This window comes from Myxocyprinus asiaticus, chromosome 19 (assembly GCF_019703515.2).
Source record: "Myxocyprinus asiaticus isolate MX2 ecotype Aquarium Trade chromosome 19, UBuf_Myxa_2, whole genome shotgun sequence".
In the NCBI taxonomy this organism is placed as follows: domain Eukaryota; kingdom Metazoa; phylum Chordata; class Actinopteri; order Cypriniformes; family Catostomidae; genus Myxocyprinus; species Myxocyprinus asiaticus.
This window is the reverse complement of record NC_059362.1, coordinates 1,417,277-1,536,843: the sequence shown is the minus strand read 5'-3', so window position 1 is coordinate 1,536,843 and position 119,567 is coordinate 1,417,277. Positions and strand designations below refer to the sequence as shown.

General features: G+C 39.4%; 3 protein-coding genes across 11 annotated transcripts; 2 read left to right on the top strand and 1 right to left on the bottom strand.

Annotated features, from left to right (window-relative positions):
- Positions 1-1,923: 1,923 nt before the first annotated feature.
- LOC127410186 (akirin-2-like) lies at positions 1,924-7,650 on the bottom strand. Of its 2 annotated transcripts, XM_051645317.1 has the most exons (5): positions 7,016-7,570; positions 5,636-5,779; positions 5,290-5,436; positions 2,552-2,623; positions 1,924-2,059 (listed from the first exon to the last, which is right to left on the bottom strand). In XM_051645317.1, exons 1-5 carry the CDS (start codon positions 7,191-7,193, stop codon positions 2,049-2,051), a joined length of 552 nt encoding a protein of 183 aa, XP_051501277.1. In that variant the 5' UTR covers positions 7,194-7,570; the 3' UTR covers positions 1,924-2,048. The 2 variants fall into 2 exon arrangements, with proteins under 2 accessions (XP_051501277.1, XP_051501278.1); XM_051645318.1 differs by lacking the exons at positions 1,924-2,059; positions 2,552-2,623 and adding an exon at positions 2,632-3,112 and having other exon boundaries at positions 7,016-7,650.
- A 19,557-nt stretch (positions 7,651-27,207) lies between these two features.
- Positions 27,208-40,107, top strand: LOC127410036 (heterogeneous nuclear ribonucleoprotein Q). 7 transcript variants are annotated; one of them, XM_051645037.1, is made up of 12 exons: positions 27,208-27,362; positions 27,973-28,132; positions 30,692-30,810; positions 30,897-31,004; positions 31,177-31,290; positions 34,620-34,796; positions 35,039-35,174; positions 35,281-35,486; positions 35,942-36,091; positions 36,172-36,293; positions 36,402-36,777; positions 38,412-40,107. In XM_051645037.1, exons 2-12 carry the CDS (start codon positions 27,985-27,987, stop codon positions 38,448-38,450), a joined length of 1,695 nt encoding a protein of 564 aa, XP_051500997.1. In that variant the 5' UTR covers positions 27,208-27,362; positions 27,973-27,984; the 3' UTR covers positions 38,451-40,107. The 7 variants fall into 7 exon arrangements, with proteins under 7 accessions (XP_051500997.1, XP_051500996.1, XP_051500995.1 ...); XM_051645036.1 differs by having other exon boundaries at positions 38,409-40,107; XM_051645035.1 differs by having other exon boundaries at positions 36,402-36,919.
- A 2,303-nt stretch (positions 40,108-42,410) lies between these two features.
- Positions 42,411-107,949, top strand: LOC127410272 (mitotic checkpoint serine/threonine-protein kinase BUB1-like). 2 transcript variants are annotated; one of them, XM_051645457.1, is made up of 25 exons: positions 42,411-42,579; positions 43,110-43,169; positions 43,272-43,413; positions 43,862-44,058; positions 51,043-51,089; positions 51,175-51,257; positions 51,422-51,462; positions 52,838-53,013; positions 62,339-62,469; positions 62,725-63,062; positions 64,336-64,382; positions 64,510-64,626; positions 64,837-64,941; positions 65,676-65,757; positions 65,838-65,913; positions 68,372-68,546; positions 68,653-68,725; positions 83,334-84,379; positions 92,697-92,846; positions 93,655-93,755; positions 94,350-94,511; positions 99,275-99,432; positions 102,310-102,487; positions 106,239-106,345; positions 106,808-107,949. In XM_051645457.1, exons 1-25 carry the CDS (start codon positions 42,557-42,559, stop codon positions 107,001-107,003), a joined length of 4,011 nt encoding a protein of 1,336 aa, XP_051501417.1. In that variant the 5' UTR covers positions 42,411-42,556; the 3' UTR covers positions 107,004-107,949. The 2 variants fall into 2 exon arrangements, with proteins under 2 accessions (XP_051501417.1, XP_051501418.1); XM_051645458.1 differs by lacking the exons at positions 106,239-106,345; positions 106,808-107,949 and adding an exon at positions 99,826-99,899 and having other exon boundaries at positions 102,310-102,443.
- Positions 107,950-119,567: the final 11,618 nt, after the last annotated feature.

Sequence of the window (119,567 nt, the reverse complement as noted above, 5' to 3'; positions counted from 1 at the left end):
TGTAAACTTGTAGATCTATCAATCTTAATTCAATCAATCGTGCAGCATTAATGGATATCAAACCGATATCTCAGAAGTCAAAGTCTGCTGGTTTCAAAGTGTTTTGGATGGTTTCTCTCATCATGTGGCCTGTAAGTCCTGTTTTCACAACTCTCACGTCCATTTCTGTCATTTTTTTAAGCATTAACATAAGAACGAGAAAGAATATAAATTAATATTACATGTTCTTTGGAGTAACCAACTCTTCTACATATTGAGGCTATTGTTATTTCTGGATTGTGCATTTGAATTCACAGAGTTTTTACAAAGTGTGTCACTAATGAATGAATGAATTATAAACAGTCTAAACCATCTGTTTTTCATATCAGCATTTTCATGCTTATAACTGATATGCAGATGGCTTTAATTTGGTTGAAAATGTGCTGATAAATCTCGAAAGCTGATACATCGGTGCTTTATTATCTTCTATAGCATAAAAATAAGTTAGTAAGCTAATACTGAACAAGGCAATATTAGTGCCCGCTGGCCTGACATCCTAATCTTCTAAACAGCAGTGAATTCTGGTAGACTTTGTCCACAGAAATCAATGAAAAATCAAAGTTATGCAAAGACATGTAGGGAAGAGTGGGGTAAACTGTGTTAATCTAGGAAACTATACAAATATAGAAAGAGACTGTCAGTTTCCTGGCTGATTTATAGACATATCTAAGGAAATATGAATAAAGGAAAGCGAAAGGAGAGTGCATTGTTGTTGTTTTTGGTAACTTTACAATAAGGTTCTATTTGTTAACATTAGTAAATGCACTATAATGTTATTACAGCATTTATTAATCTAGGTTTATAATGTATTAATATACAATTGTTCATGTTTAGTTCATATAATGCATGTTAACATATATACATTTTTTTAATGTGTATGTCGAATTTTCTTTATTATAATAATAACCAAGATTACTACATGCTAGCTCATGTTAACTAATGTAGTTCAGCAATGCATAACAAATGTTAATGAATACAAGCTTATTGTGAAGTGTTAGCAGGTTTTTTTTAATCAACTCTGTAGTTCATAAATTTTCATGTGGAAAGTAAATAGTTCACGTATTCCATTTATACACACCTTGATATTTCCATGGCCCCTTTTAAATTCAGTAGACATTCTGAAATATGGAGCTGTCATCGCCACAACCACCAATCCAATAAATTACCAGAGGGTTATGTCAATAGTACTGTATAACTAGTGTTCAAGACATGTAATCAGTAATCTTGATTTATATGATTTTAAACATTTAAGTAATCTCTTCTGCTGCATTCACTGCTTAACCTATTGCGCATATACAACTGCAAGAACACAAGTTATGTAAACAGTTTATTGGTATACTTTTCCCAACAGAAAGTCATTTAAACTACAGGAGCAGTAAAACCATAATGCAGAGGGAAAAAAAATAAAATAAAAAAATTCAAAGCATGAAAACAGACTCCAAACCAAATAAATGCTGTATATGATTTGTACATGAAAACTTCACATGAATGAGAGGATGTATTTACACAAACCTATAAACAGCAGTCTCGAAGATACACGCCCATTTCTCAACATCTCACATGTATCATGGCAATCAACATCATTTGCTGTCAATAAAGGCATTTAATGAAATGAAACATCAAAAATAAAAAAAAATAAAAAATAAAAAGACTCCAGGATGAAATAAGAGGTGACTGTATAAAAGGCAACGGTAAAGCCTAATAAATATCCAGGGTTCAGTAAGAGAGACACAAGAGCCACTGATTTGAATAATAGTTTTGCAGAGGTCCATATATGGTCATGGTTGGCAGGAAGCACTCGGCTGCTGAAGAGAGAGATTGAGAGAGTGGTTTACGCACTGACAGAAGCCTGACACATACTCTGTGCCCAGTGGGAAAAGGATGCGATTGGCACTGCGGGAAACCCAGCTGGACCTATTTTGTGTGTCTAGAGCTCACACAGGCAAAGAGATCCACTGGAGCACGGCAATGACCACAGAAGAACAGGATGCGTCATGGCACGGGCCCACTCAGGACACATCTGTAGAAAAAAAAACAACAAAAAAGTGAACATGACGGACAGAGAAAAAGATACTGAAAACCAAAAGTGCTAATTTCCTTTCATTATATGGAAAAGAGTGGACTCAATATTCTTTGATTTTTTTTTTTTGGGTTACCTATCCCTTGAAAGCTGAAGAATGTAATTTCTGCGCCACCAAAAGGAATTTCAAGAATAAACATTGTTGAATAAACCCCGCCTTCCATTGATCAAACAAACAGATAGTCCCGTCCCCAACTCACGCCATTGGTCAAGTCAATGTTATTGTCTCTCTTGAGACGGGTTGCTCAAACAGAAGAATTTTCATACTGCCACAGAGACAGTGTTTATAGTTTTCAAGAAAATTAACCTATGAATGGTTTACTTATGACTGTCTTTGCATATTAAGCTGGGATAGAAGTATTTAAACACTGAACAAGTTACATACTTCAGCTTTAAGCACAGGATCACAATATTTTGACAGGCATTACTTACAGCTGGCAGGCTGCTCCCCAAATCGCCTCATCAACTGATCATGGGTGAACTTCACAAATGCATCATATTGTTCTGGAGAGAAAAATATTCACCTTATTAAGCACTTATAATGTTAGGAGACAAAAAAATAGACCCTTATTTTAATTTTGAGCTCCACTGGAGATCATATTTTGTTCATTTTATTAAATAACATGTTGTGATGACAGCTGTGTTTCAGGACAAAACTGCAAGCAGCAATTAATGAACAGGGTCAAGCACTTTAGGGCCTTTAAGTGCATGCTTTTAAAGATATGAAGTATTAATAAGACAGTCTGTTAGAACATAAAATAGAGATAAAGTGCCATAATAGAGTGCAACAGTCTGGTTCCGGAAGAAGAAATCCGGTTCATTCTTTCCATGGATGAAATTATTTTAACGATAACATATAAACTTTAAAGACAGGCCTCTTTAAAGGCATTGTTTAAAAATCGTGTTTGATAGTGGAATACATGGTGAACAACTACATTACCCATGGTACAGCAGAGAAAGATCCACCAATCAGAGAACTGCGGCCAAGCAAGCCTGCGAAAAAAGCCCGGAAGAGACAGCCCACTTTCATGACGCTCTAAGAGTGACACATTAGAGTCGGTCTCACTTCACCCTCAAACTAGTTATTTATTTGTATATATCAGAATGTTTTGCAATAAACTTAAAATACATTGTCAATAGTTCTCAATAGTATAAATCAATAATTTTATATATTCCCATCATTTTTATGCGATTACATCATTCGCAATGCTTCATGGGATTGTAGTTCATTCCCTCATGAAAGACGTTAAGTACACAGTCTTGTCTTTGTCATTTTGTCTGAATTTCAAATACTTTTGCTTCAAAACAAAGTTTGTACTGTTGTGATTCACCTCGGAGCTGGTTGGTTTAGTTCATGGATTAGAACTCTTTTATGAAAAGTCAATGGGAAAAACACTTCCGGAACCGGCACAGTGGGTGGGCACTGTTGCACTCTATTAACAGAACCATTAGTTTGAGGACCAAGGAGATCTGACCATACTGTTGCAGTCACCTATTGTCCGATCTCCACCACATTTTTCACGCTCATTCAGAATCAATTTGGTTCTTGAGGCAAATTTGTTCAGAATGAGGAGCTCTATCATATGATATGAATAACGTGTGTCTGTGTAAAACATCGCAGAACATACAACCGTTTACACACATGTAAAACGCGACAGTGTCTCCCAGACCTCTTGGGCCAAGAGATTAATAGGCCCACCATGTTTTGTTCTGAACGGCCTTTGTTAACTTAGTTGCTGAAAGTTGATTGGTCGATGACGGTCATGTTTTTCAAGATATGCAATTGTCCTCATAGACTTTGATGACACCTTGGACAAAGACATTGCATGCACAATTTCAAGTCGACTGGAGCAATGGTGCCATAGTTACAGCTATTTTTAAATTTGTCATCGGTATAACACCACCAAGTGGCCGAGGTGGGCAATTTTTTAAATGTGTCCTCAGATTGACCCCTTACATAAGTGTGCCAAATCTGGTGAAAATATCTCATTCCATTCAAGAGTTATAACCATTTAAAGGGTCACAACACCCCCCTGTTTCAGTACAGTTGAGCTCTCACCACATTTTTAAAAGATGCCCTCAAAGTGGGCGTGATCAGTAGCGGAGTGAGGAGAGAAGGGGGAGTGAACACAACAACTGTCTGATCCAATCACTCAGCTTTATTTTAATAATGCCGTTAACAGCATCAAAGATTCTCATAATTGCTTGTAACAGAATGCACAAATAAATTATACATGTTTTGTCAGCTCACAATACTTTACTCACACTGGTCATTTATATCTGTAATTTAATACGCAAATACATGCCAAGCCATGTATTCTGTATAGAAAATATGTTAATGTTTTTTACACATTAATAACTTTTGGAACTTTTTTTGAGACTAATAAGTGCTTAGATCGGTTAACACACTTACATTAGGGATGGATAGATGGATGGATGGATAGCGTTTGTGTCTGGGACAATCAATGTAAACCACGTCTCTAACGAGTCCCAGTCAAGAACACCACACATCACTGCATATCTCAAAACACTCACGTAAACAAATGCGTGCTGTGCTAACATTTAAAAGGTGTTGCCTTTGAATGAAAGCCTGTCCTGTCCTTCTGTCAGCAGCACAGGGGACTTGCGTCACAGTACTATCAATTCTCTCAACTAACTGATGGCACTTGAGAGTTTGAAGCACTGGTCACGTGCATGACAATGACTAAGTTGTCAAAGGGTAAAAGCCACGCCTTCTCACGAATAATATGGATAACACCCATGATGTAGATTTGTTGAAATTCAATGGAAAGCCTAAACCACGTACGTCACGACCTGTGACGTTGACTCGATGTTCATTTTAAACCCGGGAAAAAGAAAATAGCTCGACAAATCCCTAAATTAACCCTTTTCCTCTAGAATAAATGTTGACATTCTCTGCCCTTGTGTGCAAGACATACACGTGTGTTAACATCTCAAAAAATGTGTTGTTGTGTTTCATGTTTTCACTTCTTACGATTTGGCGACAATGAATCGAAAGTTCAATAATTATTAAATTATTACGTTTTTGGTTATTATTAATAGACTCTTGAGAATCTTTCTGCACTGCTTTGGTTCTGGTGGCACTTGCGACTGCGACATATGGTACAACAGGTGCTTAAACCCCTAATGACAATAGCAACTGCCAATACCTGCAAGTTTGGTTGTCAAGATCTCGTCATACTCTTCCCGAACCTTCTCCTCACGCTCCTTCAGCAGACGCTCACAGATCATGCCCACTTGCTTCAGCGTGAATAACGGTTGCTCCCGTCTGGAGGGCGACACCGATCCAGAGGCTCCTTACAGAGAAAAAAATCAAAACAAATCGCCCTATGTCAATGCTAATACACAGCTCCAGTGGGTGTTCAAAGGGTTGGTCCCACAGAATGAAACCCAAAAATCCAAAATCACAGGCATGTTTCAGGATAGTGAGGGATAATCCTAAAAGAAAGCGTGCATCACTAGGCCAAAATCATTCTGGCAGATGGCGTGCAGTACCTGGCAGTGTGGCTGTGCTGCTGATGGAGGTGTGTGGCTGCGAGTCGATGGGGCAACAAGCGTCTGTCTGCTGGAAGCTGTTCTCCAGATGTCTTCTCTTCTGCATGCGCTTGTACTCCTGCTTTATGTTGCACAAAATTTGCTCTGGAAGAGGGAAGCATCATTTTAAAAACAGGCTTTGTGGTTTGATGGACAGATGTTAGCTCAGAAATGCAGTTGCAGGGCACTTTAATTCCACAGTGACTGTGTTAACATGATCAGACAGTTGTCTCTCCTGCCTTGACATATTTCCTATTGCAAAAGGAAGTTTCTTATCTAGCCTTAAAATTAGGGCTGGGTATTGATACAGATTTGATTCTGATTCATTTGGGTATACTTCAGTTATAAATGTCCACTTTGACAGAATTTCTCTCTCAGCTAATGCTGCTAATTATACAGGGAACCTTCTAACACGGTATATTATGAAAATATTGATTTTACTAATTTTATTTTATCATTAGTCACATTTTAGCTTTTTAATAAATTATATAAATAAAAGATGCCTTGAAATTGCATTTATTGGTCCTATGTTGCATTTTATACATGTTTACATGCATATTTACATTGATATGTAGAACACACGCTGAACTGCTACTGTGTCTTTAAGAATAGCAGCAGTTCAGTTTTTCGGTTGAGAGTTGAATGGCTTCTTTTCACAAAAACGGTGAATTTTCTCAATAAACTTTAAGTTTGTATTCACCATTTTCAGCCATTTTGTTCACCCCAACCACACGCCCATTCTCCAAAACCCCGCCCTCCAAAGATGGCAGCAAAGCCGAACTCACAATATAAACGATTTGCTGAAAAAGTGTGGGTCGCTCCCCGACTCGGTGACTATCACAGAACAGGTGTGATTTCTCACAACACGTCTTTCACTGATATGTGTCAAGTACAAGCACAATTTAAACGTGTTTGTTTGGGGTGTATAGTGGAGAGACATGTTAGTAAAGAGATACAAACCTCAAGGAGCCACATTAAAAATCTCCCGTCTATAACGGAACTATTCTAAATAGACAATTTACACTAATAACAATAATAATCACCTTTTTAAATCAGATCGTTAGACTAGACGCGTTTGTCACTTATCTTCGTAAATGCCAATAAGGTGAGAGACCCGAACCCGATTATGTCCTTGAGTTTATTAATGAGATCGTGACACATCTGTCTGCCTTTACTGATTTCAGCAGCATCTTAAAATTATTGAAGTGTTCGGTGATGCTGTAATAGAGGGTATTAGTGAGATAATCATATTTGCATGTTGCTAGAGGGAGTTTTCTACAGGAATCCTCACATCTATACTGTTGATTCAGTGAGTGTTTGTTATCTTAGATCCGTACAGACCTGTGGTGAGGGCTGAAGACACTCTGCCGAAGGGCGAGGGCTCCATGCGCAGGTACTTCTGCGGGGAGGCGCTGGAGGAGGACGGGGACATGGGCGCACATCTCCTCCTCTTTGGAGACGCTTGGTTCATCAAAGGATCAAAATCCATAGTCCTTTTCAGCGTGGCCCCACAAGCCATTTCAACTACAGAGTACGTCTGTAAATGAGATAAAGAGAAATGATCCGCGCGCACGCACACACACAGAGAGAGAGAGAGAGAAAGATAGCGACTGTCCTGCCCGGATCTCAAGGGAACACGACTTAATCGCTTCGTTATTATTTAAATCCTGCGTCGATTTCCACCCAAAACCTTGGCTAAGAAGAAATGAACACTTAAAAGAAGTGAGGAACGCAGTGGTTGAGCCGATAATCTTTATAAAAGCACCGATGATTTCGGATTGTGCTAAAATCGCATCCTACTCCGCTTGATTTCCGCCAGTGAGCGCTAGCCGGCTAACAAATCTATGGAGTACAAACAAAACATTTGACGAAGCTGCTTCTCTGCGCATGCGCAACTGTGCTCAGGGGAAGCAGGTACTTGTAGTTCATGTAAAACGCTTTCTCGAACAGGATTACCGTCAAGAGCGGCCGTGAGACCTACATAACCCACAATACATTGCTCTCATTTTTTTCCCGACTGAAGTCGCCCATTGGTGGTTTTGGATTGTTTGTGGATTTGAAAAAAGCACCAAAATATCTCCTGCTATGGAAGCCCTGAAAAAAGGCAAATGGCAAAAATATATTTTTCTTTCAACAAAAAAACATTTCTCTCTCCAAAATGTTTTTTTCTCAAAAATATATGTTTTTCTGTCAATTTTTTTTCTCTCTCCAAAAATAAATAAATAAATAAAAAAATTCTAAATTTTTTTCTCTTTTAATGTTTTTTTTCTGTCTCAAAATATTTTTCTCTCTCTCCAAAAAAAATGTTTTTTAATGAATGCCATATAAAAACATATGTAACCTGAGGTATATTCATTTAATTGGGGGATCTCACATATTAGTAGACTCTCAAACATGATATGTTTCTTTCCTTGATTAAGATTTTCAAAACATTCCTGATGTATTAAACAACAATAAAAATAAACAGATCAAGTACCACAGCTGTCATCTGTCGCCTTGTAAACATAATATTTCATGCTTACTGATAGTGGCACCTGGTGGCCGAGGCTGGTACTGCATGCTAATTGTCAGCTAGCAAGCAAAAAAAAAGTTGCCTCTTAAGGAGAAAAAAAAAAAAACATTTTTGAGAGAAAAAATTGTAGGACATAGGCCCAGGAAGGCACAAAAACTCCAAAAAAAATAATAATAATAATAATATTCACCTAGTGAATTTTTTTCACAGTGCAGTTCAGGGCTTCCGTATCCTCCCATCAATTCATTCAGGAGGCGTTGCTCTTCTTTCTTTTTCCTTGAATCATGTTAACATGTATTATTATAAGTGGTTAGATAGATATATTAGTATTCACTATAACGATTAATTACTGGTTGATTTTTGTAATGACCAATTTTTGTAAGATCCCTTTTGAGAATCAAAACCGTAACTAAGGCAATTTTATCTGTTCAGACCAGATTCTCCAGCAAGTCTCAAATTGACTTTTGGTTCAATACAAGTTAAGCTCAATCAACAGTATTTGTGGCATAATGTTGATTACCACAAAAATAATTTTGTTATCTTTAAAAAAGCAGAAATCTGTGTTCCATTGAGACACTTACAATGGCAGTCAGTGGGGCCAATCCGTAAATGTATAGACACGAGATGTATATAATATGCGTATTAACATGCTTTTTGTGTAAAATTAGAAGCTCTCATTACAGTTAATTATCAAAGTGTCATAAATTATGAAGTACTTAAATTATTAATACTTTTAAACAAATGATATTCTCAAAAAAGATGACTATGTGAAAGCCGTTGAAACTATCATTTCAAACATTTTGATCGCTTGAATGTCTTGATAAGTAAAAGGGAATTTTTAAATGCAGACATCTGTAAATTTAAAATTTCTTATTAACTGCATACAAACAACTGAATACATGTTATAATTTTGAAAAGACTTGTCTCATTAAAGAAATAAAATAGAGTTGTAAAAAACCAACCTTAAAGGGATAATTCACTTAAAAATGAGAATTCTGTCATCATTTACTCCCCCTAATGTTGTTCCAAACCCGTATGGCTTTCATCCGTGGAACACAAAAGGAGATGTTAGGCTGAATGTTAGCCTCGAACAACAGTGTTATCTTTACAGTCAGTTATTACATGTATATGAGAAAATCTAGAGAGGCATACATTAGATCAATAAATGGAAAAGGGGAGGAAAAACTTATTTCTATAAATTAGAAGAAAAAAAGGGACAAAAAAGGAATGCTATCTAATCATTAATGGTGTAGAGTGTTCTGATGCAAAATGAATCCCCTCATCCATTTCCTCAATTTCAGAAATTCTGCCCTTTTTGAAGTACTTGGCAAGTTTGTCCCACAAAAAAAATGGACAATTTAAAACACTTTAATGCAAAATGTGTAGCAGTACTACAGGTGTTTGGAAAAGTTCTAAATGGTTTTTTTTGTTTGTTTTTTTTGGTTGTTGTCATGTATGGTGTTTTAGGTGAAAAAAAATTACATCCAAGAGCCTTTAGCCCCATTGTACCATATCACAGAGAACAATGTGTTAGTTGCTGTTTGTAATGTAAAATATATTTCACAAGTTCACTGGTTCAGATAGTCCTGGAGTGTATTAAGTTAAACTGATTTGCCGTGCTTTTCATGATGGAGGGGCTCGAGCACAAGGCTAGTCTTGAGTTCAGAGATCCCCCTCTAGACAATAATTGATATAGGCGTTATGAAATACAAAGGTGGAGATGGAAAGGTGGATGGATAAAAGAAGAACTGTCATCAGAGTGAGGGAAGCAGCCGCTTATATATCCCTGAGATATGATTAGCAGGACTCTATGAACAAGCTCATCCAGAACGTTTGGAACTTATTTTTTGTCCAATTTGATTCTTGAAAACAATATACTGTAAATCTGCACTACATGCTGAAAGACCAGAAATGGAACACACAGTTTTTTCAACTGGATGCACACTATAACTCAAACAATTCATAATTTTCTCAGGCTGATGTGCCAGAAACATATACCAGTTCTGCAAAACTGTTAACACTTTTTTCCAGCTACCACACAATTTGCAGTTCTCATGCACTCTGCTTGCAAAACTCTTCACACAACTCTCAGTCCTTTATCACAATTGTAAATACACCTGCTTCAAAACTGAAACCAAGGGAGTCAAACAAACAAAAATCAATGAGATAATGCTTTAAACACATCTCGCCTGTGCGAACACAATCAACAAAAAATTTAATTGTCATCTTGTCATCTTCCCACAGTGCATCCTGGTGCCATCACTTCCCCAGTAAAATGGCGCACACTGCCGTCCACGTGATGTAAAAGAATACAGGACTCATCGGACCAGGCGACCATCTTCCACTACACCAAGGTCCAGTTCCAACGCTCACGTGCCCATAATAAGCACTTTCGACAGTGGACAGTGGTCATCATGGGCACTCTGACCGATCTGTGACTACGCAGCCCCATACGCAGCAGGTGCGATGCACTGTGGGTTGTGACACATTCCTCCCGTAACCATCATTACAATTTTCTGTGATTTGTGCCACAGTAGACCTTCTGTCAGTTCGGACCAGACTGGATAGCATTCGTTGCCCTCGCCTTGTTTCTAGTTTGTGGTTTGTCCCTCTTCGGACCCCTGTCAGTAGGTACTCACCACTGCTGACCGGGAGCACCCCACAAGCCTTGTTGTTTCAGAGATGCTCTGACCTATTCTGGCCATAACAATTTGGCCCTTGTCAAAGTCATTCAGGTCTTTCCTCCTGCCCAATTCTCCTGCATTCAACATGTTGACTACGAGAACTGATTGTTCGCTTACCATCTAATCTACCCAGACCTTGACATTAGGAGATGATCAATGTCATTCGCTTCACCTGTGAGTGGTCATAATGTTTTGGCACATCAGTGTATATAAAAGTCAAACAATTGCTCATTGAAATGCCAAACACATGGAACAACAAAGAGCCTGAGGAGGTAGAGGAAGACAAAGATGTCGAAATATATAAAATGAGATACTGTAAGAGCTACTGTGATAGATAGTGTCATCAACCATGGTATGAGCTTTAGGGAAGCTGGACAGAGAGTGCTGCCACATCTAAATCGTTATACTGTAACTGGAATAATTACGACATTTAGATCTGAGAACAGGTAAGCTGTTGGTTACAGGTATTTTTTTTCACAGTATTTTATATTTGCACAACACTTGGCTTTCCTATCTATGGAAAACCCAACTTTTTCAACCTCAACAGAATTAAAAGAAGACCATCAAATGGTGGAAGAAATCACCTGTTCAAGAAGCTGAAATTGTCAATATGTTGGTGGCCAGTAATAATAGGTCTATTATTAGGCCAATTTTTTTTATATGGCTAAGTTTCTCTTTCAAAATGTGACAGTACATACATTGAGAATTGAGTATGCAGTAAATACAGTAAATTGAGAAATAAAATGTCTGTTTTTGAAGTGTTTTTTCTGTGATCTGAATAAAATCAAATATGAGAGTGTTATCTTTTGCAGCACAGTGTGTAAACTGATTATTGGTGTGTGCAACATATATGCTTTTTGAGTGTGATTCTGACTCAGTAAAAATCCATTCATTCAAGATCCATTCCATTTTCTCTATCACCTTCTATTCCAATATACAGTTCTGAAAGGCAGGGGACGCCCCAACGCAGCTTAAAAACTCTTGTTCAAAAAAGCTTCAAAAGCTTGTAATAAATGCTCTGTTTACTTGATCTCCCTACTCTTAGTATAAGATCTTTCCACTAGATGGCAGCAAACACTAGAAAAAGATTTATTTTTTAAATCATTTTCTAGGAGAAGCAACACTAACACAATGCAAGAAATTAAAAAGCCCAATAAAAAAAAAATAAACCAAACAGAAGCAAGAAGGCCAATTGGAAGCAGTATCCAAATTGTATAATGACGTCAACGCTGTTGACAAATTTGCAGCTCTGACTGTGATTATAGCAACCATTCAACAAGGTAATTCAAAACACAGACACCACTCGGTTTCGTGAATGTGCGGGGAGCTAGGGACAAGCCGAAGGGCAGGACTTTTAACTGGTATGCAGTCCCCTCGAAAGTGGATCTCAAGAAAGGCAGATTGACACAAACCAGTCCAGAGGACGAATATGAGACAAGATCTTTCTCTGAGTGATCATCTTAAACAGAGACTTCAGGAGAGTCAGATTCAAGAGTCTTAAGTCCAAAATGGTCCGTAGCCCGCCACCTTTATTTGTGACCAGAAAATAACTGCTAAAAAAGCCTTTCTGTGTGTCATACGCCGGTACAAGTTTTACTGCATCCTCGGCAAGGAGGCTTTTTTCCACTGAGCACAAATCAGGCGCATCCCACATCGCTACAGTGGAGGACCGAATGCCTCGAGAACTGAAGTACATAGCCAAGAGCAGACTTGTGCCTTGAGCAGCCGCAGTGGGGTTTGAAAACCTTGTTGGAATGTGAAAATCATGGCACGGAGCCAACAGCAATACAAACAGTGAACACACTGCGACTTGTGTTCTTGTTCCCTGCTCGTCAACGGTGGAAAAAGCGTTGTGTGCTTCACCAAGTCCCAATGGTGTGACATAGCAGTGTTCTGACACGTAGCCAACAACAGTAAAACAGGCACTGAAAGTGACTTGCGTCAAGGCATCAATACATTCCCGGCACCTTTAACAAGGTGGCAGCGTCAGAGACCTGAGCTCTCACTGAACAAGGAGAGCAACAAGTCATAGTAATTTGCTCTTGTAGCTCTTGAAAGAATGGCACCGGCGGGAAAACTCGGAGGTGCCCCAAAATGGTGAATACTATTCATCCTCTTTTTAAATGTTTTTTTTTTTATTTATTTTTTTTATGATGCTCAAGGGAGAACTTCATGCAACTCATTCTCAGAGGCTGCTTGTCCCGTTTTCCTGCCCGCAGGGGAACAGTAAGCGTCTCAGCTGAGTGTGTACTTGTCACACTAAAGAAGCCCAGCGACAAAATATCCCTGACATCACCACCGTCGAACGTGATCGATCTCATCGCACCGGAGCAAACTGCAAAAAAGGTGAAGCCGCTTGAAATGGAGACTAATTGTCCTGAAATTGTCCATGCTCCTTACCCTGTCCTTGTTAGAATAGGATGAGAGAGGGAACCGGTGTCAACTTTCCCAGATTGCAAGCCAAGAGTGAAGCAGTTTCAAGTGTCATGCTCGCAATGAACAGTGATAAACATAGAATAAAAGTCAGCAATATATAGGATCCCCCTCATCATAATCTCCGCGTCAGCATAATCTCCTCCCTCAGCACGAATTTCATCACTGCCATACTGGAAAGGCAAAGCCACTTTAGGCAGAGAGGAGGAGTGATGCACAGGCCAAGCCGATGACACATCATCCTCATCACTCTGTGTGCTCCATATCCTGTCCTCGTGCACCTCCCTCTTAAGGCCCCTCGGGAGCCGCAGAAGGAGTATGGCGGGAGGAGAGGGGAGCGTCTTCACTTTGAGAATGAAAGCGAGCCAAGAACAAAGCATCATGAGTTTCTTGCGCTCATGAGTGCTTACGCAATCAGTCTCAATGAGCACCGCATACATAAAACAGTGCTCGTGAGGGATATAATCGCATGCTTTTTCATATGTTTGTGGAAACATTTGCAAAAAAAATGTTTAAGCAAATGGCTCTTTTAGTTTCCTTTACTGAAAGGAACACACAATACAACACAATGCACAATATCAAACACGGAATACGCTGTTCCACGGAGCACAAGAAGTGTGATAGAAAAAATCTACTGTCTATGCTATTTAGGTGTGCAATTTCAACAACGAAGTGAAGATTTGGGCATCCAGAGCTTGAAAGATGTATTCGCGACCCTGAAGAAAAAATGTTGGATGAAATGGCGCAGTGCTCTGGTTTATATGCCCACGATGTTGGTGCATGAGGGGTGGAGCATCAAGCACCATCTGCCAATAGATTGGCGTGATTGTAAAGGACTTCTCATAAAGTCAGCTTCTGATGCAGTCTCAGTTGAAGGGGAACAGACTTTATTTACAAGCTGCAGCAGCGATGACGAGTTTGTTGTTGATTTGCTCAACAAGAAAAAAATCATTCGAGACATCTAAAAAACGTAAAATTCAGTTCACCTGCTGGACAAGTTGTCTGGCAGTATTTTCATGTAGGTACATTCTGAGGGGTGATTAGAAAAAAATTGAGTGTAAAAAAAACCCCAATATTAACGGTTAAAACGTCATCAATTAGAACAATACTGATGGCACTGCTTCGCATACTGAATATATTTGTATGTTATGGCCCTGCTTGTGATAGATAGACCATAACATAAAGGAGACAGAGACAAGAGAGTTCAAACTCAGAAATATAATTTATAGATTGCGTCTAGCGTTTACATTAAAGACTGAGTGTAGAGCTCTGTACAGGTGTGTGTGTTTGCCTGTGTGTGTGTGGGTGTATGATCGTGTGCAGAACTAGAGATGCACGTCGAGAGAGTGCGAGAGGGGAAAAAGCACCTCCTTTTATGCTCACACCTATACAGGTGTAGGCAATGAGGCAATTTCATACCCCTCCCATCATTTCCAATAGCAACGGTACTACCACTACTGGCCTGTAGGAGCTCAGGAGGTCATAACACCTCACATCCTCAAAGAGCTCTCCTCTAGAACTCTAAAAAAAATGATAAAAGGAGAGAGACAAAACCACAGTACAAATATCATTTTGTCACATCATTTTCTTACGCTCTAGATAAAGCATCAGCAATGACATTATCAGTACCTCGGATGTGGACAGTCTTCAGTGGGTATGTCTGTAAGATCAATCTCTAACGCATTATGCGCCGGTTTTGATTTCACATATGGTCAATAAACACCAGTGGATTGTTGTCTGTGTATACATTAATGGGATTAGTGGACGAACCCAAATACACCTCAATGTGCTGGATGGCAAGTATTAGTGGCAGTGCCTCCTTCTCCACAGTAGAATACATCTTTTGGTGTCGATTGAACTTGAAAAATAAAAAACTGGATGTTCAACCCCATCAGGACCAACCTGGAGAAGGACAGCACCAGCACCACAATCACTAGCATCAACAGCCAAGCGAAATGGCTCCATCAAATGCCTGCTGACAAAATTCTGACCACTTAAAGGGGCCTTTTGGGCTAAGGAGGTTAGTCAGTGGAGCAACTACCACTGCAAAGTTCTCATAGAACCCTCTGTAATACCCTGCCATTCCAAGGAAACGACGAAGTTCCTTATGGTTGGAAGGCACTGGGAAATTACAGATAGCCTCCACCTTTGCTCCTACAGGACGGACCTGACCAAGTCCCACTACCTTACCTAAATATTTTACTGTGGCCTTCCCAAACTCACATTTAGCCAGACTGATGGTAAGGCTGGCCTCTGAAAGATGCTGGAAAAGCTTTTTTATCTGGAGGACATGCTCTGACCAGCAGGAGCTAAACAGAACAATGTCATCCAGATAAGCTTCACAACCAGACAACCCGGACAGAACTATATTTACAAGATGCTGAAAGGTGGCAGGTGCATTTCGGACACCAAAGGGCATAACTTTACACTGCAGGAAGTGATCGAGAGTAACAAAAGCAGAAAGTTCCCAAGCCCGCTCAGTCAATGGCACCTGCCAATATCCTTTCAACAGATCAAACTTACTGACATACTCTGCAGAGCCCACACGATCCACACAGTCATCAACTCTAGGAAGCGGAAAACAGTCAGGTTTTGTGACTAAATTTAACCTTCTATAGTCTGTACAAAAACAGTATGTACCATCGGGCTTATTTACCAGCAGACAGGGGGAGCTCCATGCACTAAAACTAGGTTCAGCCAGATCATGAGATAGTCTACTTCCCTCCCCAACAACTCCCGTTTCTTAGGGTTTAACCTGTAAGCATGTTGTTTAATAGCCTTTGCTGAGCCAACATCAATGTCATGCTCAATGACAGAGGTGTGGCTTGGCACATCAGGGAAAAGGGTGGGGAAAGATTCGACCAGCTCAAGGACATCCGCCTTCTCTCTATCATACAGGTGTGAAAGATAGTTGGCTAAGTGGGCCCTCATCTCTGAATTATGCAGACGTCCCTCTATAACCTCTTGTGACAGAATACATGAACCCTCACCAAGGCCCGTATCAAGGACATCTACCCCGCGTAGAAATGGAGAAACACCAGAAGACATTTCTTGATCTACACCTGAGGAGAGAGAGAGGTTATCACACCAAACAAGACCAATGACACAGGAGAAATATAAGATTTAAGTAAATTAACATGGCAAACCTTCTTCTTATGGTCAGGGGTTTTTACCATGTAATTCTCATCAGAGAGACATCTTGCAATCGTATATGGGCCAGCAAACCTTGCTTGAAATGGACTGTTGACTAAGGGCAACAGTGCCAACACCTGATCACCTGGCTTAAAAATTCGGGACTCCACTTTCCTATTAAATAGACACTGCATTTTACACTGGGTCTTCTGAAGTGATTTCTGAGCTGCAGCAAAAGCTTCATAAAGACATAATCTGAAGCCACTAACATAGTCAAGCACATTCTCTGGAGGCTGTGATATACAGCATACATCAAATAACTTGGTGGACTTCTGCTCATTTAGATAGGTTGCAATCACATCAGGGACACAATTTTTAAATTCTTCAAGAAGAATTAGTTCCCTAAGCTGTTCCTTGGTATTAACGTCCTGAGACAGACAGATCAAATGTGAGTTCCTTCTCATGAACAAACTCAACATAAGTGTCTTCATCACCCTTCCTTAGATCACGAAACCGTTGACGGTATGCTTCAGGCACTAACTCATAAGCATGCAATACTGCAGATTTTACTACATCATATTGAGCTGTCTGTTCTATGGTTAGAGAAGAAAAAACATCCTGAGCCCTACCAGTCAACATACACTTTAATAGAATAGTCCACACAGTTTTTGGCCACTTTAAAGTGATTGCAACACGTTCAAAGTGTGAGAAGTATTTTTCTATTTCTTTTTCTGAAAATGGAGGAACCAATCTGATATTCTACCAACATCAAAAGGCAAAGACACAGGAGACTGAGGCTCACTAGAAGATAATGAAACTCCCTTGGCCCCAGCAGCTAACTCAAGCACCATTCGTCGTAAGATAAACTGTCCCTTACTCTCACGTTCATCAAACTCTATTTGAGATCCTCAAACTCCCCCACAAGGGATGTCATGTTATCTGTTACCTCCATAACTAGACAAATGGCCCCTGTGCCTTTTTTTTCTGATTAACATTTATTATTGATTCATATAGATAAAGAAAAGCAAAATAAATATACACAAAATCAACAATTAACCCCCACTATTACCCCTCCCCCACCCAATCCCCAACCCCACCCTGACCCTCAACAACATCCCTGTGGTCACACATGATTATAGACACACACACTAACAGCTTACAGACGGTAGGCAATTAAGGTCACAGTTATAAAAACTTAGGACACTAAAGAGACCTTTCTACTGACTCTGAAAAACACCAAAAGAAAGATGCCCAGGGTTCCTGCTCATCTGCATGAACGTGCCTTAGGCATGCTGCATGGAGGCATGAGGACTGCAGATGTGGCCAGGGCAATAAATGCAGTGTTCGTACTGTGAGACGCCTAAGACAGCGCTACAGGGAGACAGGAAGGACAGCTGATCATCCTCACAGTGGCAAACCATGTGTAACAACACCTGCACAGGATCGGTACATCCGAATATCACACCTGCGGGACAGGAATAGGATGACAACAACAATGGCCCGAGTTACACCAGGAACACACAATCCCTCCATCAGTGCTCAGACTGTCTGCAATAGGCTGAGTGAGGCTGGACTGAGGGCTTGTAGGCCTGTTGTAAGGCAGGTCCTTACCAGACATCACCGGCAACAACGTCGCCTATGGGCACAAACCCACCTTCGCTGGACCAGGACTGGCAAAAAGTGCTCTTCACTGACGAGTCGCGGTTTTGTCTCACCAGGGGTGATGGTCGGACTCGCGTTTATCATCAAAGGAATGAGCGTTACACCGAGGCCTGTACTCTGGAGCGGGATCGATTTGGAGGTGGAGGGTCCGTCATGGTCTGGGGCGGTGCGTCACAGCATCATCGGACTGAGCTTGTTGTCATTGCAGGCAATCTCAACGCTGTGCATTACAGGGAAGACATCCTCCTCCCTCATGTGGTACCCCTTCCTGCAGGCTCATCCTGACATGACCCTCCAGCATGACAATGCCACCAGCCATACTGCTCGTTCTGTGCATGATTTCCTGCAAGACAGGAATGTCAGTGTTGTGCCATGGCCAGCGAAGAGCCTGGATCTCAATCCCATTGAGCACGTCTGGGACCTGTTGGATCAGAGGGTGAGGGCTAGGGCCATTCCCCCTAGAAATGTCCGGGAACTTGCAAGTGCCTTGATGGAAGAATCTCACAGCAAGAACTGGCAAATCTGGTGCAGTCCATGAGGAGGAGATGCACTGCAGTACTTAATGCAGCTGGTGGCCACACCAGATACTGACTGTTACTTTTGATTTTGACCCCCCTTTCTTCAGGGACACATTATTCCATTTCTGTTAGTCACATGTCTGTGAAACTTGTTCAGTTTATGTCTTAGTTGTTGAATCTTTTTATGTTCATACAAATATTTACACATGTTAAGTTTGCTGAAAATAAAAGCAGTTGAATGTGAGAGGACATTTCTTTTTTTGCTGAGTTTATATATATGTATATATATATATATATATATATATATATATATATATATATATATATATATATATATATAAATCACACACATTCTTGAAGAAACACTATATCATATTTCTTATGTTTAAGAAAAGTAATAACCTTCCTTCTTTTTATGGGGTGCCCCAACCCATTCACATTCCACTTGGAGAGAGACAATCCACACATATTAAAATTTTTCTAGGGATGCGAGGGTGCGCCTCATTCAATTTAAGATTCTGCATAGTCTTTATTGGACCCCCTCTAGAATGTACAGGCTTGGCCTTAAAGACACACCTACTTGCTGGCAATGCCGGTTGGAGGATGGGGACATGGCCCATGTTTTTTGGTCCTGTGTTGAGATTCAGGAGTTTTGGTCTGGGGTTCAGAGATTTGTCTGCGTGGTCTTGGACACTCAGATTTTATTCTGCCCCAGACTTTGTATTTTGGGTGATGGGGCAGGTATTAATTTAATAAATAAACACATAAAAAACTGGGTCCTTACCTGCGTGATGATCGGCAGGCAGGTGATACTCAGGGGATGGAAGTTGCTGTGGATGTATTTTGGATGATGGAAGGGGGTGGGGGGGCATATATGGTTAAAAGTTGATTCCAAGTTTTCATGTGTTGTATGTGTTAATTTTAATTTTGGAATCAATAAAATTGTTAATGGCAAAAAAAAAAAAAAATACATTTGACATTTTGACATATTAGAAAAAATAGATTGTGTGTCAAAAATAAAATTATAAAGACCACATTCCCCATTAGTGCAACAAACAACCCCCGAACTTTCCCCAGAACCAAACAAACAGAAAAAAGAAAAATGTGGACATTAACCCCGCACACGACAGTGCCAACTGGCGTCCATCCCTCTAAACTCAAACAGTCCATGTATGCCTACAACAACTTTGCTGTTGGATTGCTCAAGTCTGGTGTTTCTATATACATTTTTTTTTTCAGACAGTTTCTATACAGAATTACACAACAGATAATCTAGAAAACAAACTCCAGCCCATAAGCGGAATAAACACAAAGAAAACGTGTAGATTCATCCACTTAATGGTCTCGAAGGTGTGTTCCTCCACAAAACAAACTCCAGCCGCTAGCGGAATCAGCACAAAAAATTTTTAAACAATAAAATAAAAAAACGGCCGTTCAGTTCTTTAGGCAGTCAAACTCACTCCAATGTCCTGCAAGAAGTATTGCACAGAACCAGCTCCAGCCAACAAGAGGCATAAGCACCCAAAACTAGCAGATTCATCCACATGCTGTCCTGAAGAAATGATATTACACAAACTCCAGCCGGTAGGCAGAACCAGCACAAAGCTAAACGAAAAAGGCACCCAGTTTCCTCGGGCAGTCGAGTGTATTTTCAGTGAGTCCGTCCACTAGGCGGCAACATGAAAATCACCAAATGGCTCACACTCACAGTGTTTTTATGTAGGACAATGCTTGCTGTGGGCATGTCAATTCTCTACGGCCATCCCTAGTATCTATTCTCAATTTGGCCGGAAACAGTGCAAAAGCGATCTTCCGTTGATGTAAGAGATTCTTGCATTCCTTGAATTGATCATGTTTCTCTCGTCAAATTCACAAAGTCTGGGAGCAATAAAATGTTGTGGTTCTTCCAAGAAAGCTTTCCTTTACTCCTCGCCTTGCATAACACAAGATCTTTATCGGATGATCTCAGACATTTGGCCAGAATTGATCGGGCCTGTCTCCCTCCGTGGATCTCCGAACTGGGACCCTGTGACTTGCTCGATTTCCAGCTTATGACCTGTTATGTTGAGCTGGAATTTTACCATATCTCGGCCTGCCTCATGCTCAGGAATTCCCACATTTGGATGTTGTTTTGCTGATTACGATTCTCCAAATCCTCCAGTTTTTCCCAAATGCGTTCCAAGTCTGTCTTGGTTGCTGGCGAATTAGCAGCTAATTCCCTCTCCGATGACTCCGGATAATCGATCTGTTTCTCAACGTCCGACAATTTTGTAACCAACTTTCGCCTCCATGGAAGTGATCGATCGCCATATTACAGCAAGATCCTCCAAGTTTGCAACAACCTTCATCAGCATTACCGACACATTCATCAATTCATGCTGGATTTCTTTCATTTCACCATCCGAACTGAGTCCGGGGCTTTCGGCCTGCCGCTGAGGGGAATCAGCTTGAGCACGTAAGTGTTTTTTAATATCTCCAGAGCCCGAGGATTTTGAATTCTTTGACGTATTGTCTTCGGGGGGAGGGGTTTAATGTATATAATTGATTCCGTATTTTACGTTGTGTTTGTTTGTCTTATGAATGGATTCAATAAAAATTGTTTATAACAAAATAATGACTTTCTGCAGACTTCACAGTGAACAATGCCTCATCAAATGCATATTGTTATTGCTGAGCTCCATGTGCAACTGCCCATTTATTTAAATATATCACCTTAACATGTACAGTACAAAACACTTCTCATGGCTGTCTTGATGTTCAAGTTTGTTATATTTCACATTATTCATATATTCACATTAAAAACCAGCAGAGGGGACAGTGTCAGAAGAGTATAACACAACCATGCCTTTAAAACATTTTGCTGAGCTCTATTTTCATTGTCATGATGTGTTAACACATTAATAGTCAGATTTACTTTTAAAGTTTTGTTTGCTTTTTGTCACTAAAATTAATTGTTGAAAGTTGATTACAAAATGTTAATATGTCCATTATAATTAATTAAAATAATTATTGCATTAATATAATCTTTATCATTAAAGAATGTCTTCTTTCTATTTATTCCAAGTATTTTGTCTACATGAAGCACTTCACTGAATTTGTATCTTGAATTTTTTTAACAAAATGTACACAGTGTATAATTTTTGTCATTAATGTAAACATTTATTTGTGTTCCTTTCCTGAGAAAGATATTTTACCAAAAAAAAATAAAAATATGATTATTATTATTTTTATAAAAACAGGCTATAAAGTTCATACATTCTGCAGCAGAATGTAGGTGTCCTGAATCTCCTGTAAACTAAATAAACATTGTCAATAATTTTTATCATGGCTGCTGTCTGTTGAAATGATTTGTATATGAGTTTAATACTGTAACAAAGACAACTATCAACCAGCTAAAGAGAGTTGATTTCGTGTTTACTGATCGAAGAAATGATCAGTTAGTGTGGATTTATTGTAGGCAGAGTGTATTGATCATTTATTGGCATCGATCAGGAGCCGCGTCGGAAAGACCGATTGTTTAATGCAAAAAAGTGTAGTTAAAAATCTGTTTTTCAGCAACCAGCTGCTTTTTACATTAATGGAATTCTGAAACAAACGCGCAAATGTGTTACTATGACGTCACATATTCAGAGTTCCAAGCGAGTTTGCTTCATTTCTCCTAATCTCTGAGAGTTGTGAAGTTCTGAAGACTGACTGACACTTATTTGGTATTGCCGCATTTCACTATTAGTAAGTCTTATTTTATATTTCTATTTAACTGTTTCCCTAATGACCTAAGAAACACCACATGCATTTATTATTAGGTTTTACTTCATTTTAATAAAATATTAAAGACATTTTATTGTGATTAATGTATAGTGTAAATATTTAGCGTCCACTGATGGCCTAGTCATAGTAGTGTAGATAAAAGGGACATTTGTGATCAAAAATACTTTTATCAGCAAGATGTGATCATCCCTGTGCCCAACTCACGCTGAAGAGCAGATCCCTTGAAGTGGGCACTCTGAAGGGAGCATAACATTACTGTATGAATGTACCCTTCGCTAGCAGTCTTGTGGATGGGCCGTTAAATAATAATAATAAAAATAATAATTTTCTGACTTTGGTTTGGAACGACCCTTTGAATGGCATCCCCTCCCTCCCTCCAGTGCCCCTATATCATTTTATTCTGAAAATATGAAAACATAAAACAGGTTTTACCTCTGCAATTGAATATTTAGCTCCTGTTTAACTATTCTGTAAACTCAGTAATACTGAGCCGTATTTTAATTAACTTAATAAATAATCATGTCTTCTCTTGCATTTCTCTTTTAGCTTTCGCAATGGGACAAGTAAGAAGCCGCTTTGGGTGCTGTGGAGGTGCATTCCGCTGTAGGGTAGAGCAGACTGTCCGGATAGAGGAAAAAAGACAAGAGCTTCCTCCTGAAGAAGACTGTGGAGAAAGTGATGGAGAGACAAAAGTGATCAAGTGATCTGCAGACAATGAGCTCATATTTGATACATGCCCATTACCTACATCTTTGATGGTCCAGGAATCATCACTGATGGGTCAGGAGACTCCTGAGGAAACAACTCTTCAGTCCATTACAGCATCTCTCTCAGCTTCACAGACAGTTGAAGAAGACAACAGAGATGACCAGGAGCCCAAGAGTGTCCTGGAGATGATACTGCAAAGATTTCAAAGAAGGGTCAGACAGAAAGAAAAAATTAAGAGAAAATATTAAAGGAGATGGGAGAAACATCAGAAAAGGATGGAGGAATTGAATGCCAAAGCAGACAGGACAATGGAACCGTTTAATGCAAAAAGGAGAGCTGCGTATGTGCAATAAGTCCTGCTCATTCCTGCTCTCTCGTGATAATCAGTTGTCTCCCCTCACTCCCAACAAAACATCTTGCATCTCAGAACAGTGCACAAAAAAAAAAAAAAAAAAACATCTCAGAACAGTGTACAATCAAACAAAGAGATGCAACATCACATGGTGTAATATTCTAAATAAAGTCTGCATATACATCAAAACTGACCCTGTTTGTTTTCTTTATGCATTTTACTGGTTGTATTGTGAACAATTCATCAATGCATATTTGGTTTTTTATTAAAAAATGTTGACCTTGTGATCTTGAATCAAAATGAGAGAACTTGCTCTTCCATTGACATGACTGACTCTTGTCTGCTGACGTATGCGAGACTGATCTGCAGTTCAGCCATAGTCAAAAGTTTTTAGTCAGTTTTAACCCCACCCCCTTCCAAAACCCTGTTTCAAACCCCAAACTACCTTGTTTATGGGCCCGCTTTTTTTTAGAAGGAGAAATACAGGCGAAAACGCAGTTGTGTTTGAGGCATTTCACGGCTGAATGTTTTACTTAGTTGATCAATTCTGAATAAAACGTGAGTCAGATGTGGAGAAAGTGGCTGAAGTTTATTCATAATTTTAATGCAGGCATCCTTCGGAGGTATATCTTGGGATGTACAAAGTGTTCTTTATTCTTTATATTTAGTGTATTGTGATCAAATGTTGAAATAATAACCATTCTTTTAAAAGGGAGGAGCCATTCAACATGTCCCACTTCCTGTTTCAGTACAAAATACATCAAAACCCCCCAAAAAACTGCACTCCTCAAGGCACTTCACTGCGACTTTGATGTGAACAAACAGCTAGCAAACGTCTTAAAAAGAGCAGATGCACAGATATTCTATATCATAAACGTCTTGAAAACATCTGCTGAATGTTGTTCTAACATCCAACTTTACAGTGTTTCAGCAATGAAATGCAGATGACTTAACACTCTAAAGATGTCTGTAAAAATGTAATCTTCCCGATGAAAATGTCTGGTCACATTTATACATGTGCTTTCAGTGTATTGTTATTGGGACTCTTGGTTTCATGTATGTTCAGACTACAGTGGCACAAATCCAATTTACAGTGAAAATACTAGAATGGCAAGTTAAAAGCATGCATTGGAAGTTTTTGTGTGTGTGTGTGTGTGTGTGTGTTTGTAAACTGGTATGTCAGTGCACACTGACTTAATATTCTGATGACTTTTATTGATTCAAGTACGAAGTGAGGGACTGACTGAATGATAGAATGAGCGTGAACAAGTTTTCATGCACAAGAGTATTATGATATGCATCAGAATTTGGTACCAGTGCACTGATGAAATTAACAGTTGGATGTGTAGAAACTTCCTTCAGATAAACAACGACAAGACAGAGTTAATCGTATTTGGCAACAAAGGCGAAATTCCCAAGGTGAACACATACCTTGACTCCAGGGGTCTAAAGACAAAAAATCAAGTCAGGAATCTTGGTGTCAGTTTGGAGTCAGACATTAGTTTCAGTAGTCACATCAAAGCAAAAACGAAATCAGCCTACTATCATCACAAAAATATAGCCAGAATTAGACATTTGTATCCAGTCAAGACTTAGAGAAACTTGTTCATGTGTTCATCACAAATAGGGTGGACTACTGCAATGGACTCCTCACCGGTCTTCAAAAAAGACCATCAGACATCTGCAGCTCATTCAAATAGCTGCTGTCAAGATTCTTACCCGAACCAAAAAATCTGAGCATATTATTCCAGTCCTCATGTATTTACACTTTTTCAGGACTTTTTTCAGTTTCAGGAATTTAACTTTTATGGTGTGCAAATACAAAGAGAATTTATTTACCCCCATAAAATGATTTTAACCCCTTAAAATGTAAACCCTCTGGCAGGTCCAAAGGGCACTATATCACGAAAAAAGTGTATGCTTAAAACATTAAAGTCTCCGTATACGTAAGTCAGGTATATGAGCTATCATTTGAAATCTTAGAATCTGAACTTTTCATAGATAACATCACTTCTGCATTTATATTACTTAAAATAACAAAATAAGGCCTCAAAACATTTGCGTTGAAAATTAGCGCCCCCAGAGGTAATGGTGTAGAAATATTTATATGAAAATAAAAGTCCTTCACATAGAACATAAATGGACAAGTCATATATCAAATGAAAGCTCAAGAATGTGACTGTATAGTTAATCTTGTTACCCTTATACCACAGTTCGAAAGATTTTCAAAAGAATCTCAAAGTGAAATATGATTTCTGTAAGTCATCAAATATAAATGTTACTTTTATGCTCTGATAACTGCTGCTGTAAGCCCTAAATTGCCAAAAACATTATATCTGCTTTTACCTTATGCAGTGAGCCATAGTTTACTTGTCTGTGAGCTTGATTGGCTGAATAATTCAATTATATATCTTAAATGGATATAATTAATTTAGTGTGTGTGAGTGTGTGTGCGCACTCCTGTTAGATTTCCGGGTAGCCTTGCAAAACGTATTCTCGATTGCACAACAACAAGTGCATTAAACTTTTCACATTTTTCAGGGCTGAACAATAAGGATTCTCTCATGATGTTGTCTTGTCTAATACAACAATTAAATGATTGTTCACAACATTCAAAAGTTTCAAAACAACATTTATTAACTGATGGTTTGAAAACTGAAAATAAAAACACCATTAAACACAAAACAGTCAAAAACATGTTATGAGTGTGAAATACAATACAGAAAAAAATAACAACAATAATAATACAAAACACATAAAGAAAAATGAATGTTTGGGCAGTTACATGAATTTGAAAAGCTTTATAATTTGTATTGTTTTCATAAGTTTCTGGTTTTGTGTTCTCATGTTTGAAAGGGTTTCAAAATACATCTTAAGATCAGTGTTACAGAAGGTAATATATGAGGGGTTTTTCTGAGTTACTCTTGTCTTGTGAATGTAAAACTTTGCAAAAATAATTAAAAGATTAATTTGGGTTTTGTAAATTAAGTAAAATATCATATGGTTTTAAATGTAAAGATTTGTTACATTTTATTATCATGTCCAATTTAAAGTCAATCCAAACGTAACAAAGGGCAATAAAAAAAATTAATGTTCAATATCTTCAACTGATGTGTTGCAAAAAGTACATTTTTCACACACAGTATGGATATATCTACTAATAGCTGCATTTACAGGATAACATGGATGAATAATTTTGTAAATCATTTCCTTTATTTTGTTAGAAATAACATTTATAAGGTAATGTCCAGATGCTGTGCCATGATAAATGGTGAGGTTTAAGGCATTTGGATTTACATGGGGGATTGGATTCGTTTCTTATTAAATTATTATTAAAACATTGATCAAATATAGAAAGACCATTTACTAAACGTTGGGGATTTTGTAAGGTTGTATCATTAATATCTACAATTGAGGATTTGGTTAAGGTTAATATGCCACTGGGGATAGCCTTAATTATTTTTCATTTACAAAAGAACCATATTTTTAAATAAAATTGGGGTAAGTGTAGAATTGCCCATTCTTGTCAATAAGTTGATTTACAATTAATATGTTATGCCGGAACCAATTCTCCATGTACTATGACTTGTTGTTATAAGTAATATTACCATTGTTACAAATAAAACACCTATTGAGAGGGAAACTGTGCTTGTACAAAAGTGACCAGTACGGTAATGCTCGTTATCCGGTTTGTATATTGTATGCAATTGTATATTGCCCGTGATCAACTGCGCCAGAAACCCCATCGATGCGCGCGTGCGCGACACAGTAGATAGAGAGACCGCGCGTGAGCAGCGCTGCCCGCCATTTTACATTATTGGGAATCAAGCGGAGCTCTGCCGGGGAGTCATTTACCCGCCGCCCCCCGTGCATCAATTCTACACAAACCGACCCGAACAGATCAGCAAAACGTCGTCAGGTAAGTCTGCGCCCGCTCTGGGGTGACTTTAGCGGCGAAGGGCTTTATTTGACCGGTGTTTGGGAACAATGCGAGGGGCGCGCGGGGGAGGGGTGCACCGGACACGTTCAGCACATTAGCGCGGTGAGATCAGGCCTCCAGCTCGTTTCAAACATCAAAACCAGTTAAATGTGTGTTCTATGGGCATTAGTGTGTATGCAGTAACGCGGAGCAGGTGTGTGTTTTTAATGACTGCATTCTTTCTTTTGTACCTAAAACATTAAGGCGTTTTAGCATGCATTATAGTATGTACTGTGTCTATAATGGGTTAGTCTGTATTACACATGGACTTGACTTACGGGGTCAAATCACGTTAAAAACACACCGGCTGATTGGTTTTTGTGTCTGTATGTGTTGTGCGATTGCTATAATGGATTGAGCATTGTATATGGAGAAATAGGTGATAACATCAGTCAAACTGTATTTATCATTGCATATTCAATATGATTGTACAAAATTGAGGTTACAGTGCTGACTTAATGAAACCCTATTGATAAAACTGAATACCCAAGTGATTTGTCTGCTGTCTCTATCCAAACCTGGATTAATTTATCTCATTGTATTTGAACAGATTTCTGGAGACATGGCCACAGAACATATTAATGGGAATGGTACTGAAGAACCAATGGACACGTCTGCTGCAGTTACCCATTCTGAACACTTCAACACTTTATTAGAAGCTGGTTTACCACAAAAAGTTGCTGAAAAGCTAGATGAAATTTACCTAGCAGGTAAGCCAAAACTTGGACCCTCCAAAGTGATTCCTGTGTATCCCATTCAATGCATGTTGAACTGTACGTGTCATTTCTGTCTTTTTTGAGTAGGGAATTGGAACGCAATGAGCAACTTTGTGTGGTTTCACCACAAAATGGGTACTGCGGTGTTAAATGATGCTGAATTGTAACGGCACACCGGACCGCAATAATAAAGGCTGAATTGAGCGTGTCTGGTCCGATCTGGAGAGAAGAGCCATTCAGGGGGATTAGCTCTCCGTTGTTAAAGGGGTATGGGGAGGGGGCAACACGGGCCAGCTGGGCATATCCCGGGACAATAGATGCAGCTGTCTGGAGCAGAGACAGGTGATGTCCCCCCACGGCTTATCACTAACAGATGCTTGTTATAAAGAGGGGTGGGGCACTAATATAATCCTTATTATTTTACTGTATGGATAAGGCTGCGAGTTTGACTGGATTTAGGCAGTGCATTAGTTAGGCTTATTAAGATTCATTCCAGTGATTGCAAGTTTTATTTTCATTTTACAGGTGGTGAAAGTGAAATTTAACCAGGGCAGAACTGGGGGCAAAATATACCTTTTTAATGGATTCCTTATTTATAACAGAACTGCTAATATTTCATCGTTTTCTATACTAGACCTGTCTAGTACTACAGATATTGCATAAAATGAGTTGATTTTACTGGTATAAGCGTAGATGTTAAAAAAAGAATATTTTATTTTTATTGAAGTGATTGAAATAAATGACACTATGATTAGAAACAAATATCACCTTATAAAGGGTTTAAAATTGTGATTTGCCTAGGAAATTTGTAATAGTAATTATCTTATTATAAACATAAGTATATAAGTATAAAGTTTTCTAGTTTTGCTCCACTCAAATATTTCATTGGCTAGAAATTGCTCTTTGTGAGTGCAAGTAATAATAATAATTAATAATTTAAATTATTAATTAAATTAATTATTTATCACACATTATACATTTGCACATATACAGTGAAATTCTTCTTTTTCACATATCCCAGCTAGGCTGGGGTCAGAGTGCAGGGTCAGCCATGATACGGCGCCCCTGGAGCAGATAGGGTTAAGGGCCTTGCTCAAGGGCCCAACAGTGGCATCTTGGCGGTGCTGGGGCTTGAACCCCCGACCTTCTGATCAGTAACCCAGAGCCTTAACCGCTGAGCCACCACTGCCCCAGTGGTGGCTCAGTGGGTGTTTTCTCACAAAACCCTTCAAGAAAATGTCTTTGATTTGGAGTCAAATATGGCAATACAAACTAAAGTCTGAAATTATATTTGACATAAAGAAAATGAAGTCTACATTTAAGATCAGTAACATGTCCAGACAATATTCCATTGTTTTCAATGATTCTTATTGCCGTAAGTTTTTCACTGTATTACAGTAAATGTTGTCAAATTATTTATTGCAATCAGCGAAACTAGAAGGCAGTACCAAGTAGGGATGGGTGTTTTCAGTAATTGTGTAGTCGACTATTCAAACCCACAAAAAATTAGTTATCAAATGTAAGTTAAAATTAACAAGTGACACAAATTTATATTTAGTTTTATACACAAACGTTTCCAAGAATGGTTTCAAAATAAGAATTTCAACAATCTATGCTTTTTTTGGGGGGGGGGGAATGAAATGAACAATGTGTATTAATACATTTAAAAATTCTTACATAGAAACCAATACTTGTGCAACGCACAAACATTGAGTCTACATATAAATGCTATCACGTTTTTATCATTTCACATATTATTCAGAAAAACAAGTGGTGAAAGTTGGCTTTTTATAAAATTTGCTCTGCCCGTGTTCAGATATATAAAAAGAAAATATATATTTCAAGTATTGCTAGTGCAAAGCTAGGCGACATTTTCTTTCATCCGATGACATGCACTGCGCCACCAGTGGACTCGGTTGTAACTGCGAGATTTGGTGACAGATTCGGCAGGCCAATGCATAAAGAAAAATCCATTTGCGTAGTGTTCTTAAAATCGACTAGCTGGTGCAGAACGAGTACTCGATTAGTTGATTACTCATGCACATCCCTAGAACCAAGGGAGTACCGCTATAATGTATAAATCGTTACAATTTAAATAAAAAAAAAATTCTCCACTGCGGTAATCAGAATTGGAGGGTAAAATGTGTTACTGTCCAAAAAATTATGTCATAATTTTATTAAAATCTTAATTGCCCTAAAAATAAATGCAAAATAACTTATTTGTTTCTTTTGATTTTGAGTAAAATAGGACCAGGACATTTTCTTGACGGGTTTTGTCATTTATTTTTTGTGATAAATCAAGTAATCATTAATAAACGTGTAAATTCGTTGATCAGAGTTACTTTTTTGTTTCAAAGCAGATGTCATCTATGAATACTGTTTTATACCTTGTCCAAATGATGATACACTTGAACTCTCTCTCCAAGTAACTTCTGTTACTCTGATGTACAACAAAAGAGTCTGATTGGATACAGGTTATGAAGCATCACCTCATGACATCGCAATATGCAGGGATTAATCCACACTGAGGTCTCTCTGATTTCCTCCCTGCAGGCCTTGTAGCTCACAGTGACCTGGATGAGAGGGCCATAGAAGCCCTGAAAGAGTTCAATGAGGAAGGTGCACTGCAAGTTCTTGTTCAGTTCAAAGAGAGTGATCTATCCCATGTGCAAGTAAGTGCACTCACAGTGTTGTGTATGAGTGATTCCAGTTAAATGCGAGATGTTTTATTACTTGCGCGTTCTCTCTTGTAACCCAGAACAAAAGTGCCTTTCTCTGTGGCGTGATGAAGACCTACAGACAGAGAGAGAAGCAGGGGACCAAAGTTCTAGACTCCACTAAAGGACCAGATGAGGCAAAAATTAAAGTGCGTTCCAATTGAAAAGTTGTTCTTGATAGATTATATTTTTCCCTCTAAACCTGTTTGTTGTGGTTTGTATAATTAGCTGAAACGCAGTTGATTTATTCAGTTTATTTGCCATGTTGGGCTGTAAATAGACTCCAGGCTGTGTTGGTAACTTTCCTGTGTTTCCTTACAGACCTTGCTTGATAGAACCGGCTACACCCTAGATGTCACTACAGGTCAACGCAAATACGGTGGTCCTCCACCAGAGTCCGTTTACACTGGTGTTCAGCCATCAATAGGAACGGAGGTAATTCACATCAGAACAGTGTCCGCCTTTCAATACAACACTGAATGAAGTGGAGTCATTACAGTTTCAAATGTTTGATCAGATGTCTGTTACAGATTGTTGCCACTTCAGGGCTCGATGGCCCGGGGCCAGTGTGAGAGAGATTCGGGCCAATTGCTAGAACTGTCACTTTCCCGATTGGGCCAGTGCTGCATTTATAACATTAGTGCAAGCAAACAACAAGCGAGAGAGCACAAAAATTACACAGTGAACAAAGTATTCTAAACAAGGAGCGAGCGTGAGTATATTTATCTCGCAAAGATGCGCGAGCGCATAATATACTGGACGCGCCAAGGCACAGTCGCGTGCATGCACAAGATCGTGCAGACACCGAGTGCACTCTCCTAGCACTGTCCTTGCTCTTTTCCAAGTGTCTTAGCAGCAGCTATTACCAATGTGTAGAAAATAGAAGGAAAAAAAACACCACTTTATGAATTTTGTAGTGGGATTTAATGTCTTGTGTACATTAAGTATCCCCGCACATTCCGTGTTCACAGTGCGGGAAATCCCCACATTTTTCGTTTTTTCATGTTGGTGAAAATTAGTAATCCACACATTGGAACACAATAAATCAACAGTTTCTTTCTATAGGACTGAAAATCCATGTCTCTCCGTACATATGTCTCATCATCATCTCTCTCTGTGCAGCGTAGACTGTTTAACATGCATGTGCTCTCGTAAAGGGACGGAGCGCTAGTTTTATTAACACTGTAAAAAAACAAGCACATTTTCTCTCATTAATTCGCCTTTAGAGATGAAGCACCGAATGAGATGTAATAAACTTTGTTAAACCCCAGTTATACATGTGTCTGGAAATCACAAGCTGCTCAATATCCAAAATTTAAGTATAGATTGAATTAGGTTAGTTTCAAAATGTAATCATTAATTCGACATAATGGCGTTTGATATGAAAAGAAACAAAATCACTATGGCTATTATTATCGGAGCTGTTCAACTGCAAGGTGAAGATGAATATTTGAAAAAGTCTACTTCATATCATCCTCATAAAATACCTGGTACATGTCTCATTTCTGGACCGTACAGGTGTTTTTGTGCTTTGTGCATCAGTCTGTGTTGGTCTTTAGGTTGTCTGATTTCATGTTATATACACATTCTTAATTCACATATTAGGCCTAATATCTCCCTAATGTATATTACATGTCACAACCGATTTGGTAGCAAGTCTCTTCTCATGGATTATGTTTATTCAGACAATAATCACATCTTTAACTCAGTGATTAAATCTTTGATCCTGTGTGTGAATACACTACACATGGCCAAAAGTTGCATGACAGCATGACTAAACGGGTGACCGAAAACCCATCATCTGCACAACAGAACTCTTCACTTAAAAACTCATGTGTAAATGGCAGTATGGCTGAGGTTAATATGTATTTATGAATTTATATCTGTAAAGTGCTTATATGGGATTACATAAAGCATAAGTCATATCTTGCAAATTATAAATGTGATTCAGTTTGGGGGGACATTGTCATAAAATATTTTTTTTTACATATATTATCTTTGGACACATTTTTAAAGCCATGATGGTAAAACAGCTATTTATCATTTTTTTGTGTTGGGTCCAGTGAAAATTTTGGCAGGGCCAGTAAAAATCTGAAGCACTGGCCCAACCGGGCCAGTAGAAAAAAAATCCTTAGCGTTGAGCCCTGCACTTTCTTTGTGGTGGACAATCAGGTTGTCCAAATGATGAATTATGTACACTGTTCTGGAGTAACTTTGTTACGCTGACAGTTTACTGTTAAGATCTGACTCGACAGCCTCGCCAACGATGCACATTTGGAAACCACCTGGACGCTGTAAAAGCCAAACTTTGCTGCTCAGATGTTAGAATGTTTAACCACTCCACAGATTTCATATTAGCAAACTATAGTTTTGGCAAGTCTTTTAGGACATCTACTTTGTGCACGACAGGAGTCATTTTTCCAACAATTGTTTACAGACAGATTGTTTCACATTTAATTGACTATAATCACAATTCCAGTGGGTCAGAAGTTTACATACACTAAGTTAACTGCCTTTAAGCAGCTTGGAACATTTTCTGGAATTTTGTCAAGCCTTTAGGCAATTAGCTTCTGATAGGCTAATTGGAGTCAATTGGAGGTGTACCTGTGGATGTATTTTAAAGCCTACCTTCAAACTCAGTGCCTCTTTGCTTGACATTGTGAAAATAAAAAGAAATCAGCCAAGACCTAAGAAAAAAATTGTGGACCTCCACAAGTCTGGTTCATCCTTGGGAGCAATTTCCAAACGCCTGAAGGTACCACATTCATCTGTACAAACAATAGCATGCAAGTATAAATACCATGGGACCACACCATCATACCGCTCAGGAAGGAGGCTCATTCTGTCTCCTAGAGATGAACATAGTTTGGTGTTAAAAGTGCAAATCAATCCCAGAACAACAGCAAAGGACCTTGTGAAGATGCTGGCAGACAAGTATCTATATCCACAGTAAAGCAAGTCCTATATCGACATAATATGGAAGGAAGAAGCCACTGCTCCAAAACTGCCATAAAAAAGCCAGACTACAGATCTTTTTGGAGAAATGTCCTCTGGTCTGATGAAACAAAAATTGAACTTTTTGACCATAATGCTAATGTTATGTTTTAAGGAAAAAGGGTGAGTCTTGCAAGCCGAAGAACACCATCCCAACCATGAAGCATGGGGTTGGCAGCATCATGTTGTGGGGGCACTTTGCTGCAGGAGGGACTGGTGCACTTCACAAAATAGATGGCATCATGAGGAAGGAAAATTATGTGGATATATTGAAGCCACATCTCAAGACATCAGACAGGAAGTTAAAGCTCGATCGCAAATGGGTCTTCCAAATGGACAATGACCCCAAGCATACCTCCAAAGTTGTGGAAAAATGGCTTAAGGACAACACAGTCAAGGTATTGGAGTGGCCATCACAAAGCCCTGACCTCAATCCGAGAGAAAATTTGTGGGCAGAACTGAAAAAGTGTGTGCGAGCAAGGAGGCCTACACTTCTGTATATAAACTTCTCCACTGGGAATGTGATGAGAGAAATAAAAGCTAAAATAAATAATCTCTCTACTATTATTCTGACATTTCACATTCTTACAATAAAGTAGTGATCCTAACTACTTAGTCATTTATGGCCTTACTCTGAAGTGTCAGCTCTTTAGCCATCTGTTTGAGAATTTGAGGATAAAGAAAGTTCTTAAATTCATAACGCAGCACCTTGTGTAAATAGATTGATCTGTCAGGCACTGTCATTTACGTTTCCAATCTCTGTCCTGCAGATCTTTGTTGGGAAGATCCCAAGGGACTTGTTTGAGGATGAGTTGGTGCCTCTGTTTGAGAAGGCGGGGCCCATCTGGGATCTGCGTCTGATGATGGATCCATTGAGCGGCCTGAACAGGGGTTATGCCTTCCTCACTTTCTGCACTAAAGAAGCTGCACAGGAGGCTGTCAAGCTAGTAAGACTGTTTCTAGACCTAAAGTGCATGTGTGGCACTTTTTTCTTCTGTTTTTGATTTACATTATAGTTCAGTACAAGACTAAAAGAACAAGACGTCTTAAATACTTTTCAGAAAACCAAATGATTTTATCTTAATCTTGTCCTTTTTAATTCCTTTTGTTGATACAGCATTGCATCATCTACAGAATGAGGCATTGCAAATTCAATGTGTTCAAATCAACTTTTATTTTCTCCCCCCAGTGTAACAATCATGAAATTCGCCCCGGCAAACACATTGGCGTGTGTATTTCAGTTGCAAACAACAGACTCTTTGTGGGCTCCATTCCCAAGAGCAAGACAAAAGAACAGATTGTTGAAGAGTTTTCCAAAGTCACAGGTGACTTGAAATTCCTTGCTCTGGGCTGCATATTTAAGTGGTTTTTTTTTTAAATGTACAAAATGATTTGCAGTAAGTGGTCTTTAATGTCTCTTCTCATCATCAGAGGGTCTTACGGATGTAATCCTTTACCATCAGCCGGATGATAAGAAAAAGAACAGGGGCTTCTGTTTTCTGGAGTACGAGGACCACAAAGCGGCAGCGCAGGCTCGCCGGAGGCTCATGAGCGGGAAGGTTAAAGTCTGGGGTAATGTGGTCACTGTCGAGTGGGCCGACCCGATCGAGGACCCTGACCCAGAGGTCATGGCAAAGGTCAGGACGTTAACCACCCACAACTCAAACTCACTTTTTTTTTTTTAGTCTGACTAGTTATACTGAATTTTAAATCACTGGATTGAGATGTTTTATGAGTAATTTTTCTGTCATATTGAAATAGAACAATGGGTTCTTGAATTTAGGATGCAATAATTGATATGTTGAATTCATTCTCTTAAGACAATGAATTCTAAAAATCGAAATTGTCACATGATTAAATCACACAGCAACCAGTTTGTCCAAATTATGAATTTTGTCCACTGTAGAGTAACATTGTTACGCTGACATTTTACCACTAAGATCTGACTCGACAGCCTCTCCTAGATTGTTCATAGCCAACACTAGCTTTGGTCTCCTGGCTAATGTACTTTTATGTTATGGGTGCCCCATTGATGTGATGGGTTTCTATATGTGCACGGAGATCACAATCTCATCTCCATTTGTGCACTTAGGTGAAAGTGTTGTTTGTCAGGAACCTGGCCAACAGTGTAACGGAGGAAATACTTGAAAAAGCATTTGGTCAGTTTGGCAAACTGGAGCGAGTGAAGAAACTGAAAGATTATGCCTTCATTCACTTCGATGAAAGAGATGGTGCTGTCAAGGTGAGATTTCTTTCGCTTTGAAACATTATAAATTGTTTTTTAGAATGATGATGACCATAGTGTGTTATGGATGTTCACAGGCATTGGCTGAAATGAATGGTAGAGATTTGGAAGGAGAGCACATTGAAATTGTGTTTGCCAAGCCACCCGACCAGAAACGAAAAGAGAGGAAGGCGCAGCGTCAAGCAGCGAAGACTCAAATGTGAGTTATGCATGCAACTGTGCTGGAAATGAATGGATTTCTTGTTGTAGTTCAATGCATAGTGCGCATTTCATCAGGGTTAAGCATGTTTATGCTCTTTTCTTCCAGGTATGATGATTACTACTATTATAGTCCACCTCAAATGCCTCCTCCCGCCAGGGGCCGTGGCAGGGGTGCCAGTCGCGGGGGTTACTCGTACCCACCCGACTATTACGCCTACGAAGATTACTACGATTATTATGGCTACGATTACCATAACTACAGGGGTGGCTATGATGACCCGTACTTCGGCTACGATGATTTCCAGGCCCCCACTCGAGGGCGAGGAGGGCATGGTGGGGCCAGAGGTGGCACGTCTCCTGCACGAGGCCGAGGGGCCAGCAATCCACGGGGCAGGGCGGGCTTCCCGCAGCGCGGCGGTCCGGGAGCGAGCAGAGGCCCACGTGGAGGAGCCAGAGGCGGGGTTCTGCCGAGAGGGCGCGGGGTACGTGGTGCTCGGGGTGGACGCGGTGGAAATGTAGGAGGCAAACGCAAAGCCGATGGCTACAACCAGCCAGATTCCAAACGGCGCCAGACCATTAATCAGAACTGGGGCTCGCAACCTATTGCACAGCAACCCTTGCAAGGTGGCGATCATTCTGGTAACTATGGTTACAAATCTGACAACCAGGAGTTTTATCAGGATTCTTTTGGGCAACAGTGGAAATAGAGAACGTAGGGCATTTTCTTTTTTTTTTTTTTTTTTTTTTTTAAATAAAGCCCTTTTAATAGAGACTTGATTGGCCCTAAAAATCCATTAATGGTTGCCTCACTTCTTTTCCTGGCGGGTTTTTTGTATATATTTTAAGAATCCGCTTGGACTCGATCAGTAGTCACACCCCCACCTGCTTCTGCCGAACTGATTATGTTTTGTTTTGTTTGGAAGTCGTTGCTTTTTAAAAATCGGGATTGAAATTTTGAAATTTGCATCTCTGTGCTCCACCTCTGTCTATTTGGCTATATAGTACTATGTATGTTCATAGAAATTTTGCTCTCCATGTCTTAAGTAGGTAACAGCAACAAAAGGACAAAAAAGTAAAAAACTGTCTCAAACTGTATACAGCAACAAAAAAATAAATAATAATAAAAAAATTGTTATTTGTATGTAACAAAAGATAATGCTAGTAAAATAGCTTGTCTTGTTTTTGGATAAAACCATTAAAAAAAAAAAAAGGACATTTGATCCTTATTTTTGACTTTACATTTTGGCTTGTATTCTTTGCTGTTTGTCTGCTTTAATAAACATACACGCACCAGTGTACAAAAACTCAAATTGTGTTTCAAATTCATGTTTCGGCAAATTCTCTCTTCAAATTGCCTACAAATTTATGGAAGAAAAGGACTAAAGGTTTGCCTGTTAGACATGTGCTGCTACCTCACTGCATGCCTTCAGATTTATATCACCAAGTTCAAGTCCACATCCTCTCTCCACTCAAGCTTTGTGTAAATGCATACCCCATTTCACACAATTGCCTCCAATTGAGAGGCTTTTCTCTTTAACAATGTACTGCCATTAAAATTTTTGGGAACCTTCTCTCCCGTGACCCTGTTTTGATTTACTGGGGTTTCGTTAGAAAAACTCCACCAGACAGAGTCTGAACGCAATAATAGCCACTGAAAGCACAATTTGACCGAAGCAGCGTGTCCAGATGAGGCTTTTTTTGTCGCTGGAGGTTCTAACTCTTTGCCCTTGCACGTTTGTTACAAATTTGAGCAACGGTGGGAAATATTACCATGCATGAATTTTGTCTTTAGTATCTTTTTTTGCTTTTAGCACACTTTCTTTCTGTTTTGTATCTCTGTAAACGATCATAACCTTTTCCCACCCTTTCAAACCACCTAATTCCTGTCGCCTCGAGCCAAATCAATTGTGCTTGTTTCTCTCTCGAACTTCTTATACTTGTGCATGCCAAACCGTAGGATAGTTTCTAGTGAATGCATTTGGCTTTCTCTTATTTTGTCTTACACCATTGCTGTCTTTTGTCGTTTGTATCCTTTTGTGATTTTCTTTTTCCTTTTGTGTTGTATTTGTTGTTAACGCTCCTCTAATTTGTGTTCCTTTTGTTACCTGGCTAGCAGGGGAAAGGGGTCGAGGCTGGTCCTGACATGTACCAGTGAAGACTGACTAGCTCAGTGGGGCCACGCCAGGTGCTGCCAGTGGATGTGATGGTGGTAAGGTCCGTTCGACGGTCCACCTCAGTTCCTGCCTTACAGACGCATCTCCTCTCCCTGTCTGCCTCCCAAGATTGCCATCAACGCAAAGTTACCATTAGACACGTTTGCACTCTGTGTTTTCTGTTTTGTATTTAATTTGTTTTAGTTTTTAAACATTTCCCAGAACCCCCTTATGTTGTAAGAACATACTTGCCATTTGCAGTTACTTCTGGAGGTTGAGAGAGAGCCCAAAGGATGTTAACCCTAACATTAAATGTATTTTGCACTTTGTAGATGTTTGAAGTGGCTTGGAGGAGCTTGATGCTGTTGTTTAATTTTGTGCATTTTTAAGTGCAACTTATCATGGGATGAACATGTTAAGCTTGTATCAAGTCTTGCGGTTTTATTTTGTTCCTGTTTAGTTGTTTGAACCTGGCATGATCAGCCAGGCATTCCAGGTAAAGTGGTTCCTTTTTGGAACCTTTTTTTTTTTTTGGTTAAACGATTTTTATTTTTGTTGTTTTTATAGGGTTGGTTAACTACCTCATCATGGAGGCTGAAACTGCCCTATCTTTACTGTACATATGGAGAATTTTAATGCAAGCAGGGCTTTTTATATTCAACTTATGCACAAGGGCAACAGCAGAGCCAATGTACTTAGTGTATTATAGTCCTTTTGTAATGATGCTGAACAGTCAGACTGGGCATGTGAATGACACTCATAAGATGAGTCTAAAGAAGCCTTGCCTTCATCCATCCAGTCTGAGCCAAGCGAGCCACCCGCTTCTGAGGATGTTGTTACTGGTTTGAAGACCTGTTAGGAGGATGTTACATTTTTATAAAGGCTTGAACTTGAAGCTTTAGCCATGTTTCTCCAACCCCCTGCGATTGAACCACACTTAAAAATGTTTCAAGAATATGCAGTCCATGCTGATGGCTGCTTTATCCATTTGAAACCAACCTCACCCCATTCGTATACTGTCACCTAAACATGCACTATTTGCCATCGTTTGTAAAGGTAAGTTCAGAATTATGACATGCACATCAGTGAGACTATGTTCTCATGGATGACCAATCAGATCTAAGAGAACTGTAATGACTTGTGCTTCCTAGTTCTTCTCTCAGTGAATGAGTAATCGTTTTGCTCCATCCATGGCACTGGACTGGATTGGTGAGTGGTTCAGTGTCTTTAATGTGAGCTGTGATCTGGGAGGAAGGACAGGGATTATGATGTCATTTAACTGGGCACACCATAGCTGCCTTGTCATCACTTTTAATGTGATGGGTTAAGATATGCATCATTTTGGGCATGTTATCGGCAACTTCAATTTGGTCTCTTGTACAGGGTTTATCTTTTTTATTTATTTATTTATTAACCCCCCCCCCCCCCCAGAGATCCTGCAATGTTTTTCTTTTTTTTAGCCTCTTTGAAAATATTGACTGGATTTTGAACATGATAGACTGTGCCATTATTTCTGTATCACTGGCCATTTTTTTTTTTTTTTATACAAACAAACAAACAAATGGTTTGTTTTAAATACATAACTGGTGCATAAGTGTTTTTGCATTCCTGCAAATAAATTTTGTAAAAGGAAGTTGTGTGGACTTGTTTTATCATTTAGGTCTCGAGTGTTTATGGCTTAAAGCAGTCTAATTGGTTTTGTTTAGACCGTTAAATTGAAGATACCTTAAGGTGCACTCAGTAATTTTTCCTCATAAAAGTTTTACTCCTAAAAACATGAAGTCATTTTGAAACACTATGTATAAAATCATGAGCACTCGCATTAAAATGAAGACACATCAGTAACCTTATAAAAGCTGTTTTCTTCTACATGTTACAATCACATGACCAGCTGAATACTACTCACTTCATCTCAGTAACGTCCTGTTATTGGACACTTTCACTCATTAAAGTAATCATGTGAATCTGACTGTGAATAATACATTTCTACAATGTCATCTGAAACTGAAAACTATTGATGTTAAATGATGCTGCATCCAAGCTGTTGGGTGTCAGTGTAAGTCCAAGATGACACAAAGACAAAAGTTAAAGACAAAGTAAAATACTTTAAATGGTAAGTGAAATAAGTTGGATGAATTAGAATATATAATTAGCCTAGTTAATCATTTGCACTCATTGTACATAGTGTTTCCCTAATGACAAATGTATATTTGTCTAAAAATAATGGGTTATGAAAATAGATATTAAGGCAATGTTGGTGATATTTGACATCCAATATAAATGACATGTTTTATTTGTATACTATTACATGCATCATACCAAGGGTCCAGCTAGGCATTCCTGGAACCTTACATTTAATACTACTGGAATTGTTATGGGCCTCCAGTTCCCATTTTTCACCTCATCGAATGGGGCATCTATGTATTTGTCTCTATAATTTTACATCACTACAAGGGGACACTGGCTCCTCACAAAATGAGCCGATGCAGTTCAGGTTAGAGTTACCTATCTATCTAGTCCCATCTTTACCCTGCAAGGGAAAATAAAGAGAAAAGAGGAAAGAACAGCGCCATTGTATTATTTTTTTAACCCATTAAACTCATCGTTTTTTTTTTGTTTTTTTTTTATTTGCTTAACATATAACAATAATTGACATCATAACCAACAAAAGGAAAAAAGAAAAAGAAAAGAGGTCAGATAAATTAGAGTTTACAATTCCAATACAGAGAATAAATTAAATCCTAGACAAATGATACATGTTCTGATTGCTTTTTTGTTAACCGAAAGTGATATAGTATTCAAATAATGTTTACATTCTTTTAATAATACCAGACAGATAGGCTTGCAATTCGAAACCTTGCATTTGTGAATATACGATCTGCATAGAAAATTAATTACATTTATAATAAAGCAAGTATTTGGATCAGCATTAAAAAATCTCTGTGTGACATCACAAAGCCTTGTAAGACATTATTGGAAATAAAATAACTAATGTCTTTCCAAAATTGCACTGTATAATTGCAAGACCAAAATAAATGAAGAGTCTCAACATCAACTTGACAAAAGGAGCAATTCGTGTCAATATCAAGCCTAAATGTTTTCCCTAAAAATTGTTTGACAAGGTAAATATTATGGATTATCTTAAAATATATTTCTTATACCTTATTTGAAAGAAAAAGTTTTTGTTGCATGGACCAAATTACTCTCCAGTTTAAACTGTCAAATAAACGATTCCAATATGAGATTACAGGAGGGGCAGAGTTAATTTCTTCAAGGAAAAGAGATCTTATTTTAAGGTTTAAGCATATATTTCCAATTGTTGTGTCAACAGGTTCAGGACAGGGAACTGTTGGCCTTAAAGAATTAATATTTTTGAAAAATTTACAGAGGCCAGAAGGGATTGCATCCGAGAACAGCGCCATTATTTCACCTCATGTTAAGGAATGACGTCACAACTCGTGGGCGGGGCTACACATATTTCCGGTACGCCATTGTTTGAGCCGCTTACTTGTACAATACCTGTACACTTTAAATAGATCAATTGATACATTACTGAGTTAATTTCATGTATATGTATAAATATGTCATATGTAATTGTTCATATGTTGTTAGTATAAGGAAAATCTCCACGAGCATGAATGAACGACTGTCCTTAGAGGAGGAGCCAGTGAGTGCGGGGGGAATTGATGACGTGCGTTTTAACGGACAATGATTGGCTATTCTCATCCTGAAGGGCTGTGATTGGCTAGTCTGCATCCTGACGGGCTATGATTGGCTATTCTGCATCCTGAAGGGCTGTTATTGGCTATTCTCAACCTGAAGGACTGTAATTGGCGATTCACATCATGAAGGGCTGTGATTGGCTAATCTCATCCTGAAGGGCTGTGATTGGCTATTCTCATCCTGAAGGCTGTGATTGGTGAAGCGGTGAATTTGAAAACATTCTGTTTTCGCAAATAAGCAGTTGCCAGAGCGTGGCTAGTTGTCTACCAATAAAGTATTATTTAAACTATTCGGGATTGATAATTTGTATTAAAAAGTTCTAAATGAATTGTGTTTAACTGTAAACCTTAACAGTCGGTCTTTCAGGGTTAATCGAGAAGACACGATGGACGTTAACTCTTATTTTCAGTAAGTAGCGTGTGACAGAAACAATGTTTATATATTTCAGATCGCCTTCAGTTGTTTATTGTTTGTTTTATCGGGTTTCCTGCAATACCGAAACGGTTATTTGATTCTGTAATTGTTTGATGGCATCATTATGTTGACTTGACAAGGTTTTTTTTGTAGTTGTTTAGTCAAAATCTCTAAACCACGGCCAACATTTCTGGCAGTAACTTTTAAACTACATCCACAGACTCGACAGTTCTTCAGACTGTCCTGACTATGTCATTCCACTGCTTTTTTCTTTAGCGGATCCCATAGCCTTCCATTGACGGAACGTACAAACAGGCCAAGACTATTCAGACCTATGAAGTTTATATGCTGTTCTCTTTCTAAACTTATTCCCCCACTGAAGTGTTTATAAGGTGTTTATGCAATATAAAGATTCACCATATGCTTTGCACTTTAAGACACTATGACAGTTATATTAATCACGGTTCAATTGTATTCATGCTTTTAGCTGCACATTTCCTAATTGTCACTAATGATCACTACAGGGCCTTTGAGTCAAGTGTGAGTGGTTATGTTGGAGATGACCCCTTAGATCCTTGGGACAAGTAAGTCTTTAATTCATCTTTTATCAGTGGCTTGTCTTTATTCTAGTTATTTGAATCGATCACCTTTTCTGCGTGTTACAATTGTGTTTTGTACTGTGGCAGGTTTGTACAGTTTCTCGAGAGCAAGCTGTCCCCAGAGGAGAGAAAGGGCATGTCTGTAGTGCTTGACCGCCTCGTTCAAACCTTCATTCAAGATGAGCGATACCATGATGACCTGCGATACGTCACTCACTGCATCAAATGTGTAAGTTCACCCTCGCACATTCATAGTCACTATTCTGAGGTCAGTGTATTACTCTTTGAGATTGAATAATGAGTTTGGCCAAATAAGAAAATTTGGATATTCACTCACACTCATGTTGTTTCAAACCTACTGTTATTGATATTAATACTATATTTAAGGAGAATATTTGGCTAAATCACTGCTGTTTTCCATACAATGACAGCCTATAGTGTCTTTCAAGCTCCAAAGAGGACAAAAAAACAACACCAAACAAGTTAAGATTACATATGACTCATGTTCTATATTCCAAGTTATACGATAGCTTACTGTCAGTCCCAAATTCAAGCTGTATTTCCGCTGTAGCTCTCAAGAGCTGCATAGTCTTCAAAATGTCCCTTTTTGTGACATAAACAATGACTTTGAACTTTCCTTTTTGTGTGAACTTGCACACTTTAACCACTTCCTCCAGGCAAATTTCTACATCGATCCGATTGAGGTGTACAGTCATCTGCATGGCCAGGGCATTGGGACACAAGCGGCAGTGCTGTATGTGGACTGGGCCCATCAGTTTGAGAAGAAAGGGCTGCTCGCGCAGGCTGAGACTGTGTACCAGAGAGCTCTAGAAAACAAGGCTCAACCACAGGACAGTGTGCTTCAACAGTACAAGTGAGTGAACGCAACACCACTCTGAGAAGAGCTCATGGGTATTCTTTGAGCTAAGGTGAGCGTCACTGTTACTATTACTCATACTTGAGTGTAGATATCTGTACAAACCCTTAACGATTAAACCACACAATCTGTGCTACAGACATGAATGACTCCTCCAATTGTGTGGCTTTAGGAGAGGTGTGCTATTACTTTTCAAATTTTCACCTGGTGGATGATAAAAAATTCCATAGATTTACAATGATTGAGGGACTCAAGTCATATATGGGAGTTTCTTCAACTTTGGCCACTTTTACGAAGTCCTCTAGATTTCTAGAATTTTTTCTGAAAGTCATGAGAACTATCATTTCCAGCACATCTCAAATTCTGTATTGTGTTGTTTAACCCGGCAGGCCTGCAAATTGTTTTTTGGTCGAAATATTAATAACTACAGACTTGACCAACACAAATAGGTATCGTTTGAAAGCTTAGATGCTCTACTTTACAATGAATGTAGACATTATGACCAAAACTGAACAAGTGCTCTGAAATTTGCAGACAAATCAGAAGTGTTCCGTTTTGATCATTAATTAATAATTTTGCACTGTACATATTATTGTAACAGTAAAAACATAAAACTCATCAAATAGCCATGTTTCATATGTTGTTGGAAAGCTCTTAAAGAGAATAATACAACCAGCCTATTTGTTTTATTCACAGACAAAAATATAGCGAGTAATAGCTAAGTATATGTCATTCACAATTATGTTGGTGTTGCTTATATGCCGCATTTTCACGTATAAATTCACGAAAAATAAAAGGAACATAAAATATCACATACCACTGCTTAGAGGAGATTATCTTTTAAACGAGCCCACACACAAGATAATCAGATGCATAGATCATTAGATAATCAACACAAATCACAATGTTACATATGGTCACCAGGAGATGCCGCCAAATACATGACACAAACTCAATGATGACTCAAATGACACAGAATGAAACTCATTCTGTGAAATCTCATTACTAAAATCGTGTTTGCATTAGAGCTGAAACTATTAATCGACGTTATCGACAATTTGAGTTCAAGATGGTGCCGAGTACGGCTGCTGCATTGCGAGCTCCGACCCAATATTGCAGTTTTTTGTTTGTTTTTTCTACAATTCTTAGATTTTTGTCTTGGATGTTGTCTCCCTTATTGTCTACGATAGACAAACACTTTTGGACATTGGTTCTGCAATAGCAAACCGGACTTCAAATTCCTCAATGCCGACCCGCTGTTTACAAACACGGCAGCAGAGCCCTTAGTCTGGGCAGCCCGGCCGTGGAAACTTAGCCGGAAAAGGGGAAGGAGAGCTGGCGTTCTCGTCAGACTTAAGACGTTGTGCAAATTGACCCCCACTACCCAGTATTCTACTGGCAAATGTTCAGTCTGTGGACAACAAACTCTGCGAGCTGAGAGCGCGGATCTCTTTCCAACGAGAGATGAGGGACTGCTGCATTATCTGCCTTACGGAAACTTGGATGTCTGTGGAGATTCCAGACTCAGCCATTGAACCCGCGGGGTTCTCCGTGCACCAAGCGGACAGAGCGAAAGACCTCTCAGTTAAAAGCAGAGGTGGTGGTGTATGTTTTATGATCAACAAATCCTGGTGTGATCAGAGGAACATACATTCTATCAAGTCTTTCTGCTCTCCTGATATGGAATTTCTCATACTTCTGTGTCGACCATTCTGGCTACCGAGGGAATTCACAGCGGTCATTATCACTGCTGTATACATCCCGCCACAAGCCGACACAGACTGGGCACTCAAGGAACTGTATGGGAGTATAAGTGAGCAGGAAACCGCGCACCCTGAGGCCGCGTTCATTGTGACCGGGAACTTTAACAAAGCCAATCTCAAATCAGTCGCACCAAAATACCACCAACACATCAGTTTCAACACATGAGGGGACCGGGTTTTGGACCATTGCTACTCTCGCTTCCGGGATGGCTACAAATCCCTCCCCTGCCCACCATTTGGCAAATTGGACCACTCTTCCATTCTGCTTCTGCCTGCTTACAGGCAGAAACTGAAACAGGAAGCACCCACCCTCAGAACGATCCAGTGCTGGTCGGACCAATCAGACTCTATGCTACAAGACTGTTTTGATCACGCGGACTGGGAGATGTTCCGCCTCTAATGACATCGAGGTCTATGATGATACCATAACATACGTTTCATCAGGAAGTGCATAGATGATATAGTGCTGACCAAAACATTACGGATCTACCCTAACCTGAAACCGTGGATTAATAGCGATGTTCGTGCGGCACTTAATGCGTGAACCTCCGCTTTAAATTCCGGGAACGCGAAGGAGCATAAACCAGTTATTCTACCATCATGCAGGCGGTATCGCAGCATCAGGACCCGCACCAGCCGATTCCATGACAGCTTCTTCCCCAAGCAATCAGACTTTTGAACTCTTGATCTCCCACGATCAAAATACATCAGCACTGCACTTTATTAATCTAATTATCTCACACTGGACTGTCATAAATTATATTCTCTCTCAACAACACACTGGCAACTCAAATCAAATCAAAATCAAATCACTTTTATTGTCACACAGCCATTTACACAAGTGCAATAGTGTGTGAAATTATTGGGTGCAGTTCCGATCAATATAGCAGTCGTGACAGTGTTGAGACATATACCAATCTACAATAAACATCAAATTTACACAACACAATTTAAAATCTAATATACACAATTACACACAACACAATATACAAATAATAACATACAATGTACAGTATATAATACACTATAGATACACATTATTCAATAAAATAAATAGTGTGTGTGTGTGTGTGTATGTGTGTATATATATATATATATATATATATATTAATTAGTCTGATTGCTTGGGGGAAGAAGCTATCATGAAGTCGGCTGGTGTGGGTCCTGATGCTGCGATACCGCCTGCCTGATGGTAGCAGTGAGAACAGCCCATGGCTCAGGTGGCTTCAGTCTCTGATGATCCTCCAAGCTTTTTTCACACACCGCCTGGTATAAATGTCTTGGAGGGAGGGAAGCTCACCTCCGATGATGTTTCTGGCAGTTCGCACCACCCTTTGCAGGGCTTTGCGGTTGTGGGCGGTGCTATTGCCATACCAGGTGGAGATGCAGCCAGTCAGGATGCTCTCTACAGTGCAGGTATAGAACCGTGTGAGGATGTGGCGGTTCATTCCAAACTTCCTCAGCCGTCTCAGGAAGAAGAGGCGCTGATGAGCCTTCTTCACAACGGCTTCAGTGTGGATGGACCATATGAGTTCCTCAGTGATGTGGACACCCAGGAACTTGAAGCTGCTGACTCTCTCCACTGGTGCTCCATTGATGGTGATGGGACTGTGTTCTCTTTCTCTTCTCCTGAAGTCCACCACAAGCTCCTTTGTCTTACTGACGTTGAGGGAGAGGTTGTGCTCCCGACACCAGTGTGTCAGAGTGTGCACCTCCTCTCTGTAGGTTGTTTCATCATTGTCAGTGATCAGACCTACCACCGTCGTGTCATCAGCAAACTTAATGATGGCATTGGAGCTATGTGTTGCCACACAGTCATGTGTGTACAAGGAATACAGTAGTGGGCTGAGAACACAGCCCTGTGGGGCTCCAGTGTTGAGGGTCAGTGAGGAGGAGATGTTGCTGCCTATTCTAACCACCTGGCGTCTGCTTAACAGGAAGTCCAGGATCCAGCTGCACAGCGAGCTGTTTAAGCCCAGAGCCTGGAGTTTCTCATCTAGCTGGGAGGGCACTATGTAAGCAATCTGCAATTGGTCCAGTGAGGGAGGCAGCACAGAGCAGATGTAATCTCTGATTAGTCTCTCAAAGCATTTGCTGATGATGGGGGTCAGAGCAACAGGATGCCAGTCATTTAAGCAAGTGATTTTGGATTGCTTTGGTACAGGCACAATGGTGGACGTTTTAAAGCATGTGGGGAGTACAGACAAGGAGAGGGAAAGGTTGAAAATGTCCGTTAAAAACACCAGCCAGTTGGTTCGCGCACAAACCAACTGGCTATCAACCGACAGCCTTAATGTCAGTACAACACTATACAACCTTACTGCACATTTATATATATCATTTTTATTGTATACTGTGTATTCTATATTGTGTATTGTATACTGTACATTGTATATTATTATTTGTATATTTTGTTGAGCAATTATGTGTATATTAGTTTTGTAAATTGTGTTGTGTAAATCTGATGTTTATTGTAAATTGGTATATGTCTCATCACTGTCATGACTGCTATGTTGCTTGGAACTGCACCCAAGACTTTCACCCACTGTTGCGCTTATGTACATGGTTGAGTGACAATAAAGGGATTTGATTTGTTAAAAAATTGTCGACAAAAGTTTCCCTTGTCAAATAGTCGTATGATCTCATTTAACATAACATGAGATCATATGAAACTCTATTGATGATGCTTGAGAGCAGCACTGCAGTTTACGACTGACTGAGGAGAGGAAGAAAACAGCTCACAGTCCAGATGCACTCTAAAGTTTCTAAACAGCTTCAGGTGATGTATATAAGTATATTTTATCTTTACTGCATTTGCAGAAGTATAACCAAGTGAAAAAATACACTTATATTTAAGATATTGTACTTGTTGCTTCTCATGTAAATGTATCTTGTTTTAAGGATTTTTACACAATTTTAAATGGAAAACAAGACAAAAACACTTGATAACAGTAGGATTTTTTTGCAGTGAATTAAAGTTATTAAAAAGTATTTTTCCCCTTTAAGTGAATGTCATTTAGAGGTATTTTTAAAAGATTATTTTGTTCTCTTTATTGTTAGTAAGCACGTTTAATACAACCTTTTAAGTTGGGGCACAAGATGAATAATCGGTTAAGAGCTAATGATTAATCGTTGCAATAATCGCAGAATAATCATTCTAATAATCGTTAGATTAATCGATTATCAAAAAAATCGTTAGTTGCAGCCCTAGTCTCCATGCTGTGCAAACCTTTAGTCATTGTTGTGTTTGCATGTGTAATTAGTTCTTCTGTACAATTATTATGTTTTATTTGTTTGGAGAGGCTTTTGGACACTATAATAAAGTATTTTTTTAATGCTATAACTTTTGATTTGTTGTATCAACACACAACTTTTCTCAGATACAGTTGACATGATTGGGAACAAAAGCAGTTTTTTTGAGCCACCTTATTCACACCCAGAGATATATAATGGCAAATAAGAAAAAAGTCATTTTTGTGTGGTGATTTTTTTTTTTTTTTTTTTTTAGCAGTTTCTTAGGCTGAGAATGTATCATAATCTATATCATTAAAACATTTAAAAGTTTTCTTTACAATGATACCAAACACTTCAACCTTGTTTATTTTTTTTAAAAAATTTTCAGGGTTAAAAGACTTTTATTTTGGGTATGCCACTGAAACAGGAAATCTTTAAAACACCTTCAGAGCTTAAAGGGTTAATAGAATTATGTGCTGGAAATGACGCTGATGGGAATGTTATTTTTAACATTTTTCATATCAAATGACTGAAGGCTAATTTCATAGCTAACATTTTATGTATCCTAAATACACACTATTAAATCATATTTTCACAATTTTTGCATAATTTGGCAAAATTACAGCTTGATTGGAAATGACAGCCAATAAAAAGTGATATTTAGACATTTCATCTCAAGCATGCTCTTCACTGACACTTTTGTCCACATGGTAAACAAGTACACTAACTTTTGATTCAACTTTATTAGGGGAAAGATTGTTTGGTGTGGTGGAAATTACATCACAACTGTAGGACAGTCATAATTTTTGAAAAATGTATAGAAGCTATTTTCACACAATAAATATTTATCAATATGACAAACAGCGTCTGCGCCAAGTCTTGTTCCAAACTCCAGACAATGTCCCAATGCTTAAGGTGCGTGGACTCAAAAATTAATAATCTAATATTAAGTATAGAACTTGTACTCAAGCAGGAAAAATCTTCATAGATGTATTTATTTAGAGGCCCCAACAGAGGAAAAAATTTGCAAAGTGCAAAATGTTTTCAGGATTACCCCTTCATCACTGCTAGAGACCTGTAAGCAGCACACCTGTAATCGTTTATAGTAGCATTTACTGTAAGTATTCTAACATTATACACCTAAAATCTAAAAGACATGCATCAAATGTAGCAAAGTTTGTAAGCATCAAAATATGTGCCATAACATATCTTTAAAACCTTAAAGTATTACAGTAATATTCTTTACCAGTGTGTAGTCACAAACAACAATACACATACACACACACCAAAATACATACATAGAAACATTTTATTTATATATATATATATATATATATATATATATATATATATAAAGGTTCTGGAATGATATTAAAAGTTAAAAATGTCAAAAAAACAAACCTTATAAACACAATTTCACTCTTAAGAAAACAAAAGACAGATCTTCATTCATACACAGAGGATACAGAGATTTGAAATCAAAAATCCATCTGCATTCCATCTACAAAGCATACTTTATAAATATTGAATTTGATAGATGTAGTCATATTAAGCTAAAACACTTTAAAAAGCTTTATATACATCACACAAATCACTGAAAATATACCCCTGGAAGGAACAACTATGCTATGACTTTCTCACCTCTTATGAGTTTGCAAACCTGAATGTTTGTTAATGAATATTAGCTTATTACCTTTCAGTAAGCACTGCATCCATGAATGAAATTATAATGTAACCTAAACAAAATGTGTTTTATTAGACCGTGCCAAATATTAGAAATAACATATCAATTCTTCTACCTGAACTCTTTAACCAATAAATGTGAAGAGATGTCGCTGCTTTTGTTGTGCTTGTGGAGTCGACGGTCAGTCTTTGCAAATTCTGACCAATTCATTGTCTTCTTGGGTTATAAAGAATACCTTTTAAATACAAATACTGACTTCATTCCCTCTCATTGGCTTATTAAATTGTGATGTGTTTTCAGGCTCTTTCAGGGGAGAATATCTGCAAATACTCAGACAGCACAACCAGGTAAAGCTTGTGGCACATTGTTCATTTTCCTGTGGTTGTTACTCAGGACAATAATGAATACAGATTACTGTCTCTTCTGACATAGATAATGTGCGGCAGCCACTTCAAAACTCACAGCTTGTCAATCAGAATCTCAGACAGAGAGATGCTGTTCAACCACAGTGCAAGGTAAAGCCACGCTCTGATTTGCGAGCTCTCTCTCTCTCTCTGTGTGTGTGTGTGTGTGTGTGTGTGTGTGTGTGTGTGTTTCACTTCACTCTTTATAAGGAGTGTAGCTTCATCTTGATTTCTAATTCATACACAAAGTTAAATACAACAAACTTGTCTTGCAGGAGCCAGAAGAGACCTCTCCTGCTCCTAGAACAGTGCGCATGTAAGTGTTTATTATCATTGCCTCATGTTCTTTAATAAGTTTGTTTTGATGACTTTACAGCTGTTTCGAGCAATAGCTGTGGTTTAAACCAGTGGTTTTCAACTGGTTTTGCTTCAGGACCAGATTTTACAACCAAGTCAAGCCATCGAGTGGTGACCCAACACAGTACTAAAATTGTTTATCATGCAAAAGCAACAATGTCATTAAATCAAAAATTTTGACTGCAAAAGTATTAACATAACATAGGCTGAATAGGCAAAGTGACATTTTTAAATACATAAACAACACATGGCTATAATTATTATTACAATTAGCTATTGTACAAAGAAATGAATTAGCAGTGATACTGTAGTGATTGGATGCACAGCCTTTAACGGCAACAGCATAAGAAAAGGGAAGCTTTTTTTACTCGCTTTTAAAAGTTGGTGAGCCTATTTATTTTGCTATCCTAACTGTGCACCATTAGATAATTAGTTGCATTTCATATTTGGTTGTTTCTTCAACTTGGTTGATTTTTTTTTTTTTTATGTATTTTATTTTATTTTTTATTTTTTTTAAGTAAAACAAACAGATTTAAACTTTTTTATTTTTGTTATATGAAGGTCTCATTAAAACGTTATTAGAAAGTTTTTACCAGGCCTTCATCATTTTTATTTTTTTTTTTAAATTTTTTTTTTTTTTTTCAGTTTTCAAATGTCTTTTATGTATACTGTAGATTTGACAGTTTATGTCTTTTCACAGACCCAGACTTTCAATGTTAAACAATGAAAATTCATTTAAAAAATACAAATTATTACGTTTAAATTTGTGATTAAGCAAAGAGTGAAATAAACAGACCATTTCAATATTTATTGTTTGAAAATGATTACTATCAATTTTTCAAAAATTACAACTGTCCCTTAGTTGTGGCATCATTTCAAAAATGCTAAAAATGTCATTTCCATTAGACTCATTTTGTGTATGGCTTTTAGAATATAAAATGAAAAATGATCAAAAATAATCTCCTTTGACGCATGTTCATACATTGTTAGTAAACAAATAATAGGAGAAAAAAAATGGCGAAAGTGTGAAAATTTGTTAAGACTTTCTACATTTTAGAAGTCTACAGTGCTGAAAGTGCCCAAAATTGAAGAAACATCCATTTGTATTTAGCATTGTTTTTTGTTCAAGCTGTCCATGACCCTATCAGAAAAGACCTGCTACCCATTTTTGGGTTGTGAACCCAAGTTGTAGAATTAAGGACATTTTCTGGTTTACTTTTGCATGAGAAACAGTTTAGGTTTAAGTCAGCACTTGATATCCAGTGTAAAATCTGAGTCCTGCAACACCAGTTAGTGAAAATAGCATTGTTATTAAGTGTTTCCTCTGTGGTCAGAATCTCTCGATCGGAGAATAACCCGAGCCGGACGAGCAGCAGTAACACTGTGCAGTGTGTGTCCATGTACTGTGTGGATGAGCTGAAGTGTGAGGGATCAGAGCTGTCTTTTGAAGAGCTCCGAGCCAGACGCTACTTCACTAAATGTAAACAGCAGGAGGAACAGCGACGTCTGGGTGAGAGAACTATCCCACTATACAAACTGATCACCGTTCTCTGACATACTCACTTTACATTGCTTGAGATCACAGACAGATGGAAGTATAGATAGATCGATGTAGACAGTTACACAGACAGACAGTGTGAGGAAAATTATACTGTAAAAGATTGTGAGATGGGGCTATTTTCTGAAATAATTGCCTGATCGCGATTATTTGATCTAACCGCGATTATTGTGCACTTCAAATCCAGTCACATTTTACTGTCCAAAAATGTAATTAAAAAAATACAAATACACACAGAATCGCAAAGGTCTTCCTTCATGAGAAACGGTGGGTTTAATTGGAGAGCCTTAAAATGATGTGCGAGAGAAGAATTTAGGACAAACATTTTACCATTGCATAATTAAATATAATTTTATACAATACAGTATAATATAACAGCTTATTCAGGTTGGCTGGGTTTCAGAAACAAGTGTAAATGTAAAATGGATTTAGACTAAAGTTGACCAAAAAGAGACATAATTGAAGTATTTGGAAATATTGTAATATTCAAAATATTATTTTTCGTGTCATTCTACCCCAGCTATGGAAAATATTTTGTAAACGTTTTTAAAGCCTTAAAAGGGAATCATATGTTTTATTATATGATTCCAATTTAAATATGAAATTAATTACTTCTGTAGGTGTGTTTGTATGTGGATTATGACAATTTGTATGACCATTAATTTTCCGACAAATTTCAAAATCATGACTGCCCAAATTATGATTTTTATTACCCCACTTTTGGGTTTTCCTGTATTATTACTATGATTAACTCAAATATCATGGTTAAAATATGGTAACTATAGTAAAACCATGGTACATTTTGTGGTTCTGGATATTTTATATTTAAAATTATTGCAAGGGAACTATTTAAAAAAATAAAAAATAAAAAACACCCGCTGTACTTCCTTTAAGAGGCTCTGTAGTGAGACATGAAGCATTGTACATGTGAGGTAATTTTAAGGATTTTTAAACATCAAAAACAGAAGTTTACACTTTACCTACTCTATAGTTACTGTGTTATACTCATTATTTTTGATTATCAGTTCTTTTATATTAGCACTGTTGTAGAAAATATCGGTTTGTAAAGTCACCTGTGTGTCTTATCTTATCTGAGGAATGCTCATGCCAAGAGAGCAGAACAGTGAGCATTAGTTATTTGGCCTTGGTTTAAGACAGCAATGAAATTTGTTATATTTTATTTATTATTGCCCGGTTTTCTTTTCAGACTTTATTTTATGATTCATATTTAATTATTTTATCATACATCCTATCCACATATAATAATGTATTCATATAAGAAGACCGATTGTGGATTTTGCTGATACCGATGGGCGATATATAGAATATTAACGATATTATCGAGATAATTTTGCTGACGTTGTAAAATTGACCATTATCGTGAATATCACAATGATTTTAATGTGCTTTAATTTGGCCATTAAGTTTCATAAAGAGCGCATCAGTAGACTAATTTCATGATCCTTCAGGGCTGCACAATTACTGAAAATAACATCAGAATGGCAAGTTGGTCATTTGTGATTATTTATCCACAAATGGCTGTGATTGAAAGACAGATAAACATGGTTTGTGTGTGATACAGATCAGTTCATGTGCATTGATTGTGAAATCAAAGAAATGCAGGTTCAAACATTTGCACAATTCCAAACATTAGTAACTGCTACAAGTTATTATACAAATCTACAAGCACGAAACAGAAAAGGAGATTACAGCGTTTTAGGAAATGTCAAATACACATAGACCTTTTTTACAGACTGTGATGACGTGTTTCCACCTTATTTAGCAGCGTAAATCTAGCAAACTTTTTTATATGATAATTTTTTTTAAATATTGAGAGTAAGTTTATAACATGCTTTGTGTTATATTACCCTGGAATATAGTTGTTATTCAAATGTAATAGTGGATTTTTTTTCTTTTGTTCTTGGAGCAAATGTGTAAGTGAAAATAATATTTGCTGTGGTCTCCCATTCACCGCTGTTGAAGTTTACCCTGAAATCCTTTACTTCCGCATTCCAAAACCCCGAGTGTAAAAAATGTCAATTTATTTTTCTGTGTCACAATAAAAGCTCCTTGTGAAGTTGAAGTAAATACTTCAGCACTTTCGGTGTCAAAATAAAAGCCCCAGGTGAAGATAAACAGGACAGAAATATATAAGTTTAGTATAACACAAATCTAATAATCAGAATAATAATGATAATTCAGCATTATAATAATAATAAACCTGATGTGTCCCACAGTAAAAATATAGTATTATGCAATGTTCAGCTGGGGTTTCAAATATAAGTCAGTGAAGTAGCTTTGGACACATTGTTAATTCACAAGAATGTATTGATAAAAACATTTAAAGGTAAATAATGCTTTTTATTGAGCTACTTTGCACCATTGTGTATGAAATATAAAGTACATATCAATGAAAATGTGTTTATTTAATGAAAAATGAATTATTCGATTTTTAATGTCTTTAAAATATTTAATCTACTTGCTACAGTGGCTGTTTGGATGAAATGATGGTTCCTCTGATAAAACAAACAAACAAACAAAAAATAAACCCACTTTTGAGCCATTTTAGAGCAAATACATAATTATTGAAATATATATTGTCAATAGGCTGAAAAATATTGAGATATAATTTAAGACATATCGCCCAGCCCTACCGATAACTAAGGTGGTAGAAAAGTATAAATATTGGCCAAATGAATTTTTGTTTAAATTATTGTTCACGAGACATGAAGTTATAGACACAATGTATGTACTAACAGGGCACATTTTCAGATATTCATGTTTTTTTATGCCCTCACTTTAATACTTTCAAAATAACCATATTTGAATTGAACTGAGGATAAATATGAATGAATATTGTCAGTCAGTGTTTGTTTTTATTTCACCTCCAGAGGCCGCTGTTATACTGTAGAACCAAGTTGTTCGTACTGTAGAATCCTCCACAGAGGAGCATGGAGGAATAAAAAAAAAAAAATATCTGCAACTATATCGGCATAGATTTTTGCAGAAAACCAATAGGTCCAAAAATCAACTGTCGGCACAGATTAATCAGTGAAACCGATATTTCAGTCTACCTCTATTTCATAAATACACTGATGAACCAAAACATTATGACCATTCACAGGTGAAGCGAATAATGTTGATCATCTCCTAACAAGGCCACATGTAAAGGTCTGGGGAGATTAGATGGTAAGCGAACAATCAGTTCTCATAGTCAGCGTTTTGAAAGACCTGAATTACTTTGACAAGGGCCAAATTGTTATGGCCAGACGACTGGGTCAGAGCATCTCTGAAACTACAAGGCTTGTGGGGTGCTCCCGGTCAGCAGTGGCAATTGCTTACCGACAGTGGTCCGAGGAGGGACAAACCACAAACCGGCAACAGGGTGTTTGGCACCCAAAGAACATCGATGGGTGAGGGCAATGAAGGCTATCCTGTCTGGTCCAAACTGACAGAAGGTCTACTGTGGTATGTCACAGAAAATGTTAATGATGATTACGGGAGGAATGTGTCATAACACAGTGCATCGCACCCTGCTACATGTGGGGCTGCGTAGCTGCAGACCGCTCAGAGTGCCCATGACCACTGTCGAAAGTGCCTACAATGGGCACGCGAGCATCAGAACTGGACCTTGGTGTAGTGGAAGAAGGTCGCCCGGTCTGATGAATCCCGTTTTCTTTTACATCACGTAGATGGCCATGTACATGTGCGCGTTTACCTGGGGAAGTGATGGCACCAGGATGCACTGTGGGAATATGACAAGCCGGTGGAGGGAGTGTGATGCTTTGGGCAATGTTCTGCTGGGAAACCCTGGGTCCGGCTATTCATGTGGACGTCAATTAGACACGTGCCACCTACCTAAACATCATTGCAGACCAAGTACACCCTTTCATGGCATTGGTATTTTCTGATGGCAGTGGCCAGGGGTGCCAGAAATATGCACACTTCTGGCGTATTGATTTATCGGAGTATAGCATGGGTATTGACTGAAAAAGTCTGACTACTAGCTGCTTTGAGTCATTGCTTTCCTATTCTTGATAGAAAATAATGATAAACCTGATGTCTCTCTCAAGCCATCAAAAGATTAGGCTTCAGCAAACTTTAACAAGTGATGGGCGCACAAGAAACATGCTTCATAAAGCTTTGCTACCTAAACAAATAATTTGTATTGATCCAATGCTTCTAAGCGTACATCACATTGGTCAAGTCATGTATTTCACCAGCATGTGAGCGCAACGAATCACAAAATCATTTTCAGATTCACTTGTTTCAGAGCACCAAAAAGCTTGTGTTAGCTGTCATACCATCAAACAGTATCACAACTAACTCAGAGGAACACTAATCTCACTAGTGGTCAACCGATATATCACAGATATTCGGACTTTTTTCATTATCAGCGTTGGCCGATACACCTTCCCTTTTGGACGATTTTTTTCTTGAGGGCGCCGAAAATTGCCTGCTTGCATGTGAAGCGGCTGAGACATGTAAACGACCAGTCATGGTTTGTTTTCTTGTAACATGCCATTGTGTTACTTCAATAATAGACCGGTGTGCAACACAATGTCATTTAAACAGTCCGTACATCAGAGCCGCAGACACATTTGAGCTCATAATGTTAAAGTGCTCACCTGTTTCATTCTTTCTCTCTCTCCTCAACAGTTCCCTCCCTTTAACTTTTAACTGTCTTGTCTAATGATAAAAAGGCAAATATCAATAAAACTAATTGTATACCTTCTGCAAATATGCACATACACTATATTGCCAAAAGTATTCGCTCATCTGCCTTTAGACGCATATGAACTTAAGTGACATCCCATTCTTAATCCATAGGGTTTAATATGACGTCGGCCCACCCTTTGCAGCTATAACAGCTTCAACTCTTCTGGGAAGGCTTTCCACAAGGTTTAGGAGTGTGTTTATGGGAATTTTTGACCATTCTTCCAGAAGCGCATTTGTGAGGTCAGACACTGATGTTGGACGAGAAGGCCTGGCTCGCAGTCTTCGCTCTAATTCATCCCAAAGGTGCTCTATCGGGTTGAGGTCAGGACTCTGTGCAGGCCAGTCAAGTTCTTCCACACCAAACTCGCTCATCCATGTCTTTATGGACCTTGCTTTGTGCACTGGTGCGCAGTCATGTTGGAACAGGAAGGGGCCATCCCCAAACTGTTCCCACAAAGTTGGGAGCATGGAATTGTCCAAAATCTCTTGGTATGCTGAAGCATTCAGTGTTCCTTTCACTGGAACTAAGGGGCCAAGCCCAGCTCCTGAAAAACAACCCCACACCATAATCCCCCCTCCACCAAACTTCACAGTTGGCACAATGCAGTCAGACAAGTACCGTTCTCCTGGCAACCGCCAAACCCAGACTCGTCCATCAGATTGCCAGATGGAGAAGCGTGATTCGTCACTCCAGAGAACGCATCTCCACTGCTCTAGAGTCCAGTGGCAGCGTGCTTTACACCACTGCATCCGATGCTTTGCATTGCACTTGGTGATGTATGGCTTGGATGCGGCTGCTCGGCTATGGAAACCCATTCCATGAAGCTCTCTACGCACTGTTCTTGAGCTAATCTGAAGGCCACATGAACTTTGGAGGTCTGTAGCGATTGACTCTGCAGAAAGTTGGCGACCTCTGCGCACTATGCGCCTCAGCATCCGCTGACCCCACTCTGTCATTTTACGTGGCCTACCACTTCGTGGCTGAGTTGCTGTCATTCCCAATCGCTTCCACTTTGTAATAATACCACTGACAGTTAACTGTGGAATATTTAGTAGCGAGGAAATTTCATGACTGGACTTGTTGCACAGGTGGCATCCTATCACAGTACCACGCTGGAATTCACTGAGCTCCTGAGAGCGGCCCATTATTTCACAAATGTTTGTAGAAGCAGTCTGCGTGCCTAGGTGCTTCATTTTATACACCTGTGGCCATGGAAGTGATTGGAACACCTGAATTCAATTATTTGGATGGGTGAGCGAATACTTTTGGCAATATAGTGTATCTCGTTTAAACGGATGTATTAAACCAACCTCACAAAACTTGAGCAGATCCAGCGTCCTGTGGAACGCTCATTTATTTACCTCTAAAGCACGCATTCTAACAGTCTCTCCTCAGCATTTCCCTGTAACTTTTCTAATGACAAAAGGCAAATATCAATAAAACTTGTATTACATACCATTTGCAAATATGCAGATATCTCGTTTAAACAGATGTCATTCATGAACCTCATGAAAATCCAGCATTTTCTTCCCGTCGAGCGCTCATCTTCCTCTGAAGTGCGTATTCTGTCAGCCAGAATCAAAAACATCAGTATCAGGATCAAAAGTTCCTCTGATTCACAAATCATGACAACAACCCAAGCAGGCGATCCAGGCTGTTTAAACTGTCAGGAGATTGAGCCCTGCGCTGGATCTGCACGAGCGCGTGAGTGCAACTTCAAGGCTGCGTCAGAAACCAGGAACGACTCATCCAACGGCTCCTCCTTTTGGCAGAGGGCAGTGGCGAGTTCTCCTGTACAGCTTGCCCTTCCTCCTTTCCCGGGTTTCGGCATCAATTTAACAAGGTTCGGGAAAGGAGGGAGCGGGAGCCGAATCCACATTCAACTAATGTTTAATTACAACACAACATCAAACTGAAAACACAGTAACATAAAACACTGACGATTTTTTGTTAATGCATTATTTATTTTTTGTTAATGCATGATTTCCTGTAAAGCTGCTTTGAAATGATGGGTGTTGTGAAAAACGCTATACAAATCAAAATGACGATGCGCACACACACACAACTCTGCGTGGGTCTCTCTCTCTTTGGTGTCCACGGCTCTTCCCTTATCTCCCTCCTGCTGATTAGGCAACTCAGTGCCGGGCGTGCATCCTCACAGCCCGGCCACGCCCTTCTCCTCCTCACAGTTTGATTCTGTATTTTTTTTTTGAGTAAATGCAAAAATGTCCTCCTCCTAATATATTAACAATTTCTTCATGTGCAAATAAATTGATGACTAAACAGAAATCCGCTGTCTACCATTTAAAATACAATATTATTTTGTAGTTTTGTGTAAAATTGAGTAAATATAGTGCTAAATAACAGTTTATTATTTTTTTGAGCAATTTTATGTTTGTTATTTACTATATTAAATTGTGTGATATATCAGCATTGTATCGGCCTATCGGCCACCCTGCTCTCTGGATATCGACATCGGCCATGAAAAAACCCATATCGGTCGACTGCTAAATCTCAGCCACGGTAGCAAAAAAACAACTCATGTCATAACATAAAACTACATAATTAACATTAAACGAAGCTTAAAACATTAACTATAACCCCCAATAACTTTTAAATAAGAATTATTAACACCCCAAACAGTCCCCAAAACCTGCACGGATGTACCTCATTAATTATGCAATGATAACAAGTCCAATAGCAAGTCCTCAAGCATAAACAAAAACAGACGTTAAAGTATATTATTGGTAAGGACTATAATTCAATGTACATCTGATATTCATTTAAATAGGTAAACATGCCATTTTGCCCTTTGCACCAAGAAAAGTGAAAAAATGTAGATGTCTGATCGATCCATCTAACCACTGATCTATAAAAGCCCTGGAACATGAATAAAACAAGCTAGAAATGAATGAATGAAAGTAGATGAGGGTGTCCTGGTTAGCTGTCACTGCAATTCTATGTTGTTTGTAGATGCGTGTTGAACAATAAGGAGATGTTCTGTTATACACAAGTCCAGATGTTTATGTAAGTAGTTATAACTTGCATTATATGACTTGTATGATAGTCATGGAATGACCATATTCTATTTGCACAATGTTATAAAGCTTATCAAGTTAAATAACGGTGTTTTAAAACCTACGTAGGTTTCATGATATTCTTCTTTCAAGAGGGAAATTTGTCTTAATTCACAGTAAGATTGACAAGATTGATATCAAAGATCAAAGTCAGCAGAATTAGACAAAGTAGGATCATGAACAAAGATTGCTTTGTATCCTATTATTGGGGATGAGGAAATAACTTTAACCCTTACCTCTTCAGGTCACACAATGTGAAATGAAATATGCTGCTTTAAAAATGGTATAAAACACAGGGCATATTGTGCTTGTGTAACGATGTTGAATGCGGACACAAACGATAAAACGACTGTCAAACGATTTGATAGACACGTAAAAAAGAGGGACCGATACACAAGAACACACAGTTGAACCAATACAGTGTTCCAGAAGTATCCGAATCCTTAGACAGCTGCCTCATCAAAGGTATGTGTGAACTGTGAATATAATGACAAGTGTATAGCAAGTATCTCTCTGTTTCAGCGCGGAAGCAGATTTGAATCTCTTTAGTTAATTACTTCCGAATTCTGACTGTATATGTTGATAAAAAACCATGATTTTGACAATCTTGGAAGCTGGTCTGGTATAAATTGGCCATAAATTTTTTTTTTTTTTTTTTTTTTTTTTTTATAAATTGGCCATATTGACTGCGGAATGTTGTTGTGATGAAGTCACAACCAGCCCAGTTTGCTGCCATCTACTTCAAAACTTGTTCCGGCGCTGATGGCAGTGGCCTCTTTCATCAGGATAATGCGCCCTACCACACTGCACATATTGTTCGGGAATGGTTGGAGGAACGTGACAAAGAGTTCAAGGTGTTGCCCTGGGCTCCAAATTCCCCAGATCTCAATCCTATTGAGCATCTATGGGATGTGCTGGACCAACAAGTCCGATCCACAGTGGTTCCACCTTGCAACTGGCAGGACTTGAAGGATCTGCTGCTAATGTCTTGGTGCCAGATACCACAGGACATCTTCAGGGGTCTTGTAGCGTCGGCGATGTTTTGGAGGCATGCAAAGGACTAACAGCATATTTGGTCATAATGTTTTGGCTCATGGGTGTATTCTTTTTCCTGTATATAATTTCATCTATGTCTCATAGATGAATTTCTACTTTCATTACTATATGCTAAGCACAATGTTTTTCAGGTTTCATTTCTTCTGGAACCAGGGAAAGTTTCTCTACTAGTGTGTCTGTATTATCTTCCAAGGTTAGCTGATAAGGAGTTTCCACCATGGACTGCAAGCTCTTTGTTTCATGTGTGTCATAAATTGGGGGTTTCAGTTTCTTTGGGCAGGAACATCTTCTCTGACTGCACTTGAGCACGCTGTTAGTATTCTTCCGGAGACCTCTCGAAAATGAATAAGCCTTGCATCATGGAAATGTGACATGTTTTAGAAACACAGTCACATGTGTGCTGTAATGACTGTTGTTTGATCAGCGGAGGAGCACCGCAGAGTGTGGGAGGAGGAAGAGGAGGTGAGGAAGATGAAGCAGCTCTTGAATGATCTGGAGAAGAATGTGACTCTACACCAAGCGGAGCAAAGGAACCCAGAGACACACACTCTCCAGGTACAGACTTCTTAAACCTGTCCTAACTAACTAAGAGTGTTTGAAGTCAGAGGTCTGTTTGTTTGATTGATTGGTGTGAAAGTAATGAGCCCACCCATTGGTATATTAATATACAAATAATTGGTAAATATTACTGGTAGTTTTTCCCTGCCCACACAGCCCTGCTTACATCTGCAGCAAAGTTGTTTCAGTGGCACAGAAAGTCATTATGTTTTGATAAAAGATAATGAAAACAAACATTTTGATTCCCTGTAGAGTCACATGCAGGAGCAGCAGAGAACAGCAATGTGCACGGTTGAAACCACAGAGTCAGTGTCGGCGCATCATACAGGACTGCAGCTCCACAGCGAGCACTCCACAGGACACAAAGTGAAATTAGACAGTGCTCCGTCCTCCAGACTCATGTCAGAAACAAGCCGCGCAGTACACGGCTCCCTGGCTGAGTGTGTGAGTGGCTCTAGAGAGAGCATGCAGGAACAGACTGACATAGTGTCAGAGCACACGGCAGGAACGCATACCATATCACATGGCAATGCCAGCACATCCCTGATGCAAAACAACCACTGCTCAGTCCAGGAAAGCAGAGGAGATCAGTGAGTATCAAACACATCATATCAACTGTTCAAGTTCAACTCACTGGGTCTGTTTAAAAAAAAAAACTCTAGTAGCTTCATAGGCAGCTGCTTTCTAAACCAGCATCTTAACGGCCATGAAATCTCATAAGTGAGTGATTTGGAGCGCTCTACATGAGAAGCAACTCTGTTCAGAATCACTCGCAATTAATGTCAATCCACCGTTTTCCTGACCAGCATGGGTGCTCTATTATAATTCGGATTGCCGGTGGACTGTTTTCTTGTTCCGGTCTCCATAAAAAGCAATGTAAAAACTACCAATACGAGTGAGCGTTCCAGACAGAGAACAACCACATGTGCAGTGATATCAACATGACTAACCTCCGGCCATCACTTCATGTCATCTGACCACTTCAAAAAATGGTCATCGTGACTCGGTAAAATATCAGCACTATGGAGCCACTTGCTTTTTTTCCAGACAATTAAAAAAAAAATTATATGCTAAACATCACGTTATTGTCTAAGAACATAAGCTGACGCGAGTGAAAATAGGCTTCCGTTATGAATCGTGGAACTACTGCGTACAGGAAAAAGGTGGATACAGGTGACGTAAGAGGAACGACGCTTTGGAATGAATAAAAATCCCTAACCCAATTCTTCTGCTTTCAAACAAATTTCGGCATCTAACTCATCCTGCACTGTTTGTAGTACAGCCATGAATAAGGTGTAAAATCGACCTGCTTATTGAGGAGAGGTGTGATATGACTTTTATAAGCGATCTGGCGTTTGATGTTCGCTTGGTAGGTGAAAAATGTGACCATAATCCGTGCTCCTCTCCAGATATAAATGCCCTAGGGTCATGGGGGTGGGCTCATTTGACTCGGATAGCAAGCTGTATATAATAGTATCACCCTGGCAAGGCCCTAACCACACCCTAGCAACTATCCAGAGCACCCTAGCAACCGAATAGTAGCATGCCCCAGCCATATCGCCACCATGGGGTTGGTTCTTTTGACTCGGGGCACTGTACTGAGGCCATTGGTGGGACATTGTAGTGAAGAGTTTTGTCCCTCACCATGCATTCTGGGTTTGCCTTTTCAGATACATAAGATTCTGCTTTAGATAATTGTTTTTTTTTTTTTCAAAATTATATAAAAGATATTCGGAGTTTGCACTGGTAAGCTTCCTACCTTTTGTAACAGTCTTTGCGCTAGGAGTACACCTATGATTCCTAAATCACTTTGTTTTCTTGGATGCACTTGTTTTTCTGAGCTGTGTCTTTCTCTGTCCTTAGTGAGGTCTTTAAACCAGGTGAGGCAGATGGAGAAGGAAACACAGACCGTGAGTATTCCTCCTCGTGGACATACCCTCCTATAGAGCTGCTATATGTGCACTCGCTCATTCTGTGTCTCTCTCTCTCTCTCTCTCTCTCTCTCTCTCTCTCTCTCTCTCTCTCTCTCTCTCTCAGAATCATGTGGAGGTTTCAGTCTCTCTCACGTTACTCCAAACACATCTATAGGTTTCCTTCACACCACACCGTCCCGTGTTCTCCCTTCCCCCACTGTCAACACACGAGAGGCTTTGGGTAAGAACACACACACCTCATTTAAGGCTTTTAGGCCAGAGGTCACTTTTTGGAGATCGAATAGTCATTCATCATAATTTGCCTGCAAACCTTTGGTATGATATTTTGATCTGTAGATAATGTTTCATTATATCTGACCTTGTGTTGTGTTACTGGTGTGTGTGTGTGTACTGTCATTTTTAATTGACTGATCTGTGTCTATTCATGTAGGTGTGATCATGGACATGTTTCAGGCACCCACCCTCCTCCAGGAGACCATGTTCAACAGCATCATCCAGCCTGAGGACAGCTTTGAGAAGAGCTGCAGAATCACTAGTACGTCCTGGAATCATCGCTGCTCTAATGATTCTTTTAGGACTTTTGAAGAAGCCCTCCCTTACAGCGGACCTTTTAATGAACTGGTCAAAATGTCAAAGAGTCATTTGTTTGTGATTCGGCAGTAGTGTATCTATTCTAGTAACAAGCTACATTTTCCAGTGAGTGGCGCTGTAGCACCTCAAAACACTTTATTCGTCACATTGTATTGTGAACACGGCAATAGAGTCGAGGGGGGAAATCAAAAGACGCTTTTCCACCGTCATGCCAAACATTTCTCATTGCAAAACCATACCGTTCCGTGTCGATCCGGGCCAGTTGACGCGGTTACAGTTTCTTTTCCACTGCAGTGCGGTGAAATCAAGAGAATGTCCGTAACAGATCCGTCTGTGGCTATGCCGTGAAAGGTAAACATTGGAGTGAGTGCGCTATGTTGTCCCCGTTTTTAGGACTGTTTTTCCCCCTGGTTTTACTCTGTAACTTCAGACTGTCAGTCACATGGATTCTGTTTTTGTCGGGTGGTGCTGGAATAACACTGTGGAATCTCTTTGGTTCAGAATCCCACTCCACATAGCTGTATATTGAACATCAAACATGTTCTGATTGGCTGTGATTTTGTCACTGCTCTGCATTTCACTTTTGAAACTCTTGACACTTGAGTTTGGAAATTGCAATTTGTTTTGTTGCACCTGGTTCTGGTTCACATTCTGATTCTGTCGCCTTGTGTTTTTAAGGTAGTGCCCCCTCATGTGTTAAACCACCTAGCATGACTCCATTCAAGATTTTCCAGGACAAAAATGAGCAGGAGAATGGAGGGTAAGATCAGGCCTTCAGCCACTCTTTAACATGAATGTTTCAGTCTCACTCTCTGACTCTTCTGTCTGTGTGTCCTGCAGTTCTGATGCGGCTCTGAGCATAACAAAACCAGCCGTGAGCCGAGTGCTGATGGAAATCGCAGTATCCAAAGCCAACGTAAGGACTGTAAACCAGCAGGACAAAACTGCATTTATCAACTTGCATGCAGCAATTAAACTGTTATCATGAGGAATCAAATGTTCCTCTTTCCATATAAAAGAGCTCGATGTACTATGAAAACTTACTGTAAATGTTAGAACTTCCTCCCCAGTCCAAAAAGGGCTTTTATTTAAAAATAAATAAAGATTCGCTGTGAAACAAATATTGATGTCAGAAACCTGAAGCATGACTAGGTCTGTCGCGATTATTAAATGATTGAGTCATGGTGATTTATTTTTCAAGTAGATCCCTGATCATTTTAGTCTGATCTTAACAGTTTGACTCATTTGAATTGTTTTATGAATCTGTCACAGTGTAATAAAGACTTGGCAAGGAGGCTGTTATTGAAGGATAGAAAGTAAAACACTCGACAGCAAACCAGCAGCTTGCAGCTCATTTCACACGTGAAGAGGGTGTTTACGTAGGAGTTTTTAAAGTCGCTTTGACGAACGCATTTCTAACTGGTATTCTGACATATTCCCTACTGAAGCCGGAAATGGGAATGGGACATGTTGAACGGCTCATCCCCATTTACGAAAAATAGCCAATAGGCTTTAGATAACATTGCAGCACACTCGCATACAGTACATACAGCCCTTTCTACTGTGCTTCTCATGCCAGAGCCGTTTTCCTGGGGAAACTGAGAACTTATCTCAAAACCGGCCTGCTTTTCCACTAGGGATGTGCCATGGTGTTCAACTAATCGACTATTTGTCCAACATCTGACTAGTCCATTAGTGGGGTTGACTATTAACATTAATATTTAAGTGGTGGTGGTTTTAATGGAGCTGCAATTATCATATTAACTGAGAGGTGCAACTTCTTGGAGAGCGTTTTTGCATGTTTATAGCTTGCTGTGTTTAAAAGTGATTAATAATCAGCACAGTAAAACGCGTTTAGTCAATTTATGCACCGCTGCTGTTACAGACATCAAAACGCCACATCAACAACACATTACAAGACGATCACTGTCGGATGTTAAATCCTCTGCTGTGAGTAATGATCCAGTATTTTTGAGGTGCTTTGGAGAGATTAAAGTCTTCTGGTGATTCTGTCTGAAAATGCTTAAATAAATAGTCGCAGTAAAATATGTTTAAATTCCTTGATGTCATGAACTAGATGTGTATCCACGTTATCTTGCAGTTTTGCACTTTTGAGTGCTCAGTGAGGATCGCCTTGAGACTCCCAAGCTCTCTGTTTACATTGAAGCGCGTCATTCTGCATTCAGGATGTGCATAAGCAGTTTTGTGCCACTCCGCATCAAAGCCATTCTTATTTTTTACTTTTTTTTTTCTTTTTCTTTTTTTTTTACCCTGACAGTTTTTGCAATAAAATGTTATAGTTATTTAGCCTATTTATCTGCACTTAGTGTCCATATATCCCTCTGAAATGCATTTGATCGGGCCACATGAACATAAAGCCTAATTATATATTATCTTTAACTGACTAGTCGATTATGAAAATTGGTAGTTTTGCACATCCTTATTTTCCACTAACTTTCCCTTAAAGTAAGACAGAAGAATGATACATTAATCCATAACCAGCCCACAAACGCACACAGCACATGGCAGTCTTTGTGTACGACAAGGCTGGAGCCATTGTGGATGTCCAGTGCAGATGGATGAGAAACAAGCAAGTGAAAGATCACAATATTTCAATGTTTTGAATCACAATACTCAAAAAATAAAGAACACTTATTCGTACTGTACATCTCAAGATACCTTCGACAGATGCCTGCATTAAAATATGAATGAACTCCAGCCAATTTCTCCACATCTGATTCACGTTTCATTCAGAATTGATCACCTCTGTAAAACATTCAGGCCTGAAATGCATCAAACACAACAGTGAATTTGCTGTTATTCCTCTTTCAACGAAATGTAAAAATTCAAGCAGCAGGCCCGTAAACAAGGTAGTTTGTGGTTTGAAACATGGGTTTGGGAGGGAAACTGAAGAAAATACACCTCATCACCTTCACTGTTTGCTGCTTCAACCGACGCCAGGTTTGTGGTCTTTATATGACAGGTGGTGGAAGGGGTTAAAACTTCTTTTTTTTCTTTTTTTTTTTTACTTTTGGCTTAACTGCAGAGTGGTCTCGCAGCAGAGAAGAGTCAGTCATATCAGCGGAAGAGCAAGTTATCACATTTTTACTAAAGTCAATATTTAGTTTTTTTTCTTCTGTTGACAATAAGACCAGTAACATGCTTTAAGAAAATAAAATACATTCTAATTGAGCAAAAATTTTAATTGATTGTGCAAAATAACTAAACATCAGGGTAAAAATTAAATGGCATGTATGAGCCCTTTAATATTCACCACTGACCAGGCCTTCAGAAAGAAATGAAACAATAACCACAAATAATTAATTGACGCTTCATTGACATTGTGTTTCCGCTGTTGTATATCTGTTTATCAGGACACGCCAATCAGCGCTGAGTCTATAACAGATGAGAGTACTGTATGGGGAGCTCGTAACGTTTCAGTGGACCCGTGTCCCAACCACACCCGTGATTTCACCCTGTCCACTCATCTGGTGTCCACACCCCTCCACCCTCACGCTCCTCACTCATGGGACATGGAGCAGGAGCAAGGTATTCAACTGCATGATAGCATGAATCATTATTGAGCTTTTAATAATGTAATGTATGAGTCCAGCACTCTTTATCAAGCAGTATAGTTATGAGTGTTTTCTCCCAGAGGAAAACATGCCGGTCGGTACTGTTGGCTGTCCTGAGGAAAACCCATTCATGCGGCAGCCCACTAAACTCAGGTACTGTCCTTATGAAACACATCATCATTATTCTGGAGAGTTATGACCATTTCAATCAGATTCTATCCTCACAGATTAAATGTTTACCTGTTAAATACATAAACTGATCAGTAGAGACCGATTTCTTTTCCAAAACCTTGTGAGCAGCCTCACTGTGTACATGGGCAGCACTGAAGCTGAAAATCAGTCAGAAGTGACTAATTTGAAACACTCTACACAAGCAGCAACTCATACAGCAAGCAGTGTCATATAAATTGTTTCTCTCACATGAAACGCACGAAAGATGCCACTGTCAGTTGAGTCAGACATTGCTAAGCAATCAACTTCATACTGTAAGCGTAAAAATACATAGCACACATACATATTGGGTAAAAAAAAAGTGCATTTATGTTGAATATTTTTTTATAAATAATTTTAAGTATTGAATGAAAAGTACAGTTGTGTGCAAAAGTTTGCATACCCTTGGAGAATTGGTAATATATGTACCATTTTTAAAGAAAACATGAGTGAAACACATTTCTTTTATTTCTTATGGGATTCATATTCAACTGTAGGTTATAACAGAATGACACAATCATAAAACAAAACATGGCAACAAAGAAAATGAAATGACCCCTGCTCAAAAGTCTGCATACCCTTAGTTCTTAATACTGTGTATTGCCCCCTTTAGCATCAATGACAGTGTGCAGTCTTTTGTAATAGTTGTCTATGAAGCCCCAAATTCTTGCAGGTGGTATAGCTGCCCATTCATCATGGCAAAATGCCTCCAGGTCATGCAAAGTCTTTGGTCGTCTTGCATGAACCGCAAGTTTGAGATCTCCCCAGAATGGCTCGATGATATTAAGGTCAGGAGACTGTGATGGCCACTCCAGAACCTTCACCTTTTTCTGCTGTAACCACTGGAGGGTCAACTTGGCCTTGTGCTTAGGGTCATTGTCGTGCTGGAAAGTCCAAGAGTGTCCCATGCGCAGCTTTTGTGCTGAAGAATGCAAATTGTCTGCCAGTATTTTCTGATAACATGCTGCATTCATCTTTGCCATCAATTTTCACAAGATTCCCCGTGCCTTTAGAGCTCACACACCCCCAAAACATCAGTGAGCAACCACCATGCTTCACAGTGGGGATGGTATTCTTTTCATTATAACTTGACCATGCAGCTAATTTTTGTTCAAGTATCGTCATATTGTGCCCATTGAAGCAACCACACCGTCTTTTTCCAGAGCAGCCTGTATTTCTCCTGAGGTTACCTGTGGGTTTTTCTTTGTATCCCAAACAATTCTTCTGGCAGTTGTGGCTGAAATCTTTCTTGGTCTACCTGACCTTGGCTTGGTATCAAGAGATCCCCGAATTTTCCACTTCTTGTGATTTTAACATTTTTATTGATTTTTTTTTCCAAAGCAAAGAAAAACAAAACATATATGCAATGAATCAACATTAACTCCCACTACATCCCCTCCCCAATCAAGAACCCCATCCGACCCCAAACGAACATCCCAGTGGTCTTACATAAAGACACACATATACAGAGAATAAAATAATAAAAAAATAAAAAAAATATATACATACATACATACATACACACACACACACATATATATATACACATACATATATACATATAATAAACATACAACTCTAAACTATACCTCTCTCTCCACAGACCCACTCTGAGAGCCCCCCAAAAACATCAAATATCTACCCCATTTCCCAATAAAAGAATCCCATATCCCCAGCCTTCTACACGTTACCTCTTCGAAGGCTACCACCCTTCCCATCTCCTCGCAGCCTTCTACACGTTACTTCTTCGAAGGCTACCACCCTTCCCATCTCCTCGCAGCCTTCTACACATTACTTCTTCGAAGGCTGCCACCCTTCCCATCTCCTTGCACCACTCCCGAATTGAGGGTGCTCCCACCGACTTCCAACCCCTTAAAACAATCTGCCTGCCTATCATCGCACTGGTGAGGACCCATTTGTTTATGTATTTGTCACCTACGTCGATGACCGCCCCATCACCCAAAACACAGAGTCTGGGGCAAAACAAAATCCGAATGCCTAACACATCACACACAACACTCTGTGCCTTCAACCAAAATTCCTGAATCTCAGCGCACCACCAAAAAACATGGGCCATGTCTCCATCCTCTGATTGGCATCGCCAGCAGGTGGGTGTGTTTTTAAGACCAAGCCTATACAATTTAGAGGGGGTCCAATAAAACCGATGTAAAATCTTGAATTGTATAAGGCGCACCCTTGCATCTCTCGATGCAGTTTTTATGTTTTTTTAAAATCCTAGCCCATTCTCCCTCCTCCAATTCCAGGTTTAAATCTTTCTCCCATAATCTCTTGAGAGTGGTTGAGACTCCGTCCCCCAGACTCTGAATTAATAAGGAGTAATACACTGATGCCTCATGGCTCTTTCCGAAAGTAGAAATCACCACTCCTAGAGTATCTGCTGCTTTAGGGGGGTGTATGCTATTCCCAAAAATAGTACAGAGCAAGTGGCATAACTGAAGATACCTAAAAACTGAGATCTGGGGATCCCAAAATATTGAACAAATTTTCAAAGAATCTCATCACACCGCTCTCGTAAAGATCACAGAATGAATTAACCCCCCTCGCAATCCACTCTGACCAACAAAAAGGGGACTTATTAATGCATAGTTTGGGGTTTAGCCATAGGCTTGAGGCAACATTTAGATAAATATCTGAATTAAGCACTGAGTGCAAATGTGAAATAACGAGGTGTGATTTAATTTCTCTATTTAGTTTGATGGAAAGGCTTTGCAATGGCAAAATAGGGGAAAGAAGTTCTTGTTCAATGCAGAACCAGGGAGGGGCTCTTTCAGGTGGAAGTGACCAATGAGCCATATGTCTGAGACCGAATGCAGCATAATAAAACCAAATCTTGGGTAGGCCTAGCCCACCTTTGTCAATTGGCCTATGTAACTTATTGAAATGTAATCTGGGGCACTTACCACTCCAAATGAAAGACTTCGCTATGCTATCAAATTGCTGGAAATAAGAGAGGGGGACATCTACAGGGAGAGACTGCAGTAAGTAATTGAATTTTGGAATACAGTTCATTTTAATAACATTAACCTTCCCAATCATCGATAAATGTAATGAAGCCCACCTGTCTACATCGCTCGAAAACCTTTTTATTAAAGGGTCAAAATTAACTCTGACTAAATCAGACCAATTTGTTGGGAATAAAATGCCCAAATACTTAATGCCCTGTTTGGGCCACTGGAAGGTGCCTGGCTGGAAGGCCGTTACTGGACAGTACGCTGTCAAAGCCAAAGCTTCTGATTTAGACCAGTTGACTTTGTATCCTGAGAATTTGGAAAAGGAATGAATAATTCTGTGGAGGCAAGGCATAGATTTAGTAGGGTCAGAGACGAATAATAAAATATCATCTGCATAAAGCAGAAGCTTATGCGCCATGCCTCCCGCGGTCACCCCTGGAAAATCATCCTCCTTTCTTATCACGGCTGCTAATGGTTCCAGGGCAAGACAGAACAATAATGGGGAAAGAGGGCAACCCTGATGGGTGCCCCTATCCAGAGTAAAATAATCTGAAATTAATCCATTTGTTTGTACCGCTGCTACAGGGTGTCTATAAAGTAACTTAATCCAACCAATAAACGTACTCCCGAACCCATACATTTCCAAATTCTTAAAAAGATAATCCCATTCTACCATATCAAACGCCTTTTAGGCATCAAGTGAGATAGCAGCGACCGGAGTCTGATCATTCGCCACTGACCACATGATATTGATGAGACGCCTGATGTTATCAGAAGAGCTACGGCCCCGAATAAACCCCACCTGATCTATATGTATAAGAGATGTCATAACTTAATCGGTTAGCCAAAATTTTAGCCAAAATTTTTACATCTAGCTGGATCAGGGAAATTGGACGGTAACTTTTACACTCGCTTGGATCTTTGTCTTTTTAAGAATCAGACTGATCCGGGCTTGTGTCATGGTTGGCGGAAGCTTCCCGTTCTTTAATGATTCAGAATAGACTTCTAACAAAAATGGAGCCAGTTCTGTAGCATAAGACTCTGAATTAGTATGGAGTAATACACCGATTCCTCATGACCTTTTCCAAAAGCAGTAATCACCACTCCCAGAGTATCTGCCGCTTTAGGAGGGTGTAAACCACTCCCAAAAACAGTACAGAGCAGGTGGTGCAGCTGTAAATACTTATAGAACTGAGATCTAGGAATCCCAAAAAGTTGAACCAAATTTTGAAAGGATCTCAACCCTCCACTCTCATATAGGTCACCGAGTGTAGTAACCCCCCTCCCAATCCACTCTGACCAGCAAAAAGGGGACTTGTTGATGCATAGTTTGAGGTTCAGCCATATACTCGACAACATTTAAAAAAATGTCAGATTAAACAGTCTGGACACTTTTGTGCATACCGAGTTCAAGTGCGCGATAATGGGATGTAACTTAGCTTCTCCGATTAATTTGATAGAAAGGCTCTACAGTGGTGAAATAGGGGCAAGAACTTCCTGTTCTATACAGAACCAGGAAGGGGCTCTCTCAGGTGGAAGCGACCAATGAGCCAAATGTCTGAGACCGAATGCATAATAATAAAATAAAATCTTGGGTAGGCCTAGCCCACCTTTGTCAATCGGCCTATGTAACTTATTGAAATGTAATTTGGGATGTTTACCATTCCAAATGAAGGACTTTGCTATGCTATCAAATTGCTTGAAATAAGAGAGGGGGACATCTACAGGGAGAGACTGCAGTAAGTAATTGAATTTTGGAATACAAAATATTAAGGCACTTAATGTGTGTAACTTTTACACTCGCTTGGATCTTTGTCCTTTTTAAGAATCAGACTGATCTGGGCTTGTGTCATGGTTGGTGGAAGCTTTCCATTCTTTAATGATTCAGTATGAAGTTCTAGCAAAAGTGGAGCCAGTTCTGTAGCATAAGATTTGAAAAACTCAGCAGCAAAGCCGTCAGGCCCCGGAGCCTTGCCTGTAGGTAAGGCCTTAATAACCTCGCCAAGCTCCTCCAAGGTTATCTCAGAATCAAGAGAATTGTTTTGCTCAGTCGTCAGTTTAGGGAGATCTAATGGTTCCACAAAGTTTCTAATACCTTCATCAGTAGACAAAGACGTGGAATTATAGAGATCAAAGTAGAATTCTTTAAAAGCATTATTAATATCAATGGCCGAGGTAAATATTTCACCACCAGCAGATTTCACTGAGGGAATGGTAGAAAAAGACTCTCTCTGCTTTATATATCTAGCCCTGAATAGCCAAAACTCCACTTTCCGCGACAAAATAGTATTATATCTATATTTCAATCGGGTCAATTCTCTGAGGCCATCAGATGACATACGGCGCTTCAGCTCTGCCTCGGCACTTTTAATATTTCCTTCCAACTCCACGAGTTCCAGTCCTTTGGATTTTTTGATGAATGAGGCATACTGTATAATCTGGCCCCTAAGAACCGCTGTAAGTTCCTCCCAAGCCACGCCCACAGTGGATAATGAGGACCAATTGGTATCCATATAAACATTGATTTCAGTCTTTAACATTTGTTGGAATTCAGGATTTTGCAAAAGGGACACATTAAGGCGCCAACTATATGATTTCTTTTTCTTTGTATGTGGCAAGATATTTCCAATTGAGCAATCCACAACAGATGAAATGAGGGACTTGGATATCAAAAAAAAAAAAAAAAATCTATTCTAGAATAAATCTTATGGACTGATGAAAAAAATGTATAGTCTCTACCAGATGGGTTCAAAAGTCTCCAAATATCTGTAAGACCAAGATTTTTACACATCCTGTGAAGCATCAGTGTTGCTCTGGGGGCTTACACACTTTTGCTTCACTATGATCAAGGACTGAATCCATCAAAAGATTAAAGTCTCCTCCCAATATTATATCATGAGGGGTGCCAGCGGTTTGCAACAACCCATTCAAGATCTATAAAAAAGCCCTGATCATCAGCGTTAGGTGCGTAAATATTAGCCAAAATCAACCTTTGCCCCTGAATTTCAGCTAAAACAATAATGACTCTTCCCAATTTATCTTTAATCTGTTTGAGACATTTGAATTGTAGATGTTTATTTACCAATATAATGACTCCCTTGCTCTTACTTGAGCCAACACTAAAGAAAACATGCCCACCCCATATCTTCCCAAATTGTGCCGCTTCCTGCGGAGAAAGATGTGTTTCTTGAAGAAACACTATATCATATTTCTTATGTTTAAGAAAAGTAATAACCTTCCTTCTTTTTATGAGGTGCCCCAACCCATTCACATTCCATGTGGAGAGAGATAGTACACTCATATTAACAACTGGCATATTGATATAATAAAAAAAATAAACTGTATGTCTAAAACAAAATTGTACAGACCACATTCCCCATTAGTGAAACAATCAAACCCCGAACTTCCCCCTGAACAAAACAAAAAGAAAAACGTGCGCATTAACCCCGCGCACGAGAGCGCCAACCGGTGACAATCCCTTTAAACTCAAAAGGTCCATGAACGTCCACGAGTCCCCATGACAACTTTGCCATCGGATTGCACAATTTTGCCTCACAAATTTGTGAAGCAAAATGACATAACAGAAAACACTTTGTAAAATAACCCCCAGCCAAAAGGAAGAATGAACACAAAGAACATGTAGATTAATTCACAGAACTGTTTTAAAGGTGTGATCCTCCACAAAACAAATTTCAGCTGATATAAAACAGTTCAGTTTCAGAGATAGACAAACTAATGTGCAGTGAGCCAGCTGTTATGAGTTCAGCGGATGAGGTAATCATTCCAGTGTCCCGTAAATGGCACAAGCTCCAGCTGCTAGGCGGAGCCAACACAAAAAGAAACAAAACCGACATCCCGGTTCCCCGGATGGTCAAGTCAATTCACTCGGAGGCCGCATAAAAGTATATACCATGACTTAATCAGTCCGTCAACTTTATAAAAGACATCCTTTGTGTGAGCTTGTAGATATTTTGCGGTCATCCATAGTGTCCACTCTCAAACTGGCCGGGAACTTCCATGCAAAAGTAATCGTCCGTCAATGCAAAAGCTTCTTTAAGGAAAGTGTTATTCACAAAACAAACTCCAGCCGCTAGGCGGAGCCAATGCAAAAAGAAAACAAAATGACGCCCAGCTTCCTCAAAAGCCAGAGTAAGTACAGCAAGTCGACCCACTCACATGAGAAACATCCAATGGTTTACTCACCCATTGATTCAATAAAAGACATTGCCTGATTGGGACATGTAAATACTTTGCGACCGTCCTTCGTTTCTATTCTCAGTTTGGCCGGGAACATCAGAGCAAAAGTGATCTTTTGCTGATGTAAGTGTTTCTTGCATTCCTCGAACCGATCGTGTTTCTCTCTTGTCGAACTTGCAAAGTCCGGGAACAAGAAAATATTATGATTCCTCCAAGAAAGCTTCCCTTTGCTCCTCGCCTGGCGCAACACGAGATCTTTATCGGATGAATTCAGAAATTTGGCCAGAATCGATCGGGGCTTATCTCCCTCAGCAGATCTCCGAGCAGGGACTCTGTGAGCTCGCTCGATTTCCAGCTTGTGGCCTGTTTTGTCGAGCAGACTCGGGAAGAGCTCGTCTAGGAATTTCACCATATCTCTGCCCTCCTCATGCTCAGGAATTCCAACAATTCTGATGTTTTTCCTGCGGCTTCTATTCTCCAGATTTTCGAGCTTTTCAAGAATACATTCCAGATCAACTTTGGTCGCGGGCGGATTAGCGGTTAATTCCCTCTCCGAAGACTCCAAATAATCTATTTGTTTCTCAGCATCCGACACTCTTGTAACTAACTCCGAGAATTTTTTTTCCATCGCCGTAATCGATCGACGTATTACAGCGAGATCCTCCAAGTCAGCAAGGAACTTCGTCATCACCGATATGTAGGACAACTGACGCTGGATCACCTCTCCCGCCGTGCCATCCAAATCGAGTCCCCGGTCTGTAGGCCTGTCGGGGCTTTCATCCTGAACACGTAAGTGTCTTTTAATGTCTCCAGAGCCCGAGGATTTTGACTTCTTTGCCATGTTTTGCCTCAAAGAGCAAATGTGTAACTGGGTATATCGAATTTCACCAGATTATAACATGAGAATGTATAGTTTTACTGGTTGTTTAGATCAGTGTTACTATCAGAAATAATTAATAATTATTTCTTTAGTTATTAATTAATATTTTAATTAATTGAATCTAACTCATTAAAACCTCATATGGGGCTCCAGTAAATGTAGTGTGCTACGTTTAGGAGTGGGTTTGGTTATTAGCAATAATTAATAATTATCAAAGACAATTATTAATTATTAAAATCAATAGAACATTGATGAGAATCAATGTTAGCTTTTTCTAATCCTTTAAATCAACAATTATCAAAGATAATCGTTAATGGTTAACATCGATGAAACATTTATTAAAATTAACACTAGCTTATTGATCATTCAAATTCAACAATCATCAAAGATAATTATCAATTATCAAAAATCAATAGAATATTAATAAGGATTAACATTGACGGGGCACCACCCTGGAGTCAGGGACTAATTACCAGATACTATAACAGTCTCAATATTAGATTGTTTTCTTAGGAAAATCGACATCCGAAGAATATCGATTTTCGGGGAAAAAAACAATGAATGAAGGCTTGAATCCGAGCACTGTCATCCCGTCAGCATGACACAGGTGTATGCAAAACAAACCAAAGCACTTCTCTTTGTAATATAAACAAAGTTTATTTATACAGTAATATCAATTAATAATTAATACAATGCAGTCAATAAACTTCCGACTTACAACTACAAACTAAACAGTGATATGATTAGATATGGAAACTAAAATAATCCTATAACAAATAAGGTGTGTGTGTGTGTGTGTGTGTGTGTGTGTGTGTGTGTGTGTGTGTGTGTGTGTGTGTGTGTGTGTGTGTGTGTGTAAGGAGGGATGCGCACAAAATGACGGACGTGACTCTCGTGGAGAGTATGTCACACGAGACTTCCGGCCAGGGAATATGGCCGCGAATGTGGGCAGAGAGAAACCAGTCAATGGTAGCTTAGGGTCAAAGCAGAGCTTTATCACAAAGCTATCTACTAGCCAAAAATTTGTGCCAGAATGTTTGTGAGGGGTTGCGTGTGTGTGTGTGTTTAGTACGAGAGAGAGAGAACTAAGTGACGGCCCCAAAGCCGATTTCGCGATCGTGGGAGAGAAAGCAGCTGTTAGTTTATCACTCAGAGACGTGGTGGATGGCTTGTAAACCATCCCGGTCTTTGATTCTTTAATGGATAAACTCAGTTTGCCAGTCTCACCCGCGATGGCGGAAATGCACAACAGTCCAGTGTGGTTGAACCACAATACAGCAAATCAAATTCGTGATAATTAATACCCTGAGTATTAATAATGAGCGGACATGGCTGTCCGTAAACTGTACAAGCAATAACCTTGGTACACAAGAATAACACACTATAATATTCTATCTCTGCCCAGACGTAAACCTCTTACTTGAATCGCATGAGAATGCAGAATGTGTGTTCATCCGTCCTTTAACTCCGACCCGGTTCCTCGAGGATCGGGTGATGACGGGAGGCCGTTTCCTCACTCTGTCGGCGGGCGGTACGGCTGCTGAATCTCGGGGGGCTGGCGGAGAAATCAGCGACGTTGACTTGATTGAAGAGGGAAGAGAAATCTTTACTCTTCACTTCTGCAGGCAAACGGATGAAGATGTGGATTGCTCGGCGGTCTCCTTCGGATCCGTTAGAGTGTTCGGTGGAACACAGAGTAATTTCAACTCGTCCAGCGAGATGGAGATTGTATGGCCATAGTTTTAAGTCGGACGTTACTTCCTTGTGCCACAAGGCTGCACCTGAGAGCAGCGATGAGCTGCATCTACACACGGTGAGCAAAGTTGCTGGAAGCAAATCCCGGAAGCATTTCAGAGGTATTTCTACTCCTGATGATGTCATGGTTGAGGTGCGTTCTGTCGTGTGCCTCATCCAGTAGGAGTTGAGAGTTTGATCCTTTAGTGAGCAAGGCTTCATGGGATTTGTAGTCTGTTTTGGACTCCCTTTGTTTGATTTTGACATGATTTTTATCAGTATAATTTATGACCTGGTATGTGGGGGCCTGAGTTAGGTTTTACGACTGTGTTAGGCCTGCCTTTGTCTTCTATCTGAATACATGAGGCCCAACAAGAATAATAAAACATTTAGCAAAGTGCGCAGAGCTCGTCATTCACACGTCTGCTTCTTGCATGGCAAAAGGCGTTATTAATGTCAATGGCTGAGGTAAATATTTCACCACCAGCAGATTTCACTGAGGGAATGATCGAAAAAGACTCTCTGCTTTATATATCTAGCCAATAGCTTCTCTGCTTTGTCCCCTGACTCAAAGTATGACTGTCTTGCCCTGAACAACCAAAACTTCACTTTCTGTGACAAAATAGTATTATATCTGTATATCTGATATATTGAGACCATCAGACGACATTCGGCGCTTCAGCTCTGCCTCGGCACTTTTAATATTTCCTTCCAACTCCATGAGTTCCGTGCTTTGGATTTTTTGGTGAATGAGGCATACTGTATGATCCTACCCCTAAGAACAGCCTTAAGTGCCTCCCAAGCCATGCCCACAGAAGATACTGAGGACCAGTTGGTCTCCATATAGACATTTATTTCAGTCTTTAACATTTGTTGGAAATCAGGATTTTGCAAAAGGGATACATTAATGCGCCAACTATATGATTTATTTTTCTCTGTATGTGGCAATATCTCTTAAGTTCACCAGGGCATGATCTGAGACTAAAATGTTTCCAATTGATCAATCCACAACAGATGAAATGAGGGACTTGGATATAAAAAAAAATCTTTTCTAGAGTAAATCTTATGAACTGATGAAAAAAATGTATAATCCCTACCAGATGGGTTCAAAAGTCGCCAGATATCTGCAAGACCAAGATTTTTACACATCCTGTGAAGTGTCAGTGTTGCTCTAGGGGGCTTGCACACTTTTGCTTCACTATGATCAAGAACTGAGTCCATCAAAAGATTAAAGTCTCCTCCCAATATTATGTCATGAGGGGTGCCAGCAGCTTGCAACATCCCATCAAGATCTATAAAAAAGCCCTGATCATTAGCGTTAGGTGCGTAAATATTAGCCAAAATCAACCTTTGCCCCTGAATTTCTCCTAAAACAACAATGACTCTTCCTAATTTATCTTTAATATGTTTGAGACATTTGAATTGTAGATGCTTATTTATCATTGTAATGACTCCCCTACTCTTACTTGAACCAGCACTAAAGAAAACATGTCCACCCCATATCTTACCAAATTTTTCAGCTTCCTGCGGGGAAAGATGTGTTTCTTGAAGAAACACTATATCATATTTCTTACGTTTAAGAAAAGAAATAACCTTCCTTCTTTTTATAGGGTGCCCCAACCCATTCACATTCCACATGGAGAGAGACAATCCATTTATATTAACATTTGACATATTGATATAATAAAAATAAAAAAAATTGTGCGTCAAAAACAAGATTACCCATTAATGCAACAATCAAACCCCAAACTTCCCCCCCGAACAAAACAAACAGAAAAAAGAAAAACATGAACATTAATCCCCACGCACAACAGCGCCAACCAGTGGCAATCCCTCAAAACTCAGAGTCCATGTATGCCTACGAGAACCCCCGTGACAACTTTGCCATCGGATTATTCAAGTCCGATGTTTCTGCACAAATTTTGTGAGGCAAAATTACATAACAGAAAATATTTTGTAAAACAGACCCCAGCCAACAGGCAGAATAACAGAAAAAACATGTAGATTCATTCACAGAACTGTCTCGAAGGTGTGTTCCTCCACAAAACAATCTCCAGCTGATATAAAGCCGTTCAGTTTCCTCGGACAGACAAACAAATGTTCAGTGAGCCAGCTGTTATAAGTGCAGCAGATGACGTAATCATTCTACTGTCCCTTAAAAATACTCCACAAAAACAAACTCCAGCCAACAGGAGGCATAAGCACAAAGAACGAACAGATTTATCCACAACTGTCCCGAAGTAGTGTAATTCCACAAAACAAGCTCCAGCCGCTAGGCGGAGCCAGCACGAAAAACAAAACCGGCATCCCTGTTCCTCGGATGATCAAGAGCCAAACTAACTCGGAGGCCATGCAAAAAAAATAAAATAAAATACACCATAACTTACTCAGCCCGTTAACTTTATAAAAGACGTCCTTTATGTGAGCTTGTAGATATTTTGCGGTCATCCATAGTGTCCATTCTCGATCTGGCCGGGAACTTCAGTGTAAAAAAGATCTTCCGTCAATGCAAAATTTTCTTGGAGTCATGCCATAAGACAAACTCCAGCTGCTAGGCGGAGCCAACGCAAAAAGAAACAAAAATGGCACCCAGCTTTCTCAGATAATGGAGTTTCTCAACAACGAGGCAGTCCACTAATATAAGAAACATCAAATGGCTTACTCCAATGTATTTATGAAGGAGAGTGCCTGTTTTGGACATGTAAATACTTTGCAACCATTCTTCGTTTCTATTCTCAGTTTGGCCGGGAACATCAGTGCAAAAGCTATCTTCTGTTGGTGTAAGAGTTTCTTGCATTCCCTGAACCGATCGTGTTTCTCTCTTGTCGAATTCGCATAGTCCGGGAACAAGAAAATATTATGGTTCTTCCAAGAAAGCTTCCCTTTGCTCCTCGCCTGGCGCAACACGAGATCTTTATTGGATGATTTCAGAAATTTGGCCAAAATCGATTGGGGCCTGTCTCCCTCAGCAGATCTGCGAGCAGGGACTCTGTGAGCTCGCTTGATTTCCAGTTTATGGTCTGTTATGTCGAGGAGACTCGGGAAGAGCTCGTCCAGGAATTTCACCAAATCTCTGCCCTCTTCATGCTCAGGACTTTCAACAATTCGTATGTTATTCCTTCGGCTCATGTTTTTCTGAAATTAATTCCAAATCTGTTTTGGATGCGGGCGGATTAGCAGATAATTCCCTTTCTGATGACTCAAGATAATCGATCCGTCTTTCAACTTCTGTCACTCTTGTAAACAACTCAGAGAATTTTGTTTCCATCGCCGTAATCGATCGACGTATTACAGCGAGATCCTCCAAGTCAGCAACAACCTTCATCAGCATTACCGAGATGTTGGACAGTTGACGCTGAATTTCTTCTCTCGACGTGCTTTCCAAATCGAGTCCCCGGCTCACAGGGCCGCCAGAGGCCTCAGCTTGAACACGTAAGTGTCTGTCTCCAGAGTCAGAGGATTTTGACTTCTTTGCCATGTTTACCTCAAAGAGCAAGTTTGTAACTGGGTGTATCGAATCTCACCGGATTATAACATGAAAATAATTTAAAAACTAGCAAAGTTCACAGAGCTCGTGTCTCACACATCTGCTTCTCGCATGGCGCCACGTGAACTCCCCCAAATTTTCCATTTCTTAATAAGTGATTGAACAGTACTGACTGGCATTTTCAAGGCTTTGGATATCTTTTTATATCCTTTTCCATCTTTATAATATTCCATTACCTTGTTACGCAGGTCTTTTGACATTTCTTTTCTGCTCGCCATGGCTCAGTATCTAGCCTGCTCAGTGCTTCCACGTGAGAGCTAACAAACTCATTGACTATTTATACATGGACACTAATTGCAATTTAAAAAGCCACAGGTGTGGGAAATTAACCTTTAATTGCCATTTAAACCTGTGTGTGTCACCTTGTGTGTCTGTAAGGGTATGTAAACTTTTGATCAGGGCCATTTGGGTGATTTCTGTTATCATTATGATTTAAAAAGGAGCCAAACAACTAATACATAATAAATGGCTTCATATTATCACTATCCTTAAATAAAATAAATTTTTTGCATGATCAGTCATATTTTCAAAATCATTGCCAAAATTTCACAATTTCTGCCAGGGTATGCAAACTTTTGAGCACAACTGTAGTTAACGTATTAATAATTTGTCCAAAATAAGATCTTAGAAGCCCATGATGTCTTAAAATTCTGCCTACGTAGACTGCTCTGTGACAACTTATTCTTTTTTTTGTCCCATTTGATGTAAATGACAATGTTTTATATTAAAATGGTAGATATGTTTGGAATGGCGTACTACCGTACTATTTTTGCAGTATGCATAAAATGAGAATTTCTGCAATACCTGGATGACGAAAAGGGTTCCTTCGATCATGGAAAACCTGAAAATATCAGGGACTTTTAATATTGTGTTTTCCAGGCCTAAAAAAGTCATGGGAATTTCTATAGTGAATATACATTTTTCTCGTTATGCTCTGCTCTAAAGTATTTAATTGGCTAGCAATTTCTCTTTGTGAGTGCAATCTCTAAAATGATTTTTAAAACCCCTTAGATAAATTGTAGACAAATCAAGTGACTAATCATGCAAGTGATGTCAAGTGTTCCATCAGCATGGTTTTCCATCCTGAGAGAATTCCGAGCTGGGAGCAGTTTGTAATTTAACCAAACGTTAACTTAACGTGCATAAAACCATTCGGCCTGAAGGTGGAAAAGTGCTTAATGTTTCTTGTAATTGATTGGCCAGTTTCTTGTTTGCCTTCAGTCCAATCTTGGAGCAGAGTCCAGCAGATGAGAAGCCGTCCGAGGTGGCAGAATGCAGCATGCGGGCTCAAGGCACTATTGTTGGAGAGGGCGTGCCTTTGGCCCATCAGAGTCAAGGGCTTTCTCTGGCCCAACAAAGCCAAATGACCTGCAGCAGCAGGCATCCGCTGGCCGCTCTGTCCTTCCCCGACCAGACAACCCTGAGGGTAGAGGACGAGTCCATGAAGTCAATCAACACGAGCACCAGACCCAGCTGGAGCATCTATAGGAGCCCAGAGAAAGAGCCAGAAGTGGATCCAATACACTTTAAAATAGATGCCCCTGATAGAGATGTCCCAGTGCATCAAGACGCAGTTGATGTTCTCTTGCCGAAGAGGTCCTTTCACAGGCACAAGTCCTTGAAGAAGCCATTGGAGAGTCAGGATGTTGTTAGCAGGTCCCTCTGTGAGCAAGATGTCCTGATGAGTCCAAAACCTGCTCCGGGACTGCACTGGTTACAGATGGACAGCTTTGCTCATACAGCAGAATCAGATCTTGATGTTATGATGAGTCTGACCTCCGGAGCAGAACGGAGCGTCATCGCCAAGCCTGCCTGGACCATCTACCAGAGTCCAGAGAAAGCAACCAAACCAGACTTCCTGTGGGCAATGAATCAAGAGCCATTGGCAGAGCACGATTTAGATGTGCTCTCAGCTCAACAGGAATTAGAAGTTCTCCATCCCAAGAAATCATTCCAGCAGCGGAAATCTGGGGCAAAGATTTTGCCGACGTTTCATGAGTCTCTCTTTACGAGTCCAAAGCAAGCATCTAAACCAGCTCAGGAAGAGCCCATGAGTCCAGACCCAGCACCAGGACTAAACTGGCTCTGCACCAACAGCCCACAATGGTCAACGGAACCAGATCTGGACGTCATGGCCACCCCACCACAGAGCTCCAAGAAAATCGCTTTTCCTGCAAGAGCAAACACAACGCTTATACCGAGTCCTGCTCAGACGGCTGTCGGTGGAGTGGAAGTTCCTATGAGCCCCATGGACACATCCAGACCAGGTATTATTGCCATCACTGCACTCCTGAGCTGTTTCAGTGACTGACTGCTGTCTGTGCATGAAAACTTGCTAATGCTTTACTTGTATTATAACGAATTATATGGGTGAAATCTTGTCAAGTACATGTGCGGGTCATATTTCACCCCAAAATCAAAAGCAAAAAGATTTTTTTGCTTAAGGAAAATCAAGCCTATTTTTAGGACCATTACTATTTTTGTAATTGTGACATTTTCATGACAGTTAATTGCATTTTCCCACCAATTCTCATTACCATAATGCAAAAAAATGTCACTTTTATTACTGTAATGCAAACAAATATTTGTTTAAATGTATATTTAAATCGTAAAGTACTTGAACATTATTTTGGTATTTGTTGTTATCCCTTTCATATATGCATTTATTTATTTTTTTTGTCTGGACAGGATGATTTTAATTACTGTATTACAGTTATAATGAGAATCTAATGTGAATCATCACTGGGAGTACTGCAAACCAGCTCAAAAGTAAAACATCCAGATGCATTATAATACTGAGGGGGAAGTATGCTTAATTATCATGAAAATACTGTCACGAAGTAATTTTCGGTATGCAAAATGTGTGAACTCCTCTCTCTCTCTGTCTCTCTCTCAATACAATTATTAGAATGTTGCAATGATTAATTTAAAGATTACAATGCAACATGTTTTACAAGGCATTATGAATATATTTTGGGGTCAATTTGACCCGGATGTATTTTTGTGGTGTTTTCTTAAGGCATTGTAAAGCTATTCATAATGCCTTATAAAACATGTTGCATTGTAATTCATTATCATCTTTAAATTAATCATTGTAACATTCTAATAATTGTAATATTAACTTAATATTAATAAATGTAACTATATAACTAGGCCTAATAATTGTATGAATTGTAAACTATTCATCTATCTTTTAGTAAGTGCATTATATAACAATACACACAATACATACTGTACAAAATAACACTTGAAATTGGGTGTTCATTACATATTTTAATGCATTATAATATTCTTTAAAGGTGTAAATATATTACAGCCACAACATTAAAACCACCTGCCTAATATTGTGTAGGTCCCCCTCGTGCCGCCAAAACGATACTCAGAACAGCATTCAGAGATGATATTCTTCTCACCACAATTGTACAGAGCAGTTACCATAGATTTTGTCAGCTCGAACCAGTCTGGCCATTCTCTGTTGACCTTTCTCATCAACAAGGCATTTCTGTCCACAGAATTGTCACTCACTGGGTGTTTTTGGCACCATTCTGAGTAAATTCTAGAGACTGTTGTGCGTGAAAATCCCAGGAGATCAGCAGTTACAGAAATACTCAAACCAGCCCATCTGGCACCAACAATCATGTCAAATCACTGAGATCAAATTTTTTTACCCATTCTGATGGTTGATGTGAACATTAACTGAAGCTCCTGACCCATATCTGCATGGTTTTATGCACTGCACTGCTGCCACACGATTGGCTGAGTAGATAATGGCATGGATGATTGTTGGTGCCAGACCGGCTGGTTTGAGTATTTCTGTAACTGCTGATCTCATGGGATTTTCACATACAACAGTCTCTAGAATTTACAAAAACAAAAAAACATCCTGTGAGTGGCAGTTCTGTGGATGGAAATGCCTTGTTGATGAGAGAGGTCAACGGAGAATGGCCAGACTGGTTCGAACTGACAAAGTCTACGGTAACTCAGATAACCGCTCTGTCAGAATGCTATTCTGAGATGCGGGTTGGCGCTGTTTAGGCAGCACGAGGGGGACCTACACAATATTAGGCAGGTGGTTTTAATGTTGTGGCTGATCGGTGTGTATTTATTTTAGAGAATTAACAACTGATTGTATGGTGTATTATAAGCCTCCATGCATTAGGGCTGGGTATTGATCCATATTCTTATCATATCCTTGATGCAGTAGAGGGCAGTCAGCTCGCCATCTGTACAGGCAACACGCCTCGTCAAACCAAAGACAACAACAGGCAGGACAGCCTTCCACAGATGTGCTTTTGCGCTCGAAGACGGAACACAGAATGCATTGGTCTTGAGAACCGTTTTTCAAACTACATTTAACTTAAGCACTGTTTTTTTAGGACCCTGTGTTATGACTCGGGGCACTGAAAACTAGTGAGACATGACAACCACAGTGAGATGCTCCAAAAGTAGAACACTTGCTAAAATGCTGGTGTCTCCTCAAGAATAGCGGCAGTGGGGCCTGGGTAGCTCAGCAAGTAAAGATGCTAACTACCACCCCTGGAGTTGCGATACCAGGGCGTGCTGAGTGACTCCAGCCAGGTCTCCTAAGCAACCAAATTGGCCTGGTTGCTAGGGAGGGTAGAGTCACATGGGGTAACCTCCTCGTGGTCGCTATAATGTGGTTCTCGCTCTCGGTGGGGCGTGTGGTGAGTTGTGTGTGGATGCCGCGTAGAATAGCATGAAGCCTTCACACGCTATGTCTCCATGGTAATGCGCTCAACAAGCCACATGATAAAATGCACGGATTGACTGCCTCAGATGCGGAGGCAACTGAGATTCGTCCTCTGCCACCCGGATTGAGGCGAGTCACTACGCCACCACGAGGACATAGAGCGCATTGGGAATTGGGCATTCCAAATTAAAAAAAAAAAAAGAATGGCGGCATTTCAGCGAGCGTCTCACAGAAGTGTTTTGGTTAGGCATATATTAACGAGAGTGGATTCAAATGGCTTCTCTAGATGTTTTCTTTTGTTGTTTTTGATCAACAGCTGACTGTAAAGAACAGAAAGGATATTCAATTACATTATTCAATGACAAATGGATTGTGTGGATCTCGTATTTGGATACACATTACACGGAATGAGTCAAACCAAACTTTTACTCTCAACAGAGTGAAAGGATCTCGCAGCTGAATTTCTTCTCCACTATACCAAACAATCACTGCTGAGTGAAATCTCAACATTTACCAGCCAGTGGCCAAATATATACATTTTTAATTGCATGGCGTGAAATTTGGGTTGCATAAGCAAGTGATTTACTTGCACTGTAGAGGGTTGCACATAGAGTAAAATATGGGGATTTAAGAATCAATATCTGGAGGCCATAAGCTAGAAATCAAACGAGCTCACAGGGTTGCGATCCGCTGAGGGAGACGGGCTCCGATCAATTCTGGCCAAATTTCTGAGATCATCTGATAAAGATCTTGTGTTATGTGAGGCGAGGAGTAAAGGAAGACTTTCTTGGAAGAACCACAGCATTTTCTTGTTCCCAGACTATGCGAACTCGATGAGAGAAATGTGATTGATTCAAGGAATACAAGAAACTTTTACATCAACGGAAGGTCGCTTTTGCACTGATATTCCTGGCCAAATTTAGAATAGATGCTAAGGATGGCCGTAAAACATTCACATGCCCACAGCAAGCAATGTACTTCATAAAGTCAATGGAGTAAGTCATCTTGTTGTACTCACGTTGCTGCCGAGTGGACCAACTCACTGAACATTCAATTGACTGTTTGAAGATTCTGCGTGCTCTTTATGTGCTGGTTCCGCCTAGCGGCTAGAGTTTATTTTGTAGAGCAACACACCTTCGGGATGGTTTTGTGGATGAATCTACACACTCTTTGTGCTTATTCCACCTATCGGCTGGAGTTTATTTTGTGGAGTATTTCTGGCAAAGTCATTGGAGTAAGTCATTTGCTTGCACTCATGTTGCAGCCGAATGGACCGGCTCACTGAACATCCACTTGACAGTTTGAAGAACCTGCACATTTTTTTTGTGCTAGTGCTGCCTATCGGCTGGAGTTCAATTTGCAGAATAACACACCTTCAAGACAGTTTTATGGATGAAGCTACATGCTCTGTTTATTCTGCCTATTGGCTGGAGTGTGTTTTATAGATTATCTTTTGCTGTGTAATTCTGTCTCACAAAATGTGTATAGAAGCACCGGACTTGAGCAATCCGATGGCAAAGTTGTCGTGGGGGCTGTCATAGGCATACATGGACTGTTTGAGTTTGGAGGGATCGACGCCAGTTGGCGCTGTCGTGCGCGGGGTTAATGAGCACGTTTTTCTTTTTTCTGTTTTCTTTTTTTATTTATTTTTTTTTGTTCTAGGGGAAGTTCGGGGTTTGATTGTTGCACTAATGTTGGAATGTGGTCTTTATAATCTTGTCTTTCACACACGATCTATTTTTTTCTTATGTCAAAATGTCAAATGTTAATATGAGTGGATTGTGTCTCTCCACGTGAAATGTGAATGGGTTGGGGCACCCATAAAAAGAAGGAAGGTTATTTCTCTTCTTAAGCGTAAGAAATATAATCGTGTTTCTTCAAGAAAAGCACCTTTCTCTGCAGGAAGCTGAAAAATTTGGAAAGATATGGGGTGGACATGTTTTCTTTAGTGCTGGCTCAAGTAAGAGCAGGGGAGTCATTACAATGATAAGTAAACATCTACAATTCAAATGTATCAAACAGAGTAAAGAAAAATTAGGAAGAGTCATTATTGTTTTAGCTGAAATTCAGGGACAAAGTCTTATTTTGGCTAATATGTATGCACCTAACATTGATGATCAGGGCTTTTTTATAGATCTTGAAGAGATGTTGCAAGCCGCTGGCACCCCTTATGATATAATATTGGGAGGAGATCTTTTGATGGACTCAGTCCTTGATCATAGTGAAGCAAAAGTGTGCAAGCCCCCTAGAGCAACACTGATGCTTCACAGGATGTGTAATAAATCTTGGTCTTACAGATATTTGGAGACTTTTGACCCACCTGGTAGGGTCTATAATTTTTTATTTTTTTTTCATCAGTCCATAAGATTTACTGTAGAATAGATTTTTCTTATATCTAAGTCCCTCATTTCATCTGTCGTTGATTGCTCAATTGGAAACATTTTAGTCTCCGATCATGCCCTGGTGTGTTTAGAGGTGTTGCCACATATGAAGAAAAGGAAATCCTATAGTTGCTGCTTTAATGTATCCCTCTTGTAAAATCCTGAATTCCAACAAATGCTAAAGGCTGAAATCAATGTCTATATGGAGACCAACTGGTCCTCAGTATCCTCTGTGGGCATGGCTTGGGAGGCACTTAAGGCGGTTCTTAGGGGCCGGATCATACAGTATGCGGTATTCACCAAAAACTCCAAAGCACAAGAACTTGTGGAATTGGAAGGGAATATTGAAAGTGCCGATGCAGGGCTGAAGCACCGAATGTCATCTAATGGCCTCAGAGAATTGACCTGGCTGAAACATGGATATAATACTATTTTGTCACGGAAGGTGGAGTTTTGGCTCTTCAGGGCAAGACAGTCATATTTTGAGTTGGGGTAAAAGGCAGGGAAGCTCTGGCTAGCTATATAAAACAGAGAGAGTTTTTCTACCATTCCCTCAGTGAAAAATGCTAGTGGTTTAATATTTACCTTGGACACTGATGTTAATAATGCTTTTAAAGAATTCTATCTTGATCTTTATTGTTCCACATCTTCATCTACTGATAAAGATATTAGAAACTTTGTGGAACCATTAGAACTTCCTAAACTGTCGGCTGAGCAAAAAAATTATCTTGATTCTGAGATAACCTTGGAGGAGCTTGGTGAGGTAATTAAGGCCTTGCCTACAGGTAAGTCTCCGGGGCCAGATGGCTTTGCCGCTGAATTTTTTAGATCTTATGCTACAGTATTGGCTACAATTTTGCTAGAAGTTTATACGGAGTCATTAAAGAATGAAAAGCTTCCGCAACCATGACACAAGCCCGGATCGGTATGATTCTTAAAAAGGATCCCTGATCCAGCTAGACGTTAAAATATTGTCAAAAATTTTGGCTAACTGATTAAGTAAAGTTAAGACATCTCTTATACATATAGATCAGGTGGGGTTTATTCGGGGCCGTAGCTCTTCTGATAACATTAGGCGTTTCATCAATATCATGTGGTCAGTGGCGAATGATCAGACTCCAGTCACTGCTATCTCACTTGATGCCGAAAAGACGTTTGATATGAGAGAATGGGATCATCTTTTTAAGATTTTGTAAATGTATGGGTTCGAGAAAACTTTTATTGTTTGAATTAAGTTACTTTATAGACAACCAGTAGCAGCAGTATAAACAAATGGATTCATTTCAGATTATTTTACTCTGGATAGGGGCACCCGGCAGGGTTGCCCTCTTTCCCCATTATTGTTCTGTCTTGTCTTGGAACCATTAGCAGCCGTGATAAGAAAGGAAGATGATTTTCCAGGGGTAATGGCGGGAGGTATGGCGCATAAGCTTTTGCTTTACGCAGATTATATTTTATTATTCGTCTCTCACCCCACTAGATCTATGCCTTGCCTCAACAGAATTGTTAATTCCTTTTCTAAGTTCTCAGGATACAGAGTTAATTGGTCTAAATCCGAAGCTTTGTCTCTGAAAGCGTACTGCCCGGTAACGTCTTTTCAGCCGGGTGCCTTTCAGTGGCCCAAACAGGGCATTAAGTATTTGGGTATTTTATTCCCGGCAAATTTGTGTGATTTAGTTAGTGAAGTTTGACCCTTTAATAAAAAGGTTTTCGAGCGATGTGGGCTTCATTACATTTATCTATGATTGGGAAGGTTAATGTAATTAAAATGAATTGTATTCTAAAATTCAACTACCTGCTACAATCTCTCCCTGTAGATGTCCCCCTCTCTTTATTTCAAGCAATTTGATAGCATAGTGAAGTCCTTCATTTGGAATGGTAAAAGTCCCAGATTACATTTCAATTAGTTTAATAGGCTGATTGACAAAGGTGGGCTAGGCCTACCCAAGATTTTTTGAACATTTGGCTCATTGGTCGCTTCCACCTGAGAAAGCCCCTCCCTGGTTTTGTATTGAACAGGAAGTTCATGCTCCTATTTCGCCATTGCAAAGCCTTTCTGTCAAACTAATCTGAGAAGTTAAGTTACACCCCGTTATCTCACATTTGCACTCGGTATGGATAAAAGTGTCCAAAGTGTTTAATTCGGACATTTATTTAAATGTTGCCTCGAGCTTATGGCTGAACCCCAAATTATGTATTAATAAGTCCCCTTTCTGTTGGTCAGAGTGGATTGTGAGGGGGGTTACTACACTCGGTGACTTATATGAGAGTGGAGTGTTGAGATCATTTGAAAATTTGGTTCAACATTTTGGGATTCCCAGATATCAGTTCTTTAGGTATTTACAGCTGCGCCACCTGCCCTGTACTATTTTTGAGAGTAGTATACACCCCCCTAAAGCGGCAGATACTCTGGGAGTGGTTATTACTGCTTTTGGAAAAGGTCATGAGCCATCAGTGTATTACTCCCGGCTAATTCAGAGTCTGGGGGACAGAGTTTTAACTTCTATCAAGAAATTATGGGAGAAAGATTTAAACTTGGTATTGGAGGATAGATTGTGGGCTAGGATTCTAAAAAATGTTAAGTCTGTATCTAGAGATGCAAGGGTGTGCCTTATGCAATTCAAGATTTTACATCGATTCTATTGGACCCCCTCTAGATTGTATAGGCTTGGTCTGAAAGACACCCTCACCTGCTGGTGATGCCAATCAGAAGATGGCGACACAACATTTGTTTTTTGGTGGTGTGTTAATATCCAAGAATTTTGGTTGAGGGTTCAAAGTTTTATGTGTGACGTATTGGGCAATTTCATTTTGCCGATAGGGTGGTCATTAATATAGGGGATAAACACATAAAAAAATTGGGTCCTAACCAGTGTTATGATCAGCAGACAAATTGTTCTTATGGGATGGAAGTCGGCTGGTGTGCCCTCATTTCAAGAGTGGTGGACAGAGATGGGGAGGGTGGCAGCATTCGAGGAAATTTCATGTAGAAGGCTGGGAAACATAGATCCATTTGATAGGAAATGGGCCAGCTATTTGGCCTTCTTGGAGGGCTCTCGGGAAGGGGCAGTGGAGAGAGAAGTATAGTTTTAAATGTGTGTGGTTTTTTTTTTTTCTTTTTCTTTTTTTTCTTGTGGTTTTTTTTTTTTTTTTTTTTTGTGTACTCGTTTGACCACAGGGATATTTGTTGAGGGTCAGGGTGGGGATTGGGAGGGGGGAAGGTAATAATGGGGGGTTAAATGTTGATTCTGTGAACATATGTTTTGCTTTTCTTTGTCAATTGTGTGAATCAATAAAAAGTGTTAATCAGAAAAAAGAAGAATCAGTATCTGGATTGGTCAAATTAAGATTGCGATGTATTGTTAAATTGATAATTACACCCATGCTTACAGTGCCTGCATTATACTGCATTAAGAATAATTTTATAATGCATTACATATACAGACTTTGGCTTGTGTCTAGTATGCGCTCATCATCTCATTATTTCTGCAGCCTGTGTGAATCTAGTGTCAGATCCGTGGGATGAGGACCTGATAGTCTCTCTGCTGTCGAACCTGCAGCCTCCTCTCACATCCCACCCTAACCTCACTGTCTGGAGCTGTCGGCTGCCCACCATCACTCCTAAAATGACTGTACAGATCGGTGAGTCATTCTAAACTAGCCATAAACTCCAAACAAGACTGTCTGTTATGGTCTATTATAAGTGGTGTTTGTTAAGGCAAGCATCAAACTACTATTGCTCATGCTTAGGAATAGTTCACCCAAAATGATAATTCTCATTATTTATTCACTTTTATGCCATCTTAAACTCGTATGACTTTCTATCTTCTGCGGAACACAAATGAAGAAGTTTTATAGATGTTAAATGTGTTTATAGCCATATGACGGATGTCATATGCACATAAAGGCATCATTAAAGTAATCCATACGACTCCAATGGTTTAATCCATGTCTTCTGAAGCGTGTACAGCACTCTGCTCATGCATTTAAATCATGATCGCGCTGAGGAGACTGCAGATGTAAAATTTATAGTGAAAAAGGAGTTAAATTGTGATCTGTTCTCACCCAAAACCGATCGTATCCCATCAGAAGACATGGATTAAACCACTGGAGTCATATGGATTACTTTTATGATGCCTTTATGTCTTTATTGGAGCTTGAAAGTGTTGGACACCATTGACTTGCATTATATGGATATAATCACCTCATATTGCCATCAAAATTTCTTTGTGTTCTGCAGAAGAAATAAAGACATACGTCATACGTTTGAGACGACATAAAGGTGAATAAATGATGACAGAATTATCATGTTTGGGTGAACTATTCCTTTAACGTTAGAGAAAAAACCCTAACCCTTCCTATTAAGCTTTTGCATGTAACTCCCACACAGTTTGTGCCTCAGACATGAATGATACCTCATCATTTTTATATCTTCATCTTTCACCCTCAGCGGGAGAGTCACTGCGAGTGGATTTTGTGCTCGGACAGGGGGCTTTTGCCACAGTATACCAGGCCACCAACCTCATGACTACACAAAAACTCTTCCTGAAGGTGAGGAGCAAACAATTAAATTCAATAGTGCTTTTTTCAATGCATATTGTCCCAGACACTGGCATCTAATTCAAAGATATTAGTGAGAATTTCAAGGCAGCAAAGTTTTGCTTCTTAACTTTATACACAGAGCGTGACATGACTTTTTGTCAGCACTGCAAAAAGTTTGCATAAGTGAATGAAAGCACATGTTTTTGTACATTTTTGTTGACGAGCAAGGAAACAAAAATGAATGCCTGATGGCAAAAAAATTACAACAGTTTGTTGCTGTGAATTTACACAGTGTGAAGAAGGCATTTCAGTTTAATGGCTTGTCGTGGTGAAAATGTGCGCTTTGTGTGACTAGGCTTAAGCTAGTGTTAGATAGCCTCTGGGGAAATTAACCCATGATATCTTTACTTACATTTGTCTCTGAAGCTGTGATATAAGAAAAGTATTTTTACATAGAAAATGATCAAACATCACCTTTAACTTAATGGGCCTTTTCTAGTTCTAGAAACCGTATGTTTGCTGTGTAAGTAAAAACAGAGTGACTAGCAGCTTTGTACTACGACATGCGTTAAATGTCTTCTTGTTTTCCACTGCTGCTCACAGGTGCAGAAGCCTGCGAACCCTTGGGAGTTTTACATTGACAGCCAGTTGAACGGCCGCCTGCAGCCCAGTGTACGACATCTCTTTAACACCATATACACTGCTCACCTCTTCACCAATGGCAGCGTCCTCATCGGAGAGCTGCACAACTGTGGCACATTACTGGTGAGAATATTGAGTCTACATCTAGTGGATATTTTTTTTTATTACTTTATCACTCATTTTGGAATCAGTGTTTATTGTGCCACTTTGTAGTTACTGTTTATGGCATCATTATACTAGTTTTTAATTTAGTTTTTATTTCTATTTTATTTTCAATTTAATTTTCATAAGCTTTCATGTTAGTTTTAGTTTAATTTTTTCAGATTTCTTTTGTTTTAGTTGTTGTTGTTCAATGAATTTAGTTTGAGTACTTTAGGGCTGCCAAAGTTCGTTTGTTAACTGATATAAGGTAAGTAAGGGATAATGTACAGTCATCCCTGCCTTCAGCCTGAGACAGCTGGGATAGGATCCAGCACCTCCGCAGCCCTACGTAGGACAAACGGCTGCTGAACATGGATGGATGATAATTGTTATTGCACAATAAACCCTGACAGGGTGAAGGGATTTTTTTTTGTGATGATAACCGTCTGAGTGTACATTATCCTGCTTTATACATGGCTACTAACCAAATCTATAAATATATGGACATAAAATATTGATTTGCATTGAAATTATCAAATTTGAGAAGAAAGAAATCGCTGAACAGCTGAAATTAATCTCCGGTGTCTGTCAGAGTTCTGTTGATATGAAAATGACTGTCTGACTCATTATTCAGCCTATTACAAGACGACTTGCCAAACAAACAAAAAAACATGAAACATAGATTTGCATTGAAATTTTGCAATTATGTGAGAAGAAATACATCGCTAAACAGCTGAAATCAACCTCCATTGGAGTTCTGTTGGTGTTTATTTTGTTATTAATTAATGTCTAACTGTTCTTCACAATGCATCTTATTAAAAGACTACTTTCCAAATAAATAAATAAATGCACATGAAACACTGATTTGAGTTTCGCAGAGTGCTATGTGAAGCAGGAGAGACGGCTCGCAGACCCCAGATGAGCGGTCTGATACGTGGAGCTGAGGTTGTTACAGAGCAATAACAGACCGCTAGATGGCACCATTGACCAATCAAAATAGAATATTCCAGGCCACCGTGTAATAAAAATGTTTTAGTGTTAAATTTGTCAGGGTCATCTAGTGTTATCACTGTCTGTATTCTGTAGGGTTGGGAATTGAGAACCTGTTCTTATTTCGGAACTGGTTCCATTTAAAAAAAAATAAAAAAATACCAGAACTGTATGATTGTCATGATCTTCGGTTCCATTAATGTTTCTTGAACATGCATTTTTCTGCTGATGCGGACAGAACACCCTCCTAAAATACAGTGTTTCCTGCAGCAGCAGTGCTGCCTCCTATATTCAATCTATAGTGCAAAACACAGCATGACCAGTGTTGTCCGAGTCCCGAATGAATTACTCTTATGAGCCAGATCTTTTTTTTAGTGAATCAAAAACACCTCATACACATGAGTTTTGTTGTACAAAAAATAAATAAAAAATAAATGTATGACTATACAGCTCTGGAAAAAATTAAGAGACCATTGCAAAATTATCAGTTTCTATGGATTTACTATTTATAGGTATGAGTTTGAGTAAAATGAACATTTTTGTTTTATTCTATAAACTACTGACAACATTTCTCCCAAATAAAAATATTGTCATTTAGAGCATTTATTTGCAGAAATTGACAACTGGTCAAAATAACAAAAAGATGCAGTGTTTTCAGACCTTGAATAATGCAAAGAAAACAAGTTCATATTCATTTTTAAACAACACAGTACTGATATTTTAACTTAGGAACAGTTCAGAAATCAATATTTGGTGGAATAACCCTGATTTTCAATCACAGCTTTCATGTGTCTTGGCATGCTCTCCACCAGTCTTTCACATTGCTGTTGGGTGACTTTATGCCACTCCTGGCACAAAAATTCAATCAGCTCGGCTTTGTTTGATGGCTTGTGACCATCCATCTTCCTCTTGATCACATTCCTGAGGTTTTCAATGGGGTTCAGGTCTGGAGATTGGGCTGGCCATGACAGAGTCTTGATCTGGTGCTCCTCCATCCACACCGTGATTCACCTGGCTATGTGGCATGGAGCATTGTCCTGCTGGGAAAAAAAAATAAAAATTCTCAGAGTTGGGGAACATTGTCAGAGCAGAAGGAAGCAAGTTTTCTTCCAGGATAACCTTGTATGTGGCTTTATTCATGCATCCTTCACAAAGACAAATCTGCTAGATTCCAGCCTTGCTAAGGCTCCCCCAGATCATCACCGATCCTCAACCAAATTCCACAGTGGGGGCAAGACACTGTGGTTTGTAGGCCTCTTCAGATCTCCTCTAACCATTAAACGACCAGGTGTTGGGCAAAGCTGAAAATTGGACTCATCAGAGAAGATGAGCTTACTCCATTCCTCTACGGGCCAATCCTTATGGTCTTTTGCAAACCTCAGCCTGGCTCTTCTTTGCTTCTCATTGATGAAAGGCTTTTTTCTAGCTTTGCACGACTTCTGCCCTGCCTCTAGGAGCCTGTATCGAACCATCCTCGCCATGCACTTCACCCCAGCTGTCGTTTGCTATGCTTTTTGTAGGTCATTTGATGTCATCCTACGGTTGTTGAGTGACATTCGAATGACTTGGCGGTCATCCCGGTCAGTGGAGAGTCGTTTTCGCCCTCTAGGTTTGTTGTCCCCAATGTCTGCTGCTTAACCTTGTTCTTATGAACCGCCATCTTTGAAATTAAGGATGGAAGCAAACTTATGCTCACTGTATCTCTCTGCTAGTGAAGTCAGAATTAAACCCTTCTTTTCCTCACTGAAAAATTCTCTTTTAGTTTTTTTGACTTGGCATTGTCAATAGTTATTTTTTGATTCCAATTACTTTTGTGGTACTACTAGCACTGTTTTTGCCATCCAGCTGATCCTATTGCAAGAGGATAGTGATGACGACAGCAGTGGTTTTTATGCTTTTCCTCATTAAATAAGATTTGGTTCAGGTGATCACCTAATCAGTACCTCATTAAGCAGAATGAGGTGTGCTTGTGCTGGAATTCAACAGATACTGGAATGGAATGGCTGCCATACATGTAGAGATGCTGATTTAAGAAAAAATTGGAGTGGTCTCTTAATTCTTTCCAGAGCACATTTTTGGTTTTGTTTAGAATTTTTAATATATAGTTACAGCAGGATTAATTATTGGATTGAATTTATGCCTTTTGAAAAGTCATTAAAAGGTCTGTGAAAACATGCCTTTTTCAAGGATTGTATTTTATCTCTGATTTGTTATGTTCTCTATCAAAATCTGAAATTACCTCTTAGTTTGGCATCAGAGTGTTGAGGGCAGTAAATGCAATATAGCTTGCATTTCTTATTTCCAAATATTTCTTCCTCAAAAGTAAGAATCGTTAATAGAACTGTTAATGAATCAAAATCGTTGAGAGAAATCAGAAACTGAATCTTTCAATTCCTTGCGACTCCCATCTCTAGTTTTTGGTCACATCTGATCGAAAACAAGCTGTCTGACTCATGACAACAGCAAAGTTTAAGGTGGTTATAATGTGTCACGGTTGTTGCAGAGATGAGGACCCAAATGCAGAGTTCAAAATCAAAAATACTTTAACCAAAACAAACTCCCACGAGCGGGAAAACATAAACAACCCCGAAGGGGACAAAGGGTTATCCAGGCTTGGGGCAGAAGGGGACAGAGTATCAGGACCGACTGGACCAGGTTACGGGAACAGGGATTCAGGACCGACTGAGACACAGGAAAACATATACAGGACTGACTAGATAACAAGATGAACTGGCACTGGACCGCAAACACGAGGAAACTAAAATAGGGAGAGAAATCAAGCGGGTTAATAAAGGGCAGGTGTTACCAATTAAACAATGAGCAAACAAGGATGTGGGGTGTGACGTAAGACAGAGAAGCATGCGGCGATACAGAAACAATAACAAAGCCGCATGTTCTTGCAAGAAGGCAAAACATCCGATTGGCATGAGTGCACATTGCCAAGACAATGAGGCGATATACACTCATGCCAATCGACAAGCAAGACGAGAGAAGACACTTGTGTGAAAGTTCGGCCACATGCACACCCGACACCTTACTGAAGTGACTGAACCTCAGCACAAACATGAAGACAGCTCGTGACCCAGGCACACGGCGTAAAGCAAGTTCAACGCGCAGACGTGAGAGACAGACACAAAGACCGACATAGATTACTGAAGCGAGTACATGCAGCCAAGATGAGCACGATGCACCCACGTCAATAACAGACAGACAAGGAGTATGAATGTCCAGGTCCAGACCCAGACCAGAACCGAACTAGACAAGTCAGGACCCAGACACCATACTCTAGACATGAAACACAACAGACAGAAGAGCACGCGGCAGGGAATATAACCGAAACCGCGCACTTACACAAAGACAGACATGAGCGGATAATGCCACGGTCCTGTCAGACCAAAACCCAGACTGACAGAGTGACAGGACCGTGACAATAATGCATAATTTCAAACACAAATCCAAACCTGCATCAAAATCAATATATTTTTATATATGCTGTCTTGGCATGCCAGTCCTCAGAGATGGGATATTGTTTTGTTATTTACGTTAGGTAGTTTTTAAAAATATATATATATATTTTGTGTCGTTATAGTTTTTAGTTTGATTTTACTTTTTTTTTTTTTTTTTTTTTTACCAAAAAAAATTTAAATCAATAGTTTTAGTATGCAGTAATAAACTTGATATGGACAAAACTTATTTTCTGAAATATTTTAAATGTGAAAAGTGAACTGATGTGTTTTCCTGTCTCCTCCTCCTAGAGTGCTATTAATCTGTATAAGAGCCGCAGTGAGAAGGTGATGCCTCAGCCTCTAGTGCTCTACTTCACTGTCTGCATACTGCACATGGTCGAGCAGCTACACCAGACCAACATCATACATGCTGACATCAAACCTGACAACTTCCTTTTGGGAGAGAGGTACTTCGATCAAATAATGAGTCAAGGAAGAGATGTTAAAAATTGTGACCGATATTACTTTTACGTTTTTCAGTGTGATAAATGAACCAGGACAAGTCAGTAGCTGCGTTTCCATCAAAATGTTTAGCATTTTTAATGCACATTTCTGAAAATTCAACAAAAGGCAATGCAAAACATTGCGCATTTCCATGAACTGTAAATGTGCATTATCTTGAAGGAGCACGCCTTTTTGTCATGGATCAGCTGTACGACCTCTTTGCTTTGGGGAGAGTTGTATTAGCTGTAATAAAGCAATTGTACGTTATGATATTAAATGCTGCCGGGAGACATGGCAGAATACGTGCAATAGCTCACATAATGAGGGCTCAAATGGCTATTCCCTTTCGCCAACAGCCTCCATATACCTGGGAGCACCTGAGCTCAAAACAGTTCTGGTGGATTGTGAGGACCCACTTTAACGACGATCGGTGGGTGAAGCTCTTCCTGACTAACCAGGGTTACATTTGAAGAATTTTGTGCCATGGTCGGGCCTTTCGTTGAGCCAGTCACATCAAGCTCTCGCACACCTATACCATCTGACGAGCACATTGCCATCACGCTTTACAAATGGTCATGAAACATCATCGCTCATGCAAATAAACCGTTTCAATCACTTTAATGCGCATTTTAACTAATGAAAAACTCTAGAAAATCCACCTCCTAGTGCATTAAATTTTATGCGAATTTTGAGTTTATTCGCATATCAAGTGTTTCCATTCAGGATTTCTTATGCGCATTTTGAAAATGCGCATAAAAATAGTTGGATGGAAATGCAGCTAGTGGTATACAGTATTCTGTTAGGACTGAGCCATATATCGAATATTCACTATATTATCGCAATGATTTTGATTGCAATATAAAATGAAGCAATATTGCTATGATTTTGATTTTAATGCACTTTTTATTTGACTACTTCGATTCCTAAAGAGAGTTATTAGACTAATTTCACAAACATTGAAGGCTGCACCGTTAATCAAAACAACATCATTAATGGCAGTATTGCGATTTAATAATCAATGTGATTAAATCGCAGCCTTTTGCAGTATAATAATTCAACTAATACATGTTCTGTGAGATTCAGAGTGAACGGGTGAAGATCTTTCCTGTGTGCACGCACAGCGCGACTCATGATTCATAAGTTGTTTTTCAGTAGTCTGAGCAGTTGTGAAAGCAACATGCTGCAGATTCACACATTCACACAATTAAAAACATTTGTAACCAATATGAGTTGTTAAATAAAATCTATAAACGTGACACCGTATCACAGAAAAGATGACTGCGCTTGACCAAATTTGAAATGAGGAACAATGTAAACCATTAAACACTGCTGTTACTGCCAAAATAAAAGCTCCAGGTGAATGGGAAGTATATAAGAAATACATAAAACAAATCTAATCCTCAAAATAATAATAATAGTAATAATTCAGTATTACATTATAATAATAAATATGACTAGGTCACATACTGGTAATAATATTTCTGTATTATAATAATATTTAACTGGGTTCCAAAAAATAAGTCAAGATATAGTTTTTGCACACCTTTCATTCACAATTTTTTTTTTTTTTTAAATATATGTTGCTAAATATTGTTTTTTATACTGTATTGGTTGTATTGGTTTCATATAAATGAAATGTATTAAATGTAATTCTTCCTTGTGTTCATTTAGTGCAAAACTATGAAATTGTGATTCCACTGAAAAAAATAATCACTTTTATGCTAATTCAGAGCAAATACTCAATTATTGAGATATATATTGAATATAGGCTGAAAAATATCGAGATATAATATTTGTAGCCATATGGCCCAGCCCTATATTCTGTGCAGTACATTCTGTTGTATAATGCACATATTGGCAAATGTAGTAGATCATCTGGGTATTCTATGCATACAAAAATAATTTACATACTGTGCACAGTATACATGCTATATAATGCAGTAATACTGCCTCATGAGGGCAAAGCACAACACTGGCAACACTGAAACTGAGGGAAAATGGCTTTAAAGTTAATTTGTATGAGTGCAGATTCTGTAGTTGCTGCAGTTTTCACACACGGTTTCTCTGAATCTGAGCATAGTTGAGCTTAACCTGCCTGTCACAGGACAGATCGTAGAGAGTCTAATGGCACTTTTCCACCACGTTACGGTTCGACTCGACTCTGCTCACTTTACTTTTCTGAGCTTGCTTTTCCACTGCAGTTTAGTGCAGCCTCAACGTGGGTGGGATTATAGGCTGATCGTCATAGTTGCGCCGCCTCTTTGCATCGCCCCATCCAGCTCTCGTTGGATCCTCTCCTCGGCTACTAACGAGAGGAACGTCTGCACCTCGTTTATTGACCACGGCGTGGTTTTGCGCACAACCATTTCTTTTTACAATTCGAAAGTCGCGTGAACAAATGATACTGCTATAGCTGTTGCTAACTTTAAAACTAGCGGGGTGATGTCCTGTGTCACAAATCCAGTGACGCTGGTAGTGACGATTCTCTCTGACCAATCAGTGATCTGCAGGGTTTTGACGTCACATTTAGTATCGGCTTGGCTCGCTTGGAACCTCGACCGAGGTGGTACTAAAAAAAGTACTAGGTACTATCCACAGTGGAAAACCTCCAAAAAGCAAGCAGAGTCGAGTCGAGCTGTACCGTGCAGTGGAAAAGCCCGTAAGAGACACAATTTCAGAATCAAAGGCAATTATCACAAAATGTGTAGCTACTGTGTTTTGCCTTTGCAGGTCATTATGATAGAATATGCCCATCAATGCACATCTGCTTTGACCCAGACTGATGCAGTCCCAATGATTTCCAACGAAGACGAGTTTTCTTCTGTTCTTCTCTCATTCAGGTTTCTGGAGAATGACTGCTTTGAGCAGGATAATCTACAGCACGGTTTGGCTCTCATCGATCTGGGTCAGAGCATTGATATGACACTCTTCCCAGAAGGCACTGTGTTCACTGCCAAATGTATGACATCAGGCTTCCAGTGTGTGGAGATGCTGAGTGGGCGACCCTGGAACTACCAGGTAAACATCATCCAGGGTTACCTCGGATCCTTAAAGTCTTAAAATGTCTTAAATTCAGTTTTCCCAAAATTTAAGGTCATAAAAAGTCGAGAGTCACGTGGCGCCATGCGGGGGTCGGACGTGTGAATGGTGAGGTCTGCGCACTTAGCTAGTTTTTCTTTCTTTTTATGTCATAAACCGGTGAGATTCGATACACCCTGCTACATAACTGTTCTATGACGTCAACATGTCAAAGAATTCAAAATCCTTGGGCTCTGGAGATATTAAAAGACACTTACGTGCTCAATCTGACACCCCTGACAGGGCCGGAGACCAGGGACTCAATTTGGATGGTGCGGCGGGAGAAATTCAACGTCAGCTGTCCAGTATGTCTGTAATGCTGGCGAAGGTCGTGGCGGACTTGGAGGATCTTGCTGTAATATGTCGATCGATTACGGCGATGGAGGCGAAATTCACTGAGTTGGTTACAAGAATCGGGGACGTCGAGAAACGGATCGAATATATGTGGAGACATCGGAGAGGGAATTAGCTGCTAATCCACTAGCATCCAAAGCAGATTTGGAACACGTTTGGGAAAAGCTGGAAGACCTTGAGAATCGTAATCAGCGAAACAACATCCGAATTGTTGGAATTCCTGAGCATGAGGAAGGCTGAGATATGGTGAAATTCCTAGACGAGCTCTTCCCAAGTCTGCTCGACATAACAGGCCATAAGCTGGAAATCAAGCAAGCTCACAGAGTCCCGGCTCAGCGATCCACTGAGGGACACAGGTCCCGATCAATTCTGGCCAAATTTCTGAGATCATCCAATAAAGATCTTGTTACGCGAGGCGAGGAGTAAAGGAACACTTTCTTGGAAGAACCACAGCATTTTCTTGTTCCCAGAGTTTGCAAATTCGAGAAGAGAGAAACGTGATCGATTCAAGGAATGCAAGAAACTCTTACATCAACGGAAGGTCGCTTTTGCACTGATGTTCCTGGCCAAATTAAGAATAGAGACTAAGGATGGCCGCAAAGTATTTACATGTCCCCAGCAAGCAATGTCCCTCATAAAGTCAATGGAGTAAGTTATTTTGTGGTTCTCACGTTGCAGCCAAGGGAACCGACTCACTGAACATCCACTTGATCGTCCGAGGAAGCTGAGCACCATTTTTGTTTCTTTTTGTGCTGGTTCCGCCTAGTGGCTGGAGTTTGTTTTGTGTAGCAGCACTCCTTCGGGACAGTGTTGTGGATGAATCTGCATGTTCTTTGTGCTTATGCCTCTTATTGGTTGGAGTTTGTTTTGTGGAGTATTTCTTGCAGGACATTGGAGTGATTGGGTCATTTGTTGCACTCATGTAGCAGTTGAATGGGCTGGCTCACTGAACATTCGTTTGACTGTCCGAGGAAACTGAATGGGCTTTTTTTTGGGGGGGGCTGGAGTTTGTTTTGTGGAGGAACACACCTTCGGGACAGTTATGTGGATTAATCTACATGTTCTTTGTGTTTATTCCACCTATTGGCTGGAGTTTGTTTTATAGATTATCTTCTGTTGTGCAATTCTGTCTTACAAAATTTGTATAGAATCACCGGATTTGAGCAATCCGATGGCAAAGTTGTCGCGGGGCTCTCGTAGGTGTACATGGACTGATTGAGTTTAGAGGGATGAATGTCTGTTGGCGCTCTCTTGTGCGGGGTTAATGCGCATGTTTTTCTTTTTTCTGTTTGTTTGGTTCAGGGGGAAGTTTGGGGTTTGATTGTTGCACTAATGTTGGAATGTGGTCTTTATAATTTTATTTGACACACAATTTATTTTTTCTAATATGTCAATACATCAGATGTTAATTTGAGTGGATTGTCTCTCTCCACATGGAATGTGAATGGGTTGGGGCACCCCATAAAAAGAAGGAAGGTTATTTCTTTTCTTAAACGTAAGAAATATGATATAGTGTTCCTTCAAGAAACACATCTTTCCCCGCACGAAGCGGCAAAATTTGGGAAGATATGGGGTGGGCATGTTTTCTTTAGTGCTGGCTCAAGTAAGAGCAAGGGAGTCATTATATTGGTAAATAAACATCTACAATTCAAATGTCTCAAACATATTAAAGATAAATTGGGAAGAGTCATTATTGTTTTAGCAGAAATTCAGGGGCAAAGGTTGATTTTGGCTAATATTTACACACCTAACGCTGATGATCAGGGCTTTTTTATTATAGATCTTGAAGGGATGTTACAAGCCGCTGGCACCCCTCATGATATAATATTGGGAGGAGACTTTAATTTATTGGACTCAATCCATGATCATAATGAAGCAAAAGTGTGTAAGCCCCCAGAGCAACACTGATGCTTCACAGGATGTGTAAAAAATCTTGGTCTTACAGATTTTTGCAGACTTTTGAACCCATCTGGTAGGGACTATAATTTTTTTTTTTCATCAGTCCATAAGATTTATTCTAGAATAGATTTTTTTTTTTTTTATATCTAAATCCCTCATTTCATCTGTTGTTGATTGCTCAGTTGGAAACATCTTTGTCTCAGATCACGCCCTGGTGTGTTTAGAGGTGCTGCCACATATGGAGAAAAATAAATCATATAGTTGGCACTTTAATGTATCCCTTTTGCAAAATCCTGAATTCCAATGAATGTTAAAGGCTGAAATCAATGTTTATATGGAGACAAACTGGTCTTCAGTATCCTCTGTGGGCGTGGCTTGAGAGGCACTTAAGGCGGTTCTTAGGGGTAGGATCATACAGTATGCCTCATTCACCAAAAAATCCAAAGCACGATAACTTGTGGAGTTGGAAGGAAATATTAAAAGTGCCGAGGCAGAGCTGAAGTGCCGAATGTTGTCTGATGGCCTCCGAGAATTGACCCGATTGAAATACAGATATAACACTATTTTGTCGTGGAAAGTGGAGTTTTGGCTATTCAGGGCAAGACAGTCATACTTTGAGTCGGGGGACAAAGCAGGGAAGCTTTTGGCTAGATATATAAAACAGAGAGAGTCTTTTTCTACCATTCCCTCAGTGAAATCTGCTAAAATATTTAGCTCGGCCATTGATATTAATAATGCTTTTGAAGAATTCTATCTTGATTTCTATAGTTTCACGTCTTCGTCTACTGATGAAGATATTAGAAACTTTGTGGAACCATTCCACAATAGTAGGGGTTAAATGTTGATTCAATGTATATATGTTGTGTTTTTATTTTTTTTAAAAAAATTTTTATTGATTCGTAGATGTATAAAAATTAATTGGAAAAAAAAAATACAGAAAAAGTTACACATTTCAGCTTTAATTGACCTACAAAAAAAAAAAAAAAACTCTGCAGCAACCCTATCATCCTTTAAGCCTTAACAGATATTTGGAAATGGATGCAGTGTATTGTGGAAATTCTTTGCCCATTTTGTTAGTGTTGGTGTATTTTGTGCAGGTTTGATGATTGGATGGTACATACTGTTAAAGCCCTTTCACACCAGACCAATGAACACTGAATATTAACAATGGATTCTTATTAGGGATGCACCAAATGGAATGTTTGCTTCAATATGAAAAACAGATAATTTATAGCTCATTGTGACCGAGACTGATAATTTCAACTTGTTAACCCTTTAAACTGGAGCTGCCAATTAATTGATTAAAAGTGACATGTTTTAAACAAACTAGGCGATTACCACAACTCATTTCTCAGTGTGTACGCATGTTTATCTTCAATACACATAAATGAGGTTCAACAGTTTAAAATGTAATTTTTCCTTATTTTGTTTCTCACAGACCGATTACTTTGGCATTGCGGGAACGGTCTATTGTATGATATTTGGTACGTACATGCAAGTTAAAAATGAAGGTGGAGTTTGGAAAACAAATGGAGTTTTCAAAAGGTAAGTGATTTGTTATTTGACCTTTCCATGTTGACTTTAATGTGAATGAAAATAAATGGCATGTACTTTCTAAATACACATTCCTTATTGTGTTATTGTGAGCAATTCATCAGTGTACATGATTCCAGGTACACATGTGGTCTTTGTAATCTTTCATCAAAAGTTTCTTCACCTCTGAATCTCCTCCCCCTCAACCACCTGTCATGTAAAAAACACTTTTCAGAGTACAATCAATTCCCAATGGCTAAAATCAAGTCCTGCCCTACACTTTTTTCATTGCAGAAATATGGCACATTACCGAAGTACAATGGCTTGCGAATGCTGCATCACGTTATCTTGAATTTCCATTACATCTTTGAACAGGCACATAAACAAGATGCATGACACACATGCAGATATAAAAGATAAAGTATTAGACTGCTCCTGCTGTTCTAAAGATGTTTTGATCCATCTCTCTCTCAGGAATGTTCATGCTGATCTCTGGCAGGACTTCTTCCACATGCTTCTGAATGTACCGGACTGCAATGCTTTACCATGTCTGCGCAGTCTTCGTCTGCGTCTGAACGCAGTCCTGCAGGAGAAATACAGCACCAAACTCCGCAGTCTTAAGAACAGACTGGTGGTCCAGATCCTAGAGTCTCGCTCCTCACGCAGATAAACGCACATCTGACTGAAAATGGATCTTGTTGAATTCCTGCTTGAAAGTTTTAGTTTGCTGAAAAAAGACAAAATGCCTCAGAAGGACACAGGCTTCATTTAACAATATTCTCACAAGCACGGGAGCTGTTTGTTGGTGGAATGGTGCATAAAATTATAGGGTCAAAACTGCATTAGTTTTTTCTTTGCCATTTGTATTTTATTAAATTGTTAAAAAAAAAAGGATAAATATGTAGATTTTTAATAAACCTTGTTGGATCACAAGCACACTTACTGTGAACAGTTCCTGTATGAAACACTAGATGACACTGTGGACAGATCAGTCTGATATAGGGTGATTAATGCATAACATGTCCATTGAATTTATCAACATCTAGATTTTAGATACAAATGTATGAATGTACAAGGTGTGTAAAAGTGGATGTCTTTGGTCCCCATAAACATTTCTTTGTTTTTGTTTGTTTTTTATATAATTTTTAATCACCTTTCACACTTTCAATTGAAATGTTCCTGTGGTGAAATGTTTTTAGTATTACAAATATTCCTTGTAGCCTGTCAATTAATATGAGGCCATAAAAGCTGTATGCATAATAATTGTCAAATAATTAGTGAAAAGCTGTTTAATAACCTTAACCCATTACATGCCAACTTTCCAAAAGTATTTAGCCCTTGTGTTGTGTTCGTTTTGTGCTGACACATTTTGTGCTCCTGGTCAAAAATGACTGTTTATAAATCTCTTATTTTGCATATATTATCACAAGATCTTGCATTAGACCTTTTTTTAAATTTTTTTTGTAATTATGACAGGTTTTGTACTCCTTTTTTAACATATTTTAAATATATATACAGGTGCATCTCAAATTAGAATGTCGTGGAAAAGTTCATTTATTTCAGTAATTCAACTCAAATTGTGAAACTCGTGTATTAAATAAATTCAATGCACACAGACTGAAGTAGTTTAAGTCTTTGGTTCTTTTAATTGTGATGATTTTGGCTCACATTTAACAAAAACCCACCAATTCACTATCTCAAAAAATTAGAATACATCATAAGACCAATAAAAAAAACATTTTTAGTGAATTGTTGGCCTTCTGGAAAGTATGTTCATTTACTGTATATGTACTCAATACTTGGTAGGGGCTCCTTTTGCTTTAATTACTGCCTCAATTCAGCGTGGCATGGAGGTGATCAGTTTGTGGCACTGCTGAGGTGGTATGGAAGCCCAGGTTTCTTTGACAGTGGCCTTCAGCTCATCTGCATTTTTTGGTCTCTTGTTTCTCATTTTCCTCTTGACAATACCCCATAGATTCTCTATGGGGTTCAGGTCTGGTGAGTTTGCTGGCCAGTCAAGCACACCAACACCATGGTCATTTAACCAACTTTTGGTGCTTTTGGCAGTGTGGGCAGGTGCCAAATCCTGCTGGAAAATGAAATCAGCATCTTTAAAAAGCTGGTCAGCAGAAGGAAGCATGAAGTGCTCCAAAATGTCTTGGTAAACGGGTGCAGTGACTTTGGTTTTCAAAAAACACAATGGACCAACACCAGCAGATGACATTGCACCCCAAATCATCACAGACTGTGGAAACTTAACACTGGACTTCAAGCAACTTGGGCTATGAGCTTCTCCACCCTTCCTCCAGACTCTAGGACCTTGGTTTCCAAATGAAATACAAAACTTGCTCTCATCTGAAAAGAGGACTTTGGACCACTGGGCAACAGTCCAGTTCTTCTTCTCCTTAGCCCAGGTAAGACGCCTCTGACGTTGTCTGTGGTTCAGGAGTGGCTTAACAAGAGGAATACGACAACTGTAGCCAAATTCCTTGACACGTCTGTGTGTGGTGGCTCTTGATGCCTTGACCCCAGCCTCAGTCCATTCCTTGTGAAGTTCACCCAAATTCTTGAATCGATTTTGCTTGACAATCCTCATAAGGCTGCGGTTCTCTCGGTTGGTTGTGCATCTTTTTCTTCAACACTTTTTCCTTCCACTCAACTTTCTGTTAACATGCTTGGATACAGCACTCTGTGAACAGCCAGCTTCTTTGGCAATGAATGTTTGTGGCTTACCCTCCTTGTGAAGGGTGTCAATGATTGTCTTCTGGACAACTGTCAGATCAGCAGTCTTCCCCATGATTGTGTAGCCTAGTGAACCAAACTGAGAGACCATTTTGAAGGCTCAGGAAAACTTTGCAGGTGTTTTGAGTTGATTAGCTGATTGGCATGTCACCATATTCTAATTTTTTGAGATAGTGAATTGGTGGGTTTTTGTTAAATGTGAGCCAAAATCATCACAATTAAAAGAACCAAAGACTTAAACTACTTCAGTCTGTGTGCATTGAATTTATTTAATACACGAGTTTCACAATTTGAGTTGAATTACTGAAATAAATGAACTTTTCCATGACATTCTAATTTATTGAGATGCACCTGTATATTGTTTTATTGATGGAAGCATTCATTGAACTGGGCTGGTGGAGGGCACTCCCTGCAGAAAACAAAAAATATATATAATTACGTAATAAATGAACAACCACTTGCTTGATCTGAACAAATTAGTTGTCATTTTAAGGCTTAGAATCTGGACTTTACAATGCATATAGCTGATCCTACCAATTAATAAAGAATTAATTTATAATTTATTAATAATTTTTTAATTTGCTGACAAATAAGAACTGTTTTGTTCTCATCATTTGCAAATTTGTTATCACAACAGTTATATTCAGAGTTGATAAAACCATAAAAAAGATGAGATTGCCATGTGTTATATATCGTTGGAAAGGTCTCAATTTGTAGAATGCAATGAATAAATGTGTTTCAGTCTGAGACCAAACTGCAGTGAGTTTTAGTGTATGAAATTCCCACAGACACACATAAATATACTGTAATAAATAGAAGTGTCTTTTTGTCACGTTTTTCCTTATTACTTCTTGAAACATACATATAACATACACAATGACATATTGTAACTTTCAGTAGATTATCCTGATTCAAACGAGCCCAAACACAACATATGATAAACAGATCTTGAAATATTCCTCAAAGAGTGTACATGGAATGATGATGCACAAAAGGGTGCTCAACACACATTGTGTGAGCATGTGTGCACATGTTCGAGGACTTCCACATACAGTATGTGCTCATTTAAAGGATTGGGATGTTCCTTAACACTTAATATTTCTATATTTTCGAATATTTTATTCTAATCCATTAATTTCCAATGGCCAGTCATTTTTGACGAGTGTAACAAAGTGAAATAAAAATAAAAAATGTAAAGAAAGTAGTCCAAATCTTTTGTGTTTTTGTATACCATATGTGAACAAAGGAATTTTATTCCAATCAGATTAACTAAAAAACAATACTGTAAGAAAAAAAAAGTTGTCTGGGTAAAAATGAACGGAACACATAAGGTTTAATGTCATCTACACCTAATAAAGATTTGAGAATAACAAGCCTTTTCTCTTTAGTTCACTATGTAGTTTCACTTCTGTCTAGGCCAGAATGGAACTATACAAAACCTGCAAGTCTGCCGCAGAGATGCAAATTTATTTAACACTTTAAATCTTTACGTTTGGTAACGGTATGTTTGCAAATGAAGACACGCAACCTTTGAGTTTGTCTCACTAGTCATTATGATGTGTAATCACACTGCAGTTGAAAGTTCCCAAATGACAGTTCTCATATGAAAATATAATATGCTGTGACTTTTCAGTGCACATAGGCACTGATTCTTTACCTGTGCATACACTTTGTGGAGGATTCAAATGCAGTCCTATATATGGGTATATATACAACAATAGTGATTAATATTTTCTCCATAAAAGATGATGGTATTTATTAACATCTGTATATTATAACTAATCATAAAAGGACAAATTAACTTTTGTTCTTTATTTTATTATTTTATTTCAGTTTTTTTAAATAGTAAAACCATTTCATATATATATGTATATATATATATAATGTAAGGTTATAGAAAAATGATGCCCTTTATATGGAGTTTCTTGAGTATTTGAAATGTTTTTTATGGCTGAAAAGTCAAGGGATATGTTTCTCATCGTATTTTGAGAATGACCCATATAATACATTAATACTATATATACTGTATTATATATATATATACACACACTGTATATACAGGTGCATCTCAATAAATTAGAATGTCGTGGAAAAGTTCATTTATTTCAGTAATTCAACTCAAATTGTGAAACTCGTGTATTAAATAAATTCAATGCACACAGACTGAAGTAGTTTAAGTCTTTGGTTCTTTTAATTGTGATGATTTTGGCTCACATTTAACAAAAACCCACCAATTCACTATCTCAGAAAATTAGAATACATCATAAGACCAATAAAAAAAACATTTTTAGTGAATTGTTGGCCTTCTGGAAAGTATGTTCATTTACTGTATATGTACTCAATACTTGGTAGGGGCTCCTTTTGCTTTAATTACTGCCTCAATTCGGCGTGGCATGGAGGTGATCAGTTTGTGGCACTGCTGAGGTGGTATGGAAGCCCAGGTTTCTTTGACAGTGGCCTTCAGCTCATCTGCATTTTTTGGTCTCTTGTTTCTCATTTTCCTCTTGACAATACCCCATAGATTCTCTATGGGGTTCAGGTCTGGTGAGTTTGCTGGCCAGTCAAGCACACCAACACCATGGTCATTTAACCAACTTTTGGTGCTTTTGGCAGTGTGGGCAGGTGCCAAATCCTGCTGGAAAATGAAATCAGCATCTTTAAAAAGCTGGTCAGCAGAAGGAAGCATGAAGTGCTCCAAAATGTCTTGGTAAACGGGTGCAGTGACTTTGGTTTTCAAAAAACACAATGGACCAACACCAGCAGATGACATTGCACCCCAAATCATCACAGACTGTGGAAACTTAACAATGGACTTCAAGCAACTTGGGCTATGAGCTTCTCCACCCTTCCTCCAGACTCTAGGACCTTGGTTTCCAAATGAAATACAAAACTTGCTCTCATCTGGAAAGAGGACTTTGGAACACTGGGCAACAGTCCAGTTCTTCTTCTCCTTAGCCCAGGTAAGACGCCTCTGACGTTGTCTGTGGTTCAGGAGTGGCTTAACAAGAGGAATACGACAACTGTAGCCAAATTCCTTGACACGTCTGTGTGTGGTGGCTCTTGATGCCTTGACCCCAGCCTCAGTCCATTCCTTGTGAAGTTCACCCAAATTCTTGAATCGATTTTGCTTGACAATCCTCATAAGGCTGCGGTTCTCTCGGTTGGTTGTGCATCTTTTTCTTCCACACTTTTTCCTTCCACTCAACTTTCTGTTAACATGCTTGGATACAGCACTCTGTGAACAGCCAGCTTCTTTGGCAATGAATGTTTGTGGCTTACCCTCCTTGTGAAGGGTGTCAATGATTGTCTTCTGGACAACTGTCAGATCAGCAGTCTTCCCCATGATTGTGTAGCCTAGTGAACCAAACTGAGAGACCATTTTGAAGGCTCAGGAAAACTTTGCAGGTGTTTTGAGTTGATTAGCTGATTGGCATGTCACCATATTCAAATTTGTTGAGATAGTGAATTGGTGGGTTTTTGTTAAATGTGAGCCAAAATCATCACAATTAAAAGAACCAAAGACTTAAACTACTTCAGTCTATGTGCATTGAATTTATTTAATACACGAGTTTCACAATTTGAGTTGAATTACTGAAATAAATGAACTTTTCCATGACATTCTAATTTATTGAGATGCACCTGTATATTTGTTGCATGCTGAATGGGATGACAGAGATTTTGTTTCTTGTGTAAAGCCATCATGCAGTTTTTAGCAGAGCAACATCTAGCCAGATTTTGACAACTGGCATAAAGTCTTGTCCATATCGCAGCTTATTCTGGCCAAGAACCGCCCACTTATGCAAGAAGAAAAAAGCAGGCATCACACTAGCTGACTACAAACAACTTAATTTTAGCCGAAAGTGTCACACTTGCCAACTGTTTTACTGAGATCTCGCTCTCTTCAGTAGGAGGTATGTCACACTTGCTGATTTATAATGGTGGAGGGGTAACAGAAATAACAATTTCCCCAGACTCTCTCTCTCTCTGATTCCCTCTCACGTGGAGCTCACCGACATAACAATTCCTCAGCCCTGTTGACAGCTCCACTATGAGTATAGTCCAGATACACTTTTGTTTAGTTTTTTACCCCCATAAAGGTACTGTATGCATTAACTACGAGGAGATAACATGATATTATTCTTGATTATTTTAATCGTTTGACAGTTCTAGAATTATGTAATAAAAAGGTTACATGGTGTGAAGGGGACAAGACCCAAGAATAAAGGCCTTTGCACACCAGAGGCATCCCAATAATGCGAAACAAATTGAAGATGAATGGCCCTTTTATAACACTGTTAGCACATTCATGCCTTTACAATAGGTGGCACTAATTGACAAATAATTTTACCAACTTTAATTAATTGTAAGGTAGGTATATATTTTTTAAATAGTAAAACCAATTCTTTTTTTGTTTTGTACATACAAGAATGTGATTTTTGCTTACATGTGGTTTCAGTTGGTTCTGAATTTGATCATTTTTGTGCAAACTTATTGAGTCATGAATCATAATTAAGTACTACGTGAACATACACAATTGTAATAGAGTGATTTAGGATGCGATTCATGTAGTAACTTTACCTTGTGAAAGTGCGTGATTGTGTATTTATACCATTGACGCTTGCGATGGAACATGTATGTCCATATGCATCTGTCAGTGAGTAAAGAAATTATTTTCTGTTATCATTAGTCAACCCTAGGAAAAATGCTTGGTGACTAAATGACTATGGATACACTCCGCATTTGTGATGATATGCGACTGAGTGCGATTGCTGATGAAAATGTTTAGATCAGCTTGACGTTTTGTCAGTTCTTCAGTAAACGAAGAAGCTCATTGTTTACTTGAAGAGGACAAAAGACCCCGCCTCGGCAACATAAAAATGTTTTTCAAACAAATTTGATGTGCTTTTCCAGATGCTGGAACCATGAACTTAAGAGGGAGTCCCGATGGTCAAGTGATCAACACCACTCACTGAGAGACACTAATGCGTGCTCCGGATCTCACCTACTGGACAGTGATTATGTAAATGAAGCTTTGAATTAAATTATATCAGGTAATTTAAATAATGTTGGTCTGTCAACACAGAAAACAGAACAAATAGATGAAAATGAGTATGTTCAAAATAAATAAGAACACATTATGTAAGGAATAATCAATGATATGAGACTGATTTCACAATGAAATTGGAAACAGTAAGTTGACTTTTTTTTTTGCTAAAATCAGTCTGTGCTTACTGAAATTCTAAACACTGCCCCCAGTGGCCTATTTATCAGAGACGGGCCACTTCTATTAAAATTAATGGGATCAAGTGAAATGCCAATGGTCAAGGGATATAGAAAGAAGTCCCTCCTTACAGGTAAAGAAGCTAATCACCTGTAGATACAGACATTGCCTATCAATCAACCCAAGAACTGGCATGTGCATTAGCTATACAGGCCGGGAAAATTTTGATTTTTAGCATAATCTGAGGTATAAAAAAGCACACTTTATGATTCTAGTGGTGTCAGATTTTACTACTGATTTAAAATATATGTTCTTTGATCGTAAACTTGACCAACCATTTTGGAGATTTCTGTCTTTCCCCATTCAAGTAGATAGGAGCTGTACTTGTATGCCGTTTGTTTACATAGAAAATAGCTGCCTGGGATGTCCACAGAGGGGCACCAAAAGCAAGCTGTAAAGCGAGTTATTTTCTGCTGTATGGGCTGTAATACAGTGAAGAGAAATTCATATTTTTTCAACTGAACCCCCAACAAAAACCCCAAACCTTAACCAAACTATCAGTGGAGTAAAAATGTAATGTTTGTATAAAAAATGCAACCCCAAATCACTCTTATCACTGATTATGCAAATGCAATTACTTCCTGGTTTCAACACAGGATCTGAACCCAGGTCTCCCACATTGTTGATGCAATGCACTTCCGGTCGCACCAAAGGGGAAGTTAAACACACTGGAGCAGATGCAAAAATGTCTTATAGGAAATTATGCTTGTTTACTGGAACTCTCAGAAATAACATTCCCATTTGATCATGTTGACAACAGACCAGTCACCAGCAGCCCATCCTCAATTATTCCTCTTCTATAACGATTACCACATTTACATTTGTTAAGCTCAAGAATTTTTTCAGGTTTTTGTTTGTAAAACACTCATGTGTATTTCTTACAGTGTGTATCTGCTGTGCCTCTCAGCAGCATTGCTACAGATAAAAAATCTATTAGTTGCAAGGTATTAGTGTTGCTTTCTTTTAAGTAATGTAGTTTTTTAGTGGTTAAATTATTTTATGAAACAGAATGGTAGCCTTGAAAACAAGGTTTTCTCTGTGTGTATGTGTGAGTGTGTGAGAGAGTTTGATTTGTCAGCCATATGTGACTTACATTATTACACCTCATATTATAACAGTTTTTTCAAGTGGATGGTCTAATTAATCTCATTCAGCTTCTGCGCGGCTGCTGAAATTGATGTGCTTTCTATTGATATAACAATAACTTTGGAAATTGTTTACATTTTTATCAGATTTGCTTGGCTTCAAAAAGCTGACTTGAGAATGACTGTATGCAGTCCTTTTTTTCTTTTTTTTAACAATAATTTTTATTTGTCAAACATCATTTACAAATTTAGACAGTAGTTGGGTTTTTCATTACAACCAGATAAAGAAACATAATACTTAAATAAACTGTACATATACAAGTACAGTAATAGTCTATTTGTTAAAGCACTCTCACTTTCTATCAATTCCATAAAAGAAGTACCATCAAGCTTTTCTAAAAAGTCATTCCAGATGGACCAAAATATGTGAAGTTTGTTTTTCATAAAATAGGTAATCTTTTCTAAGGCAAGTCATGAGGTCATCCCATTGAGACATTAAGACATTCCAGGACTTTCTTCTTTTTTCCAGGATCGTGCAATTACACGTTTAGCTTCCAACAAGCAAAGAATTAACAACAATCTTTCAAATCAAATCAAATCAAATCAAATCAAATCAAATCAAATCACTTTTATTGTCACACAGCCATATACACAAGTGCAATGGTGTGTGAAATTCTTGGGTGCAGTTCTAATCAACATAGCAGTCGTGACAGTGATGAGACATATACCAATTTACAATAACATCAAATTAACACAACACAATTTAAACATCTGATATACACATAATTACACTCAACAATATACAAATAATAACATACACTGTACAGTATACAATACACACAATATAGATACACATTATTCAATAAAAAAAAGTATATATAGTATATATAGAATGTACAGTAGGTTGTATTGTACTGTATTGACATTCAGGCTGTCGGTTGATAGTCAGTTGTTAAGAGAGACATAATATAATAATAATATAATTTATGACAGTCCGGTGTGAGATATAAGAGTAAGAGTAATAAAGTGCAGTGCTGATGTATTTTGATTGTGGGAGATCAAGAGTTCAAAAGTCTGATTGCTTGGGGGAAGAAGCTGTCATGGAGTCGGCTGGTGCGGGTCCTGATGCTGCGATACTGCCTACCTGATGATAGCAGTGAGAACAGCCCATGACTCGGGTGGCTGGAGTCTCTGATGATCCTCCGAGCTTTTTTCACACACCGCCTGGTATAAATGTCCTGGAGGGAGGGAAGCTCACCTCCGATGATGTGTCTGGCAGTTCGCACCACCCTTTGCAGTGCTTTGCGGTTGTGGGCAGTGCTGTTACCGTACCAGGCGTAGATACAGCCAGTCAGGATGCTCTCCACAGTGCAGGTGTAGAATCGTGTGAGGATGTGGTGGTTCATTCCAAACTTCCTCAGCCGTCTCAGGAAGAAGAGGCACTGATGAGCCTTCTTCACAACGACTTCAGTGTGGACGGACCATGTGAGTTCCTCAGTGATGTGGACACCCAGGAACTTGAAGCTGCTGACTCTCTCCACTGGTGCTCCATTGATGGTGATGGGACTGTGTTCTCTGTCTTTTCTTCTGAAGTCCACCACAAGCTCCTTTGTCTTACTGACGTTGAGGGAGAGGTTGTGCTCCTGACACCAGTGTGTCAGAGTGTGCACCTCCTTTCTGTAGGCTGTTTCATCATTGTCAGTGATCAGTCCTACCACCGTCGTGTCATCAGCAAACTTAATTATGGCATTGGAGCTATGTGTTGCCACACAGTCATGTGTGTACAAGGAATACAAGAGTGGGCTGAGAACACAGCCCTGTGGGGCTCCAGTGTTGAGGGTCAGTGATGAGGAGATGTTGCTGCCTATTCTAACCACCTGGTGTCTGCTTGACAGGAAGTCCAGGATCCAGCTGCACAGCGAGCTGTTTAAGCCCAGAGCCCGGAGTTTCTCATCTAGCTTGGAGGGCACTATGGTGTTGAATGCTGAGCTGTAGTCTACAAACAACATTCTCACATAAGTGTTCTTTTTTTCCAGGTGGGAGAGAGCAGTGTGTATTGTAGATGCAATGGCATCATCAGTGAAGCGGTTGTTGTGGTAAGCAAACTGCAATGAGTCTAGAGAGAGAGGCAGCACAGAGCAGATGTAATCTCTGATTAGTCTCTCAAAGCATTTGCTGATGATGGGAGTCAGAGCAACAGGATGCCAGTCATTTAAGCAAGTGATTTTTGATTGTTTTGGAACAAGCACAATGGTGGATGTTTTAAAGCATGTGGGGACTACAGACAAAGAGAGGGAAAGGTTGAAAATGTCCGTAAAAACACCAGCCAGCTGGTTCGCGCACGCTCTGATGACGTGGCCCGGAATGCTGTCTGGGACCGCGGCTTTGCGGATATTCACCCATCGGAAGGATCGGGTTACATCCACTACACTAACCACTACATCCACTAACCTCTGTAGCTTCGACCGTGAGAGCTCTCTCCGTGAGGATGGTGTTATTTCCCTCAAAACGAGCATAAAAATTATTTAGCTCATCCGGGAGAGAGGCAGCGGTGTTCATGGCAGAGTTTTTATTCCCTTTAAAGTCTGTGATGATGTTAATTCCCTGCCACATGCTTCTAGAGTTGGTGGTGTTAAACTGTCCTTCAATCTTGTTCCTGTACTGGCGTTTTGCTGTTCTGATGTTCGGAGGGCATAACTGGCTTGTTTATGCTCCTCCGCTTTCCCGGAATTAAAAGCGGAGGTCCGCACATTAAGTGCCGCGCGAACATCGCTAATTATCCATGGCTTCTGGTTCTGATAGATCCGTGTTGTTCTGGTCGGAACGACGTCCTCTACGCATCTTCTGATGAAACACATTACGCTATCAGCGTAAAGCTCGATGTCGTCATCAGAGGTGGACCAGAACATCTCCCAGTCCGTGTGATCAAAACAGTCTTGTAGCATAGAGTCTGATTGGTCCGACCAGCACTGGATCGTTCTGAGGGTGGGTGCTTCCTGTTTCAGTTTCTGCCTGTAAGCGGGCAGAAGCAGAATGGAAGAGTGGTCCGATTTGCCAAATGGTGGGCGGGGGAGGGATTTGTAGCCATCCCAGAAGGGAGAGTAGCAATGGTCCAAAACCCGGTCCCCTCGTGTGTTGAAACTAATGTGCTGGTGATATTTTGGTGCGACTGATTTGAAACTGGCTTTATTAAAGTCCCCGGCCACAATGAACGCGGCCTCAGGGTGCACGGTTTCCTGCTCACTTATACTCCCATACAGTTCCTTGAGTGCCCGGTCTGTGTCGGCTTGTGGGGGGATGTACACAGCAGTGATAATGACCGCTGTGAATTCCCTCAGTAGCCAGAATGGTCGATACAGAAGCATGAGAAATTCCAGATCAGGAGAGCAGAAAGACTTGATAGAATGTACGTTCCTCTGATCACACCAGGATTTGTTGATCATAAAACATACACCACCACCTCTGCTTTTACCTGAGAGGTCTTTCGCTCTGTCTGCTTGGTGCACGGAGAACCCCGCGGGTTCAATGTCTGAGTCTGGAATCTCCGCAGACATCCAAGTTTCCGTAAGGCAGATAATGCAGCAGTCCCTCGTCTCTCATTGGAAAGAGATCTGCGCTTTTAGCTCGCAGAGCTTGTTGTCCAGAGACTGAACATTTGCCAGTAGAATAGTGGGTAGCGGGGGTCGATTTGGGCGGCGTCTTACTCTGATGAGAATGCCGGCTCTGTTTCCCCTTTTCCTCCTGCGTTTCCGCGTCTGGGCTGCCCAGAAAAAGGGCTCCGCTTGCGTGTTTGTAAACAGCGGGTCGGCATTGAGGAATTTGAAGTCCAGTTTACGGTGTGAAATTGCTGAACCAATGTCCAAAAGTGTTTGTCTGTTGTAGATAATAAGGCAGACAACATCCAAGACAAAAAACAAAAGAATTGTAAACAAAACAAACAAAACACTACCATGTTGTGTCGGAGCTCGCAACGCAGCAGCCATACTCGGCACCAACAACAATTACACGTTTAGCTTCCAATAAGCAAAGAATTAACAACAATCTTTCATACTTGTTGATTTTAAAATTCAAAGGATAAATATGCAATTTACACAGCTTAGGGTCAAGAGGAATTTCTTTCCCAATA

What these genes read in the sequence shown, in the direction of transcription:
- LOC127410186 (XM_051645317.1), bottom strand. Translation starts at nt 7,193, where the DNA reads ATGGCTTGTGGGGCCACGCTGAAAAGGACTATGGATTTTGATCCTTTG. An exon ending in CAGCACAGCCACACTGCCAG is followed by an intron (nt 5,437 to 5,635) that starts GTACTGCACGCC and finishes TTTCTCTGTAAG; the next exon opens with GAGCCTCTGGATCGGTGTCG. An exon ending in CTTGACAACCAAACTTGCAG is followed by an intron (nt 2,624 to 5,289) that starts GTATTGGCAGTT and finishes TTTTCTCTCCAG; the next exon opens with AACAATATGATGCATTTGTG.
- LOC127410036 (XM_051645031.1), top strand. Translation starts at nt 27,985, where the DNA reads ATGGCCACAGAACATATTAATGGGAATGGTACTGAAGAACCAATGGAC. An exon ending in CACAGGAGGCTGTCAAGCTA is followed by an intron (nt 34,797 to 35,038) that starts GTAAGACTGTTT and finishes TTCTCCCCCCAG; the next exon opens with TGTAACAATCATGAAATTCG. An exon ending in ACCCAGAGGTCATGGCAAAG is followed by an intron (nt 35,487 to 35,941) that starts GTCAGGACGTTA and finishes TTGTGCACTTAG; the next exon opens with GTGAAAGTGTTGTTTGTCAG.
- LOC127410272 (XM_051645457.1), top strand. Translation starts at nt 42,557, where the DNA reads ATGGACGTTAACTCTTATTTTCA. An exon ending in GCTCCTAGAACAGTGCGCAT is followed by an intron (nt 51,463 to 52,837) that starts GTAAGTGTTTAT and finishes CTCTGTGGTCAG; the next exon opens with AATCTCTCGATCGGAGAATA. An exon ending in TAAAATGACTGTACAGATCG is followed by an intron (nt 92,847 to 93,654) that starts GTGAGTCATTCT and finishes TTTCACCCTCAG; the next exon opens with CGGGAGAGTCACTGCGAGTG.